The 124,070-nt window shown below is 36.5% G+C and overlaps 2 protein-coding genes and 4 long non-coding RNA genes across 11 annotated transcripts; 4 read left to right on the top strand and 2 right to left on the bottom strand.

The window, feature by feature from the left end:
• Nucleotides 1–331: 331 nt before the first annotated feature.
• adamts9 (ADAM metallopeptidase with thrombospondin type 1 motif, 9) lies at nucleotides 332–60,915 on the bottom strand. 5 transcript variants are annotated; one of them, XR_015939617.1, is made up of 41 exons: nucleotides 60,554–60,915; nucleotides 59,905–60,302; nucleotides 57,871–58,033; nucleotides 54,720–55,006; nucleotides 54,168–54,251; nucleotides 53,942–54,066; nucleotides 53,434–53,474; nucleotides 53,109–53,214; nucleotides 52,438–52,584; nucleotides 52,038–52,179; nucleotides 51,275–51,379; nucleotides 50,212–50,357; nucleotides 49,652–49,833; nucleotides 49,381–49,517; nucleotides 48,511–48,628; nucleotides 48,318–48,413; nucleotides 46,190–46,356; nucleotides 45,525–45,654; nucleotides 44,444–44,570; nucleotides 43,666–43,876; nucleotides 43,390–43,554; nucleotides 43,027–43,188; nucleotides 42,251–42,370; nucleotides 40,131–40,235; nucleotides 39,757–39,924; nucleotides 37,090–37,371; nucleotides 33,055–33,216; nucleotides 32,227–32,403; nucleotides 24,488–24,655; nucleotides 19,232–19,408; nucleotides 16,326–16,496; nucleotides 14,332–14,523; nucleotides 13,779–13,908; nucleotides 13,552–13,646; nucleotides 12,771–12,865; nucleotides 12,543–12,676; nucleotides 9,588–9,679; nucleotides 7,765–7,869; nucleotides 4,195–4,302; nucleotides 3,985–4,055; nucleotides 332–3,577 (listed from the first exon to the last, which is right to left on the bottom strand). XR_015939617.1 is itself a non-coding variant. In XM_088636244.1 (40 exons), the coding sequence occupies exons 1-39, from the start codon at nucleotides 60,654–60,656 to the stop codon at nucleotides 4,213–4,215; spliced, it is 5,805 nt and encodes a 1,934-aa protein (XP_088492370.1). In that variant the 5' UTR covers nucleotides 60,657–60,915; the 3' UTR covers nucleotides 332–4,055; nucleotides 4,195–4,212. The 5 variants fall into 5 exon arrangements, 4 of the variants coding, with proteins under 4 accessions (XP_088492370.1, XP_088492371.1, XP_088492372.1 ...); XM_088636244.1 differs by having other exon boundaries at nucleotides 332–4,055; XM_088636245.1 differs by lacking the exon at nucleotides 7,765–7,869 and having other exon boundaries at nucleotides 332–4,055.
• On the top strand, nucleotides 19,286–29,621 carry LOC148661852 (uncharacterized). Its single transcript, XR_015939620.1, has 3 exons — nucleotides 19,286–19,425; nucleotides 20,684–20,748; nucleotides 22,821–29,621. It is a non-coding gene; the product is annotated as an uncharacterized LOC148661852 (long non-coding RNA).
• On the top strand, nucleotides 34,096–38,027 carry LOC148661853 (uncharacterized). Its single transcript, XR_015939621.1, has 2 exons — nucleotides 34,096–34,327; nucleotides 37,100–38,027. It is a non-coding gene; the product is annotated as an uncharacterized LOC148661853 (long non-coding RNA).
• On the top strand, nucleotides 58,920–73,389 carry LOC148661854 (uncharacterized). Of its 2 annotated transcripts, XR_015939619.1 has the most exons (4): nucleotides 58,920–59,014; nucleotides 59,152–59,225; nucleotides 71,902–71,950; nucleotides 73,076–73,389. It is a non-coding gene; the product is annotated as an uncharacterized LOC148661854 (long non-coding RNA). The 2 variants fall into 2 exon arrangements; XR_015939618.1 differs by lacking the exon at nucleotides 58,920–59,014 and having other exon boundaries at nucleotides 59,025–59,225.
• Nucleotides 73,390–94,095: 20,706 nt separating this feature from the next.
• Nucleotides 94,096–113,234, bottom strand: LOC148661855 (uncharacterized). Its single transcript, XR_015939622.1, has 3 exons — nucleotides 112,959–113,234; nucleotides 103,292–103,440; nucleotides 94,096–97,511 (listed from the first exon to the last, which is right to left on the bottom strand). It is a non-coding gene; the product is annotated as an uncharacterized LOC148661855 (long non-coding RNA).
• A 1,815-nt stretch (nucleotides 113,235–115,049) lies between these two features.
• rhol (rhodopsin, like) lies at nucleotides 115,050–116,561 on the top strand. Its single transcript, XM_088636249.1, has one exon. It carries the CDS (start codon nucleotides 115,147–115,149, stop codon nucleotides 116,209–116,211), a length of 1,065 nt encoding a protein of 354 aa, XP_088492375.1. The 5' UTR covers nucleotides 115,050–115,146; the 3' UTR covers nucleotides 116,212–116,561.
• The last annotated feature ends 7,509 nt before the right edge of the window (nucleotides 116,562–124,070 follow it).

Below are 124,070 nucleotides of genomic sequence, written 5' to 3' on the forward strand. Positions count from 1 at the left end.
TAACTTATAAAAAAAACACTACATGTGAAAAATTAAAAACACTAGTTTGATATTTTTATATTCCTATTGAAACAATGACCAATTCCGTTTAAAGCAACATGTTTAACAGAAAGACAAAACTGACTTAAAAAGCAACTTTTCTCTGATATCTCTAATATATAATATAATTGTGTACTAGTCTTTGGCTTTCCATTCCTTATAATTTCCCTTTAAAATATACTTCATCAGACACTCTTCGTGCTCCACAACTCTTACTGGATGTGCATGTAATGTCATATTTTCAAAACTGAGGTAAAATACAGGAGATAAAATATTAAGTACATATACAATATTATATTTCTTTGTGTATCTATACAATTATCAGCATTAAACATGCTTTAAGACATCATACAGCAGGTAGCCTGATTGTAAAAAGTACCAAAAATGTTGCTTCAAAAAAACAATTTTTTCTTCATAAAAGAATGTTTGTTTTGAAATTCACTTGAAAGTATTTATGCTTTTTCTAATAAGGTGTGAAGAACAGCTTTTCAATCTCCTTAAACCAACAGCACCGAATAAAGAATACATGTTGAACTTGAGAACTCCTGTTTCTAAGGAACATTCAGAAATTGCTGTGCTTCATTCCCATTACACAACAAAGAGGAACGTGTCATGCAGTTTTACAAAAGGCTTCACTGTTCTGAAAAGTAGCCCAATAGCCCTTCTTTTGAGTTCAGAAAAATAACAAAAAAGAAAACCCAGTAGGACCACCACAGAAGATTAAAGGAATTAGTGTTTAAAAATAACAAAGACAGCACTTTGCAGAATCTTATTATTAAACACTGACGATTTTGTTAGGCTTCTAAATCTTGAGCCATTTAAAAAAAATGGACAAAAAGCTATGAATATCTAACACAGACACAACAATTTGCAAGGCTCACACCGAATGACCATCCAAAAAAACATTATAGTATTTTTGTAAAGATACTACAGAATGAAATCTACAGTTTAAACCATTTTCTTTTTGTTAACGCATAATCATTTGTATGTCTAGATTGTATCACAGCATGTTCATTCCTCTTTAAGTGCTATCAGGATCATAAATGTAGTGTGTAATTAACATACAGCAAACACTAAAAATTGAATAAAGTTTTGGTCTGAGGCTAAGAGTGTCAAAATAACGGTCCTCTAACTCCTTAGGTAAAATTTCCTGCAGCCACAGATTAATGAGAAGTGATTTGTTTCCTATGGCTAAATTTCCAGTTCTTCAAAGTTCTTTCAATTCATTCTTTAACTCTGCTGCCAGGATAGCCTCAACAAGTTCTGATCTCACACTTGCCATTTTTCATCACTCAAGAAACATCTCTTCCATCCAGCCTCCAGGCCTTTTCTGTTCCTATTGCTGTCTTTCAGAGAGATAAGGCCCATCCTTCAATATGACACCACCTATCTCCCCTTCTAGTAGCCTAGAGTATTTACATATGGGTTAAATACTTATTAAAGTTCGATTTCATATCACTGAAATTGTCAATAATGTGGGAAGTATTTGGACAGGTTGCAGTGAATGAGAAAGGAACTCAAAAGAAAGTCACACAAATTTCAGGGAAAATAGCTGCCACTTTCTACAATGAACTTTTGAGACTAAATTAAATCCAAACCTAAATGTAGCTCAATATTTTTGTTCTCATTAAACCTTTTTCTCAACATTCCTAGCCATTCTGAATTTCAGTAATAAATACCATCTCATTTCTCTTTACAGCGGGACAGGACACACAAGAAGTGTTGAGGTCACCAAATGGAAACTCTAACAATCAGTTTACAAAAAACACCAGTCAAACAGTTAAGAGATTCCAATTGTAAACACCAATAACAAAGGTATTCCCTTCAATCTTCCTTCTATGATGAAGGACAACTATGGAACTAAAGAACTTCATTACAAAAGGTACTAAATGGATATCCCTGGATTAGAAGCATGTATGACAAAGTTAATATGACATGCCATATTCTCAGACCACAGCAATATGTGCTTGAAAGTCATACACATGAATGCACATTCATGTTAAGAAGTAGAAGATACAGTATTTAATTCCACACATGTTGCAGGATAGACAGTAATGCAACTGTAGTGACAAGTGGCTTTCACAAAAATGTCTTACCTACACAATGAGACACATTTCTGTGCATATTTGCATTGCTGAGATGTATTTACAGTAATATTCCATGTCAAGTTCTGAACTTTCTTCTTCGCCTTTCCTTTTATAATATTTTGTGCTAGTGGATATACTGTATGAGGAGGGCAGGCGCTGGGCTGGTTAGTGGTTAGTACTGGGACCCTGGGTTCAATTCCAGGTCTGAGGTGCTATCTGCATGGAGTTTATATGTTCTTCATGTGTTCGCAACATGGTGCAACTGGTCATAGTAAAAGCTGCTGTGAACATAAAAGATTTAACTGAACTGATTTAACTGAGGATAGAGGTGTCATCATACTTCTATCTATCCATTTTCTAATTTCTCTGTCTAATATGTGGTATTGTGGGGGAGCTAAAGCCTATTTTGGCAAGCATAGGGTGAAAGTCAGGATACACCCTGGACGTGATGCCTGTCCACTGCAGGGCACACATAGACACACATATGTACACACTCACACCAGGGCCAATTTTCCCAGAAGCCAATTAACCCTCCAGTATTTCTTTGGATTATGGGAGGAAACCAGAGGACCTAGAGAAAACCCATGCAAACAAATTGCACCTCATGTCCTTAATTGAACGCAGGGTCTCTGTGTTTAAACACTGACCAATCCGCTACTCTGCTGCCCTTCTCATATTTCCACTAGCAGAAAATAACTATTATAAGAGTAAAGGGAAAGACAAAAGTTCAGAACTTTGATAACCTGGAACTGTTCTGCAAATACATAACTTGTTAACATTATTTTTAATATTTTATGATCTTCCTGAGTGGTGGGGCCCATGTAAGGAGCCATCACACATGAGCGCTCATTGTCTTTGTGTTCATCATCTTGTACCTCCTGTTAAGGAATGGCTTCCCCTATGGCTTTGTGCTTAAGGTACATGACTGAGACGCTTATAGCTGTGCTAATGATTTCCATTGCATGGAGCTACGTGAGGGGCACACCCCATTGTGAATACAAACTTCTATTTCATGCGCACATCTAACGGAGTCCTGCTGATATGCTTCTTTTGTAGATGAATAAGTAAAGGTTTGTTCCAAGCTGAAAAGTAGAAAGAAGAAACGTTTCTGGCTGCTGTACCCTCAGGTGTCATTTGAAGAAAGCTTAATAGCTAAAACATTGTGTTTCTTCTATTTTCCAGTGTGGAATTAACATTTACTTGCTCCTTTGCAGTCAACACATGCTGATCCAGCTCCCCACCTGAACGTCTCGTTCTGTAGATGTTTACTACATCTTTGCGAATGAGGCCCCAACTGTCTTTCTTCTATTTTCTCACTGAGGTCCATAAACTTAGGTTTAGAAGGTCATTTCTGGGTGTCTCTCCTCTATCCTACTATTTCACGTTTGCAGCTGCATATCCACGTACAAGTGAAGACTGTGTGCTGGTCATCAGTGCCATTTCCTTTGTTCCTTACAAAGAAAAGGTGTAAAATTGCAGCAGCTGCATCAGATGACTTAAATACTGTGCCACTATAAGTGCAAATCTTTAAACAATCACAGCAAAAAGGAATCACTCTCCTGATCTGACATAATCAAATGCTGCAAGTGGCTTATTACAAAACAATTTTCTTATGGCTTAAAAAAATTACATCAGTAAAAAAATAACAAATGTTGTAAAGATAACTGGATTTTTTACCAGTAAAAACTAAAATCAAGATTGAAATGAAACTTGCATATAGTAGAGTATTACTGTAGCCCACAATTAGGGTGCTGATAAAAAAGAATAAAATATACTTCACAAATCCTTTTCAGATACAAAAATATAGGCAAATAAATAAATTAAAAATTTAGACAATATATACAGTCTGCTCATTTACCATATTTACACATTACAGATACTAGAGGTAATTCAAAATGTCTTCATTGTGTAGCACCTCTTGTAGATAACCTGCAAAAATAAAACGAGAGTTGGATAGTTTACTGTTAAAATAATGATGTAAAAGCATAAAACAATGTATAAGAATACAATATTAATAATAAATAGAAGGCAAGGAAAACTAAACTAAAAAGCAAACAAACATGCAAACCTTTGGATTTTCCTGAATTTAAATCACTTTAATGTGGAAGACTGATCCAGAAGATGGTGTGCATTTTCCACAATACCCTCCACATTTTCCTGTAACTCTGCTGCCATCCTGTGGAGACAAAAAACATTGCTGCTTATTATAAACTCTTCCTCATTCACATCGACATGTTGCAGCAACAGCCCCAAGTTTTCTAAGTACATTAGCAGTAGAGCTGTATTTATTCTCTAAAGATGGACACCTTAACACTCAAACTTTAACATTTACCTCAGTGTAACCTTTGCACTAAAACCAGTCCCTGCATGGGACTTAAACTCCAGTCACACCTATATTATGTGAATATGACCTTTATCCTGCTTTTCTTCCTTTTCATTATGCATGCCCAAAATGAAGAAGAGCCCAACACTAACCCTGTATATAATCAGATGGGCTGGGATCCATGTTACAAAGTTTTGGTGGATTGCCAGATTAAACGTAGCTGTAATGGAATATTTCATTCTGTATCACTGTGTCCTTTACGATTCTGTCAGATTTGAGCCAAAGCCACACAAAACCTGCTAGACCGAAGCAGTGGTGCAGAACTGCACCATTGTCACCAAGGGGTGGAGCTGGGGGCCCTCTTCAGTGCCGGAGCTAGACTGCAGCTGCTGCTGAGCTGTTGAAATCACATCACCATCGCAGCTAGTACCGTTGCATTCTGCAACACTTACTCACAACCATTTACAGAGTTGTATCTTAACAAAGATTATAAATGAGAGGAGGCCTGATCCAGCCTGTCTGGTAGTTAGATGCTAATTTATCGAAGGATTTAATGTTGCTGTTTCTTGGTTTTACATGTATTTCTGTGTATTTTTCACTTGTGTCCTCTTGTTTTTGTTTTACTGTTTACTGTCTAAAGTCCATTGTTTTGATTTTGTCAATACCTAATTTTGAATACTGTATGCATTAGTACCATGTCCCCTCACTGACTCCTCTGGTCAAGACTAAAATGATTAAATTCCTTCAGCCTGTCAGTGACACTTAATAAGCCCTGGAATCCATCCGGTTGTTTTCAGGACTGATTCCAGAACAATATGAAGCCTTAGAAGTGTTTTGCACAATTTTAACATCACCTGATTTAATTTCTCTACTTGTGAGTAAATATCCTAACATTTTGTTTGCCTTTTTAATTGCTTTCCTAGATTGTCTAGACAATGTAATTCTACATGTAATTCTACATGTCAACATAAAACTTATTTTTCAAGTTGCCTCTTTACAGCACAGTTTCCCATTTTGTATATTTCGAATTGATGTATTTTACCACATGCATGCAATACCCAACACTTGTCTGTGTCAAATGTAATCTGACATGTGTTAGATAGTCATGTCTTTGACCTCCATCGGGTGTTAGCAGTGCTCTACACAAATGTAAAACATGCTCTCTTCATGTCCATCCATCCATTATCAGGGAGACACTTATTTCCTGTGACAACTTGGAGTGTATCCTAGAAGAACTGAACAACATGGAACACCAGCAAAGAGTAAATACTCAATTCAGGGACCCCAATTCATCTAACAGCATGTTATAGGAAGGGTGGAGACAACTGGAGCATCTTGAAAAACATACATGGACACAGGGAGAGCAAACTCTCTCATAGAAGGTACCCAGACTATATTCAAATAGAGCCAGAGCCACCACTTCATGTATGTTGTTATTCTTTAAGGAAATGTCATATTTACACTAATAATCTATGTTAATATATTCAACATTAAAATGATAATAAGCACTAAAATGTTAATTAAAAGGGTGACAATTAATAACAATTACAGTACCAATTTTTTGTTAAATTTGCTAAATCAAATTTTAATAGTTAATCGTAGCAACCTGCAAGCTAGTTTAAAAAGTGTTTTTTCTTTGAAATAGCCCTTTCTCACCAGTCCACATAATCAGTGAATGCTGCCAAAATAAACACATCAGGCTGGGAGGGAGGTTGGCTGGGCCAATCTGTCTGGCCACTCCTGGACTGCACTACAGGGTTACATGTGATCCATCACCTTGTAGATATTCTACCACTTAAAAATATATATTTTTTATTTTTATTTTTAAATAAATATTTTTTTATTTTTATCAGAAAAATCTTAGTATTTTAATGGGCCTGAATGAGCTTTTTAGTAAGTGCCCTTCAAAGGACTTATCGTGAAATAACTTTTTTTTATCTCTACCCACTTCAAAACTGCTTGAGTACAGTATATAGTGCCTTAAGGTGCTTTTCTCTTCTCCTGCCAAAAGCAAGATTCTCCTGATTTACAACATAAAGACAGATTGTGGAACAGTTTTCTTTTGCAGCTCATTACGCCAAGTGCCCTTCAATGAAGATATTTAAGGCACTGGAAAGGAATGTCTCAGAAAATGAACAGGCTTGGTTGCCTGCCTAGAAACAACACTACAGCCTTGTGAGGCACAACTCCCTGAGCCCTTGAACCGGTGAAAAGGACCTTTTTGATTCCAGTCTTTCACAAAGCAGCCCCAGAGAAAAGAGTGGCAGGAATTTTGCCAAACCTGTTTAAACACAGATTTTGTCTTCATCTATTGAGTGTGCTTTCATTCAACTTTCCTGGTCTTGGAGGGTCAGTGTGTCAGCATTGTTTCTAGGTCCCGTCAAAGCACCACCCCCTGAAGAGCTCACAGATATTGTTAAACTGCCAGCAATGGGCTGTAGACTCGCTAGGCCTTACAGGTCCTGAACTGTCCATCCACATTTTAGACATCGATATCTTTCCCCTACACAACAGCAACATGATCAGTCAAATTACCTTTTAGGAACACAGTTCATGGCTGTCCAAAAGAGATGCACATGAACATTCTGTATGAGTGTGTTCTTAAAAACAATTATTTTTAACACGATCTCCAACATTTAGAATTTTGTGCTTGCTTATTTTGTTAGTCCAAGGAAAATTACCATTTATTTTCTGTTTTAAGATGTTGAGTTAGGGTTTGCTGAGCCAAAGCAGAAGCAGTAGTCCTGGGAATAGATTATACCTAGTAGCATCTTTTAATACGGATTTTTACATTATACTTCTTTTTTGCTGATTCTTTATCCAAATGTAAAGATTTTCTGACTAAGGAGCCACTTCTTATCTCTAACTTTCCTTGTGTTCTTACATTTCAGTCCTGGAGTTTATCTAAGTGATATATGGTTGTACATTTATTTTGCATGTTGTTGAATAAGACACTTAACAACATTCTTTTCAACAGCGTAAAGATGTAGTATAAAATAGTCACAACTAGTCATCTGTCCACGTAGTATCTAAAACCCACTTATTCCTGGTAAAGACTGTGACAACCCAGAAAAACCCAGAGCCTATTCCTCAAGCCAAGGACACAATTAGCAGACCAATGCTGGGTACACACACACAGATAATTTAATAATAGTAATTAACCTTAGCCTCATGATCAAATAAGTTTTATCTAGAGGACAATGAATTGGAATTACGTGTTGGCTAAACTGGGATCTAGTTAATACACAATGTCTGTTAACTTCCATTAATAGTATGTCACTGAAAAACACAGAAATGCAGAACACTATGTCTCACCTGCGATTTATGTATGTCAGCAATAGGATAGTTGCCTTGGGAAACCCATTTGGTGTCTTCAGCCACATGAAATCCTGTTCCTGACAGGTTAATACTGAATCGACCCTTAAAATGAAAGGGCAAACAAGGATTTTGTTCCAACTTTTGTCACTGACCGTTAATTCAAATACCTCCAGAACAAAGTGATTGATGTTTTCCATTAAATCCATTAGAGGGCAGCAGTGCTGTCTTTCAGTCAGAAAATTCCAATTAATTTGGAGATCTTTATGCTTTGACATTGCAGAAAATGTTTTGTGATTTAAAAACATTGTTAGTTCTTCTTTATGTATTAACACCCTTTAGTCTAAGCAACACAAAACAGCACAATCAAAAGAGTTATTAATGAGGACTTAATATTAGTTCAACATGCATTTACACTTTCAATATTTTTAAACAAATGTAAAAGGTTTTTAAAACAGTACAAGTAAATAACAATAAATAAAGTCAATAATAAAATACAACAACATGCAAAAGGTGTGCAACAAAAGGTCTCTTTGTATGTGTGTATAGGGTGAGATAAATAGATAACTTGTGAAGACAAGAGAAACCGTTTGACCACGCTGTCATAGTTTTCAAACAAGCGAAGAAAGATATACCTTACATATTGCTAAAAGACAATAACCTCAGAAGATTTAAATAATTACAGACTATTTAGTTGAAAAGGTTTATTTTTGTTGAACCGATACAAAAGCTACTGATGCTGGATTAATTGTGATAAATATGGCTGTAGGTATGCATTACAGATTCTTTGAAGATAGAATTTCTTTGTTTCAAATGCAGAGCAGCTCAATATTAAAAGGAACAAGGGGAGCACAATCTCAGTTCTTTCAACTGTCTTAATTGTTGTATAGTTCTTTGTTTTCTATCATAGGGAGTTCCCACCACTTCTAAGATTCATATTGCATATGGTATAGCTAAAGCTTAGGATGTAAGCTGTTCTACTGTACTACCAACAACACCCCGAAAATTGTTTTTCAATGTTACTGTACATGTGTCAATCATCTGTAGTCAACCCTAAGAAAAACTGCAGACATTACCCAATGAAAACAATTGCACTGTTTATGGCTCTAAACAGACAAAGGGTATCACAAGGGAGGCCAAACTAAACCACAGCTGAGTGCTTGTCTCTTTTTCCATGTTACTCATTGGAAGACAAAAAGAGGATCTACTGACAATCTCAGTGGATTCTTCCAAAGTGTGAAGAAACTGTCCAGCCCCCAGAACAGCTTATCTGCTATCTGCTGTATTCCATCCCGTGAAGAAAATTCTACTGTTGCCATGAACTTGGATGTTTTCCTGATGCTTCTCAGCCCAAATACAGCACAGATACAGCACAGATGCCCTTCTACACCATCTGTTATTTTACCAATTAGTTGTCTATTCATTAGCCTTTGTAGTACCAGTATACTCAGATTAAAATCTTCATGCTGAAAACAGAATAAAGAAAACACAACAAACTGTTTCTTGCTGACACAGCTTCCCATATGAACTACTTAAAATCGTCATGTTTACCTCATGTTCAATATATTTCTTTAGGTTTCCTCATAAGAGTTGGGGAGGTTTTACAAATCATATACAGTAGAAAACATCCAAGCCATTTTAAAGTGTTTTGGAAGTTTTACTTTGACCCTCATTAATTATGTGCAGAACTTAGAGGGATTTCCATTGGTTTTACCATACATTAACTCTAGTTTGACTTGTCAAGAATCTTCATCTCATGCTACCATGCGATACTACACTTGATATTTCTCTCGCTACATTTCTGTGTCCTCCTTCACCCTTACCTGTGGACACCTGGCCGCACTGTAGCAGTCTCCCGCTGTGGCGAATGGGACGTGGTGACCCTCATTTGTAGACGCAAACTGCCAGTCTGTTGCTGCAAAGCAAAATAATGATTTGATCAGGGAAAGCAAAGGTCCCAATGTAAAGTGTTAAAGTACCTAAATAAATCCTTTGCTGCTGAATTTGCAAGAGCCCCTAGACGCTGGTTGATTTTAGGGTGCTCAAAATACTTAAATATAATTAGACGTACTAGAGAATTTCGGGGCAATTTAAAACAATCTCTACCTTATATAGCTCTAGACCTTTAATTGATTGGTGCCAAAAAAAACCCCATCTTGAATCAATTAACTCATTTGAGCTTTAATTTAATGCCTGCACTGTCAATATAAGAATGTCCTTTTTATTTTGAGCATCTTGGGCAGTGAAAAAAAGACTTCCTGGCTGTATGAGACAGTACAGATGGCATCAGTAATATGTGGAACAGCACTAGAAAGGAACATGCTGTAAGCAACACTGTAACACACAATTTCTTAACAAGTACAATATGTCCCTTAATCCCCTACCTCTCCTGGGTTTCTAAGTCTGACAGCGTCTGTCATTAAACTGTCAACTGGCTGAATGATTACTCTGCATTATCCAGCGTTAACTCCTAAATATATTGGATAATTTACACAAATGTGCAATTTACAAGCAGAAAATCTTTATCTGCAAACATTTCAACATGTTAAGGACAAAATTTCATCAGACTTTTTTACAGAATGTCCTTAAAGGGTAAATTAAAAATAAAGGGTAATAAAATAAATATATATATGTAAAATAAAGGTTCTCAAAAGGTAATTCTCCTGATGAGACCATGCTGTATACTTTCCGATTTAATATAGATTTTACAATTCGTGTAAGCCTTTGTTTATGGGGAGTTTAATCCCATTATTGCCAAAGTCGAACATGACACTGAGATGACAACTATAAATCAACAACTTACATTTTGTCAGCATTTTGAATTTTCGTATTTCTTCACTGAGCCAATCCGATGTTTTAAAAGGTAGGTTCTGAAGAGATGATATTTATTCAAGATAATATGAATATATATGTGAACTCCTCTCAATTATAAGCCTTAGGTGTCTGGAAACAGAGTATACAACCAATTTATTTGAATTTGATTTAAGATGAAAACCATTACTTAGGTCAAATGTGATAAAACAGGAGGCAGAGTAATAACATACAATTTTCCAGAAGAGGGTGATTAAGCTGTTAAGCTTTTACATTTTGCAAGGCCATACGTTAAAGTGCCCAGTGAAGGATGACATGGTACCACAGTATCTCATCCAGATGTGAACCGCTGAGACCTCCCTACACATTTCCCTATCTCCTGTCTCGAAGGACCTTAACAGCTGTGTCTTTGACAGACACTTCAGTAGCTTTCTCAGAAGAATACATCTGTTCAGCTGTTACTCCAGTTTGAAGAGTTTTGTACTGCTGTTTGTGACACTTTAACAGCTTTAAATTAACATGCCAAGAATATACAATAGTTTCTAAGGTTGCTTAGATTTTTAACTGATTAGAATTTTCTTAGCTGTTTAAAATTTCCCCAGTAAAAGAAGATGACGTTAACATAAGATCATAAGGGTACGTAAAATAGTCATCATTTTATTTTCCTATAATATATTCCATAACTTGTATTATTTTTACTGAACTTTTCAAATATATAACCTTTAACTTGGTACAACATCAACTGTGAAAATGCCAATTTTTCTATGTTCCACATTGTTACAGGCAACAGTACTTGAGTAATGCCCACAAGGAATATTTCATTTCTTAGATCTTCAGTTTTCAGTTTTTGGGCTATATTCTTCGCCCTTTCTTTAAGGAACGTCATGTTAAGAATACCCAGATCAACAATGATCAATATAATGTTTGCTAAGGAACAAGTAATAGATTTATTCCATGCTGAAAAGAGAAGAAAGAAAACACAATGTTTTGGCTGTGGAGCCTTCTTTGGGTGTGTATAATGTTCACTTATATGTTATTTGAAAATCACCCAATTAAAAAATTATGCACGGGCAGGGTGAAAAAATACTGCAGTAAATGCTCAGATTAATGGACTAGCAGGGGGAGAGGGTGTCCATTACTGCTGAAAGTCTGTTAATCAGCCTCAAAACTTTTATTTGAAAAAATATATATTGACTGTATCCATGCTTTCTGGATCTTTTGACTTATTGTTTCACTATTGCAACTTTGCATCAACACAGTTAATGAAAATTGTTTATTGTTATTGTTTTTTTATTATAAATATACAAGCTCTTTATTTTTATGCCTTATAAATATACTATATAAGATTCACTAAAGCACACAAAACACAAACAACAATTATTTTGTTTTTATGCATTATTGTGCATTTCCCCATTACCTGGTGTTAAGTCTGGTATTTCTTATTTTACACATAAAATTCCTGTCTAGCAGATTTTATCCATTAAATCCAAAGTCCGTTAATGAGAAGTCTATTAAACCAAGTGTTTACTGTATTACCTGTTTAGCTGTACTGACACTCCACTTGTGAGAGCAGTTATATGAATATGATTATGTAAATAAAATTAACAGTTCTTCCTTGATCACTTTGTAAAGAAAGACACATGTCTTCTGTCTGAAAAATTAGGGCATGTACAGTATAATACATGGCAGATAATCTTTGAGTCATACTGTAACAGGGCTCATGCACTGAACCAGTAACAGAACGTCCTCTGGAATCTGCACAGTGTGAAACTCTGCCGGTGGCAGAGGAGCTAGTATTTTGGTATGGAGGAGTTATCCACAGTCTAGGGAGTGGCACTGTCCATGTTCAGAGCCCGCAAGAGACTAGGAATCGAATCTCAACAGTTGCAGGGAGATCAAAATGTATGTTATGTATCTTCTGTAATTATAAAGGGTAAATAGGTAGGGCTAGGCCCTCATTTACTTACTTATAATCTGCATTTTGTTGAGATCCAACCTCACTTTGCGGAACGTAGTGAGACCGGCTGCAGTGTAATCTCTCCGACAGCGGCAATCTTCTCGTCTGCTGCCATTATACGGACACTCCGTTGGATTCATGAGCCTAAATCCAAAAACACATCAGTCAGGATATCTGGAAAAAACAAATGTAATGTATTTGTCGGAAAAAATGAACTAAGCCTTAAAGGAATTCTTACCTAAAGCCAAAGACTTCAGAAAAATTTTCTGCATCGCCTGCTACCAGTGTTATGTACTCCATTGGACTGCCTGTCTGCATTCCTGCACAGTAAATCTACACCAAACAAAAACAAAACTTAAGCCAGAAAAAGGGGATTTAAAACACTTACAGATATAATGCCATGCAAATCAGATTCCAATAACTTCACAAAAGCTGGTCATTTGGTATCCTCACGTTAGCTGTTTATTAATCTGAACAATATAGTAACAGTCATCTATAATAGTTGTAATGAAATATCATGGTGGACACTGGATGGCTAAATCTGATTTACTGCAAACTGTTTTTATTTCATTAGTAAGACCAATACCAATTAAATTGAAAAAACAATGTAATTGTAATCTAAACACTACAGTAATACATAGCAGCTCAAAACACAATAATATATATTTTTTTATATTTTCTATTTTTATATTTTATAAAAATTTATATCAGTTATATGTTCAAATTTCAGTTCTTTGTTGCCTGTTTCTGTTACTCTTTTTATCAAAAAAGTTTCAGTAAAAACTTCATGAAAATGTAACTAAAGCAAGCAATTCAGTGTGTAAAACTATACTTAAATTAACAATATTGTTTACACACTTGCAAGGGCCTTAAAATAATCTCTACCAACGAGCTATACATTACTTCAGTATTTTGTGCCATATAAAGTCTTGTAACTATAATACTGAGCAAAATGTAAAATGTTATTAATTTTGAAGATCTGTCCAACAATCAATATTATTATAAATCAATAAAACCACCTTTAGTGCTTTTCCTTGTATATTGATATAATGTTCCCCATCTTCCATTAAGCCATTCAGCCTCTGCACTTCACTGCAGCTCCCAGGTAACTCACCTGAAGTGCAGAGAGAAAAAAATAACATCACCAAGAAGGTACAGAATTCTTCACTTTCCTAAAGAGCCTACTGTTAGTCAGTATCTTCAGAAAAATCTGTTGAGCACAAAGAAGCCCTGTGGCAGTACTCACAGGCGGGACTGTGGCACGTTTGTCTCTCCTCTGGCTTTGTGTCAAGTGGACACAACTCACTAATTTGACCATCGTCAGTCAAACACCTAACGGTCCTCTCTGCCACTCCTTCTCCACAAGTGGCTGAGCACTGATGGAAAACACAAATCACAAGTTTGCATGTTTGCACTCTCACAAACAGTGAAATATGTATTAAACAGTAGCGAAGGAACAATTAAAGGTTTATTTCATATCGAAAAGCATGCTTTTTAGCATGAAATAAACCTTTACTGGTACCTTTGCAGCCTATGCATGCTGAAGCCGCAACACACTTGAACTTCTTAAACAGTAGCATGTTTTGGCTGGTATTTGAACATGTATATTGATTCCCTTCACATGCTGTTAAGAAATACTAGAATTTTGATCCATGCAGTGAACGGGCTACAGTATATCTCTAACCCAACAAACTGATAGAGGAAATGTCCAATTGGCTTCTCAAAACACTGCAGCACAGGTAGCTTTCACTTTAAAACAAATCACTTAAAGAAATCTGCAAAACAAAAGAAGCACCTACAGGTCCCCAGTTTCCGACTCTCCAGGCGTGAGCCACAGGGCAGCTGACAGAATGGCAGATCTGAATGCTGGCTGGTGGAGCTCCAGGACAGTTAGAAGACTGATACCCATATTCGTAATGGTCCTTTCCACTGTGGACTTCACTGCACGACACCAGCCTTCTCTGGTACCCCTGTCCACAGCTCACTGAACACTAGAAAAATGTAGAGTGGCACATTAATTCCACAGTTCCCTCAATGTGGAGGAGATACACGACAGATGAAAGTCAAAATGATACCCCATCATCTTTTTACTGTTTAAACAATGGATGTCTCTGTCTCTGTTGTGAAACAAGTATTCAGTTTCATGTCCTTACCTAATCAACATTGCAATAAGCTTTTCAGAGCAAATGCAGCACAGAAAATAACACACTTCTGCCCTCTTCGTCACTCTGTCTCCTCCAATCTCCAGTCTGTTATATTTCTTCTCCTCCTCTCCACTCTGCTGCTGCCTCAAGAACCCCTGTGGTGGAGCCTGGTTGCTGCAAACACCATGAAAGCTCCATCTCTGATCTGCATTTTCTGTTATTTTATACCTTCCTTTGAAAGGCAACTAGCAGTCACCATTAGATCTTAATTCAGTAGATCAGAATTTAGCAAAATCATTTTGTAGTATGTATAGATTTCTGTGACATGTTTAAAAGCAGGATACTTATCATGTGGCTCTGTAGAAAATAAATATGTGTTATAAACTGGGATTATGAGAGATATGTGAAAATGTGACATTGCAAGGATCGCTGTGCTGTGCTGGTGTTTAACTTTTCTCCCAACATGTCCCTTTCCCTTACGTGACTCTTAATGCAAAAGAGGTGGTCATTCGCGCTGTATCTACTGGAGTTATAAATGCTTGAGCTCTAGAGACGAAGGTAGGAAGGAAAGCATGCTGGTGCCTCCTGCTTAGCTCCCTGGAGGGCCTTCAGTAAGAAACTTGCTTCAAAACTACACCGAACTGCCTTCTGTGACTTCTTGATTTCCTACAATTTCTTGTCATAATTCAAAACAGAGACTAACATCCTCAATTTGATTGCAATATAGGAAGGGTATTTTTACTCTTATCATATATTTACTTTAGCTGCAACCCTCTTGGTTTGAGGGATGACAATCTGGTCAAGGGCTGGATAAGGTTGGTGGAACCTTCCTACGAATAACTAAAGTGTTGCGGTGTGGGAGATGCAGATATGGACATTGGAAGACTGTTAACTGGCCTCAATTGCCAACTGCTTAAGGTTGTGAATAGGAGGTACAGTAAATGGGTTTATTCAAACCTTAATCAGATAAATTAAACAACTCTCCCAGGTGAAGAGCTGTTTAGAATTTGAACTCCAATTAAAAAAAAATGTTGTCAGGATCACTGAACACTGCAAACACTTTGATACGTATTGTTTTCCTTGGAAACCACCAATGCAAACCACTGATGTAGCATGTGTTGTGTTTTCTGTATGTAAGCACCGTCACAACAGTGATGTCACAGGAAGTAGGATTCTCAAAGAAAGGCTGGCAAAGGTCCATTGTTTTTAGAGATACATTGAAAATACAAATAACAAGGTTTTTGGTAATTTTACTTCACAAATACTAACAATGTTCAGTTACACGTTTAAGGAACTGTGGCATAGAACTCTAACTGTGATAAAGAATTGGCAAAAGGTAGTTTTAATGTGATGTAATGTGACAAACATCTGAAATGGCAGAACACTGGTCATGTTACAGCAGTAGTTTTATCATATCACCCCACTTGTTGTGATGTGTGACTATTTCAGTTAACTACTAGAAAATACAATTTTTAATGCAAATCTTGTTTATATGCAAGTAAATAAAAGCATCGACTATAAATTAAATATAATATTTCAAAACATCTTGAATGCCTGTCCACGTTTCATGCACAGAATACATTTTACCATGAGCTCAAGACCATAAGTTTCACTTGGAAACACATTAAAACATTGTTGAGATTACCCACCTCAGACCACTCCCCAGTAATCCAGATGTACTCGCAGGGGTGTGTGTTACAGGTTTCAATGTCCAGAGGCTTCGCTTGTGAACTGCAGTGCATGTCGTGTGCCTCCTCTTCAGCCTGATCTACACAGAACACTTGTCGTCGTCTGCTTCCAGAGCCACAGCTTTTACTGCACTGCAAGAGAACCACAGGGTAAATGGATCAACAAGGTTTCTAATCCCTCTCTGTCTGCCTAAATTATCTGATAAGAGTACAGATGTTTTCTTATCTGTTTCTTGAGGCCACAACCATTCAAACCATAATGTGATAAAATACTGAAGAGATAGATTTCATATATAAATCCTAAAATTCTATAGATTTCTGCCTTGTTTAACAGGCCCAGATTTTGTCATTGTTACATACAGCCCTAATCCTAAATCAGGGGATTTAGGTATATAGATTAAATAAAACAGAAAAAAGGCAAGTTAAGAGTGAATTGGAGCAGTCTAGTGATATATTATTTCAGTGCACTGGTTGCATAATATACAAAAGACATCTCTTCAATTTAAAAAGAGGTACAGCACAAATACTTGTTGTTTCTTTTGTTTAACCCTTTTCATCCTGTTGGGAGTTGTAAGCTCTAACAATAGAAAGCATCTGCAGTCCCATCAAGCCTGAAGCCCAGATTCTAAGCCCAGAGTTCATCTCCCAAAGAGCCAGATGTGCATTGCGCACCACTAAAAAAACTAATCTAGACAACATTCAAGGTGCACATTCTAGAAGGTCTTCCTTTGTATGAATAATAAAGGAACTTTTTGCTTAGTTTCATCACACATAAATAAAACGTTTGCATCGCTTGTTCATCGCTGAATCATTATTATTTGAATGTATCTCACTCATCACCCATGTAAAATGTATAAATCTGGTAATGTTATGTATCTAATCCTATTAACATCAAAATATCCAAAGTAGTTACATTCAGCATGGGTGCAGAGAGACTTGTTGGGACAGGTTTACAACAAGGAAAACTATTTTGAGCTACTGTATTTTTCTATTAAAGGAAGCATTTAATATATGAGCACTTACTTTTTTACACTAAAACAAAAATGTGGACCATAAAGGTTTAAAGTCAAAGTCTGATGTCAAAGTCTGATCTATGTCTGATCTGTGAATTTCCCTTTCCATATCACAACTGCACGTCATTGATGACATCTGTGGTGCATAGTTAGCTAACGTATAAAGAACATTTACTTTATTACATGCGCTTTACATGAAACGAAAATTCCAATTTAAACCTCATTTATAATGTCAAAACAGACTCCAGAGGCATAAACGCTTTGCGTCAGTAGCACTTAACACTTACAGTAAACTACAGCCAGACTGCTTATACTCAAGCTGTTCAGTATTACTTTAAAGCACCAGTTTTTCTGACATTCCAATATGTGTTATCATTGTTTAAATGTCCTCAGGTTTAATGTAAGTTGTACAACTAGGGTTTGTGAGGTGTTAAGAATTGGGATTTACTTACACTGGAGTTTAGTTCAGTATGTAAAATGGACTCTAAATCTTGTTAATGGCAGACCAAGTTAACTTTGAATTGATATTATTTCACAACACAACATCGGGTATTTGTCTTTGTTGTTCTTTCCCCATATGATTTGTAATATATTTTAAGACTCCAAACAAAAAGTTCTCCTATCTCTGTTTAAATTATCCGTGCAGTGCAGTTAGCAAGCATCGACTTATAACTAAGAATTATAACCAAACAATTAATTATGTTTGTTGTGCAAATATTTTGAAACATTAAGACTTTTTTTTCTGCAGAAAGCAAAGCACATCTAGCGTATATCTGCACTGCATCACAGCTGCTGCTGCCTCAGTAAAGAGTAATTAACAGGCAAGAATGCAATAACCTGTTTCTTGGAATCACGTCTGTCAATGCTGTAATTTTTCAGAACCCTGTGCAGCGAGGAGTCTTTCAAACCTTTAGTAAAGCAACATGACCCATCTAACATCAGCAACAGAAAGGGGTTCTATAATTACCTCCAGCTGTTGAACGTAGTAATGAGGGCATGGAAATGGTATTTCGAAGCGGGTTTTTGGACTAATTAGACTTTTTTTTATAAGTACTGTAATTTCATGCTGTTCTGTGACCTAGTTTTAGGATTTCCTGCACAGTTTTCCTCCAAAAGCAATTTCAATAAAACCTTTTGTGAAAGAATTTTTGGATTTTGTTTTATAAATATACCATTTTTCAATGTGAAGCTGTACTCAGCAGTAAAGCTTCTTTAAAACTTGAGCTCACTCTAGCCCTGCCCATTACAGCAATATAAATACAACTGAATCAAATTTCAAAAATGGAATTATATTGTAGTCATTTAGCATATCCAAATATTTTTGTAACTGAATATTTCAATTAAAAAGTGCAAATGCCAACTTAAAATTTATGGCTGAATTACATAACTGTATAGGCGGAAATTTATTCTGACATGTTTCAATATCTATGCGTAGATTAATACTTAACAATTCCTTTGCTAAAATAAAGAGCAATATTACTGCATGCCTGAATAAAGTTTATGCCCATTTTGCACAGATTTATAAAAATGAAATTTAACACTTTATGTCAATCAAGTACCTCTTTGCAGTCTGACATTACCATGAATGAAGAGTTAAATTGATTGCAAGAAAAAAAAACTGTCATCTGATTTCCATCACGAGCCGACCACCCTCCCCCCTCAACAGAGCTGCAAAATCTCGAGCTCCCCTGGCTATCTGACAAAACGCAGCCATCAGCGCTGTGGTCCGAGCTTTTTCAGCTCACACCTCGCCTAATCAGCAACACGACACCTGCTGTGCGTCAGGAAACCACAGGGGCTTCGTGCTTCTGAGGAGCGCATGATCTGTCTCACACACAGAGCTCTCTTACTTACGTCTTCCCACTCCCCCTCCCTCCACCTGTACACAGAGGGGCAGGCGCCGGCCTCGCAAGGCTGAGTGGCCGGTGGCTGGGCAGAAAGGGAGCACTCCGACTCCCGTGAGCTCCTCTGGGTCCCATTCTGGCAGAAAACGTCTCGCTGCTGAACGCCTCTACCACAGGACACCGAGCACTGCACCAGGAGAAAAGGTAAGACTTCACTGAGCACCCATGCAGAAGGTTGGCACAGCGGGTTCGCTGCACCATCTTTCTCATGGGTATCTCCTGTCGCAAGGGCAGCAGATTCCCAACTCTATCGCAGAATTTGAATTTGGATTTTGGAATATGAATTTACACTGTCGCAGCTGTAAAAGTTTCCAATTTTTTGGGGGAGAACTGATTGATAATAATGTTCTTCGGAATGTTATTTGTAATATGCTCATTGAGGTTATTATTGATGACCATTTAGAATGGTTTGATTGGTCTCTTTCCCCAAGAAATACAGATTCTTTAGGAGGCGGACTGTACTGGGACTGGTTTAAAGAAGCTAAGAAGCTTGCTAAATCTGAAAATTGCATGTCCTTTGTGTTTCTATGTTAACTGTGTTCATGAAAATGCACAGCATATGCAGGGATTGCAAAGTCTGTGAAATATCCAACTATCATTCATCGATTCTAGAAATATTGCAAATAAATAAAGCACATATCATGTCCAAAAATCATACTTTTTCAGTATTTTTTTCTTTAAATGGTTAAAACACTTGTTTTATAAAGTGCACAGTGATCAATACTAGCTGCTTTAATATCTGAAAATCTGTAATACTAAGAGATACTTGGGTGATAAGCATGATAAGTGTGATAAGCTGACAATGTTTTATTTATATATTAATTTGAGAACAAAGTCTAGTTTTTAACTAAAATGTTACTAGACATCACATTGGAAGACAAAGGAGAGTGTATTGAACCACTGTAGACTAATGCACTGCTCCTTCAGAGTGCTTTTGTCCAAACTCACTACATTGTTTTAAAATGACACTTATGCTGAACAAAACTCACTAATATAATGACCACTGAAAGTAAGTTCTTTGATTTGCGAATAAATTTACAAATACCACAGTGAAAAGCTAGTCTCGTCTTTTCTGACAGAGAATAGAAAGGGTGCAGGTAGATCAAAATGAAAAAAGAACTGCAGACCATTTCAGTGTTTAAGAAGGGGTCACTTTGAGGTAGCTGGTTTCCCCTGTTTTCCACCTCTTTCAAGATGTCCTCTTGATATACATTACAAACTCTGCCTTCCATACACCTGCACCCTGGCTAATAAAGAGCAGATTGTCTGGGAGGCACAGGGAGACCATGTGCTGGAGGGCAAACATCCAAACAGAAGTCAGTCTGATCACAGACTAGCACCTGTTGTACTCCGATCGCAATTTGTGTCTTCTTCAAATTAATTTTCTATTTTGTTTTTCCAGCTCTGCCAATGAGGTAAGAAATGTCTTCACCCAGATGAAGAGTCTTCAACACTTAATATATGGCGGTAAGCACTATTTAGACATTAATAGCATTATTTAGACTATTTACATTTGTTCTATCTCTTGTAATGTCTACTAATGATGTTCTGATGTCATCCGAAGAGATTCCAGAATGAAGGTTACACCTAAACTCTTCATGAGCTTCTTACTATTATACAAGTGAGAATTCTGTAGAATTCCTGGAGGGAATGTATCACTTTACTTTCTTACACTATAAATTCTTATAAATTCGCTATAAAGATCTACAAATACTTGTATAGACTATAAATATTTACACTAAATATACCATTTTAAAAGAAATGTATGCACACTTAATTCCTTTTAATCATCATACCACTGAATACTGTATCCACTTATTAAGAAATACAACCTTTCACATGGCACTTGCTTTTCACTGGGTTAGCACAAATCCACATGTACCTGAGTGAACAGTGAGGCAGAAAGAGCCAAGTTGATTAAAACCACGCAGCACTTCATTACTTTTCTGACACTATGAGTAGGGGAGGCAGTGCTGGCGTGTTTCCATCATTAATATTTGTGAAATGAAAGAGGAACACCGTGAAATACTGTCAGCCCACCCCTCTGTCAAAAGCCTGCAATGATCAAAAGAGCAATTAAAGGAGGAAACTACACACAAGCCCAGATACACGTAGGAGCAACAGAATGCTCTGTTAGGACTACAAGAGTGAAATGAAGTTAGATAAGGGCTGCTAACATCTGGGAAACATCACTCAGTCTCAAAACAAACAGCACAAATAAACGTGTTGATCAAGAATAGGCAAACAAAGGATGTAGACTTTTTTAACTACACAAATTTATATTCTCACCCATCCTAATTAAGTATGAATTCTGTTAAATGTTTCTGAAGGCTTGCAAATATGTTAGCAATGTAAATCTTGTAACCAATGTATTAGATGTTAAAGTGATATATTATACTTACAAGTTATATACTTTCAAGTAATCTGTATACAAATTAAAATGATTTTCCCTCAATAATTATTAATTGTATACAGTAATCACTTACAGAAGTAACATGTAACTGTAATGTTTGTTTTTTTAAATGTAACATTTTACAGCATTGTGAATAATACAACACCACATTGGTATTTTTGGGATACTGTAAATAATAGCAATCAACAGATATGCTTCAGTCTATCAAAAACAAAAACGTTTCCTCTTTAGAAATTCTGCACATTCCTACGGCAACAACAATTTCTCCATGACATCTTCAGAAAATTACATTACATAGAAAAGCCTGTGCGACATGCTACAGAATATTAAAAGTTTAAGTATCAGAAGGAGGACGGCAAAAAGAATTTCACTACTGAGTATCTCCAATATAATGATGTTTTTAATCCCTTTCCAGATGAATCTGTAATTCAGGCTAAAAGATTTCAGTGTTTCAGTGGGGGAGGCACTAAGAGCAGTGAGGTATTATAGTCCTCCTTCACATCAATCTGTTAAAGTGATCTTTTTTGTTAGCACTCTAAATTCCAAACTCTGTTTCTTTTCAAATGATTAGCAGAAAGTACAACATTTAATATTTCATTATTAAGTCCTAAATGCAAAAAACAGTCCATTGTTTAAGTAAACAGATCCACATGTGTTACAGTTTGCAAGATGTAACAATGTAGGAGTTACAATGAAAGTAGCACTGATAGTGCAAGATGCAAGTGAAAATACTCTTGAAGAAAGCAATGTTATTTCTTTTAACCAAAAGTCATGATGACATTGTGATACCAATTTCTTTTAAAGAGCCAATAGTTTTTTTTTTTTTTCAAATTTTTCACTGGCAACTTAATGCCAGCAAAAGCAAGCTTTTCAAGATTTTGTGATTAGTAAACTAGGGTCCAGCTGTTAATCAAACTCTGTTAAATTCTAAATATATGTTACTGTTTGACTGACTCTTTTAATGAAATGCTGCTCTTATGAACTAGGTTTACAATTTGCAGCTTGCAGGCTGGCAAAAGATTTTTACTTAGTCATTTGTTTAACTGGCAGTGTTTCTCCAATAACTTGCAACACACCAATTACTACTAATCACTTTCCACCTCTCTTCTGATTTATTTCATTACAGTGCTCAAGACAATGTCTTCAGTCAAGAAAGCTGTTTAAGCACAGAGAAAAATCCCTTTCTACTAAAACAGCTGCATGTTGGGCACAACACATGGTAAAAACTAAAATAGTTTTCTGGAGCATTCCATTAGATTTCTAATCAACATAAATAAGATATAATACACTGCTTTAGTGGAATCACCATTTTATAAATAACACAGCATAATGCCTTCAGTGTATTACAAAATGTTGCCTTTATATTTTCTTTCATTTAGACATATGATAGAAAACTCTCTAATACCTTTTAATTTTATTGTTAGTGCAAGTTACTGCCCTGTTACAGCACATCCACAACCAAATCACTCAATGCAGAAAAATGTGCTATGAATTTGATGATGAGATGTTTTAAATAGACTTACTTTGAGATAGCAGTTTTCCCAAATGGGAAGGCTACAAGCCTTCCTAACATATTACCGAAAAACCCGCTGAGCTGAAGTACTGAAACATGCCCTGCAGTGTCACCACTAGAAATTTAATTTTCAACATCTGATGTTTTCTGGCGGTCTGCTACCCCATATCAGGAGTAGGTTTTCGTGAGCCACAACAGCTCACTTAAGATAACCATCAAAGGTATAACCTACAGATGGTCTGGATCCAGACAGAACACTAGAAAGGTACCTGGGTCCAGATGTTTGTCACATGTAAGGAATACTGTCTGGTCTGACATGGTAAGTGGATTCTTTCTGGCAGGACACACTAAAGAGCTTATGACAGATGTTTCCTATTCTATGCTCTGCATGCTGTTGACAGTATTTAACCTCATTGAGGCCCCGAAGAAAGGAAACCAACAGGCCTGCTACCCCAGTAAGCTTCGACCACAGATTTCTAAGGCAAAGAGAAGAGACGATGACTTGAGATATCCAAGTGCTTTAACATTCACCAATTATGAATACATCAACATAAACCACATACAGCATGAAGAAAGATGTCTTACAGCTGCTGGACATGACAAGAAACAGAATTGTTCCATATGGGACAGAACACTATATAAAACAAAACAGGTCCGTCTTGAGACTTGCATGTATAAAGTCTTTAGAACACTATCGCTAGCATGCACACAAAAAGGAAGAGAAAGTTCTTTTTTCATGCCATTTACTTTAGATGCATCACATCATCTTACTTTTAAAAATGTGCTTTAAATATAATGCAATGAAGGCAACACCATATACAGTGACAAGGTATGTACAATACACGTGTTGCAAACGTGTTGGAAGTTTCACCACAATGATAATGAGGTCATATAGAACTAAGTATAACCAGAAAAAAGCACCAAACACACCCAAGAGCCATTCAACCATTTAGAATGGTCTAAAGGTTATTTAATAAGAAACCTTAAAATGGTGTTACACAACGCATTAACTCAGACAGTCAGAACAGCAAAATATAGACATACAGAGTGCAGATCAAAAACATCCGGGTGCAGACATGTCTGTTTATTTCAATCCAATAAAGCTATGTCTTTATGACTGTAAGCTACAACATAAGAAGCCATGGAACACAATAATTTTAAAGAATGATAAAATTGTGTGTTTTTTAATGGAATCACTCAATCTTCTGAGCAGTAGTGCAAGATTATAGGAAACGCATGCTCAAGATTGGATGGAAGAACAAGTAAAAGTTGGACGTTACCTGTCCCCAGCTTCCTGCTTTCCATTTTGGGCATCTTCCCCCTCTGCACCTCCTCTGCTTGCTTGGCTTGGCCAGGTGTTCACAGCTCTCATCTGGCATGGGCTTCCCAGACTTGCTTATGCAAGTAACCCTGCGGAATTTGTATCCTTTTCCACAAGACACAGAGCACTGAGAAGAGAGGTTTGAAGAGTCTTATTAGTGGGCTCCATGAAGCGTGTGCATTTGCTTTTAAGATTTCATTTGATTTCAAATGCGTGTGCATTTGAGGCAAATAAAACTTTTCTTCTAGAGAACAGTTATTCATACAGTCAACTGCCATCTACTTCCCACTCAATTACTGTGCCAACAGTATGACAGATTGTAGTTTGAAAGCTATGCAATCAATAATGCATGCAGGAAAATGTATTTATTTTGAAAAACATTTTTATGTTAAAATAACAGTATATTATATTTAATTGTAAAATAACAGATATTTTAAAATACAATTCAAAATAATAGTAGGTAGCAAACCATTGTACAGTAATCACACAATACTATTCTAAAGTAAGGAGCTCTTCAGGCCAACAACACACAGATTTCTCTAACTATACTCTGCATTTGTATTAAAATGATCTGGGAATCTGTACTGTTGATCTTTTATGTAGTAAAAATGTTGTCTAAGTAGTATGTACAGAGATATAAGAGGTATGTGGAACTCAGTTCGAAAACTGAAAAAAATATATTTTTGTACAGTATGTACAAAGAGGTTTATTAAATATTTTGTGGTTTGCTGAGACAATATAGTTTCACAAATGTAATTATGCAAGTTAATGACTTAAGGAACAATAATACACTATCATAGCTACCAATGTCTTGCATGTCTGTGGGCTAGATGGTTCAACAAGTCTCTCTCCACACAGCATTGCCAGAAGGAATCAACACTAAGAATAAATCAGCAGGTATTGTAATTGAAAGCTTTGTTGTAAGCCAACCAGCTGCAACCCTTTTCCAGCAGGTTCACTAAACCTCTCGAAAGCCTAACTCCTCCTGACAAGCAGACACTGGACAGCCCCACTTTGATTTTGCATGTCAAGTTTTCAGTTAAGATCTGAGAATCCAAGCTGGATTGCAGCCGAGACAAGGATTCAACATGACAGATCCTCGCTGAACAAGTGTATTACCCAGTATGGTGCCCTCAGTGAATACTGTGCACTTCTCTAACTGAAACTTCACGTAACCCGTTAAATGGTATATTGTAAAAGGACAAATTGTAACCTTTTACCCTTTGCACTCACATCATAGTATTTTCTTACACATTCCTGACACGTTAAAAACAACAAACAAGAAGCACATCATCTGTGCACTAACAATTATAACAGTTAAGGGCAGTTGTTTTTGAATTATGCTTGTCAAAAAAACTGAGTTATGCAGTGTTTTTAGTACCACTGTTGCCAGCTTATCCGATTCAACTCCAACAATTATTCCAAAGGTAATTAACACAAGGCTGTTTCTTTGAAATATGAATATTAAGAAAAGGTCTGATGGAGATAGTGTATCTTTCAATTATTTTGTAATAAGAAACAAGACATATAAAGATATTTTCCCAAAAAATTCTTTTTTTTTTCAAAGATGGCATTTTTTCCAATATTGATACAGAATTCATTGGACATAATTCCATTTTCAAGTCACTGTTCTCTTGAGTATATACAGTAGGTAACGTGCTTATAGCTCTAAATGAACTATACTAATTTAATTAGAGCAGATCCTGATTTATGCAGATAAAGAAAATAAACGCTTTTCAACATTCTGAAGCTTTGCTTATAATCATAACCCCATAAATCTGACCAGGCTAAGGCATGCAGTGTCTAAATAAGAAAAAAACAATTCTGATGTGTGAAAGACTTTTAAGAAACACATTATATCCAGTTCAAACATCCTAAAGCCCTTTGAGTCTTCCAATTTCACACAGATGTGTTCCACATGCAGGAACAAACAGCATGAAAGGGCAGTTCAGTCACTGCTAGTGATTTACATACTAAAAGACATGGCTGAAGGTTTGACCTATATAATCCTCTTTTTTTGAAGACACAGCTGGAAGAATCAGCTTCTTTGTGGCAAACCAACATGTGACCAAGAAGTTGTATTTATATATTAAACTGTATTTTAGGAATATTTATTTATGCTATTTACAAAACATTATATGACTTCATAACTAAAAAAAACGATGTAGCTATCAGCACAGTCAGGAAAAGATACACATATATAAACATACATGTGTATGGGCATATATATATGTATGTGGGCGCATGGCACAGTGGCCTCTCAGCTCCAACTTTCTTGGTTTGATTATGTGGTGGAGTTTGCGTGTTCTCCTGGTATTCATACAGGTTTTCTCTGGGCTCTGCAGTGTTTTCCCACCTCCTCGAAGGTGGCTGGCTTGGATTGATTGGCTACTCTAAATTGTCGCTTTCACCAGGACCTTGTGCCCTTGCGATGGACTGGCCTCCTGTCCAGAGAGAAGACGACGTGCACGCACTCAAGCTCTGTGCCTTCAACTTGCAGTGACCCCTCGCCAGGGATAAGTGGCTTAATAATGATGGATGGATAGATAGGTAGGAAAACAGAGTTGTTACAGAAATTACATTTGGAAAATTGTTTCTAAAGAATGTATTTCCCTAGTCAGAATGAGAACAAATGAAGAATCTACTGCAAGACCTGCAAAACTGGCTTTCAAGTATTAAACCACATTGCAATAGTACCGGATATGTGTTCTAGTAAAAATGCATGTCACATACCCAGCTGTTAAGTTACAGTTACAGTACACCCAGCCTGTCGCTGTCTTGGTAATTAACCGCAAGCTATGTGCTGTTTTTAATTTAATCCTCACATCTTCATATTTTAACACTGTGGATTGTCAATTCATAAACTGTACTTGACAATGGCAATTACAAAAGGGAGCATACTAGGAACATATATAACAAATAGAATACCCCGAATTTGAATCTCAAATAATCATTCATCATTACTGAAATACTGTGCTGTTTAATAAGGGAGTATAATACAAATGTAATCAAAAATGTTTTGAGAAAACGTAAACTAAAAGTATTTAGTGGAAAATGGGTATACAATTTGAGATACAGTTTGGCTTTAGCAATCTTGGTCCTGAGGAGTGGGGGGATCAGTACTTTTTACTTGCACCTGTACAAAGTAGGTCGAGACAAATGCTCTGTCCTCTTTTTCATTAATGTTAGCGAAACCCAGTCAATAAAAAGTGTAACAAAGAGAAAAGTGTATTTTTGGATACTCCAGATCTTACAAATCTCTCATCCTTTATCGAAACATCTCTTGATTATTTCATTCTACTTAAATTTTTTAAAATGGAGTTTATATGACGTTAAATGAATGATGAAAACTGTTGTGAAATGATAGCAATACCCAGATCATCATTTACAGCAAACAGCTGAAAAGGACAATTAAAGATTTTTTTTAAGGAGCAAACAGAAAATGGGGCTCAAATGTTCTCAAGAATTCCCCATTTCCACAAGAGATAACAACGAACAAACAAAAGAAGTATAGGACAGTTTAATTGTCAAAATATAAATCCAAGTTTACATTTTTCCTTTGGAAATAATATTTACACATCAGTACAAATAATTTTGGTAGTTAAAACAACTCAAAGTAGAACTTAAAATGATTTTCATATACACTTTAGTCAAACCCTACTTTACACAGAAATTATTCAATTTGCTAGTTGCACTGTAGCACTTTATTCTGATAAAGTTATTCTGATTTGCTTCCTTTCAGTGCTCATTTAATCCACCTGACCTGAATACAACAGCAATTCTAAAACCAAAATCAAGAAGAGATGAGTGTGGAAAGACCCATTCCATGCAGTCCCTCCAAGCTAATTAAATATGTCTTGATGGGGCTCCTCAGGGATGTTGAAACACCAAAACCAAAAGTCAGCTCAAATGAAGGTTTGGGAGAAAGTTCAAGCCTTTGCTATTCCCAAAACACCCTGTTAAAGTTTTTTTGAAAAATGTTTATTTTCTAAGACATCCAGCATTCAAAAACACAGGCTGTTGAGCAGCTGTCTTTTGTACCCAGGATAAACAAGGCTTAGACAATCATTCATTGAAGATGGAAAGCAAGTCTCAGGGGAACCTGCAGATTTATTCCTGATGAGCTTGCCAAGCAAACTACCTAAGTTGTTTAGTATGGTGTGAGCAACTGGCCCACCAGTTTGCCTACAATGACCCATGATAATGAGATCCATGACAAGCCTGTTTTCAACAGACTGAAGTAAACTGCTACAGAAAACAGGGAAAAAGCCAAATGACTGAATAATTAATTAAGTCCATGTGTTTGTGCAGTCTGATATTTTACTGTTATAAACAGTTATCATAAATCAGTTAACTCAGAACACTGCAGTTTGAAATAATTACCTACACAGTCCCAAATTAAGAAATACAAACACACACACCAGGATATTGTGACAATCCCTGTAAAATATCCCTGTTAATGTGATAAATATTTGATCTGAACAAATGTGTGCTTTTCTGCATTAAAAATAGAAGAGGTAGGCTGGGTTGTAAAGATAGCATTTATATCAATATAAATAGATATAAAAGCCTATTTCTCAAGCTTGATCTTTTCAAAAAACAACATAATCAAGCATCAAAGCCATAGAAGTTATTGTCAGTATATTCAGTTTTAAATATGTTTATCAAGCACTTTTTAAAATAGTGTCTTCTAATTAAATATAAATATTATAAGATAATTTTGGGGATGTCAGAATATCCGTATGTCTGTGTGTAATTTGTCCCATGAGCTACTAACGTCACCATAGGGACTGTAGAAATATAGCTGCATTAGTCCGAACCAGCAAATTGCAGCAAAGCCCAGTTATAGCAGCATACAGGCTCAGTATAGTACTGAGGTATGGCAAAGCATGGCAAAAATGGAACTAAATTCTTGCACAGTACAGTCAGTGTACAGCATAAACATTATAAAACCACAGGGAACCTGCAATAACAGCAAGCACACATTCATAATAGTGGAGTCAAATATATATGCTGCCCCTCTCCTCAGTGTCAACACAACCTCGGTAAACAGCCATGTAGTAACAAAATTATTAAACATTTTCCAGACAAGAGTTTGAAAGTTCTGTTCATTTTTTACAACAAAGACTTTTAAGATGCGACATGGAATAGGTTAGTTGGTGTGACATTTTGCAAGTTTTTGATATACGGCGTTAAACGTAAAGCAAATTAGTAATCAAAATACAAGTTATAGTAGAAAAGATGAAAAGGCTTGATATACCACATTATAACATGTGTTTATTACTATTAACGCAAACTAATAAAAAATACCATTCATATTTACTGTTCACAGTTTGTGTTAAATAAATTATTCTGCATTTCGCAACACCCACAGATTTTGTGGAGAAAAGGAGGGGAAACATTTTACATGCTCAGGAAGAAGACCTTCAAATGTACTGTCTGTAGTGTCTTCGCCTAGCCTTCAGATTAATTACAAACAATCCACTATCAGCTTTTAAGGTGAAACAAAATGGAGAGCAACAATTCTCTTCTTAAAGGTGTTAACTTTGAATCAACACTATTTTAGGAAATACTCTATTCTCCTCAAGAAAAAAATACATAGAATTAAGTAACCAAAATGAAAAGAAACTGGATTATCATTCTACACCAATGTATAAAGGCAATGTATAAAGGCAGGTGCATGGCACTTTCTTTAACAATAAAAAACAAAGAAACTTTTAGATAACATTTCTAATTTTCTTTAATTGTTACCTTTTTGGCATTAAACAATTGTAATTAAGCAATATTTATATAAAAATGTAAATATTAACATTAGAGGCATTGTACTGAAGTAAAAAATAAATACACATAATTACATAAATATACAAAAAGTTCACAAGACTGAAACAATTAAGCTAATACTGCAATTTGATTTAAATTATCTTAAAATGCTGTAAAGACAATAATTAAATTAGAATTAAGTGTAACATTCCAAGTGATTGGTTAGTTACTCCAGAGAGTCAGCTAATCATCTTAACCAGTCTCGTGCCCGTTAGAAAGAAAGAAGGGCAATGCTATTTGATAATGAGGTAGACGTAAAAGTCTGGCTTAGGAATGTGTTATCAGAAATAAAATGTGTCCCTTGTAATTCTTTTCATTGCAGGTGTTGGAACTTTGCAAGGAATTTTCTTGTAAAGCTAAAACATTTTACTGAGAAGAAAAAAACTTCATGAGAAAACCTTCACAATATATTTTAAAATCTTAATTTCATGACAAATCTTGTCTGAACTGCCTTTAAATTTAACATTTATGCCACTCTGAAAGGAAACTAAACATTTAAGATAAACAGCAGAAACAGCAAATCTATACAGCAGGTAAGGCTTTCAAACGCAGGAGCGCATGAATTTTAAATAGTAAAAAAGGTCACATAAAATAGCACCGACATAACCTTAAAATTGCAAGTCTTCAATTTGTGATTTCTCCCTTGTTGTGAAGAAGCACCATTAAGATGATATAAATTAATGGCTAATTAATGTTTTTTGTTTGGTGAGGTATAGCAATGAACATTTTCACATGGATAGAGTTGCTTTGGTTACACTCACAGAAGTTATTTACAAACGAAAACAGAAAATCTAAAATGCTATTCATATACAACACCTTCTGCATAAAGTGCTTTAGCATATAATGGATATGCCAATGTTATTAATCTTCTACTCCTACTCCACGCAAGATGACCTGATAAAGACACTTGCAGCATAACATCATTACTTTACAGTGCCAAAGTGAAAAGATAAAGACAAAAACCAGTTCATACTCCAGTCAGCACTAAAATGCAATGCTAAGATAAGTCCTCAGACAATGAAATTCAAATTTAAGTTATCAAGGTGTTCCAGTACACATATTAGTACATATTAGATGGATATAAACATCTCTGGAAAAGCTGAAAAAAATATATCTCTTCTGAATGTAGCCGGCTCACATTTTTCTAACAGAAGGGAAGCGATTGCTTCCTCACTTGAAATATACCAAAGAAATATTGAGTTGTGTCGGTTTCAAGTTCAGTAAACAAATTAATCAGTAGAAATGATAAAGGTTCCGACATTTCAAAGTAAGAATTTTTAACTTGTTTGCTGTGATAAAAAAAACCCATAATCCTGATATACAAACAAATATAAAATAGAATATTACGTGTACACAATAATCAGGTACAAGCACACTGATATAATTTTGTTGCAGGTGAACTGCATTGGTCTTCATATTGTAAAGTACTGTATATACACACGTTAAGAAAATGCTTAATAAATTATTAAAAAAATATTATTTTTCTTTGATTTCTTTTGATCAAGAAAATTAATACTGATTCTTAATTATAGAAGAACATTAACACAAACAACAGGGAATTTATGCATAGGGGTCACTTAAATATATATATATACGTTGTAGCTTATTCTTGAAGCTGAAGCTTAACCACAGGTCTCCTGGTATGTTATCAGTGTGCTTTGCATACTACACAGCATTATTATTCTAAATGTACAACTTAATATGATGAATGCTGCTGCACGCTTAAAGGTTTAACTGTGAACTGTATCCCTGGAGAGGAAATGGATAGTCTAGCTTTATGAATAAACTTCTCTGCAAGATTAGTATTTTCTCAAGGTTGTGGAGAGTGTAAACTCCATACAATAAATCCTATAAAAGCACAAATATTCATGACCGTACCAAACTCCAAGGGTTGGTGTTCCAGTGTGGGTCGGAGGGACAGGCTTGAGTATTGCACTGCTCCCGATCTGGTGGTTTGTCCAGAATCTCACAGCTCAGGTCATTGAAACGTTCGCCATTGGGCCGCTGACACACCACAAGCCTGGTCTTTATTCCCCCACCACAGGTCTTGGTACACTAGACAGAGGAGCACACACACTTTTGAATACAATCTCTGCCCTTCACGCAGCACAAATCCAACCTCATCCTGCCTCTTTAAGGACAAAGCACAGTGCATGATAAAGCCTGAAAGCAAGGATGCAGTAGTTACAGCATTTAAGAAAACACGTGGCTCATATTATTGGGCTAACATGTTATAATGTAATTTCTGCAATAAATCATTGCACAAATAACTGTAGGAAGGACATTAGCAAAACAAGTAAATTAGGCACCCACCATCAATTTCTATACATTAATTTACATAATTATAGAAGTCTGACAAAGAATCTTTATTTACAAGGTAAGACAAATGAAAATAATTTTCCACTGACATTGACAACATGGGAAGATGTCAAGTTCAAGAGTACCACAGTGACCCACTTGGGATTTTAACCCACAACCTCCAACTTTCAAATTCAGAGCCCTAACCACTACTCCACATTGATGCGTCTGATTCTATAAAAACAGACTTGCCTCCACTAGGGAGCAAAATGAGCTTGAAGACAGCAGAATGCCACTTTTTCATTCTTTCCATGTAATAACACTCTTATATAGCACACATTGTAGCTGCTAATCAATGCTAATAGAGATTAGATCTCATACAATTCCTGTTGTAAACAAAAACCTTACCTCTCCCCAGTTACCATAAGCCCACTGTGGACAGGGGCCAGATTCACATGATCGCTGCTCTATGGGTTTCGTTGTACCATCACAGTTCACAGCTGCGTACCCATTCTCATCCTGACAGACAACAACACGGCGCTGGAATCCTCCTGCGCAAGTACTTGAACACTGTTGTAAGAAATGGCATTGGGTGAGTACAGCACATGGATGATTTTTACAATGTATTAGTAATAAATCTGTAATATTAAAGACATTTAGTACTATTGAAAGAATTGAACATCGAGTGTTTGAAAATTAAGGAGAATCAGACATTCACAGATGAAATGTAGCAACATTATGGGGAGCTTACTGTAACAGTATGGACAGAGCAAAGCAGGCACAGATAGCATGTACTGAATACACTGAAATCAAACAATCCTAAAGTGAGAGGTCTCTCAAGGAAAGTAAACCAACTTAATATTTTCCTATTAGAAGGAACATGACTTTAAAACTAAACACCTAAATTATTATAACATTAAAGTTTCCCAACAAATGCATGTGTGCAGCAAAAAAGAAAACATAATATATATGGAGAATTAAGCCGAATGATAACACCTTGAAGTTTTCCCAAAGATCTTCATATATAGAAAAACCCAACAGTCTATGACAGACATCAATAGGTCAAAGGGGACACATGTAATGCTATTCATATGTTAGAATTTGTGCAGATAAGTCTTTTTATTGTTTAGTCTTATTACTCCTAGGGATAAGAAAATACTTAAATGATATAGGATTAAATGTGTGCTCGGTGTGATGTATTGCAATTAAAACATTTCCATTGAAAAAGACATGATTTTAATCACTGCAAGAACAGTGAAAGGTACGATTGTGTCCCACATGAGCAAAGAACATCAGCTGGATGCTATCTGCATGACTGAAGGCAGCCTGTCTGTGACAGGAGAGTGAGACAATCTGCTTCAACAACCAGCAGGCTGGTTCTGTGAAGGACAACCCACATCACAGAAGGGAAAAGGTACCCATACTGTTCAGGAATATCACTTTTGGCTGACCAATCTCTGTAATTGTCTTCAGACTGCGGTGGCTCGATAAAATCCAACAAGAAATAATCCACTCATGAGAGGAAGGACTGTAGGATTCCCCCTTTGCATGAGAAGGAGCCATATGCTCAGAGGTCTATGGGAGTAAAAATGGTGACTGCAGAGAAACAAACCATATTCTTCAGGCCAGTGTACATCTGAGATTCTGTTACTCACAAATGAATACCACGGCATTTGTCAAGGTGGGAATATGTGGTGAATGTTATTATTGCTGCTGTGTTTGTTTAGCTAGCAAGACAGGATCTTTTCAATACAAGAATACTTTAGTCCAGGCTGATAGTAACCTTACAGCTCAGTGATACAGGAACAAAGTCCTTTTGCTCACAGATTTCCTTACAGAACAATATAAGAACACACAGAACAGGGATTAAGCTTTTTTTAATGACTACCAGAACTTCTGTGGGACCAACTCATCAGTGCCATCAAGAGGAGACAGCTGTGATTGGCCATGGTTGACCAACTGGTTGCAACTGCACAGGATGAGGGAGAACTTCCCACAGCAGTCTACCCATAGGCTGATCAGGCATATGCATCACCACTACCAGAATTGTATTATTCCTCGGGGGTGTCAGACCTGACAACTTAACTTAAACAGCACCTGAAATGTTTTCATTTTGACAGTGTGCCAAAAACAATGCATTTGTGTTCACATGTTCTTCGATGTTTATATTCAAAATCTATCCACCCATTATCTTGAAGCATCTCACTCTGGAAAGGGTAACGGCAACCCAGGGCCTTCCCTGAAGGTATAAAAGTTTGGAATGAGAGCACATGACTGCTCTCCCATGAATGGGACACCAGTCCATCACAAGATGAAAGAGAAAAAAAAATCAGAAAAGTCAATTAAACCATGTCTTTGAAAGGTGAGAGGAAAATGAAGGACCCAGAGTTTTAATTGAATCCAGGACCAAAGAGCTGTGAAGCAGAAGTTCTAACTGCTATGCCACTGTGCCAACCCTCCATTAAAAATATATGGATTTAATCAAAAGCTCTTGGTATTGTGATTCTGCTTTGTTATACTAAAAATGAAAGTGAAAAACAACTTAAGCTTTAATTAGAAAAAGAAGCACTCCACTGTCCATGTGTCAACCCTCTATGGCATACGTGTTTTTCAGCTTTGGACAAAAAGAAGCCCATTTTAGAAGTGACTTTTAAAGCACCTCTTACTTAAAACAGACAGAAAAATAAGACTGGAGAGCCAATAGCTTGTATTTTTGATTGTTAAAAATGCTGGACCATGGGGAAGTAAAATGTGCTGAATGATGAGAAATGAGATGTGATCAGGGACCCATTTGCCTTGTGTCTGCAGTATATAAGATGAGAAAAAGGAGGATAAAGTGGATGCTCATCTGCATAGTAAAAATATTAACAGAAAGCATTCAGAAAGAGAACAGAAAGGGTTGAGGTTTATTGACCAATCTTTGCGAAGCCTTTGAAGAAGTCCGTATGGGAAGGCGGAATAACAAGGAATCATCAATTTAGATGTGCATTTGAGGAATCTCAAAAGTACAAAAGATTAGTCTTAGAGCTCCAATCAGCGGGGGGCCTGTTACGTGCATGTTGATAGATACAGAAGCAAAGAGTAATTGCGATGGAGCAACTGCTGCAAAGTATACGGTAATGAGAGGGTAAGGCTGAGGCTAGAACTCAAAACCCCTTCTTTTTGTTCAAAGGCTCTCATGTAGTATGAAGTACAGTTAGTAAATGCATTACAGCAGGAGAGCAGACTGCAGCAGAGGAAGAGAAGGAAGTTGGTCAGACGACATAGAAACAGAAAATCTAATTCAAACCAGGTACTACTGTGAGCAAGAACCTCTGTCAGTTACTGTTCCCATCAGCCTTTTTTTTATTATTGTGTAAAAAAAGAAAAAAACGTATCTTATTTTAGGGACTACTGTATTCAAAACTGTATTGATTTGAAGGAATAAACTAATATTTATGCCAAATTCTTACATCAAGATATATTTCAATGTATGCTTAACTATAAGGTTTGGATAGTGTCAGTTATGGCTTCCTGCTGGATTGCATGAACAATTATGTAGAAATCAATAGTTGGGCTCCCATTTGGCTACCAGGATGCACTTGGTAAATCTTGCCTGGTTTATTTGACCACGTCTCGCTCAGGAGTTCCACTGGGTTCTGTGATGGGATCTTAATTTAGTATTTACATGCTGCCTCTTTGCCATCATCATTTGCTTTTGGTTTCACCTTTAAGCTGATGAAACTCACATTTCAGCACTTTACAACTTTGTCTGGTATTAAGATATTGAGGCAGCAACTGTAACAAGATACAGACTGGCTCTAAAGGAAAATTAGAGTGGATTGTAATCTGACTCATTAGGTACTGTTTATTTTGAAGATTTACAGCAGGAGAATAGACCAGCTCTTTATCTTACTCTGACTTACTCTACCAGTGTGCAACACTACATTTGTGAACCTCACTGCCTCAATCAATTAGGTTGAGACAGACTAGGTGACTCAATATTTTTGAAACGCACTTAAAAGACCCATCTTTTCAATATTACATTTAATGCATAATTTAGTTTTCCCTCTTGGTTTAGTTGTATTTTTCTTTTTTACTTTGGGTATGTATAATTCATGTTGGGAGTTTTAAGTTTCTTGCATCTGACAATTGTGCAAAATCAAATGTAAAATGACACTCAAAATCTCATTAATAGTGGTTATGCTCAATCCTTTACAAGCCTCTCAACACAAGGCCAGACCTCAGTTTCCATAGCCTTCAGTGAACTGAGAGTACATGATTTGACCAATGATTGTATTTATCCATAACAGCTGTGCTGACTTAGTAATCAGGGTAAACTATTTTACTCAAGGATATAACAGCAGGGATTGAACCAATGACTCTGGCTACAGTTCCAGACCCTAAGCACTGCTCCAAACCTCCCTGTGCTGTTCCTGTAGTTATTAATCAACGGTGACTTACTGCTCCCCAGGGTCCTGTTCTCCACTGGTGAGATCCGTGGATATGCATTCGACCAGCATTGCGAATAGAATTCCCTGGTGATGAAGCCTTAATGCGGGAGTCTGGATTGGTGGGAAATTTCCCTTGGTCACTGGAGCGCGTAGGACACTGGGGCATGGCACAGTCCTGCTCCACAGCTGGACGGTCGTCTGGATCACACTCACTCACGTCCACAACCTGATCACTGAAGTTCACGCAAACTACTTGTCTCGTCGCCTTCCCTTGACCACAAGTCACAGAGCACTAGAAGAATACACAAAGAACAGACTGAAAAAATATTCAAAAACATTAGAGGACTGCGGCTCAATAAAAACCCCAGAGATGATTATATTTAAAATAAAATCTTGTTGCAAGAAAACAACAAGGTCAATGCTTTGGACACAGATCTTACAGAGTCTTACTGTGCACCTGGAGTCTCCGTCTCTGAAGAAAGAACTCAGATTGCACTGAAAGTAACTTGATTATGAAAGTCAAGTACAGCTACAGAGCCATCTGAGTGCTCGTGGGGTCAGCTTATACTGGTTCTGCAGCCCTGAGTTTTAGAATTCTACTTAACCACCACCAACATCAGTTTGCTGTACAATACAGACAGCAAATGCATAAATACAAGACAACATCTTTTAAATAACAAATGCAAACACACTTCTGATAATTCAAAATAAAAAGTACAGATTACTCTGCATTCAACTTGAATGGCTTCACACAGCCAGAGCCAGTAATGTCAAGGCAAAGCATTTCACTATCTGTTCCAAAATATGCAACAAACACTCCTCTTCAAGGCCAATAGTGTACACACACGTGCAATGTAACAAACATTACTAACTGTATTACAGTTTAATATTAACTGAATAACTGTACTATTCAGTAAATGTTCATTAAATTAAATAACTTGCCAAACAGGGGAATTTGAAGTATAATATTTTTTAAATCTCAACAGATGTGAAATTAACACTTATCTGTGATTTGGTCTGGCAGACGGTGTCTCTGACGGCAGAGTAAGAAGAGCTCAGCTGGATGAAACCGAGCCAAAAGCTGTTAACTACAACTTTCAAATTAATGGCCAACAGACTAGGATCATGAGGCGATTCTAGCTAGAGAGTGAGGCTCTCCCTGCTGCCTACGGAAGTATGTAGCACATGGCATTTGCATCTCATCTTGGTTTTGTTCTTGGCCTGGTTCTCTGTTTAGTGGCTAATGACAGGCTGGAGATGACTTTACAGGCTCAATGACGGTTTTATTCCCCTTGCATCTTGCATGTGCATAGTTGATAATTCAAAACAAGCTGTGTTCCTTCATATGAAATAATTTGTGAGCTAACTGTAAATTTCTATACCTACTGTATACCAGCTATACCAACATTTGCTCAGAATTCGACCTGTTTGTGCCTTCACTTTAAAATTTGCTAAAGGTTTTGTTAGTTTCTCCATGTAAATGGCATTTATGTCTGTATTACTTTCCACGCTAAGTGCATGTACTTAATTTTAATCAAGAATGAAATGCTGAAACTCCTGTCTCTGCCAGTCTGTTGCCTCTAAATAAATGGCTTCCTGCTTTACTGAAACCTGCATTAGATTTTGAGTGAAATAAAACAGGAATAAGAATGAAAGTCTTCCCCACAGACCCTGCAGCAGATTGCTTCAATCTGTGACCACAGAATCTGATTTTCTCTAGATTTCTAAATCTGATTAAAAACATGTGTAAACAAAGCTTGCTCCTTAACGTTCCCCTATTTTCAGGAGCTCCACAACTCTAACAGCAACTTCTATGTAAGTTGTAACTGTTGAAATTAAAATGAAGCATGGCAAAGAAAACTGGACATTCAATGGAAAAACTCCTTATAAGAAAAAAAAACATTTAAATTTGCTGAAATTATTGAAAATTAACATTTAAATAATGTGAAATTCACATGTGTTAAAGGACTCAAAACATAGATCACAACTGGCAAAATTCTCCAAACTTAGTTAACAAGTTAAATTGAACTAACAAGTGACAAGGCATTACATTGACATTCAAATAAATAATACCTCCTGCACCAGAAAAAATGGAGTACCTTGAATGTAGACACCCTTGAGTAACCCATTCATCCATTTTCTAACCACTCCTTCCAATTTTAGGGAAGAGGAGGCCGGGGGGGGGGGGGGGTTAATGGTGGGGGATGGGGGGTGTTGCCGGAGCCTATCCCAGCAAGCAACGCGTACAAGGCAAGGTCCCCCCTGGATGGGACGCCAATCCATTACAGTGCACACAGACACAAATACACACTCACTCACACCAGGTCCAATTTTCTCAGAAATCAATTCACCTACCAGTATGCTACCAGTATGCTTTTGGACTGTGGGTGGAAACCCACTTGAACATGGGGAGATAGTAGGAACATCAAGCGAGTAGCACCCCAAGTCTGGAATTGAACCCAGGGTCCCAGAGCTGCAAGGCAGCACTGTGCCGCCCAACTCCTCATCCATTAATTGTAAAGGAGAGTTTTATCTACCCCAAGGAAAGGTCCTACTGTGCAAATGTCTGTACTTTTGTGAATGTCAAACAATTACCCTGGTACTAACTGACATAATTCTAACTGATTTACAGACATTTTACACCAGTATTTTCACAACAAGGTTTATTGTCCCTTACCGAGGTCCATTCCAGTACTTTCCATTGCCCACAAGACACGACGGAGCAGGTCTCTCTGGCAGGGGGTTTGAGCAGGTGAGCACAGGCCGACTCCTCAGCTACCCCACCCTGGTAGTCCCTGCAGCTGACATAGCGCATCCTGGTACCCTTCCCACATGTCACACTGCACTGTGGAAAGAGGCAGAATTACAATTAGATTGTGTGTGCAAGCAAAATGTATTTTAGTTCCTACAATGAAAAGAAAAACCTGAGATCAGCTACTGATTATGGAATGATGCAATGGAAACCTTCCATGAGGAACTGGGTTTGTAATTTGTAGCTGGAAGGTGGGTGAAAAACTCTGACTTAGTCTATCTGCCCAAACGATTCTTTACCTGAGTCCAGGATCCAAACCGCCACTGGGTTCTGTGACCATGAGTAGGCACTTTGGTTTCTGGAACAACGGGACGCACAACAGGACAGGGTGTTACTTCACAATCCTACAAAAAAACAAGGATAACTTTCTTAAAGCACTGAAGCAAGGGTCAACATGCACAGGAGTAAGTGAGATAACATGATACAGCGCAGTCTGCACACTGGTAATGTTACACAGCTCCTCTGTGTGAACTCAGCAAGATTGATCGTTTTTGCCATTCCATTCCACAATCCAGAGTGTGCTTTCCCACAATATATGCAATTGCATCTTTTGATTGGCCACAGAGATCACAGTGTTATTTACACAAGAAGGTATATATGAATAACATGGCTTAAAGTTTCAGAATAAGCTCTTAAACAAATTTTACAAACTCTAAATAGACTTTAACATTTGAATAATTTAATGCACAATCATACTGAACTGCTTTTGCAAAATAAGGCCCATTATTATTGAGCCTAATCATTTAACCAGGAGAGCCCTTAAGTAGAAAGCCTTGCTTGTACCCAGTTTCACAGATGAGCTGCTGGGATCACAGAGGTGAAGTGAATTGTTCAAGGTCAGAAAGCAGGGCCTCAAGTAGTTCATTGCTTGACTTTCGTTACTCTGCTCTTCTACCTCCATTACTAAAGTCATTATGGGGAAAAAACCTTTTCCCTTTTCTTTACTAAACTGATGCTTTAATATTCATAAATATGTTTCAGTGCTTCCCATTTTTCTATAATTACCCCAGTGCTCTTTTTTCTTTTAAGGTGTTTATATTGACTTCCAGTATTCCAAGACAACCTAATCTCTGTATATAACAGTAACTATTCAGGCAATTTTTGTTTGTTTTTTTAATCTTGTACTTTTAAGCAAATATTTGGACAAAAGAGAAGAAAATGTCATTCAGGCACAAACAATCAAGCTCAAGGAAAAATTCAGGTGTGTATTTAGATAAACTTTATGATATTTAAAGTCTTATTGAATTTCTTTAGAATCCCCCGTGTATGTCTGCAATCTTGTTGCCTTCTACTGATACAAATTCCTGAACATGCCTTAAGCTGACAGACACCCCTGATCTGCACTGTTGCCTCCTCCATATGCCATGGTGGGCTACAGACCCCAGACACTCCTCTTAAAATTCTTCTCATGGCTTTCTCTGCACCGTTTCCCTCCTACCACAGCTAAACAACAGACGCACTCACACTCGCCTGATCAAACAACTGTGATCAAAGTACAACAATTAAAAAAGCCCTTGGATTTTGTTTCTGGTAAAAACCTTTTTTTTTATTTCTACCCTGTGGGAAAAAAGAATTATGTCTGCCCACTGCCGTAGAAATCCTTCTTTTTTTTACGGTCATCTTTCCAGTCAGACAAAAACATAATGATTCACACTACTGCACCAGAAGAGCTGGGTTAACAGGTAACTTAAAGCTACTAAAAGGGTAAAGAGATTTGAGAATCATATACATTTAATTCATCACATTTCACACAGTGTTTTTATGGAAATTCTGATCCAAAGGAAAGAGCACCACCTACTGGTCCACAAATACCATTTGCACCTTCTGATTACATTAAAAAGTGAGTTTACTAAGTCCTTAAGAGTTGGGATGGAAAGAAAGGTAGAACCAGTATACCCAGTGTCTTTTTAGTTCCAGGAGGATTGATAACATTTAACACCATATTCTTTGATTATAACAACGCCTGCATAACTCTTTCACATCCGGGTATAAAAATAATTTTGGATAAAAGAACTAATAGTATTGTGAACTTGCATCTTCATATAAACTCAAACACAAAAGTCACATAATAAAACAAATGTGACCGTTTTAACAACGAAACAGTAACAAAACTCCCGGAAAAGTTCGTTGAAGAAACAATGAAAACAGGATTAGGTCAGAACGTTTCAACAAAACATTCCCATTGTTTTCCTTTTTTCCTTCAGTGAAAACAAGGTTAAAACATTTGATCTTTGGTTTTTAAAAACACCACTATACAATGATTAGTTAAAAATCATTTCACCGAGACATCAAAATTACCATAAGGTTCAAACAGAACAGAGAAAGGATGCACAGAAAGTAATGGTTCAAAAGAGCTCACCTGAGAATCAGTGGGCCTGGTAGCTGCATTACATTCAGAGTCGTCCATCACAGAACCATAAGAGCCAACCACGCATTTAACTGCCCTCATTTGATAACCTGGACCACATGTGGTGGTGCACTGCAATCAGGGAAAGTATTTTAAAATTGTATCAAAGCTGCCACAGGGACCATAAAGCTGATAATATCATTTAAAAACCCGCATTTCGACAGACCCATGCAAAGATTAAAAGATAGAAGTCAAAAATAGACTAGCTAAGAATTTCTAGTAATTTTTCTCCCTGCTAAGGAGTGAGTACACACTTCTTTTCTTCTGCTTCACTAGCTTGAGTGAAATGAGGTCAATCCTCTGTGGCAGTGGTTCAGCTGAAATTGCACATGGTTCATTTAATGCCTTCAAATATACATTTAACATGATTGCCTACTCCATGTTATGTGAATACATAATCTCTGTCACACTTTTGTACTTACTGGAAACTTGCACACACTCACTGCATTTAACACAGAAGGTTTACTTTAATTTGTAACCATAATTTTCCTTTTCAGCCCTTGAGCAATTTCTAAGGCACATGCATGGTTTAGAGATAAAAATACAAAGGCATGCGGAATCATAACTTAGAATATACTGTACACGCACATCAAGCTGACTTTCTCTTACATCATTCAACAAAAAAAATAGCCCTGGGCTTACAGATGTTCCTGAAAATGAAGTTCTCAGCTCACTCCCAAGAAGCCCACTGCTTTAGGAAAAAAGGAGGAACATTATTAAATTCTAACCTGTCCCCATGGTCCAACTTGCCATGAAGCACACTCCTGCTGTTGACATGCTTGTACTGACTCTGGCTTCGACGAATCACAAAATCTGTCATCTAGTCTGTCTTCTCCAAACTGACACCATGTCTGACGATGCTTGTATCCTTTACCACATGTCACTAGGCACTGGAAATGCAGGAAAAAAAACTGTATTATTTGGAAAGGGTAAAATTAAGAAAAACAAACAAGAAATCTACAATTCTCAATGGGGGAAGAAAAGTGGAAGTTCAGAACTGAAAACAGTACACACTGCAGATTTCAAAGTAGCCCCTGGCCTAGCGGCAGAACACCACACACAATGCACAGAATCCCTCTGGCTTCACTTACTTCTGACCACTCTCCAGTTTTCCACTGTGGGCACAGAAATTCATTGCATGGCTGGACAGTGAGCTTCTCCCACTGACTGCACCTGCTCTCGTCGTGACCAGCCTCTGTAGATTTGCCGCACTTTGCTGCTCGGCGTCTCGTGCCACCTCCACAGCTTTTGGAGCACTTGACAAAAAATGGGAACAAAATGCTCTTTCAGTGCCTCACCATTATTTCAGATTAAAAAAATGTTAAAATCAAAAAAGTGATTGGAAACGTGGAGGAAAAAATCCTTACTTCTGTCCAAGGGGAATATTCCCAGCCTCCAGGGTTACAGTCTCCGCGGCACTCCTCTTTGTTATTAGGCTTTTCTTGACTGTCACAGTATCGGTCATCCACTTTCTCCATTTTCACTGCTGTGCGGATGTGCTTTGCACAGTAAATTTCTAGTGTGCGATAGCCTATCCCACACTGAGCTGTGCATTCACTTTTCCTCGCAATGTGCCACCTATTTCAAGATGTAAATTGATGGTTCTATTATGTTACAGACAACGTGCACATCTATCCTATGCATGTTAACAATGCTTTTTTGGAAACCTTGACACTTGTCAAAGACTAGCTCCTAGCTTTTGAAAAACTATGGCTTTGATTCTTGTTTTTGTTTCCCAGGAGCTGATCAACTTCTCTGCCACCAACAACAAAAGTACAACATAAGGCACACAGCGAATGTCTTCTAAAGTACCTTGCAACAAAAATGATAGTTTCTTTTTTCATTTAAACTCTCAATCCTTGTTTTCACAGTTTTCCTGAGATCTATAGAACTGGAGGCCTAACTTTGCCATCTTCAAGAAATAATAAATATGTACAGAATATGTTTAATTTAAATATCATCAAAACTAAAAATCCAATTTTTATGTTTTTTAAATATAAAAAAAAGGAATTACTGCAGTTGCTCTGCATTTTGGAAATATGTCTATAAATTTCAATTAGACATCTTCTCTGTAAGTCACACTCTCTTTTGGGTACATTAAAAATGGATAGCAAGGTGTACAGTACACCCCTGATACAGACTCACCTGAGGTCACATTCCATATTGCATGGCTCAGTTATCACCGGGGGCAGTGGAGACCCGTGACATCTCTGATCAGAGACGACCACCCGGTCAGACTCTCTGCTGCAGAGAACCTTTCTCATGCGCTCACCTGCTCAACAAAAACAATTCAGAGCATTATTCATTTAGATCACTTAACTATACAGAACTCATCTTTTTTATTTTTCCACTGCCTGGACTCTGGCCCAGAGATCTGACACTGAGCACACGTGTCCTGACGGCCTATGACATCAGAATCTGGAACATCAAACCCAAGATGACTGTGCCCACACGGTCAGCGGAGACTATATTCTGAGCAGTAACACTAACATGCAAAGCACTCTGTGGAAAAGCGTTGCAAAGGGCATAATAACAAACAAAAGATTGATTGATTGATATCTTTAGCATTATTTTAATTAAAATTTTTAACATATCAGTCTCAACAATAAGATACAAATTTAATGGATTTCAAGTTCCTCTCATTTTTCCTTCTCTCAGTATATTATCAGAAAAAGATAAGTACATCTGTATTTTTAGACAATACAATTCATAGTTTCAGCTATGAAGTCAATAATATAGGTAATGTACTTTACAAGTCCTAGAAAAGGTCCAACACCCACTCCTAAACCGGCTGATTTTACAAACTTAAATTATTTTTTATCCTATGTAATTTTTTTTTCTATTTCAATTGCAAAACTACATGTAAAAGAAACAATTATTGACTAAAAGCCCCTTTTGGGTTCTAACTTTGAAGTAGACTTTTTTTCTGCTTTCAAAAAAAAGCAGAGATCTACCTTCCACTCATAAACTGTCCACTAAGTACTTTTTTCCATTTTGCTTGAAAAAACACAGCAACAGAAGTGCAAAAGAAAAACTTCAACTAAAATAACACTTCTGGAGCTATGAACATAAGCTTTGAAGTGGAGTTTTTCTGCTTTTAAAATTGTTTCTTTTTCTTTCCTTTAGCACAGAGACAATCACAGCTTGGTGCAGAGATTGTGGAAAAAAATGGTCTCATGGAGAGTTTGTCTCCCTCATCTATCTGGCTTATCGTTTTCATACATACCTTGGCAAAGCCTGGAACACTCCTGCCAGGGGCCGTAAGAATCCCAGAAAAACTGCTGTGGTTTGTCTTCAATAGGAATATTAAATGTGTACCTCACATCAGGGTTGTATAAATTACCCACAGATAAAACCTGTGTAAAGATAACAGTCAGATATTTAAGTTTGCAGAGGATTTTATTTCAAAGCTTTAGATTCTGCTGAGTAACTGTAATGTCTTGGCAAGAAGGGAACTGCAGAAAGAAAACAAAGGAAAATATGTTGCTTAGTGAAGAAATAAATGTTAGGGCAATGACGAATGCTTTTTATGGAATCTTTCAGGTACAGCTTAGTAAATCCATCTGTCTGCCCATCCATTATCTGAAAGTTGCTCATTGCTGGGGAGGGTTGTGGCAACCCAGAGCCTGTCTGGGAAGCAGGTGAAGAAATAACACCCCAACATGCAAACACCACACAGAGAGTTCCCCCTCTGGAATCAAAGTCAGGATCCAAGGGCTGTGAGGCATCGGCTGTGCTGATATTTTTGAGAAAAAAATCTTTAATTTAGCCTTCAATCTCAGAATCCGAGATTAAAAAGTAACAGCATAGAATTTAGTTTTTATCCAGACATTTGATGAAAAATTCATAGTAAAGTAAAAAGGGCGAGCAAAGAAACAGAGATGCCTTTACCTGAACAACAATCTCTTCCTCGATGCGGCCAGTGCAGTTAATTCTTTCTACAGCGTTATCAGAGCCAGTATATTCAATTACAGCATTTCCCACTTTAATTTCCCTTTTAAACATGCTTACAACAAACTCCCCATTAAGCAGGTATTCTTCACGACTGTTAGAAATGGCTAGATGAGAGAAACAGAAAAAAAAGTGTTACTGCAATTAACTGATTACTCTACTCAGTGCCTCACAAAAAAATAATACATTCAATCTCATCAGACCTAATGGAAAGCATATATATTTAAAAATGTTCATTTTTGCCATGAGAGCTTTATGTTTGATTGGTAAATTAAAAATGATTGTACAAAGTGGAATGTTTTTAAATCAATCTGCTGCAATAAGGTAAAAATTAGATACGACAAAGTTTGAGAATCTTTGTCAGCGACTGTAATAAAAATAAAAACTATTATAAGTTTTGGGGATAAGATGTTGTTCCACAATAATTCCTAATGTACAAAGTCTTAGAAATTACTAATAATTAAAACTAAGAAACTAAGAGTATTTGTGTTTTAACAAAATTTCCAAAGTATGCAATAGAAAGAAGTACTTAATTGGGAAAAATAATCCAGCATTCCATGAAAACTCAGTGTTTCCTGTTAAACAGCAGTCTACTGCACAAATTCACACTAATGCGATTATGTAGCTAATTTCCTGAGTTACTTTCCCCACCATTTCACCCATCACAGTTATACTGCTACAAAGTCAAACTAGAGTTGAGATGTACCGCTAATGCTGTCTAGTAAAATAAGCATTCACAACGTCCCTGGTCAATAAAACAATTTAGATTGAAAATGCATACAGTAAAGAGAAGCATATGTTCAGCATGCTTTTATGGTTTTATAAGTCAAATCAATTTTCTAACTTTCTTTGAAACTATTTCAAAGAGGAGGTCATAGATCTTAAAAATGGCTGATGGCTTTTGCTTTCCCACAAAGCCCAGTTTAAATTGTCATGCTTGGTTTTGTGTCAACAACTTTAATACAACACCACTTAATGCTAGACGCTTATACTACATTTATGCTTCTAACTCATTTCGAGTTCTAATGAGTTTCCTATTTGGCATAAAACAAAAACCACACTAAAAGCACCATGAAAAACCACACTAAACTCATTTTTGGTTTTAACCAGAGGTAATTAGAAAGTAAAAATACACCAATAAATTACAGCCTTTATTTTCTCCTTTCAAGATTGACCAATCATGACACAATCACAACGCTTGACTATTCATTCATCCATGTTCTAACTGCTTTATCCAATACAGTGTCGCAGGGCACAAGGCAGGATACACAATGGCTGGGATGCCAGTCCATCATGTGGCACAATCACACACAAAGATGCACACACCCACACCAGGACCAATTTATCCTACCAGTATGTCTTTGGCCTGTGGGGAGAAGCCGGAGGACCCAGAGGAAACGTTTGTGTGTTCTACATGCGAATACATGGAGAACACCCAAACTCCATGCAGACAACACCCCACCAACTGCACCCAGGGCACCAGCACTGTGAGGCAGCGATGCTTACTACTGCATCCACTGCCCCGCCAATTTCTGTTTATAATTTCTTCAAATTAGACGAAAAGAATTATAATGTAGACTCATAAATAAAAGCACAGTAGGAAGTTGGTACATTATAATGCAAGAGAGTTCTTCTGTACCTAGAAAATCAATCCTGGTAGTAACATGATGCAACTGGATACTCTAAGAAACAACTTAAACCAGTCTCTGCTTGACTTTTGGCATTTTGAAGACACAGCTAGGCTTTTTCAGGATACTAAATTACTAGGTGATTTCACAAATATTCCTAAAGTTTTCAATATTCCTCCATGCTTTCTTCATTACCAAACCTTTCAGTTTTGCCTTATACATCTCCTGTTAGGCAGCAGTAAAAGCACAGACAATGAAATAATGAACTGCAAACTAAACAATCAGAATATAATTATGTCTTGCGCTACAGACTAAATGCAAGGCTCATGTGCAATTTTAACTTCCAAATTATATTTCATTCAGTATCATATGCATGAAAAAAGTGATGGTGTTGAAATTGGGTATTCATGGCCCATTCATACTATACTCAAGATCCTTACCAAGGTAGTTGTCATCTTCTGGTTTCCCTGAATAGCTGTGCTGTCGCACGTCTATGTTTGTAGCACCACTAGGGATTCGTACAACAACATTATATCCTGAAAACACAACAATGGAAGTTGTGAAAACAAAACTCATAAATGAAAATTAAAATCTTTTAAAAAATAAGTTAGAAAAAAAATAGATATCCCTTACCATAATGGACGGTATTGAATGTTCCTGCAACTGTTTTACATGAAGAATTATCACCACCGCAAATGCCACACTTATCTCTCCTTGCTTTTGAATTCAGAACGTGATCACAGCCAGCTTGCTGCACAAAAAGAATAAGTGCATGGTCACAGTGTGTAAGAAACATACACCTCTGTTTACAGTTTAAGATATATTACATTGTCCAACTCTTTTCACTCAATGTTTTTATTTTTAAATTCAGAATCACAATGTTATGATAAACAACTGAAATTAAAAAAATTTCAAGCTAATAGTTCACCCCGATATACAAAGCCAAACAAAAATTTTCACCCCATTCCAATGATGGAATGATGTATACATGATGTATAAATGATGTATACACCTTTTTAAAGAGGATCAAAACTCAAATGCAAGAAAGAAGTTACAGAAAAGATACATTGAAAAGCCAAAAATTAAAAATAAGTTATGTGCTATGTTACTTGATATTTTTTATTTCATACAGTATGAGTACAATATATTTAGCAGTATAAATGGCACATTAATTACCTTTCTTGATTAACTGAATATTATCTTTGGGTTTATTTTTATTTGGGAACCTTTCCAGTAATGAACATGAAGTATCTACTGTCAGAAAATGGTAACATTTTAGATGTGCGCTATAACTGCATAATGAAAGTCTCGTCTAAGCTTTAGAGCTGGAGAAACTGATAACTGGACAGCTTCTCCAGATGAAATATATCGATTATGAAAACCCCAATAACTTTGTTCACAACAGTGTCTGTTATTCAGGACCTAATCCCATCAACAAACGGCTAAGACAAAAATACAGTTTTTCTCATTTGTTGCAAAGTAAATTGTTTTTTGCTTTCTTACCCGACAAAGACCTTGGACGCAGATGTCATTAGTGTCTGGCCCACAAGGGGTGCCATCTATAACTCTGTCCCTGAGCTGATAATAGGCTGTACTTCCAGCAACTCTGCAAAACAGCTTGCAGCGGTCTTTCATTAAAACTGTTAAAGAAGAAAAACAAAACAAAAAAGTCATTAAACTGTAAAAGGAAGTGGTATGATGGGTCTCCCAAATACAAGGAACCTCCAGTAAAGATGTAAAAAGGTGTTAATGAAAAAGACTCCTGTTGACTTACTTCCACTGTACTTTGGAACCCAACGCACATTTGGAGGTAGACCGTTAATGTTGAAATGCCTCCTGTCAAAGGCACCACACTGCTCTTCCCTGAAGTCTTTCTTTTGCTTGGAACAAGGCTCAGAGCTGCAGGAGCGGAACTTCATTCTGCGCCCCACACAGTATTTGCCACCATTTCTCGGCCTATAAAATCATGGGATTAAATAAGGGATCATGGGATTGGTCTCTGTTATAACTGTGGCGGTAACTACAGAATTACAGCTTCACCTGCACACAAGGGATGATTCTCTGCACTACCTCTGTTATAACTGTGCATATGGGCCTATTCTGCAATTTCTCTGACTACATCCATCTGCTTTCTGTTATAACTCTTATAACCTTGTGCAAATGTGTAATTCTCAGTGATAAAACTGTGCTTTTTATTTAGCAAGTCTGACTTGAACTTGGCTAAAGCACAGAAAGCCGTACTGGGGATAAGTGTGTAACACTTTCACTGCTCAGAGTCTTCACGAGGAAGTGACAAGGACAAAACAAACTTCTGTAATTTGAAGGAGTGCTTACACTGGTCGGTTGCATTCTCTGACTGCAATCTTTATGCCACCCCCACAGGTTCGGGAACAGGTTCCAAAAGGACTCCACGCTCCCCAGGCTCCTTCAACTGGTGGGGCATCATGCTCCTTTGCAATACACAGCCCATGTCTGCAATGCTGTGCAGAAAAAAAATTAGAAAGAATGCGATGACTTACAGAAGAAAAAACAACTACAAAGAAGCTCAGTTAAATTTAATGGTAATATAAATGTATTTCAAATTTAGGTCACAGTTCCTGAAGTTGAAAATTAGCTCAAATGAAAAGGAAGAGGATAGATGTATTTTGCACATTAAACATGCTTCCAAGAGAAGGGGCTTAATGTTTTTTAAAGAATGTCAATCAAGTAACTACAATCGTATACGGGAACTGTATTGTTGAGATTATTTGCTTCAATTTAAGCCCTGATCAGGGCATCCACTGTCTACTGTATACTGCCCAAGAACCTGCAATAAGGGCACATCCATTCCAGGTGGAAAAGACCCCTAAATGGGCGGTGAGATTATTAAAGGCATTAAGCACGAAGGGACCACCATGCTTTGCTTCTGTGAAAAATATTGGGGAAAAATGTTGGGCACTATTTTGAATTGTCAAATGTAATTTTTTCAGAAGCTTTCTGGGACTCAACCTGCAATGGGTTAATAAAATAAGCTCTTGCCATCTGTGTGGCTCAGTTGTTGTGCTGTAGTTTGACTGCCCTATAAGTTTTCAAGCAGGAAGCTAAGCAGGATGCATAAATCTGAAAAGTGCTAATTAAAGAGGAATATTTACTACACAAGTAACAAACAAGGCGATCTTAATTTGCGTGTAATGAATTCACAAAAATACTTCATTTTAAAGACTAGAACAGTGGAAACAAATGTCAGGCTTTATGCCACAACACAACATATTTTTTTTTTTTAAAGAACATGGAACTTTGGTTAAACCTTCAACTCCTAGGTAATAATCAAAGTGGGAAGTATTAGTCATACTATTCGAACACATCTTGGAACGTTAAGCGGCGCTCAAGAAACTGAGTGATGTTGTTAGTCACATACCTTTCCTGGGGAACACTCTGTGCCGTCCGCCCAGGGCATGTGGTGAGTGCGACATCCTCTCTGCACCCCGTCTGGACTCGTGCACCACAGCCTCCGGCACTGCGTCTGTCACACACCAACAAGACACTTGCCAATCAAACAAACACAGTTGCAGTATACTGGCATGGTACAGGGAATACATATCAAAGTATTTCAGCATTAGAGACCTTGAAGTTCAATGTGAAGGCCTTTTCTTTCATTAGTCACTTTTACAGAACGAAAAACACTACAACTAAAATATTTAAACTAAAAATGAGCATGAATTGCAATATTAGGAAAAAGAATTCACATGAATTATTGCAAAGCCCCTGTCTTATATTATTCCTGTCTAATGCCCCTTACTAATATGTGTTTTGGGATACTGGATAACCTTTTGATGACCTGTAACATGAACAGATGTTTCACATCTACCAGAAAGGCATTATATAACATATTACACAACATATATCACAGGCATTATGTTGGTCATGCCTGGTTACAGATTTTGGCTGAACTGCTGAACTTACCTTTACATGCATTACCAAAGAGTTGTACAAAGGTCGAAAATAATAAATACAGGAGTAGCCTAAACAGGCACCCCAGCTTTGTTTGTGCCGACAGCAGTGAAAATTTGCCATTTTTAATACAAATAATGCCACTACACAGGACTTAGCAATCACAGGACAGATGCACAAGAATAATAATTCATCATGGGTAATACAATCATTTCCATACTGTCACTTACCATGTACGGGCACACCTGTGTTCCAGGTCCAAAAATTAATTCACATTGTCTATTAACACTGTATAAGCGTCCAGGAAGTTGCTGAGGCAGATAATATGGTCTAGATACTGGCTCATCAAGCAGGCATTCACCATACCCTGTACTAATAGAAATAAAAAGTGACTAAACTGCAACGGCACAAACCCTCAAAACTAAGACACAGTGGTAAAGAAACTGTATAATTACAAAGCAAAAGAAAGAATATTTAATTTTAGCAATTACCAAAACATCTGCAAATCACTGGATTTGGCACTACTTCTGATGTAATATTTTCTCTACATATAAAGGAGAAGATCTTGCATAAAAAGGCTAATTATATAGTACATGCGCTTTGGAATGTATGAATCTGTTGTTTGCATACTCAAGAAATTCTGTTATGTATTTTCTGCTGCATTTCGACCACATCCACGGGTTTGTATAGTAGGTAAGTGTCGGTGCCATTACATGCTGTTGGTTTTTCACACCATCTTCTTTACATTTGTTACTGTCATCATGAGGCATGTTAAACCTAAAAATATCAAAGAAAAAAATACATATCTTTTGAATCCGTCGTTAGATTACTGTTTGGTGTTTTCTTACAGAATCATATCAGTTAGAGATTTTATATAAGCTTTCAAAAGGAAGAAATCTGAATTGTAGCTTGTGACTTAGTGAGTGTAAGGCAATGGCCAGCAATACAAATTATTAATAAAATTTGCAGCCTCGAGAAACACATTATAAAGCATTACACTGAGACACATATACTGCTTAAAATGTCAAGAGCAAGTCACTAGCAGCTGCCATTAAGACCACATCAGTGATTTGATCCACCATTTTCACATTTTTACTGTTTTAGGTTTCTGTGCCAAGAAAGGCAGTAACATAATATCTTAACTCAGTAATCTCAAGGGAGTTTTTTACATTCAAGTCCACTCAACCAGGAATAAATGAGCAGTAATTTCCAATCCCGGGCAACAGTACTTAAATCTAACTAAAACAGAACTTTAAGTTAAAGTAAAGCACATATTACAAGAACACTAGCACCATACTTACACATGACCAAGCTCATGTGCTATTGTAAACGCTGTGCTTAGTCCATTATCTTCGCTGATGGAACAACTCCTGTAAGGGTCACACACAGTGCCTAATTCTGCTAACCCTAAAAGAAAGAATCATGAAATTTAAGTTTGTCTTTACCCTTGCCAGAACAAAAACTGAAGAAGACCAACAATACAAGTACTTTAGATAAAGGATAGACATTATCTTTACTAACCAAAAAGGGATACTCTGTTCAAATGACAAAAAATATCCATCCACATAAGATGACGTCTTTTAATCCATCTGTTCACATATTTCAGGAGGAAAAATAAAATCTTACCCAATGTATCACATTTATCACGTGCCCTGCAAATGTCCTGTCTGAAAAAGAAAAATAGTTAAAAGTTACTCAAAAAGACTTTAAGATCACAGCTCGTACCAGTGGTTATTTTTCCCCAAATGTCCAAAAATATGGTTAATGACCATGTTTTCTCAGCAATTGGCAAATGAGAATACAAACAGGAACCCATGCTACTGTATAACTAGAGGATAGTATTTTGAAAGACAGAAGAAATCCACTGAAAACGAGCCATCCCAGTCCATTTTAATCAGTAAGTCAATATGTCAGCCCTAATTAAAGTAACTTGCTTGCATGGCCTGCATTCTAACTGTTTATTTGTGACCTTTCTAACAGTTTCTTCTGGAGGTCAGTGACCTTGGCTGTGTTTGAGATTTCCCTCTCTTGGGCCTTTCTGGAGAAAGATCTGGGACCAGGGCCAAACTGTATCTTCTAAGTACACCCCTAACATTATTTGTAGTATTCTCTTTTAGTTACACTGTCTCTTTACCTTGTTATGAGGATAGCAGTGTCATGATGAGAAAGGTGGTTTTCGTCAGGCTGATTCTGAGTTTGCTGCCAGATGCAGAAGTTCTTTAAAGTGGTCTGTGCATTAAATGAGATTATAGGACCATCCTAATGAATGAAACATATTTAGAATGAGCATTTTCTAGAAGAATCAGCATTTTTCTTAATGTTGAATGTTTTGATTTTTTCAAATAAAGTATTGAACTTACCAGTTCATTTGTTATAATAACTAACTTCACAACGACAACATTAATAAGATTTCCAATGCTCGGATCTTTATAAATAGAAGATACCTGCAAAATAAGTATGCAATATATTTAGAAGCTCAAAAGGTGATTAAAATATATTGATACCTATATATGAATGTACTGAATGCGGGCAGCTTTATTTTAGCAGGGATAGCAGGCTAAAACCTTGTACACTTTAACTCTGCAACTGCAGCAAGTGCATGAATTAAGTCTGATGTTCCTGGGAAAAACATGGTTCACTTCACCGCTGGAGAAACTGCCTGTTACCTCCTTTCCAGCAGTGCAAGCTGATGCCTTTGCCAGAATTAAAATTTAGGTCAGCTGGCCTCCTGCATGACGAGCTACAATCGTGTGCACAGTTTTTAGAATTCAGTTCGGCAATCCACACATGCAAGACTTCTCTCTTCGATTTACAGGTTACACATTATTTAAAAATGTGCTTTGTGCAAATGCGCATCACCCATTAAATTGCCAAAAATTAAAAAAAGGCAACAAAAAAACGTGAAGACTTACAATAGACATTAATGTCAGAATGTAGTGCTGAAGGTTATTCCCGTGATGGTCAACCATCTTGTTGTCTGCCACCACCATGACTTCAACAAATCGAGGGTATGAGAGAAAACGTTTTGATCTCCTGTGGGCTCCTGAGTCAGAGGTATGGTTGCGTTTCCATTTCTTCTCGCCTGTGACCAGGTCACCTGTAGGTATCCTTCCTCGTAAAGTTTCCAAATCTTCAAACATACTGCCTGGATGTCCTTTCTTCAGTTTTCCTTTAAATCTTCTATGTCTATGTTTGTGTCCTTAAAAAATATTTAAATGAATCTGAGTACTGATCGAAGAGATTCATATTTAAAAGCGCATGAAAGCAGAGTCAAATTGTCTTTAGCTATTTACTCTTTTTGGACATTTCAAAACATGATTTAAATTTCTAACAAAAGACAATTTAAGGTTATATACTGTATTCCAGATTATTAATGGCAATTTTTGTGGGTTTTGAAAACAAAACAAACCAACTTTAGAAACAAGAAAAATGTGCCGTTGTTTTCTTTGTATTTTCAGCCCAACTAAGCTTAACAAAACTGATCTCCCTGCCAATGCGAAAATTACATTTCAGAAATTACAGTCATTATGTGCTCTTAAAGAAAAAAAACATCCTTAACAGGCTAGGCCCCCTGACATAATATCTCCGTCTTACCTGTTTTCTTCCCAGTGTTCAAGGACAAGTTTAAATAATTAATTTGATTTGTGTTATAATGATTCAGCAAAATCTACAGAATACATAGACAAGAAAATGGAGCTCAAAAAAAGCTCTCATTGGGAACTGCATTGCTCCAGAGGCCTTGGAAAAGCAGAAGAGGGAGGTTCATGTTAGGTGAGTCTGGCAAACAGCCATGTTACTAACATGGAGCCAAGCATGTCTCCCCAAGAAAAAAAAAAATGACATCAAATTTCTAGTATTTGTAGGAATTTAGGTTTTAGTAAATACTAGGCAACTCTTAAGTACTAAACACTTAAGACCAAGACCAAGCAGTAGTCCATTTTAATTGCTGAAGTACTTGTCATTACAAGATTATTATCCAAATTCTTAATCAGTACTACGTCGTTGCTGCTTTCCTGTTCATATCAGCCAACAATATTGTAACATCGGCCCAAGAACAAGTAGATGGAAGTAGCACTCCATCTTTTCACTATTTTGTCAATGAACCCCCATCTTTTCCATGTGGTTAATATTGTTGCAATAAAAGCACCGGCTGACATATTATAGCATCGATAAATAAAACCCAAGCCTTGGAATGTAAGGAAATGGAAAGCTTTGATTCTGTAGTGGATGGAAGGCAGCAAAATAAAATTGGTTGTGATTAAAGTACTACCAAATCTCACTCAGCACTGCAGATGGAGAACAACAAACTGATCTTTCCTTCTACATATCCCTTGAACCACTATTCATAACACATTTGCTTGTTTAAGACATCTACAGCAAGACTCAATATTTTTTACTGACCATTGTATAAAGAGGGAAATGTCACAGGATAACATAAAGCAGCTGTTAATGGATGGATTAACACCATCCAGAATTTATCTCACAAAAATTCACATTTAAATTACTGAAGACTGTATTACTTTTCTACAATACCTTAATAGTACTGGACGGATTTTCTGATCTTTGTACTGTAAAGGTTAAAGGAAGTTTAAGTGGCAACAGGCAAGAGGCAATGGGAATTTGAACCAATAAACAGAGATTGTTTGATACCATACTTTATCTTCTGCATAAAATCTGCTTTCCTGTTTGAGATCTGCAAATGCATACTATAGAAAATTATTCTTAGAAAATAAAAGTCATTACGTCACATTTTTCAAATACAGTACATTAGTAGGTTCTGACAGCTGCATTTTATTCTCATTCAGAATTTTTTTAATGCATTCTTTAACAAATAATATTATCATAGCCCAAATATCTACTGTAAAGATCAAAAACAGTTTTAACAAGTTTCAATGAATACAAATCCTACTAACATTGAAGAGTTTTAGACACAATATTATCTAAAAATAAAATTAATTTGCTCCTGTTTATTTACTGCACTGAGTGCAGCTTCTACAATATGTTCTTGCATAACATTATGTGAAGAAAGGGATGGAGGGCAGATTTTTAGTTCTCATAATGTAACTTTGTGTTCTGTTAGTAACAGATCTTTTTAAACACAGTTTGTTTTCAGAGCCAAGTCAATAAACCACTTCATTCACTACCAAAGTGGAGAGATGATGACCAACTTAAAGCAGTTACGAACCAAATACATACAAAACTTAGCAGGACTGAAACTTGTTTGGCTTTAGCCTAAGATGACAATTTATCAACAACTTCAAGGCAAATTCCAACATGCATATCACATATCTCTTTAAACCTGAAATAAGACAGTGGGAGCTCAGGCAAGTATCTGAGAAATACAACTCTGTAGTGACATTTGCTATATTATTAACATTCATAAAATAAAGCAGCTTCTACTCCTCCAATGTTTCTTCAGGAGTGTTACAGGAGTTTCATTCTGGAGCAAAAACCTACTGTATCTAAAACGAAACAGCATTCTAGCCAGTGACAGACCTGTAGCTGCAAAACAAACACTACATTGTTCTGAGCAGACAGGACAAAAAAGAGAAATGTTTTCACTTCGATTTTTTTAAAGAGCAAACACATTTTGCCAGCACAATATATTACATGTTCCACTTATCTTGAAACTTTTAATTTAATCAGTTCAAAATGGACTGAATGACCCCATCCAGCTTGCAGACCTTTCTCATGATCTAAAATGTTTGAAATTCCTACAGTAGGCTCTTCTTTCATCTCACTGAAACTTTCACACTGTCCACAAAGCACCTGACTCTTGATAAGTGACTGTTTTGCTTTAACATTATGGATTTAGCTTGGTTACTGAATTGTGAAGGGATGTTTTAGTCTAATTTTATCCTCCTGTTCAGGTAAGAGGGACATGTGATATACTTAACCAAAGTCGTTATTTTTGGTGAGGCACAAATGAGTATTGAAGTGAGAGGAACATTCTCTGTGCGTGTTCAATCCATTGAAGACAGTGAAAATGGTCACGATTGCGTGTCATTGCTTATGTTTCATATCACAAAAATACATCAGTTCAGATCACCAACATGCATTTACCTGAAACATCACACGTATTTTTGTCCCCTGCTGTTTTTTTCACAGGAGCATCCTTTCTGTAGACAAGATGAGGTTTGTTGTGTTCTTCTTCATAGTATTTCCCATTGTAGCTGTGGAGAGGTTCTACAAAATATTCCCCTTCAGGAGACCTAAAAGTGCCAAGCTTTAGAAACAAAAATGGGTAGTTTTGCTTAAGTGATCAACATACGTGATAAACACTTGAAATTTTATCTTACATACCCTGCACTATCAGCTCTAAATACAGCTGTAGTTAGAAATAGTTCAGAAATAAAAAAAAAAAACATATCACAACAAAATAACTTTTGAAGCCCACTCCTGATTCTTACACATCGAAAGGGACAAGTACCATTTGTATTTTGTTAAGGCTGTACTTTTAAACTTCTGTTTAGTAAACAAGCATGCTTGAACATCAAAGTCATTTGTACACCTTTCAACTTAGATCAGCACTGCCTGAATGCTAAAACTGAGTCTCCACATTCGCTAATTCAGGAAAAGAAAACTGGTTCTCTGCTGGGCTTTTATCACTACTGACCAAGTAAACAGAAAAAAGTAGAACGTAAACAATACAGATCAAGACACTAACTTGCACACAACTTAACCGATAAACTGCGTCACAGTAATAAAGGTAATCAGTTTTAGCTTTTTCACACTCATTACAAGTAGTAAAGTTCCGACATGCAGTTAGAATTGTTCTTGTTAACAATCACTTATTTTAGGAAACTGTTTTGTTTGTTTTTATTTCATAAACAAAATAAAAGTATCGTGTTGGACTGCCACATTAATGTCCATCATGTTCAAAAATTCTTTTAAGGTGGTTTTATGGATGATAACATTACGCCTTGCCCCATTCAAAATATTCACTAGTGCAATTCAATCAGAATATCTGTACACCCTAAAACCTAATTGATTTACATCGGCCATAGTGCACGACTCATACTCGCTCAAAAAAGGGATACCCTGAATTTATCGTTTAAAAAAGACTGTTGTGTCCGTGCAACCGGTTCCTTAAAAGAGTCATTGCTGGGGTAGTTAAATCGGAACCGCCCACGCAAAGACATCCCAAACAATTCTTACCAGGTAAACAAACTAATACTACGCAGGCATCTTCAACGCAACGCATTTGGTGAGTCGTGAGTTGACCTACTTGTAGCTTTTGAGAGAGGCTTTTTTAAAAGAAGTGCATTCCTTGTCTGTTCTATTTCTTGAGCACGTGGGAAACTCGATAAAATGGAAATCGTTACTGTTTATAAATCAGCGCAGTTACAGGGTCTGTCTCGGGGCTATCCCTCTTTGGAAGGATGGAGGAAAACAACTTTTTTTTTGCAATTACTTGGGTAAGTACATAATCTCTCAAAAATGAACGTTAAAATGTCTTCTAAAACTGCACTAAAGCTAAACACAACTACATTTTGAACTAGAGTTCAAAGGCAACGGTAGCTCTGTAAGTGTCCGTTAACGTTTGTTAATGTGTGCGCATCAATCAACCTAAGTTCTACTTCTTACACTAGTGAGGATTTTTCAACAAATTGTTTAAACCTTGAGAAATTCTATAGATATCACTTTAGATAATACAATCCAGTAGTGCGCAGAATTTGCCAACAGCTTTTCAAGATTCTCCCCTCCCACAAAACCCCACTCAGGTCAAATTGACGTCATATTGACAGTGGTGCTTTCTCTTGGTGTACATGTAACGTCATCAGCTGCAGTTTTTTTAAAGAAATACGACTTATTGGCCAGTACATGCTTGCACATCTGTATGTGGTGAGCATAAGTGCAGTGCAGTTTTCAATTTACAACAGATTTCCATGTAAGTGTATGCTTCTTATCATAAAGGCGCAGTTACGCGCTACAGAAAGTAATATTTTCTAATTTATACTTTTAAGATCGTAAGACTGTGAAGCAACTAGTCGATGGCAACAAAGAAAAAAGGCATTAAGCATATTAAAAGGGGGTCTTTTTACACTTTGGAAATAATGTGGTGGGGAAAAAATATTGAAATGAGCCCCTACTCACCAATCCTGAACAGAGGCTAATGATTGCAGTTTGTTCTAGTTTTGCGTTTACGTGCCCTTTATAGAAACAGTGCTTGTAATCGGTATCTTCTTCTTCTTCCCCATCTGATGAAAAATCCGTATGGTTATTTCTGAGTACTCCCAGTAACGTGACCGTGTAGGAGGGTGCAACAAATCCAGAGTCGGGTGTGAGGTTAAGGTGAAAATGCTGTCCAAAAGCCGATATTCTGTAATGAATTTGCGATTCAGACGTGGCCCAGGGATCAATGAGGTTGCCTGAGCTATCAATGCTCCGTTTTCTCCTTTTGAAGTGCATGCTTGTGGGCACTGCCTCGCCAGATTCATTTACCCTTTCAGGAGTCACTATCTCAAACACACTCAGCTGCTCCAGCAGTTTTGCTGAAAACGGGAGAAAAAAGATTAAGAGGACACGAAGTGGTCACACATAAGACATATTTTCAATTTGCAAGGATTATATTACTTTGAGTTTTTCAACTAAACCTATAAAACAGTGTTTTTGTAGCCTGAATATCCTAGAAGTTAGCAAACAATGTATGCTACATACTTGATCATTTAAGTCCAGAAGAAAATCAGAAATTCATCCATTTTTCCTTGTAAGCATGCATAAAAATGTATTTGGATAACTTTACCTTGTCTTGCATTTAAGATGGGTTTCCCTGTAGTTGTTGCTGCTACATTCAAGAAGTCTGGGAGTAGTGTTAAAAATCCCAGTGCCCAAAACACAAGATGCATGATTATCCGCCTTATTTAGAAAGCAACCCTTATATTACAGTATTCCTTCTACCCCTCTGTCAGATGGGCTTCGGTTAGAGCTCTTGTCCCAACCTTCACAGTGTAAGAGAGTGCTTCATCCAGCTTGTTTTACCTCCGACTCGTAAGTGATAGCTTTTGTATCGGTGATTTGCGTTTTATCGAAAAGCTCTCACGTAATCTCTGGTGAACATGCATAATGTAAAGAGGGGTTCAGGCACAGACAGTTCTGGTGGGATACTTTCCCCCCAGCACAGCTTGACTCAGAAAAAAATCAAAATGGGCGGGATTAAAATCTTCTTGTGTCATACAGCCAATCCCGGGGCTCAACCATAGTAGGATACTGGAGTTATTCTTTACCCAAGTCTGTAGAAAATTATATCAGTAAATAACAGGTTGCATTAATCTACACATTGAAAGGTGCAATGAAATATCACGAAAAGATGCAGTCTAATAGGTCTAAGAAAGTCTTAGCTCTTTAGATGTTTTAATTAGGGGAGTTAATGGAAGAAAAACGAAGCCGTTTCTTTCACCTGTTAACTTATTTTTAGCAGTTCAAAGACGCATGATTTGAAAATACATCACAACAAAAGGAATCGTTGTGGAATTCCTGAAAACATGAAAAGTGTGAGCTTTTATACCGTCGTAAAAATGATATAAACTTATTAAAAGAGGGATACGACGGACTCCCAAGATTAACTAGTGAATACACATCAGGTGAAAGAGAAGTAGTAACTACAAAATTGTGTATTGGATCAAGAGTGTGTGTCCCCGGTGTTAATTTGGAATGACGCCGGTATTTTGGCACCGTCTTTTGTAATTGTAATGACAACAAGGTGTCAAGTCTTCTCTGGAAAGCGTAATAACATTTTAAAAACCGTCAGATGTTACATGTTTATTAAATTGTTTAATTTTTGTTTTGGGAGACGCCCATATCTAGGGCGACGTCCAAAACACTTTTAATTTGTCTTGAAATACGAAAGAAATCGTACGTGTGGAGGAATTTTTAAAGTTATCTGAAGAGAATTACATAATTGATCATTTCCCCACAGATAACTTCCCCTTTCCTCACCCAGGGGCTCGGATAAATTCTTACAGTGCGCTATCATAGAACTCAAGGATCTCTGGTTTGTTTCCAACAGATGGCCACACAGAAGTAATAGTTAAGGTCCAAACATTTTGAAAGGAAGGATTGTAGGCAGTGTTTGCAAAAAATCAATTGTTCTGATCATTGTGAAAGGCTCGTCATTGTGATAAATTGTCCTAGACAGAAATGAATGGACTAATATTCCTGCGAGCCCTTTTATTTTCACGTGATTTGGGGAATACTTTGTGCAGTGAATTTAGATTTGCTTTTTAAAATAATTATTTTGTTAAGCCCAAAACCCTTTAAAAACTTTATTGAGGAAGGTCATTTTGTCAAGATTGTAAGATGGTTGCTCACTTATGGGCAGCAAGTTTATTTGTTATATTAGTGACCTTTTCAAATGTATTTTCTTGAAGTAGTCTCTAGCTTACAATGATACCTTTGCTGATTATTATTAAGATAAAACTCAATCTTTTTACCAAATATAACACGTTTATTTACATTTCTACTATTGGCGTGTTCCCCCAACAAATCTGTGGAAGATACTGCATTCGCAAAAGTAAATTAAATTAATTTGTTTTGTTTTTTAAAAAAATTCTGATTGCTTTTATTACAACACATTAATGTGTAAGAAACAAAAATATTGTATCTTAAAATAATTTGAAGGCAAAGTGTTTACCACTTCTGTCAGCACTGGGGCCCTGGTTCAATTCCAGACCCGGGCTGCTATCTACATGGAGGAACAAGTAATAGGTTTATTCCATGCTGAAAAAGAGAAGAAAGAAAACACAACGTCACGGCTGAAACGTCTTTCATCTCTTTTCAGCATGGAATAAACCTATTACTTGTTCCTTTGCAGCCTACGCATGCTGATACAGCGACCCACCTGAACATCTACATGGAGTTTGTATGTTCTCCCCATTTTTGCATAGGTTTTCTCCAGGTGCTCTAGTTTCCTTCCACAGTCTGAAAAAACAACAACAACTTGCCAGTGGTAGGTTAATTGGCGTCTGGGAAAATTGGCCCTAGGTGTGCATGTCTATGTGTCTGCCTTGCAATCCAAGGTGTACCCTGCCTTGTGCCTGTTGCTTATGTAACGGTTCTTGGGGTTTCCGCCCTTGCCACTCCTATCCTGCCAGTTTGTCCCTCACTGCCAGGGCGCGAACACAGGTCTCTGGCTTCACGCAACGGGGGACTTGCCAGCTGAGCTAAAGGAGACCTCCCTCAGCCCAGGCGTCTGAGATCCCTGTTATATGCAGAGGCGTATTTGTTACACTTACCAGGATAGACAATTAGAAAATGGTGGATGAAAAATTATTCAAAAAATGTAGCAAAATATCATGACACACATTATGGGTAGGTGGGTGTGATATTTCATAATTTCTCGAAAAAATACTGTTTACCTGATTTGTGTGGAACTTTATTTGCCATTTGTATAATTTTGACTATTAGCATGGTTGGATTTAATATTCATAGAGTTATTTTGTGGAATTTTGCATACGGTATTGTTAATGATTTTGATACATATCAGTGCATCTTGTCATTGATGAATGGGGATACAATACTAAGTAGAGTCATATTCAATCTACAGCTATTTGTAAATATATTTCTTGCTAAAATAAGCATCACACTTGGTTTATCTTAAGACCTTCTGTCAATATTCCCTTTTCATTGTATATTACACCACTGTTTAAAAGGTTTAACCATTTTAGACAGAATCAAGGGTGTATTGCAATCAAGGGTTACAATATCTTTATGTTATTAGCATCAATAACTTTCTCAAACACTCCACTAGTGTTTCCTACTGCTATAACAACTTTGACTGTTCTGAATACACCTGTATTAATACACTGTTATTGACACCTGAAGAAGGCTCCGTGGCTGAAATGTTGTGTTTTCTTTCTTCTCTTTTCAGCATGGAATAAACCTATTACTTGCTATTAATACAGCTTAGTTTGGGTGAGAAGAAAGAATTCTTGTCATTTAGTAATCTTTACATTGATCAGAATCTTTTAAAATGTGATTACAACATCTCAGTGTAAAGTGTAGTGCAGTCAGTTTGAAGTGTTATAGTAGCTAATCACATTACTAAATTTGATTCCAAATGATGACCATCAGATTCCCCTTGTCAATAACACCATTTGTTCCCCTCTAACTATCTATAAAGCTAAAAGGGTTATTTTTGGGGGGGCTAAAAGGGCCAAATGCAGATCCATTGGGATTAAAGTTGGTTTAAAATAACATGGCTACAGTTTCAGTAGAAGAAGGTCTTAGAATTAGTTTACTGCATGAAAAGAAAGACAATGAGTGAAAAGAGCAGAACAGTGCAAAATTCCTAAGACTTTTACATAGTAGTGTGTGTTTCATCCTCCAGGTTTTGCAAGTAAGTGGCTTATTGTAGAAGTATCTTATTTACATGCTTATTATAGCAACACTGATACTATTGTATAATTTAATATTGTTTGTGAGCCTCCATTTGAAGAAATGTCCATTCTCCAGGTTTAGATGGTTGCAGGCACAAAGCTTTAAAAGTATTATAAAACCAAGGCTTGATGCGATTTTTCTATTTTCCTGGAAAAAAAAAACACTATGCTGAGTAAGCCGTAGGTGGGAAATAATTATTGCGCTCAGTCGCTTAGGAGTATGTTCCACACAGCCACATTATCACACATGCATGTACTGTACCAGACAGCAGCTCTTAACAATTCCTAATCACAAACTGCAAGCAGTGCTCTTGTCTCCTGATAAAGTGAACTGTTCATGATGCAGGAACAAGTAAACAAAATATTTATACATTCATGTTTCTCAGTGACGTTTGTTTGCACTGACATCAGTTCATACCTAAGTCTTTCAGTTGAGTCATATGTGTCACTCCTCAATGTTCAGTTGTTTTTCTTGAGAATCGGGGAAAAAACTATGTTAATTCTGGTGCCAAATGATAAATTCAACTTTAAAAAATGTCAATGTATTTTTGACTGGTAGGATGTGGTGGAGATTCCATCTGCTATAAACACCATTTTATAAATCCACATTGTATTGTTTTAAAACAAGCTTTAGCAGTATGGCCCAATTATTATCTGTTTTAGTTCATTTGTATCTCTAATTTGCTAATTTGTCCCATGTTGTATGTGTGTGCATGTGTTCCTTGCTGGTCTGGCAGCCCCTCCAGGATATGTTCCAGCCTTGCACCCTTTATTTGCAGGGCAGGTGCCAGTTTCCCACATTTCTCTGACCAGGAATAACCAGCATTCTGATAATAGATGGTTGGATCATGATGTCGTCATCCAAACAACCTCACTCACAGGTTCCTTGTCAGTGGAGAAATGGTAAGGTGTGGTGACTGGTCTTGCCCCCTGGTGACAGACTCCTTTCATGTGTCTGGGATGCTCTTAGAAGATGTCATGCACCCCAGCCATGGTCTCCTGAAACTAGTCCACTAGTCCTTAAGAAAGGAGTGGAAGAGAATCCCATTAGAGTTTACCAGGTCCTTGTTTTAGGCACACAGCTCTGTTCAAAGGCTAGATTTCCCTTTTTGGAAATACTGAGCACAATTTGTTTCCTTGAAAATATTATAAAGGAATCTTTACTGAATATAAACCAAAGCACTCGGTGTTCTTAAATGGCAAATAGGATTTTAAGATCATTTTGCCATCAACATTTAAACTGACAGTCGGTCTTATGTATGTGCGTGTTACTTTTAATGTAACTATACCCTGTTGTGAGGAAATTGGCTATTTTAAATAATTACTGAAGGCACTGGTGATAACTGTTGTGTGGATGGTGTCGAATTATCTTATGTGGTTTCAGAAACCTCAGGAAAGTTGACTTTTCAGACTGTTAAAAGGGTACAAAAGCTTGCAATTCTGTGTGTAAAGTGTTTACTCAGGCTGTATAAAATATAAATGTAATGTACATGCAGTGTTTTGAGCAAGTAATATTTCTGTAAAAAGCTTTTTAGAGGGTAAAGTAAGTACTTTAGAAACTGCAGTAACAAAAATGGCAAATGTGAAATTCTTAATATTTTATTTTATTAGATTTTCTTTGGAAATGAGACACCTTGACCCAGATTATGCTCGCCTAATCTGCAAGGCACTAAAACTTAGGCAAATGTCTGAGTGCTTGACTATGAGCACAGTGTTAGGATATTTTTTTATATGTGTTGCAAAATGTGATTTTGAAGCTGTGCTTTGAGCAGTGTTTCATAATTAGCTCTAGGGACACTGATCAGCATAACATTTGAGGTGTTTGGCTCGCTCATTAACATTTCGTGGTGAGGTGATTTTAAGGATGGCACAAACTATATTTCATTTGCATTTTTAAAAGAACCATCTTGGGTGTTTTTTAACACAATCCTCAGAGCACACAGTTCTGTAGACCAATGCTTCCTAACCCTGGTCCAAAATCGCAGGTAAATTGATTTCAGTTTTTCTGTTTGGGACATATTTTAAAATTAATTTAATACATTTTAAAATTTGCATTCAGCTCATAAAAGATCAATTGGAATTTGCTAGTGGTGTCACCCCACAATCAATTTCTAAGTTTTAGAACTGCCCTCATCCAGGTGTATTAAATTATAACCAAACGTACAGTACATGTGCAGAAGGGACAAAATAACATTGTGGGAGTGTCTTTGGGTGGGAAATGCCATCTGTCTGCTCTTCCTTGCCACCCCTTCTCACAGATACAATACAAGCACTTACACATCTTGCAGTGATTGATGTCTCCTCAGCGCTGTTGTAGGATGTGGAAGGCATTTTCTTTCCTGTTTAATGAACATTCAGTTATTGTAATAAAGAGATGGGTATCGTCTGGAGCTGGATTGAAATAAAGCTCTCTTGTAATCACTTGCAGTTGAGGGTGATTGTCTTTCACGACTGTCTTATTTGCTGGTCCGAAGATGGATGATGAGACCAAGCTACAAAAGAGTCTTTTGTAGCTTGGACATTCTCCTGAGTAGAATGGGAATTAATGGACTTCTGACTTGGTTGTCATTGTATGGTTTTGAAGAGATAAGACCCTTGCAGCCGATGCTTTCTCTAGCCAAGGTGGTCCTGGTAAAAGTTGATCTTGTTGCACATCTTCATGCTGGCCTTGAGGACATCTGTTAAGTGTTTCCTGTGCCCTTCTTACATCTGGACAAAATAATAAGCTTGCTTTGGGAATTGGAAATTTGGACAACGTGGTTGTCCAGCAAAATTAATATCAGATGATAATCACCTTGATTACAAACAATGATGCTAATAATCTGGGACAGGCCATTAACTTCAGTGCTAAGGCAGTAACTACATCTTGAATTTGCCCTTGCACCAAGGTGATCAAAATCAGAATACTTCAACCTCTGAGACAGTTTTTCAGTTAAGCTCAGGTTGTAAGAAAAAAAAGTACAATTTTGATTTTTAGGTGGGGGCCAGACTGTACTTATATACATACATATGTGCTTTGAAAATTAAATTATTTTATGTGACGTTACACATGGCTACCTTAAAATTGACACTGATAAAATTCTCAGAAGGGAGGTGTATACAATATACCTGTATATGCATATTTCATTAGCAAGTTATAAAATGCATGCAGCCACACAAAGCAAAAAAGAAATGCTTAATTGCAGAATTATAAAGACTGCAATGTAGACTCCTAAAACAGTAACAATCCCTTTGTTTTTCTGCAATATATAATGTTCTTACAAGAGACAATAGTGAGGACTTACATATACGTATTTTACAAGAGAAGCACACATGTTTTATTACAGTATTCACGACTAGTTAATCTTTTTGACTGTAATTCCAGTAAGGGAATGATTAATTTAATGCTGTCTTCAAGTAAGATGCATGTTTTTAATTATAAACACATATATAACTCAAAGCCTATATATACATCACTAGTACAGATTTTCTAGGAAAAGGTTAGAAGACTGTTGGTGTTATGCTGTGTCTGAATGAAACAGGGATAAGAAAAAAGAAAAATGTCTTGACTCCTGTGGTCCTCATGTCTTGGAGCCCTATCAAATGTAATCTGATCTTTAACTCTTTCTTTCCTCACGTTTCCCTTACAGAGTGACAGAATTGTAGCAGAACATACAGATTTATGTTGTTGGAACAAGAAGTAAAGTTCCATGCTTTTATAGATTTTGCTTCTTTTGGAAATGTTTAAAGGAGAGTGGCATAAGATAAATACTTCAGTATCGTAGTTGTGTTTTATTCACTTCCAATTTCTTCATACTGACGTAGAGACATTATTACCACAGACCTGACAGTAGGAGTCTCAGGCAGGGTTTAATTTTGAACTACTAGTTCCTGGGTTGCGCCTCTGTGGACTGAGGGCATACTTTAACAATTTAACTGCACTTCCTCCCCAGCTCTGACAAGCAGATAAGAACACAAAATAAGTCAAGGAGTTTAATTTCTGTTTTAGATTTGGAAAATGTAACAGTGTAATGGAAAGGCTTACTGCTACCTACTTAGACATAGCTTTAATGTTGAAACAATCAAGCATTAGTCAGTACGTTCTCTTTTGGTCAACAATTGCAAGAGTTAAATATTTTTTGATTTACCAGTGTTGTTTTATATGGATTGCTGAGCACAGATATTGACCTTTTAGCACTTCACAATTCTCTTTTGCACATCAAGTCCAAGACTGACTGCTAAACTCTGTAACATGGTAATAGTAAAATAAAACACAAGTAGTGTGTATTAATCTAGAGACAGAAGCTTTTGTCTAATAAATAGTAAATAATCTTTTAAACAAATGACCCATTATATCAACATTACATTATATCACCTTCAATAACTGCTTATCTAATAATTCAGGGTCACAGTGGCCCAGAGCCGATTCCCAGGAAGCATTGGGCACAAGGTGGGTGGGATACACTGGATGGGATGCCAGTCCATTGCAGGGCACACACAGAGATAAACATGCACTCACCCAAGGGCCAAGTTTACAGAAACCAACATATCTTTGCACTGTGAAAGGAAACTGGGGCACCCTTGGAAAACCCACATGGGGAGAACATACAGACAGACTCCCTACAGATAACACCCCAGGAAATGAACCCAGAACTGAACTGAACTATGAGGGAGGAATGCTAATCTCTGTGCCACCCTGGCCCACTACATTCCAGATTAATTTAGTCGTAGACATATATTTAAAATGCATAATAGGTATTCATAGTACATAAGTATTATTTCTAGATTTAGGAAGTATGATAGGAAATTAATATTTAAATGGAAAAAAGATGTTCAAGTAAGGTTACAAATGTGTTCATTGATAAAGGCATTTGTAACCTTGAAAAGGCTTGAGTGTATCATATTTATTTTGGGGGCTGCTTAAAAAATTGCAGTGCGTGATCGATGATATATGTTTGATTCTCTGAAGTGTTTGATATGTCAGTGACGTCTTGGCTCCTAGAAAGCAACCAGTGGTCTTGAAAGATGCTTCGCTGAGACATCATGTCTCCCTTGAGAGCTGGAATTTTGGCAAAGTTGTACTCTTTATGGTATGCATTAAGCACCCTTCAAAAATCCAGAAATGGTAATAGCTGTGAGTGTATTAAAGATTTAAATTATCCATGGTGATTTGAATTTTCTGTGAGGGTTATACAGGTATTCATCATAAACTGAAGAATGTTCTGATCACTGCTACTGTACTTGCTGTTCCATACTGTCAGACAGGTGATGCAATTGAATGAATGTGACTTTCAACTCATACTTGGGAACAAACTTGGAAATTGAGAATGCACATCAGAAATAAGTATTATGTTCCACCCGTATTATTGTAAAAGTAATGACATAATTAGAACTAATTAGAAAGGTACATTCTGTCCTCTTCCCAATTGTAGTTATACCAGTTTTCCCAGGCCAATTTCTGAATTTGAGTATTTTGTATTTAAAATTTAGAATTTTTATACACACTTCCTGTGTAACTTGAATAAGAATCCTATATATAAAACATGTTAAATCCATGACATTACATATGTGACCATTATGGAACTATGCTAAAACATGCCTATCAGAATTAAAAAGCACAGTACATGATAGTGAGTTTCCATCGAGTACAATCATTGAAAGTTTTTTTAAATGTTATATTTCTTCAAAACATAGTACTTAATAGTAACATACTAGTTACCAAATAATAACCAAAACTAGAAAATCTATTTTCCTTTAAAATCTATTTAAACTTTAAACTTTTACTTGAAACAACTAACCCTTAGCACTCATAAATATAATATACTATACAGTATATATTATAAATTGTTTTGTTTCTTATTGCACCATATAAAATTTCCTTTCTCAAATTTCAGAGACAAAGATACCTTTGTGGTAATGAGGTATGTTGTTCATTGCAGCTTTTATTACATAAATCTATATTATCCCAGGTCATCATTCCACTGATGAGGATGACATGCAGAACTGCTCTTTTAAGATATTCCTGTTTATTAGCAGTGCTTTCTTTGACCACCATGTTCAGCTCCCAATCAGTATTGGAAAAAGCATTACATACATCATGCAGGTCTTTTTCATTCATGTGCATATCTGCCATAGGAAGAAATGAAGAATTTAGTGTTTTTCTTTGTTAACATTCTTATTTTCTGATATTTATAGTGCATATTGACCCATGATGTGTTTACATGTGAACTGGTACATACTGTAGATGGTTTCTTATGTCATCTTTTATTTCACAACAAAGTACTTGTAAGATTTGTACAACAGTCATAGCAACTAAACATTATAGTGCGAGTCACCTTATGACTTTGCTTAGGACATCAGGGGAACATTTAGTCCATAATGAATCATTAATGCACAGCATTGTATCTGCAGTTATTCAAAGTGTACTGTGCCAGGTCATGTATGACTCAGGTGAAAAATTGTATTCTTCTCTTCTTTTTATACATTTGACATGAAGAACATCCGTCGTATTCTCTAGAGAAAAATCAGGCCATGAACGTGCTAGGAGGAGCACAAGAACAGCAACCTGGTTCCTGTGAAAGGAAAACTGGCTTGATAAACGGCTTGATAAATAGGCTTGAGAATTCACTCATACTTATTACTTCCTGTATGATAAAACTATTTGCACTTCCAACTGTAATTGAATAAACACCCAGAAGCTCAAACCCTAACTGTGCTACAACCTTCTTCACAGCATGTAGAAAAAGAAAAGTACAATATTACTGTAAATTAGGAGGTGATGCTGTATGAAAGGGAAGTCCACAATACAAGTTATAGTGCCTGCAATGCATTGCATTAAGTCTCATCTCAAGGGGTTTTATCCAACTGGTCATTTATCCAAGAGGTCATTGAATTTAAAATTCATTAACACTTTGCAGATATCCACCCATAATCCGAAAGCTGCTTCTTTTTGGCTAGAGCTGCAGCAACCCAGGGCCTGTGCCAAAAGCACACGACACAAGGCAGGTCTACACCCTGGGTGGGACAGGTGGCAGTCCACCACAGGACATGCACACACAAGCCCTTGAGGATAATATAGAGACACCAGCATATCATCACAAAGTAGGAGAAAAATCAAGCTTACATGAGAGGAACGCAGTAGGTGCCCCGTTCCAAACTCACACCCAGGAGCCCAGGGCTGTGAGGCAGCAGCACTCAACTCTGTGTCACTGTGCTGCCCCCTTCTTCAGCAACTAACACACCTAATGTAAGAAAAAATAATTTTATGTTCTTTGTAGAATTTAGCAAGAGTCGATTTTTATTAAGGGAAGCCAACAATATCATGTCCTGTGACAACACAAAGACATGATACAGGCTTATTGGAAGCTCTTCAGAGAATTTAAAGGCATGCCAGTTTACCTCTAGGAAACACAGCAGATGAAATGAGCCAAACTGTGGTGCTTTGAAGTGCATATTGACCTATGGTGAGATTACATATGCTGTAAAATAGCTTGCTGGATGTTTCCCAAGTGGTCATTCATTTGATAAGAAATCTTTTATAGCTCTCATTCAGCACTCGCAACAAATAATGCCTATAGTATAATGTATTTTAGCAATCTACTTGCATGATATTTGGAAAAAGTAGTTTTGTAAGAAACAAATTTTTTTTTTGAGAGGGCTTGTACTTGTCATATAGGATAGAAATACGGATATTCTGTTCATGATGTGATAGTGTTTTCATTTTTTTCTTTTTCCAAAGTATTTTGGCTGAAGAATCTGAGGCAAGAGGAGAGATTTCCCATTTTGAGGTAGTTGTAACTATATCTGGTCAAGTGGTGTACCATGTGACTCAAGGACCCTGGTTAACACTTGTGAAAGATGTGTACTGCTATTCATCAGCCACCGTGGGAAAGAAGAGGCGTCTGTGAGCATACTTAGGCTGTGATAGTGGATGCCAAAGCATGCAGCTTGTCATTCTGTGCAATAGCTGCATTAATAATATACCAGGCAAGACAGTCTCCCAGGTACTCTTTAAGAGGCAATATTTACAGGAATCGATAATAGAAAACACATTTATGTCGAAGCATTGATGGATCAAACCTGTGATGCGTGAAACACATTACTACAGTAATAGTTCTGTAGATGTGGAAGAAAAATAAAAATTCAACGTATTCATGAAACATTTGTTTTCATTTGAATTACTTGCTGAGTACGATTTATTAAGCTTCAGTTTGGTTTCTCATTTTTTATTAAGAAGTAGGGGCACCGTAGCCTTGGGAATTATTACACTTTGATTACACTATATTTCATTAGAACATGTGACAAATGTGATCAAAAACAAATCTGTAGTCTCAGTATATATTATGTCATGTCATTCTGGATAAATGTATTGAAATATTTTATAGTCCCTGCATATGTTAATATGTTGCAACAGATTTTTTTATTTTGTATTTAAACTTAAAATAATTATCTTAAAGTTTAGACTGGTCATGATCTTCCTGCTTGTGTACAGTCCGTCCAACTCTGTATGGTTAATAACAAAAGGTGATGTTAAATTTCTAAGTTTCTATTCGGTTGACAAAATACACAGATTAGAATAAGAAATGCATACAGAAGAGAAATGTAATACTCAGTCTCATTTTTTTTTCAATCAAATCATTTATAAATAAATAATAAAAAATATTTTCAATGTGCAAATTTCTTACTTGTCGAAATAAAAACATTAAAGTTGGTAATGTTGGGGTATCTTCTCCCTGAGCATTACCAAGTCTTGTCTCCTGGTGCAGACAAATGCACCTGCTCATTCTCTGGACAGAGTGCTGTGCAGTGCCCTGTCACATTTCCCGTACAGCTGCAGCTAGCTGGTCATGGTTCTCTCATGTTGTGGTCATTGGCGAGCTGGTCCCACAGATGTTCTTTTGGACTCATTTCAGGGGAAAGAGCTGGCCAAGACAAGCCCTCGACATTCCTTTCTTGTCTTGCTAGAAAATCTACATTTCCAGATTGCCTTGAAGAAATGGGAAACCTGCTGGCTAAAGGGTTTCATCAGCTCGGTATCACTGAGCAGTAAGGTTGCTTTCAGTCTGCTCTACTCCACTCTCTGTGCCACCACATCAGTTGCCCTTTGACCCACAGAAATTGGCAGTTTCGTCTCTTTAACTTTCACCCCCAGCTTTCAGTTATGAGAAAAAAATAATGAATAGATAACAACCCGCCTGACTAATAAAGCTTCTATATTGATGTGAAACACCTGTACCAAGTGTGTGGTTATCATTTTTCATGCTCTGCTAAGATAATCACTTATTTCTGCTCTATTATGGTACACATACCAGTGTTTGTGTTACATTCCATTTGTAAAACATTTCAAACATTTAGAAAGAGAAGAAGACAGCAGCTGGGCCGCTCTTTCTTGTAGTTTCTTTCTCATGTTAAATAAGGAAAGTAAATCAGTTCCAAGCAGCACTAGAGCCAAGGTGTAGGTTACTTTATATTTTGATTAATCAAATAGTATTGGGGATGGGAACATGGGTTTTAAGACTAAATCAATTACCCAATCTAATTCATGGAAGATGCAAGGTATCATTAGCTCAAAATACAAACACAATATTGACAACTGCACGCCTGTTTACACTGTTCCAGAAAATAACTTTGTTACTTAACAGAATGATGTTACTTAAATTAACAAGGGACCCTCAGCAGGATTTGATTCTCACAGAGGTACCTTGGAAAAGTAATTTCACGTTATTTGTCACCAGGTGATCTTTTGTCCTCTTCTGGCATGGTTCTGTTAAATGGCTTTGTGGTTGATTGGATTAAATGCTCTGTTCTTATGTTTTGTTAAATAGCAAATTAAAAGTATTTTTTTATAGCGGTAGTGTGGGTGTGTTTCCATTTCATGCTTATGTTGCAGTTTGTTAAATCTGCTAGACAGTATAAAATGCAACAAAGTTATTTCTTTAAAACGGCACATTTCATCTAAAAATGTCCCCGTCTATTGTGGCTGCCATTGGACTTTCTTTTAATTTATTATATGTAGTTGTGTGTTCTGGGTCACAAATTCTATTCTCTTGCTGTCAGTGCTTTGAGAATAGCCTGGACCAGTTCCTGCTGGCAAGTGTACTGTGAACTTGGCTGGATATAACTTTTCAAACCTTGTGCAGATGACAGTTTCACAGCAGTGAACAAAGCTACATGGTCGGGCATCCATCACAGATTTGTATTTGTATTTCCAAAATACACGTTTTGGACACCTAACACATTGCCTTATACAGTACAGATATGCTGTGGAGGACTGTGTGTCATGCATATCCACACACGCAGACACCTCCAAAAATACAGTGCCTAAAAACATTAGAAAAACAAGCCCTCCTAATTTGCACAATGTTTAGGAACACCTGTTTTCACCAAACAAAAAAATAATAATTTGCAGATTTATTCTAGGAATTAGAATAGCAGCTATTCCTATGACTCAAAAGTACAGTACATTCCAAATATAATCATTGGGTGCTGTACTGTACCTGCTAAACTGGAATATACAGTACAGTAATGTTATGTAACTTTTAAGCATGTATATTGGACAGTGTTATCAAATACTGTCTATGGTGAGTGGTAAAATAATGAGAACTGCAATCAAAATATTTATTCCTCAAAAGAAGATCATAAATTCAACAAAATAGATCATGCACTCTATTTTTTGGTGTAAGTTGACTCCTGTTATCAACTATTATGAAGTGTACAGCTTGTGTCATCGACACATGATGTACTGTACAAAAGATGTATCATAATACACATGATTTACACTTTATACTGCAGTAACATAATAACAAAAAATTGTTTTGTCAATGCCAGTTCAAAGTAAATCTTTAAAAATGTTGAAAGTGGAGAAAAAACTTTGGTGATGATGGTATAAATTCTATTAGAAAATGTATTATTTTAAGCATTGAAAGCTTTAAAAGATTACAGAGCTCTAGGTGGCTAAACAGTTGTGTTGTGGCAATTGAGGGAAGGCCATGTTAGTCTTATTTAAGTGTGTTTCATTTTCCAACTTTTTAGGCCTGTCCACAAGGAACTGTTCCTCCAAGTATAAAAGGAACAAAACATTCATAAACATAGATAATTAAGTCTAGTATAGATTTGAGACTTGAACAGACTATTTTTTCCCTTCTTGGATGCTTACATATTTCCAGAGGAATAAAGCTATTGTCCCTGAGAAATTTGGATATGTGACTGAATAAGAAAATTCTTAATCACAGTTTTAAGGTAAAGTAGATCTGCTCTTCTAAATTGAGCATTTTTGGAATTGGATTCCTTTCACAATTGATTGCTGCATACTGTATCTCAAGGCTATAATATTACTGTTAACATTATCCTACTGTATACTGTATACTGTATACTGTGCTGGAAGAGGTGTTAGAGGGGCCAGCAGGGGACGCTCACCCTGTGGTCCATGTGGGTCTTATTGCCCCAGTATAGTGACGGGGACACTATACTGTAAACAGGCGCCGTCCTTCGGATGAGATGTAAAACCGAGGTCCTGACTCTCTGTGGTTATTAAAAATCCCAGGGCGTTTCTTGAAAAGAGTAGGGGTGTAACCCCGCGTCCTGGCCACATTTCCCCTTGTCCCTTACCAATTATGGCCTCCTAATAATCCCCATCTATGAATTAGCTTCATTACTCAGCTCTCCTCCCCACTGATAGCTGATGTGTGGTGAGCATTCTGGTGCACTATGGCTGCCGTCGCATCATCCAGGTGGTTGCTGCACATTGGTGGTGTTGGAGGGGAGTCCCCATTACCTGTAAAGTGCTTTGAGTGGAGTGTCCAGAAAAGCGCTATATAAGTGTAAGCAATTATTATTATTATTATTATTATTATTATTATTACATGTATTATATGCAAATCATTGTTTAAAGGAAATCCTTCAAAGTACATTTGCCTGACTCAGGTTATGAAAATCCATCTTTTGGGAAATATGCTGAGTATTAGTTCCTTGAATCAAGATTTCCAACTGATTTAACAAAGTAAAAATATTTAGTCTTCACTTAAAGCTTTCAAAGACTGCATGATTTTATCTTCCAGATAAAAAGTAAAATATTTAGTCTTCACTTAAAGTCTTCCAGATAAAATCATTCTGTTTTCTTCCACCAGTTTTTAGTGTATTCCTGCTAACTCGCTACGAAGGTAGTGCTGAAGTTAAAATACTTTCACTGTATCTGTACTTTCAATTATAAATTATGTTGAATTACCTGTATGGAATAATAATGAAGTTAGATTTTAAAATCTCACCCTTCCGCTTGCCTGCATATGTGTAAGTCTTGTACCTGGGACTTCCCATAGCGAGTTTCTGTCATATCCAGACTGAAGACCTATTACTTCAGCCTAATAAATTGAATTGATTGAATTGAATATCCCTCTCGCCACCCCATCTACACCCCTACAGCAACCCCCTGGCTCATCCTTACAATACAGAAGGAATCAGGCAGCCCTATCCTTACGGTGAGGCGGCCAAAATCCCTCCAGCCAGGTGATCTGCACCAAATATATTCTGCATATCGAGTCTCTCTCGACTTTATTAGGATCTAGCCAAACTACTGAAAATTCACTTTACACAATCATCCTAGTCTTCCTTAGCTGTTTTTTCCTTATTTTATTTCTCAAAAAAGATTAATGACAAACTCTAATTTGTTAACAGTCTTCAGTACAAATGTAATACACCTGGAGAGCTCTACCATACCTGGATGAAGTGTGTTAATCAGTCTCATCCTCTCCCCTGTTGTAAATCATCCTGCTGTTTGTTCTATCTGGATCTTGGCCCTACCAGTTTCTTCATACATCCTACAAGAAGAGTGACACTTCATTAGTGTGTGTGTGGAGGGAGGATCAGGGGTTGTCATTTTAATGTACAGTGAAGTAACTAACACCTGTGGAGCTGGTGTCTCGGTGCCAGCTGGGAGTAAGACGTCACTAGAATCATACGGAGGGAATAAGCACAGGGAAGAGTCCAACAGAAGAGTTTTGTAAGAGAGGTGTGCCTGTTTTAAAACGCTCTTAGAGAGGTGATTGCAGTCCTGGTGACCGTGATTCAAGTCCCTGGATATTAACTGCAAAACCCTGCCTACTGACTCCAAGCCCTGCTTTCTCATTGTCAGTACTCTATGATTTATTTGGCTGTGGCACTTCTGATAGTTATAATTTAATGGTCTTGATATGAAGCGAAGTTAACAATCTCTCCTTTTCCTGTTAACAATCCTATGCATTACTTATTTTTTTATTTAAATGTAGGGGAATTCTTTATCTTATACTACTAAGCCTCTTCAAAAACTAATGTCATCCCCCAAAACTGCTTTAATCACTGAAAGAACTGCACTTCATAACAAGATACTTACAGTATGTTAAATGAGATAATCAGTTATCTTTAAATATGTTCTCTTTGTTTTTTGGGTCTGAATTGAAGGTATGGGAAATATATGTTAGGCTGCTGAGATGCCTTTAAATCATATATTGAGAATCTATTGAGAAACAAAATTTGTTGGGCAACTAGCTTAAAGTGCATATGTTGAACTCTGTTGTCAACAATGTTCTATTAAAAGTCTTATTTATTTCAAACAGCTTCATTTTGTGTTTGTATATATAGAATGCATACACCTAGTGAGTGTATGTATAAAACTATAGCACAATAATTTGTTTACTCACTGTATACAGACTGAAGTCAAAGGATAAAAAGCTCTTCAGGACTTCCCAGATACTTTTTACTTTGGACAGTGCCACCATATTAGATCTTTACATTAGTAATGTACAGATTACTGTACATGTGTGAAATGAAAAAGACAGTCAGGTTAGGATGGGCACTTTGGGGAAAAAATATGATACAGTTTTGGAAAAAGACTAAAGAGCCTTGTGCCTAAAGAGAAATGTTTCTGACTAGATCATGTTTATATACAAATGTGAAAACTGCACTCTGAATGCAAGACACATGAGACACTCCAACTGACACAAAGAGGCATAGAAAGGTGTATATGTGGAATAATGATGAAACAGGAAAAAAATAATAGGTAGAATTATTAAAAAATAGTAGGTAGAACAGGAGAAAAATATTGGAAGAATTCAGAAATGTAGCAAAAACACAACACACATAATCTGTATTGGATATACAGTGTGAAATTCTGAAATGGATCTCAAGGGAGAAGATTAGACCAACAAGCGAGCTTCGTGGAAGATGGGAAAAGAAATCAAGTCGATTGTCGGATTCATTGAGAGAAGGGGGAAGGTGTGAACCTAGTCTCAGGGTTAGTTTAGTTTCTGTTGCCTTTCTGCTATGGGAGGATGCTGGAGGTACAAGAGGTTGCCTGGGTGATCTGGCATTTATATGTTGTTGACATATGAAAAAACACTGTTGTACTTCTCATCACTATTCAATCACAAACCAGAAATTCTGTACTACTGGTCATGTGGTTGAAGTCAGAATTAGCTATAGATCAAATTTATAGCTTATTATCAATATATCACTATCAAAAGTGCTGACAAATAGTATTACCAGTGGCTAATATTGTTTAGTTTAATCACAATTTTTTTTTGTTAGCAATGTTTATTTTGATTCCGTTAAAGTGAAGTGACAACAAAGCTTTAAATGTTCAAAAGTAATCTTACCTAATGTAAACTTTTGAAACAGTGATAAAAGCTCTCCAATTCATTTAAGAAAATAGTGTTTCCCGAATCTGAAGAGTATTTAAACAACCTTTACTTCTCCAGGATATCATTAAAATGATTTTCAAGGCCAGCAGACCTGTACACTGGCAAAATTCTTGTGTAAATTCTCTTAAATGTGAACTTTTATGCTATTTGATCTCCTGAGGGTTTTTCCTGGAACTGGATGAATGGATTTACACGAAGGCAGATCATTACCTGCTACTGCAAACAACTCCACTGTAATTTATCAGAAATCCCAACCAAGGAGACAAAGATTTTTAACAGAATTTGGATATTCATCCAATGCTAAATATGTTTGTTTGAAGAAGCCAGGCTCAGACATTGCTGTTCAATTCCTCACAGCTCATAGCTCTCACTGTGTTTAATGTTTTAAGGTTATGTTGCCAAAGTCCATATCTATACATATTGTAAATCAAAAAATACTAACTACTCAGCTTTTTTGGGAATTCCACATGTCTCAATTTATATATGAACACATGGAGAGAACTAAACTAAGACCTACATTCTACATGCCACAATTCACAAAGCTTATTTATTTCTAATAAGATACTGGTCATGGGACTATTAGAATGCAGGGAGATATATCCTATGCGTTATTTTTTAATTGCTATTTATGTTTTTCAAGTTAACTGTTCATACAGGATTTAGGTTACCCAGTCGACATTCAATGTACTGTAAGAATCATGTTTGCTTTGTTAATACAGTGTAAGAATAGAACTGTATTCTGCCTTCTCATCTGTTGCATGATGTAATTCACACTGGTATCAGTGTGATATCAGTTACACTAGACACTCTCCAACTGTTGATGACATCCTACACTCAGGGAAATCTCTGTGAATTAAGTGGTTATCTGAAGAATTAAGAATGTTTTCAATTTTAAAGTCAAACATATAAACAATTTCCAGTCTGCTAATTTACTGTAGTCTCAAAACAAAATATCAGTTGTACAATAAAACAGTATGAAGTCCTGTTTGTCTCTGTGGAATGTTAACGTATATAACAACATGACAACATTATAAACACTAGAATTGTGTAAATATTTGTAATTTTATTTGTGTCAGTGTCATTTTATATTTCGTGGAATTTGGTGCAACATATGTATAGATGCAGACATAGACTGGTGTCTCATCCAAGGTATATCCTGTCTCCTATTGCTTGCCAGGATAGACCCCAGCTCCCCAGCTACCCTATATTTTATAAAGTGGTTAAAAACCGGATGGTTGTAGTAGATGAGGGTATTCCCAGCTTGCCTCTGCAGATCCCTATCTTTGACTATTCCCATCTGTGTCACTCCAACAATCGACTTGATTTCTTTTCCCATCTTCCACGAAGCTCGCTTGTTGGTCTAATCTTCTCCCTTGAGATCCATTTCAGAATTTCACACTGTATATCCAATACAGATTATGTGTGTTGTGTTTTTGCTACATTTCTGAATTCTTCCAATATTTTTCCCCTGTTCTACCTACTATTTTTTAATAATTCTACCTATTATTTTTTTCCTGTTTCATCATTATTCCACATATACACCTTTCTATGCCTCTTTGTGTCAGTTGGAGTGTCTCATGTGTCTTGCATTCAGAGTGCAGTTTTCACATTTGTATATAAACATGATCTAGTCAGAAACATTTCTCTTTAGGCACAAGGCTACAAGGCTCTTTAGTTTTTTTTCCAAAACTGTATCATATTTTTTCCCCAAAGTGCCCATCCTAACCTGACTGTCTTTTTCATTTCACACATGTACAGTAATCTGTACATTACTAATGTAAAGATCTAATGTGGTGGCACTGTCCCAAGTAAAAAGTATCTGGGAAGTCCTGAAGAGCTTTTTATCCTTTGACTTCAGTCTGTATACAGTGAGTAAACAAATTATTGTGCTATAGTTTTTTCTCATGCAGGTTTCGACTTCACACCTTTCTTCACCCCTCTCCACTTTGCACCACCTGAGTGGCCTCTCTGACTCTCCCCTCTCCCGCCTCCCAGTTTTTGTTCTTCTGTGCTATTTAATCTTTGCTGTCTGCCCTGTCTTTCTCACCCCTGAAGAAGGCTCCACAGCTGAAACGTTCTGGTTTCTCTCTTCTCTTTTCAGTATGGGATAAACCTATTACTTGTTCCTTTGCAGACTACGCATGCTGATGCAGCTACCCACCTGAACCACCTGTATATGAATAGTCTAACTCATTAATGTATTGCATTTATACAGCTCAATTCAAATCAATATATCTTCCCACCAAATGCCATTCCACAAAATCAATGCAGTGGTGGATTTGTTGCACATCTGTCAAGTCAATGGAGTCTTACAAATGTTTTCCCTAAACATTTTTAATTCGGATTAGTGGCGAGAGGGATCTTCTAAGGATTTATTGCATAACTTCACTTAAGAGGATGTCATTATGTTTTTATTGCAGTATACATTGTGTCAAATCTATTTTCTGAGATAAAGTGACCTGAGTAACTGAACAGAGAAGAGAGAAGATCACTTTATTGGCCATATACAATTTCTTGTATTAGGAATTTGTCTTTTCGCATACCCCAGCTTGCTCTCCATGAGACACACAGTCAGCTTGGGGTCAGAGCGCAGGGTCAGTCATTTATACGGCGCCCCTGGAGCAGTTGGTGTTAAGTGCCTTGCTCAGGTGCCCAACGGAGTAGGATTTCTCTTCCGGCTGTGGGATACGAACCGGCAACCTTCCAGCTACAGGTGCAGGTCCTTAGTCACAGTTTCAATTTGCTGAAATGGAATCTATTGATGTTAATTTGAAAAATTAAACTATTTCGTTGAAAAGCATTGGAAAATGTGCAGAAATTGTGATTTTCTCAAAGGAAAATAAACACACAGTAAAGTTGTGTATATTGCTCTTTGTTTTTAAAATTGTTGTAATTGTTCCACAGCTTCTGACACACTAAAAGAGAAAACATAAACATTATTGATACTTATGCTGAGGCAGAAACACAAAACCTAGAGGTGTAATCTTGCCTTATGTATGTATATCTCTTCTATACTGCTAGCTGTCTATGTACAGTACATTTATTTTTATAATGGCCTATTGTTTTTTAAGGAGTAGCTAATCCCTAAAATGGTAATTAAACTGGAGTGGAAACACACGTTCATGATTTGATTTCACATCAGTAACTTATCAAGGCAATTAACACATTCAGCATTATTCAGCTGCTCTCCTGTGTCTTATCTAAAAATAAAATATCAGCTGGCGTACAGCACAAAGTTTTCATTGAGTTTTCCAGAACAGCATCTAGGACATCCTGTCTGTGCAACTGGCATTTGATCACTTGGGTTTCCTTGAGCTTAATGTAGCTTCAGGCTTTCCCCACTCTATTGGGTTTTCAGTCTACTTCACATCCTGCTGTTTGCACTTATTTTAGTTGTTTCTTTTTTTCTTTTTCATGAGAGATTCTGCCTACAATTCCTCTTTGTAGTTTATGTACCATGGGTGAGGGAAAAAATGCCTTTAGGTATGTGGTTTCCTGAATATCTGAAGCTTTATCAATCTGGAATTTTAAAAAATCTCAATTTCTGCACATTTTCCAGTGCTTTTCAACGAAATAATTTAAATTTTTCAAATAAACTTCAAAGAATTCCGTTTCAGCAAATTAAAAAGTATTGCAAAAGAAACCTAAAGGAAAATGACTGTGTTTTTATTACTTTGGGGGTTTTTGTTTTCCATTTTTTCCAAGTTAAATTGTTCTCAGTCCTCGCTGAGCTACAAACTAGTTTTTGAGATGGACAGGATCCCAGCAGAAACTTCATATCCTCAGTATCAGTCGCTAACTAATGAGCTAATTAACTTGAATTAAAAAATAAATCTCAAAACGACATGTGGTAATGACCTCAAAGTAAACTACTGTAGCTGATAAAAGTTGGAAAAAACATTTTGCCGTATTAAGATACTCCTATCGAGAGCTTCACAAATCCTTCTGGGATTCCAAGTGAAATAGTTGATGCCCGAACTGTAATCACCAATCTGGGTTTGACATAGACCAGAGTGGAATTTTTTTACAGGAACTACAAATGGAGCCTTTTTCTTAAAAACATTGTATCACTTAATTGACAGAACAAAACAACTGATTTTTTTCTACATAATAGTGAAAGGTTTTAATACCACATACACTATTTTCTTCAAATTTGGCATACGTTTTAAGCACATTTTGTTCCTGCTGTGAAAAGATGACACCATTCATGTTCAAGCCGCATACATTTTAGTCAAAATTTTAACAATGTTGGGATATTTTTCTGTTTTTCCTCTGGTGTGTCTTAACTTCTTAACTAAAGAGTTTGCTGTTCTCTAATATCAGATAATCCCTATCCCTTCAATAAGTGTGAAAGTGTATGAATTCAGTATTAAGAGATATTGAGTTGATGAACACGGTTGTATATTTTAGTAAACTGTGTTTGTCTATCTTTCACTGACCTTTGACCCAGTGAAAGCCAGTGTTATAATTATGCATGTGAAAAATATACATTTTGTAAAACAAATCCAGATATGTATCTGGTTTCTGTTCTAAAATTACTGTCACTTTGTTACATTTTGGCATAAGATGAAGATTATTTCAAAACCACAGAAAAACAATTTAAGTTATAAAAAGCAGATACAATTTTAAGTACCCTAAAAAAGATTTTCTCCTTGCTTTTCTCCTTTCAAGTTTTAGGTCAGTATAACTTTGAAGAAAATGGAAAAAAGGCAGCAGATTACATTTAATTGAAAATGTAGTTTAAATAAAGAATTTTAAAAATTCAATCTACAGTATATTTGTTGGTACATTTTGTTATTTTTTTAATTTCATGTATCTGTATTTTGTTTCATGGTGTTGAATATTATTTAGGTAATTATATACAGAAAGGCTATTGGTTTTAATACCAATTTGTTGTCTTTGAGATGCCTTTTGGTCTACATGACTAGATCATAATGTGTGATTTGATAGTAAGGATTTGAAAAATATTGCTGCTACTGGAAAATAAGCCCTTCATTAACATAATGACTTCAGCAGGTGTCCTTTATCTTTATTAATAATCCCTGTTCCTCTACAAAAGTCCCATTGTTCTGGAATTTATTATTTTATAAAACAGATCTGCAAACTCAGTCCTGGAGAGTCCAGTCAAGTTTTGTACAGATGCATTAAACCACCAATTCCTAATGTTACAGAATAATTCCACTACAATCACTGAACAGGTGATTTGTTCAATTTGAGATCATTTATGACTAAAATCTAAGTACTCTTCAGCCATCAAAGACCCGAGTTCTCTGAAATGTACATCTTAATTAATTCATCAATAGATTACAGATGACACCAATCTTTAAGCACAGGTGACCTATAATACTAGCCGGATCTCCAGAACCAGGGAGATCCCTTGCTTTACTGTACAGTAAACCTTAACCATCACAGAATGTTTCCAAACGATACAACCATCTTATTAATGAACAGCTGAATTTGTATCAGCATATTTGAAGAAATAAAATGTGACTTAAAAACTACAGTGCCTTGCAAAAGCATTCAGACCTTGGCACAGTCTTTACATGTTGCTACTTTAAAGCATGCAGTCATGACACACTGAAGTGGCAATTAATATTTGATATATACAGGACATTACACAACCTACTCCACACTTTCCAAACAAACATAAATAAAATTAATGTGAAAGAAAAATAGAACAGTTATGATTATATAGGTATTCAGTCCTCTTTGCTATGGTTAATCTAAACTAATTCAGGCACATCAAAATTAAAGAGCCACAAAATTAGTTCAGAGACCCCCGTCTGTGTGCAATAATAGTTGCTCCCGTGATTTCAGAATAAATACACACATTACTGGAAGGTTCTTCAGTCAGGTAGTGAATTTTGAGCAAAAAATCCACCAAGAAGAACAAAGACCATAGAAAACAAATCAAGGAAAAAGTTGTATCAAGGCACATATCCTGAGAAGGGTATAAAAACTTTTCAAAGATGTTTACTTCATCTTGTATTTAATTAATAAAATAGAATACAAATTATATAATGACTAAAGTGTGAAACAAATGGCTGTGTGTAAACTGCATAGGAAAAATGCACAATAGATGGCAAAAAATGATTATGTTTATTATAAACACAAATCTGAAGAGAAACTCTCACTGAAGTGGTCTGTTTTAGTCATTTCATTTAACAGAATTAAAACTTGACTTAATCCAGACATTTTATATTTTAACAGCAATTTGTATTATAAATTTAAAGAATATAAAGATAATCAAGAGACCATCTAACACATTTGATTGAAAATATCTGACTAATGCAAGAAACTCATATAGGCAGGTATCAGTTTCAACAGCATAGCTGGATAGCTTGTTTCTGGCTCCCATAACCCTTTGTTTTCTAAAATTGTCTCAAGTCACGATTTTTATATGAACTTCATCTCAATCCACTTGTCTTCTAATTTATATTTCAGTTTTGATCTTAAATAAGATCATCTGGTGGATCCATTGGGGATCTTTAAAAATATTTGGATGTTTAATCAATTGCAGTTTGAATCGGAAAGTTTTTCAGTATAAATCTCAATTGAAAAAATGGCCCAGTAAGTAGTCTAAAAACACCTTTGGCTCCAAAGGTATATGCTTGAAGCAAGTTGAATTTAAAGAAGAACAGCAAATGTACTGAGACAGCCACAGGGTGATGTGTGCAAAATTCCAACACATCACATTCATTTTTCATATTGTAATAACTCTTTCTTTCAGATTCCTCCTAGAATCCTTGTTCTATTATAGTGGTCTTTGACTGCACACACTTCTTCTTCTTGAATCTGACTTCTTGAATCTGACTTCTTGAAGTGACTAGATCTTGTGATTTGTCTCTTTTAAGCAAAAGGCACTAGCATATTCAATTAGACTAGCTCTGTCACACAACTGCAGTATTCATAAAGTAATCCCTTCAACTAGTGCGGGGCGATAATTCGATAACGATAATTATCGTGATATAATTTTCCTCGATATAATTTTAACAAAAGTTCGATAAATGTTCGATATATATGTTTATGCTTTGCGCATACGCACAAAATACTGCGCGAGTGCGCGTGCGTGTTGCAGAACGTGGTGGTGTATACCCACACTGTGGTGGCTGACAAGATTGTAGTTAGAGTGGGAAATGAGCGACCCTGAAGCAAATGTAGTGCTGCCAACGACCAGCTCAAAGAGTTGTTAAATTTACCAATGAACTGTCTGGTTTCTTCAACTTTCAATCAGGAGAAAAAAATCTGCCTTTAAACTTGAAAGAAATAATGATTTGACATTTATCGCGATAATTATCGATATCGACTGATATGAAAATTTTTATCGTGATAATGTTCTTGGCCATATCGCCCAGCCCTACCTTCAACACAACATTTTACCAAGGACCAGATCTTCACTAACAACCATCACTGGCTAGCCCAGCTGATCCTGTTTGGCCAGGGATGCCACTACATACTGTAATCAAGACCTGTGCCTCTGACAGTTTGATGTTAATTCTTTCATGACACTCCGAGTACTCCCCCTCTATCTGGTAATGATAAGAGACAGAGTACTCAGGACTCAAACTTTTTCAGTCTAGACTCCTCACTTTCAGTTTGGGCAGAAAGTACGCTGGCAACTTGCTAAGTAATGCCTCACTCCTCCAGGTACCACCACCTTCACCCAGCTGGCCAATGTGGTTCCTCAGAACCACATCCTTCAGTACAGAGTAAGCTGTATTTTCACTGAGTCCCAAAGGACTGTGAGCCAGCCAATTACTCCATTAGCCCATTGGTCCATTACTAATGAGGCCTTCCTCCTGAAGCTCCCACCATCCTTCCTTTCAGACTGAAGCCCTACTCCTCCCAGCTATTCTTTTATGCCTCTCAATTAGCCAAGAGGGGTCCCTAATAATTAATTCGAATGATTATTTTCATAATATTATGTATAATATAAATCATTCTTATTGACCTGTAATTCTTAGGTTCAGTTTTGTCACTATTTTTGGCCATTACAATAGGGGCAATGTAATGGGCATTACATTTGCAATTCCCTAGTCCATGGGTACCACCCTCAGAGTAAGGTTGGTTACAAAGCTTCCAGCCAGAGCATTACCTCAATCTCACTTCCATATCTGCTGCCAAATGTTTAAAATAACCTAAATTCAATAAAGCCATCACAATCTCCTGGCCTCAATAAATAGAATGTGAGGGTTGAACAAAAGAAGGTCATTCAAAAAATCACATCAAGCAACAGGAAGGAGCTGGGGAAGATTAGGTCAAATACCTACTGAGGAGTGCTTGAAAGCATTGAAAGGTTACAGTACATCATATATGTTATCAAAACCAAAACATGATGAGTAAAATATTTGTTATGGTGTGAATGATAATGTAAATTAAGAAAAAATGCCATTTCAGACAGATATCCATCCATTTTCTAAACCTCTTTATCCAGGACAGTGTTCAGACGGATACAGTTTTTGCAAAATCCAGATACCGAGAGTCTTAAAATATTTAATAAATGGATTCTATGGCTATCAATAGATTTGCAGCCAACTGCTGGTGCAATTTTTTGAAGCCCCAAAATAACACTCAGAAAGAAAACTGTAAAACAGCACAAACTTTATGTTTCAACTTCATTTTAATAATTCAGGATGAAACTCAAAGATGTGTTTAAAATTGTAAGTGGATTCATCATCCATAGGAAGAATTTGTTTGAAACCTCAACTAAAACAGTTGTCAGCTTGTCTGGATTTTGAATGACTGGAGTTCATACCTAATATAGTGGTGTAAAGCACTCAAAATCTGCAGTCACTACATAAATTCATCTTGGCCAACGGAACTGGACTACCGTTTAGTCTGATAAATGAGATCTTTGTACACATCAGTGAATCCAACAGGATAAACAAACATAAACATGCTTTACACTCTGTGACACAATAATATTTGCATTAGCAATTTAAGTCATAGAGAGCTAAGATTTTGTTATGTGTTGGCTTAAGTAGAAATACAAAATATAAAAATACAGTCTGAGGAGTGCATTATGAGGAAATGGATATTGCATATCTTTTACCCTGTATGTCTTCCTTCTATATAACATTTGTCTGTTTTGACTTTCACATAGTTTTTTTGTTGACACAGAATGGGACAGAAGTCCAAATTATGGAAATCTCCATTTGAATTTTAGCAAAGCTTGTTATACTGTTACCTGTGATGTGTTCTGAATAGAAAAGTTACTTCTCAGAATTCGTGGGTTTACTTTCTTTTTGAGCGATTTAATGTATAAAAGAGGAAGTTAGAGAAGTTACTTACGAAGTGGTTAATTGTTGTTTATACAGAATTGGCTTGACCTTGATGTGGATAGGATATTTCACTCAAGGGAGAATGCGCTGGCATCCTCCCATCCTGTGAAATGAATGAAAATGAAATAGAAGATTGTATCTTGAAGTGTTGCCAACTAGTAGACTACTATGTGGCAGGAATTGCCAAATGAAATCTGTTTTTTCTGGCAGTACTGGTGATGATGAACAACTCACTTACCATATATTGGTTACAAAATGGAAGTAAGACTTTGGAAAATCCAGATGTGTGTGGGACCAAAGGAAAGGCTAACGGAGAAAAAGGAAACACGCTCTTTGATTATAATTATTATTTTTTGATATTTGAGATACATCATTCTTCCTTTGAGGTAACAGATTTCCTTCAGAGATCCTTGTAAGAAGAAAGTGTTTCCCCCTGTAGTTTGGAATACTGAAGCATATTTCAGGTGACGCAGACTCACTGAATAAAGAGATGGTTTTAATCTTTCATGTTACATACTCTCACAGTAAATTAAAAACAGACCATTAACTACTGGATGTACTAGAACTGAATACTGTATTCCTTAACTACTTAACAGATAAGAGTAGTTAGAGTAGCACATACCGTAATTGGTTTGCCTACAATTTACATTTCAGCATGGTGGAAGTTTTTTATTTAAATAACTTTGTGAGACAGAAAAAACACCCTCCCAGAAATGTATAGAATTTTCCTACATGGTATAAAATCTTAGGAAATGACTTGAAAATGGTGAGATCATCATAGCTCTCCCCTGTTTTGCATCGTCTTATGTGACTTCCTTGATTATCCAACACAGGCTTAATCACAAAATGAACTACATCCACGAGAAATTTCATAAAACCTCACTTTCATAAATCTGTGCTTAGTTTGTACCAGACTCTAGCAACAGGTTTACACCCCATAAAACAGACGACATCCTTCAGTACATCTGGCTCTAAACCTCTGTGGAAGTACTTCATTCAAACCAGCTGCTGTGTCACAAACAATGCTCTTCAGTACTTTCTGTCCTAAAAGACTGCCTTTTTGCTCAGAAAAACATTTTTTCTTTGCATGCTGCTCTTTATAGAAGATGAATGTTTTATGTATTCTGAACTAAAGGGTTATATGACACTTATTTTTTTCATAGTGAAGATATAAATGTAGTGTCTTAAATAAATGGGTTTCCATATGGTGTCCTAGGAAATTCTGAAACTGTATATCTCCATTTACAAAATTAAAGGAATGTTCAAATCCTTTAATGTTGTTTTCATTTGCTAGATGTATTAACATGGAACTCAGGGCGAACTGGCATTTAAATGCATTCAGATTCTCTTGTCATGCATTTCTGAATCACACCTTATTGTAAAAGTTGAATTTCAATTTTTGCTGAAAAAAAAAGAAAATACTTTTGCTGTCAAGTAATCCCTAAAAACATGAAATAAACATTTAGAAATAATATATAAATAAAATACCTATGTAGAAGCTATCATTGAGATAATGTTACTATAAGCAAGGCTTCTGGAAAGGTATAGCATAGAGCATTCAACTGACTTAGGATTGTTAACATTCAGAATGGTCTTATTGTGGTAGCTGAAATGTTTTATGTTGTTTCATTTTTCGTTTAAAAATTCAGAAAGAGTCATTATGACCAAGAATATAAATCCATATTTGTTATACCTTCCTAGTGGACACTGTACAGGTACTGCTGGTCTAAATCAGGATCCACTTATTACACTGATTCATGGAAATTCAAAGTAGGAATTGGGTTGGTACGGAACTATAGTAAGGAGCCTTTAGTTTACCCTATATCTTACATGCTTTCTTAAAATATTTTTTTCTGTTTTTCTATGTTTGGTTTGCCCGACTGTTTTAATCTGCCAGCCTCTACTTGGAAAACCTTTAAGACTGAGTCAACACATTAGACGGGTCTGCTGTTGTTTTTTGTTATTCACCAGAGGCATGTGCACCAACATGACCAACAGTCATTCCTTTTGTGAGGTCTCTTACCCATAACATGGCAGATGAAGAAACAGGCCTTACAGTTTTACAGTTCTCAGGAATGTCAGGCTATTTGTATACTTGAGACGATTGGTTCATCCAATGGAACATATAACTTTCTTTTACATCTTGGTGGGACAATGTTTATTTTCAGTATACATACTTTCTTGCTAAATGGACATATACTGTAGTATGTTTTAAGGAAACAACAGAAATAGTATTTGATATTCACTCTGTTCACTGTCTACTGTATTCAACTTACAAAATTACATTTCAGATATAATGCTCAGGATAAAGATATAATGGCTTCCTTGCAATGATCATGGATAAAAGGTCTAGAGCTCAGCTGCATTGATTGTACAGTTGAATTTCATTTCAGATGCCTGGCAGGCAGTTAGAGCTGTCCATCCTAAATCACTACAGAGGAAATGTGGAACTTTTTTATAGCCTTGGACATTGTTCAAGTAACATAAAGCTTCCCGAGGGCATCTTACTGTAGTCCGAATGGCATGAGTCACATAAATAGGGTATGTTGCTCAAAAGCTAAACAAATAAAAAATAATGTATCACATTTCGTAACAAGAGTTTAAGTTAACAGAAGACAGCGATATAGTTTTTGCTTAAGGATATTCTGACAAAGACCAGGATGAGTTTTTCTGCTACTGTATGGTCTTTTTTGGGAAGCTTTGACTTCTGAAATGTTTGTCCAATTGCTTGCCTTTGATTTCAGTATAAAAATCTAAAAGCATTACGTATTTGAAGCTCTGCTTCAGTTTAGGAACCGTGATGGGGTTCTTTTCAGCAGTAGCTGTATTCAAAGCAATAGTCAAAGATACCCAAATGACTGTACCAGATTTTGTGAATTTTGTCATCCTAGTCAGGGCAAAGCAGTTTGTATGTGCCATTTGTTTTACACTATGGCCACGTGATTATTATCTGTTAAGCATTTCCTATGAATGCACAAATTTCACAAAATATACAGAATATGACTGCGATACTCAAAGAATCTTGCAGACTCATATATTCATCATGAATGTGTATATTCATTCATTTTCTTACCACTTCTTCCAATTCAGAGTCGCGAGGATGAGCTTGAGCCAATCCCGGCAAGCAACAGATGCAAAGCAGGTTACACCCTGGTCAGGACGCCATTCCAAAACCATATGTATTTTTGTATCATTTTCATATACCACTTCAAGGCAAAAAATAAAATTAAAAGATTTTATAGGCTGATTACCTTAGACCCGAGAAAATCATAGTTTGTTCATTGCATTTGCCTGAATTGCATTTGCATTGGTCTAACTTAAACAAAGTCTGACTGATTTTGTTTAATTTAAGCTTAAGTGAGGAACTATTGTGATGTTGTTTAATAAGTACAGTATTTAAATTGCTCCTTGCCCCAGATGTCAAAGAATGCAAAGAGTTGTGGTGTGAGTGTTGGAGTAAGGATTCCAGGATTAACAGTCAGAGCTCAATGCACAGATTGTTTTACCATTTCAGCCTTGATGGCTTGATGGCTTCAGGGAAAACCTCTGGAAATGGCAGATGGGACCACTGTAACACATCATGCAATAAAGTTTGCTTCATTCATACATATACTGTATAGAAGCAGCATACACATGGTCATTTTATACTGCTTTTTATACTCTTGTCTTTTCAACTAAATGAGGACTAAAGGAACATTTTACTGGCTGAAGACAGAAAAAGATCATTAGAAATGGTGCTGTACTTAATTACGAGAGACTATGTTTGACTCAATAGAGTGGGGAAAATGCTTGTGTTGTAATCGTCCATAAATTTACTTATGCTTTCCTTTTATGTTAATTAAAAAAACTCACCAGTCTCCGATAATTCCCTTCATTCATTATCAGACGATTGCTCATTGGCCGGAGTGGTGGCACTGTGGCTAAGGATCTGTGCCTGTGGCTAGAAGGTTGCTGGTTCAAATCCTGTGGCCGGCAGAGGAATCCTACTCTGTTGGGCCCCTGAGCAAGGCCCTTAACCCCTGCTAAAGGCCCTTAACCCCTTAAAGCTGCTCCAGCGTTGCTGTATAAATGGCAGACCCTGAACTCTGACCCCAAGCTTCTCTCTCCCCACTTGTGTGCCTATGTATCTCATGGAGAGCAAGCTATGTGATATGAGGGGTATGTGAACAGACAAATTCCTAATGCAAGAAATTATATATGGCTAAAAAAGTGATCTCTCTTATTATCACTAAGGGTTGTAGCAACACAGAAGGCTACCCCTAAAGTATAAGGCAAAAGGCAGGACTAAACCTTGAAATAGATGCTTTCCAATAAAGTGAGCACACACACAAATTAGAAACGAGGAGTAATTTTTCCAACGCTTGTTGGAACCCAATATTTGATCACAGAACCCAAGAGCCTGTAAGACAGCTAATTTCCATGCCATTGTGCTGTCCCCAGTCCCCAAATATTACCGTTGTCAGGCTTATGAAAACCTTAAAGATTTTGATTTATTAGTTGTGTTTGTCTAATGTTCATTTTTCGAATCTGTCATTTTCTGTAATTTAATGGAACTGAATGATGGAGTAAATAATGTTCTGGTGAAAAAAAAATTAATTTATGTACATCACAATCACTCATCACTTTAATGTATCTTATTTATTACATCCAATATGCTATTTCACTACCTAAGGTATTTACCATACTTATTTACCACAAGTATTTACTGTACATTTGTCTTACGTATGAAGTCTCTGTTGTTTATGAAGGTTAAATGTGAAATGTTTCATCTATAGTTGTTTGGTGGTTTTGCTTTGCCCACTAAGTAAAGCAGTATTTAAGTACAATTATGTTCTTCGTAAATGATATCTCCTGAAAGTCTTATTGTTGCTTGTTTAAAATGATTCATCTGCCTTTTTTTGTTTTCGTTAATCATGAATTAAAAATAATTTGCCCTAGCTGTTACCTTGTGATTGTATGCTTTCTAAATGAAAGCATGCACTGCTCTCACAATCAAAGAAAACTTTCCACATAACTCAGTCTAAACTGCTCCTGGCCTTCAAACAGTGAGATTTTAGATTGCCAGTAATGTTCAGTTCAGCTTTAGAACCAAAGTACACCAGCTTAACCATTATAAACAGAAATGACTGAAAGAAAAAAGTGCTATGATAGAAAAGGAATGGGTACTTTGTGCATGAAGCAATAGCAAATGTGCTATAGCAATAGCGGTTGTAAAAAACAAATTTCTAACAAAGTACAAAAAAATAAAAACACAAAGAATGGAGTATTTGGGACATTTAATTTACATCTCCAGGTCCTATGATAATATTTTGTAAAATATAAAAGTATACATTCCGTGGGTAAATTCCAAAACCACAGATTTACAGTATACCTTAGTAACAAGAAATAAATACTTTAGGGTAAGAAGATTTTTTTAGAAGAAATAGAGTTATTTCAATAAAGATATTTGAGCTAACACTCATAGTGACCTTCTTTTTATGAACAGAATATTTTATTCATATTTTAATAACCTATTACAAGAGAAATGAATGATAACAAGAAATGCAGAGTATACAATTTATACTATGTAAATATAATGCTTAGATCAGAACCACCAATCAGATATAAGTATTTTCAATAAATAAATGGGACCCTCTTTAACAGTTTCAAGGTAAAACATTGGAATGATCCACATGTTCTAGATTAACGCATTTCAAATTATATTTAGGAAGTTCACTAAAGAGGAACATTTTTGTTCTTAGAGTTTTGAAAAATTGTTGAATAATATCTCTTTGTACTCTAACAGAAGCTCTCGTGTTTTTATTTTTAAGATCTTGCATGGTATATGTAAACTATAATGTACTGTACAACATACACTTACCATTTTGAATTAAATCCCAACATACTTCATATTTCAGAATTTAACCCAGATGTTTTGATACTAATGTTGAATCTGATTAATTATAAATAATACAAGTACAAGATACTATACAATAATACAACTTACAAGCCCTATATATTTTTAATTAATATAACAGTTATATAACATGATAACCAACAGTACAATTTGAATATACTGACAGAATTCTAAGCTTCCATCCATCCATGTTCTAACCACTTCATTTAATTCAGCATCACAAGGGGAGCCAAAGCTTATTCCAGCAAGCAACAGGCACAAAGTGGGATACACCTTGGATGGCACACTAGATCTTTGCAGGGTGCACACAGCCAATGATATGTGAACACTCACATCAGGGCCAATTTTCCCAGAAGCCATTTAAAGGGGAACTACAGTCCCAATTTCTCAGACCAGTCATTAAACTGAGGTAATCAAATAAAATTCATTGACGTTATAGAAAAAACAAAGAGATTTTGAATTAAACACACAACGGTGAACTTTGTGAAGGGGCTGTAAGTCGCCATGTTGTCCCAAACTTCCATTCGAGTTCCCATGAATTGCGACGTAATGTGGCCAGGGCCAGATTTTGGTGTTCGTAGGCCCTAGGCACTTTCACTCTGAAATGTGCAAAAGGTGGGGTAAACGCCAATTGAATTATGTCGATTGACATGGTGCACTTTAAACTATTCTAACGCTAAACCACGTGATTAATGGAGCAAGTCGAGTGACAGTCACCTAGAATAGCCGCTAGATAGCATATGATTATTGATTTGGAGCACCTAGAGTTGATCGCAACCACATTGTTTAAGCTCGTTTTTTTTGTTAGCCACTCGTGTTTCCATCCTTCCCTCCTGTGCCTACAGTGCCTAATGGGAAATCTGGCACTGAATGTGGCCTGTCCTGCTCACTAGTCAACCGCAAGTCGAGTAATGTAATGTGAGGTACGAGTGAATAAGTACAGGTTGTGCAGCAGATATTTCACCGCAGAAGTGTTCCAACATGATCTGCATTTAACATGTAAGTAGCATTGGTCGGCAAAACCACCTTGAAATTGTAAGCGTTATAAGTTACTGAGTACATTTAACTTTTATTGTGGTAAATGTACTCATCAATACTGATTCTTTCTATCTTGTAAATATAAAAGTACCGTTGCAATTCCCCTTTAGCTTACCACTTAATGTGTCTTTGGACTTTGGGAGGAAACTGGGACACCCGGAAAAAAACTCATTGGAACACAGGGAGAACATACAAACTCCACCCAGGTCCAGAACTGACCCATGGCCCCAGCGCTGCAAAACAGCAATGCCAATCACTGCCCCACTCTGCCACCCAACTCCAGCCTGGGCATAGATATTTTAATTATAGTATGATCGAAGTTCCTTGTTACAATAATTTAAAGTAGAAGTGGAATAAGGCAAATGAGGAATATAAGTTTAAGAGCATTTTATGTTTTGGTGTATTTTGTTGAAGTAACCTGCATAACACCTTCATAAAAACTTTACTTATGCATGCATGTTTTAGAAAAATGAAATGTTTAGATTTAGGATAAGAATGAAATGTTTTTGGTGTCACATTGATTAATTCATCATTCATGTTTAAGTGGGATACACTTCAGTGGCTTTAACCATTGTATAAGCACTAAGTTAACTCATTTATTATTTGTGACTATACATACTGTAGATAATGAGGTGATTTACCCTGTTGTTTAAACTATTTTCAAGCCTTGGGAAAACTGAACATGTAAAACATGTAAAAACTGAACATACAGAAAAAAAAGACAATATGCGCAACCAAGAGAGCAATACTTTTGAGCCATCAGTATGTTGGAAGCTGTCATGTCTGGAGTATTCACAGCCAGCAATGTTTAATGGCATGATATTGTAGCCAAATGCAGTCTGTCAATGGTAGGGTACAGTTTGTGAGCCCCTGAGTCATGACACCACGTCAAGATCAGAACATCATCATCCAAAATTGATGCTCTGGGTAGGAGTATCTATCCACTAAAGAACTCCACATGTAGTGATTGATAGAACTCTGAATACATAACAGCACATTGATCAAGTTCTGCAATCTCACTTGCTTCCCGTACTGTGTGGTCTTTTTTATGTGATAACATTGTACCAGGACAGCATATACTGTATATTTATGCTTATCATTCAATAATGACATCCTGTGAGATGAGAATGTGACACGCCAGATTTGAGCCCCATTCATCATTTGCAGAAAGAGTGAAGACAATGTGTGACATCTAAGAACTCAGACCTGTGAACAGGTCTAAAGCATGTGTCACAGATGTACAGTTTGTATTGATCCTAGTGGGGTTCACATAGGCACACACTACTAATCTAGAGTTTTTACAGCATAGTTGATCAATCCTGTTTATTGACAAATCAAAATAAAAAAGATGTCTGTTAAAAAGTTAGTACACCTGCTGCAAATAAGATTCAATATTTCTCTGATAACATTATTAATACCTTGCAGTTGTTAATATACTGTACCATCATAGAAGCTACATAGAATATTCAAGACAAATCTTTAGAACTACTTAACAGGTACATACAGTGGGTTTTAATTATATCTCAAACCCTAATAATCCTAGAACTATCCCTATCACTAACCATAACTCTAAAATATTCAATAAAGTGAGCTTTAGCAAATAAACACTCATGTCTGTTATGTTTTTTTTTTTTTGGAGTAACAGTCATAAAGGCTACCTAAAGCCTAATTTAAACAAAGCATGCCTTGGAGATTATTTCATTATAGTTTTTTATGTTTTATGGCTTTTTATGTTTTAAGCACTGCATTGTTACCAACAACAGTGAGGCAGTTTTAAATTGTATTCTCTAAAACATTGCTTTTCTTTAGGGCTCAAAGCAGCTGTTAGAAAGAAATGAGTAATTGGCTTCAGTTCCCTTTTTTGTAAGCTTTGTTGTACAACCTATGAGACATCTCCACTGTCACTCTTCTACAGAACAGTATGCCCTGTTGCTGGTGACTCTGGCTCGGAGGATGTTGGTTCCGCCCACTCTGGAATCACCAGTTCTGGAGACACCAGCTGGTTCCAGTCCATCAGCCCCTCCCTTTCTGACAGTGCTGAGAATATTTGCTCTTGTCCCAGATCCACAGTAATTCTGGGAAAGGTCCTCTTCATCTCCTCCTCTCCTTCGCTCTCTGGAATGGAGCTCAAATTCTCTCCTTCATTTAATCTAGGGACAGCCTGTATTTTCTTCCTTTTCTTTCCCTTTGTAGGGAATTCTAGGGCCTCAGGCATCAGCACCATCAGGTTCCCGTTTGTCCATCGCCGCACTCCTATTTTCGGCTCCTTCCCATCCTCCCCCTCTGTCTGGAGTGGACTTCTGTCTTTCCAAACTTGAGCCCTCGGGAGACTTCTATAGTATGTCCTTCAGATTCCCATTTCCATCTACATGAGGGCAGGCTGGTGCTCTGTGGTCAGGCTCCATGTAATACAGAGTTACTCTGGGGCACTCTCAAGAGCAAGTTGCATCTGTTCTCCCAGGCCCTCGTGAGCAGGAAAACCACCAACAAAAAAACATTAGCATCTACTGTATTTGCTATAGAAAGAGAGAGAAAAGAAAACTTTTTTTCAGATGTTTTATGGCATAGCAGACAATATCATAAACATGCATGAGCATGCTTAATGTATTTCAGTAGTGTCTTAATGCAAATTGTGCACTGTAACTGTACAAAAATTGTCTTTTAAATTGTAGGTATTGTTTTTGACTTTTCCCCCTTTTTGGAAATCTTCCAAATGTCTCTTAAACCTCAGGGAAGATTTACATGTTTCAGTTTGCTGCATCTTGTTCCCTAAGTAAGAGTTCTAATTATGTGAACCTTTTTATGTTTCACAATACAGCCACAGATGTGGCTGGCTGTCTGAAAGGCAGGGGGAGAGACAGACCAATGGAATAATTTTATATTCTTAGTGATGTCTTGGCCACAAGCTGTAATACTTCAAGTCAGTGTAAATTTGCAGCCCACTTTTAGAGAACACCAAAATGAGTTTGAAAAATAACTAGAAAAGGCTATGTGTGTATGTCATTTAAACTTGTTCACATACTTTGTTTTAGGCTTGTAGGCCTATTTGTCCCCAACATATTAATTTATTTTTATAAATGGAACAAATTAGAACTTCTTTTAAAAAATAAAGCAAAAACACTGATGGGATGCAAATTGTGCTGAAGATTTTTTACTTGTTATATATTACATTTAAATCACTACATAGTTACTATTTGTAGAGGTTTATGCACAAATATTGGAAGCGATTTTTTCTATTTATGAATTCTTGAATGCTTCCATTCTGTTCCCTTTTATTACACATTGTGTTCAGATATTCCTATCAGTGGATGTTGTTGCATTACAGAAATTAAAGCTACAAAATATTATCTCTGTGGTTCATACCAAGTTTTTCAGAATCATGTCCATTCACCTGTCCAACTTTACGTGAAATCTGAATTTCAAGTAAACAAGCTAATTGCCAGACTCATTTTGTACTACGTATTGAACAAAGCCAGTAGGCATTTTGAGACTTTCCTATCATACAGAACCAGTCCAGAAACTATACACAGAGGTTTTTGGATGTTCTCCAATAGACTACACAGCATTTCATTCAGTTTATGCAAACGCTATTTACTTTTCCATGCTGACAAATGCTTATCAAAGGCAATTGTTGTCTTAGATGTGGCAGACTTGAATCCAGGACAAAAAATGGAAAAAAGTACATTATCCTTATTCTCTTGTCAGCAGTAGTGTAGCCTGATCTTGTCAGATCTCAGAAGCTAAACAAGGCCAGGCGTAGTCAGTACTGGGGTGGGAGATGAAAGAAGATTAAGAAAACCAGGTTGTTGCTGTAAGTGGTGTTGGTGGACCAGTAGGTGGCACTGCACTAGAATTTCCAAACCAATGTACCAGTATGGTGACTAGGGACACTGATATAGGAGGTGCTGTCCTGCAGATGAGACACTAAACAGAAGGTCTGACTGCTTGGTCTTTAAAGATCCCATGGCACTTTTCATTATAAGAGAGGTGTTAACTCCAATGTCCTGGCTGCATTCCACTGTAGTCTATGGAATAATCCAAGCCACCTAAAAATCCCCCTTAATTCAATCAGTAAAACAGTTTCTCACATCTCCACCAAATCTATTGTGTTGAGGGGCTGCTGACACAGAATGGCAACTGCACTTATCTGCAGAGCCTACTCCTGTTTAAAATTGTTTTAGAATCATTTGGGATGAAAGAGCTACAGAAATCCGAGGAATTATCATATCATCCTCATCATTCTCTTACATTTGATTAACTAAATAGTAAACAGTGAGATCAGAAACCAAGACTCCTGAGATGTCCTACAAATCTGCATGTCTTTGTATATCTGCTTACAAGCAGAACCCTGTTTAATGTGAAATATTTTTTTTGAAGGGGAAGTGTCACATGAAAGTAAATCTGTTCAGATTTTGTCTCATTAACTCCAAATATCTAAAATGTCTGATATGCTTTAAAAAATGAAACTGTACCTCTTGAGAAATAAAAGCTACGTTTATTAAAACCACAAAGCAAAACATTAAGAGGATGATATCAGTATGCAGCTGTGTCTTGTGAGGCTGATAAAAAAGACAAGTTTAATTAAAATGTATTCCTGCATCTTTGTTTCTGCATCAAAGTTCTATAAACTCAGCAGGGAGGTAAACCACAACATGACCAAGTCTTCAGCTAAACAGCACTTTAAAAAGTAGCCAAAGGGTTTCTGTCATCTAAACAGAGGTATGGAATATCGCTGACTTGCTGGAACACTTTTAAACAGTTCTAAAGATCAGTGAAGTGCAGACATTAAGAGGCATTTTGGAATTGTGTGGGAAACAAAAAACAAGCAGTAAGTTGAATATTTCTTCCATAAAAACCACAGCAAGGCCTTCAGACTTAATGGAAATGTACTTAAAATGATGATGCAGATCAAAAGAGTGCATTTGATCTGGAGTTTGAGTTGGTAAATCTCACCGATTGTCTTCTTCATTTACTTAATCTTCTTCTGCATCATCTACTTTCATGCTTCAAGCCCACAAATGTAAGCTGTATTTGCGGTTTCAGGGAGGGATGAGCATTGGCTTGAAAAATTTGCTGTAGGTATCACACACATGAACTGAGCCCCTTGCTTTTGATATCAATATGGTTGGATTTACAGTAGATGATTTACCACCAAGTCTAGAAATGTTGGTATTGAAAAAATGATAGCAATTCCATGAAAACCATAATACCGTTGTGTGTATAATGTCAAAAGAGATCTAAGTATAAAAATTTGCGTGGGAAAATATTGTTTAAGTTGTATCCCAGCACTGGTCAGATAAAACAATCTAGTTCACTCTTGCATATAACTAAAGGGCAACACAGGCATGGAAGATGAGCTAATGTAGCTTCTCCTTAAACACCTCTGTTTTACAAGCATGGTTGGATATAGACTTTTTTGTTGAGTTATATTTTGCTGAAAAATCAAAATGGTTTACCAATACATAACCAACAGTTCTCTAAACGTTCCTTTCATGCAAAGCCAAGCGTGTTTTTGTAAATGTCTAGTGTGCTCATAGAGTAAGTTCACAGCTCTATTGTCCTACAGGCTTCCATGTTGGCCTAAACAGGAGAATGTTGTTACCAGTGATGTGTTACTATTACAATAAAATAACAGCTTCACACAGTAATGTATTTAATTGTTGTGGATGATGATCCCTTAGCCTGTGAACACAAAGTCTAAACATTTTCAGATACTGCCTAAGAAAACAGCTGCTTCAATAGCTAGCATCAAAGCAACTGTAGACAGCTCTTAAAAGGATGAGCGCTGTCTTGTGCCACATGCTGGTTTGTGTGATATGGAAAGTTTCCAGCTCTGGCACTCCCCTTTCGTTGTTCAACAACAGTTTCCTTCATTACAGAGAAGGAGAGAAACTCTTCCAAGGCCAGATTATGATCAGGAAATTAAACACAATCTCACTAAGAAAGGACCCCACCAGGGTTTTACCTAAACTACTGTTATGCCTAAGAGTAACAATTGAACAGGCCCAGGTCCCAAGTCACGTCAGTTCCTGAAGCCGTGCAACAGAGTTCCTTTAAGGTGACAAAAGAAAGCCAAATCCATCATTTTCTCACAATCAGTGAATCAAGAAAAAAACGTTAGGAATATCAATGAAAAAACGTACCACAACTTATTTGCATTTTTCCAGTTGTCACATCTGAGGCTGAACCAATTCGAAATGAAAATCAAAAACAATAGGCTGGTTTTCAACACTTTATTCAAACCTTGTGGAAACTGAAAGTTACTAATAAAGTCTGACATTAAAATTATTATTATTTTTAAATTGGGTGTCAGCATTGTTCCCAGTCCATAAAGGAATGTGTAGAAAAATCTGTCAGTCTAATGAGACAGAGCTGAAAGATATAGTCTGGCTCTCTGCATTTCAGGTGCTTGCAAGCACTGCATTAGTGATGCACCAAACAAGCTGCTTTATGTCATTCAACACTTTGGAAGAGGCCCATCTCGAGGTACAAGTGTTATGCTACTCAGCTCTTTGTGTAACATTATCTACAGCTCTAAAGTCCACAGGGGAAAAACTGTATGCAGTTTAGTAACAAGCTGTAGGATAATAAAATGCATTTGATCAGAGTTTCTAAAATACTTTAGGGGGCTATTTGTCATAGTCAGCTACTGTACCGTGTTGCTGATCATTTACAGTTATGAAGCAAAGACATGTAATGCAAAAATATTGGGAGAAATATTTCTCATAATTGTGTTACAATTTAATATTTTTCAGATTTTATCGATTAATTGGTCTGTATCATGGATGGGCTACACAACCCCTATCCTGGGCTTAAAATTATTGGTGCACAACAGCTACAGCTGTCAGACATCTACAGCAAACAAATTGTGTGGAAGGTCAATATAATCATGGACTGTCATAACTACCCGTTCCACAGTGAATTTGAGGTCCTTCCTTCTGGGCACTGATTTAGACGACCTAGATTCAAATGCAACAGAACTAAGTTATCTTTCATTCTCATGACTATTAACTTGCATAATTAGGACAATTGTTTGTACATATATTTTACTTTCTATATTATTTTTTCTTCCACATCATACACATATGTCTCTTATTTATTTATTAACATGTTGTGTTAAGTATATATTACCTGCCTGAAAAGCACATTTTCCATCTGGGACAATAAAAGGAAGTAAGTATTGGTAAGTATTAGAAAATGGATAGCTGCTCCAGTACTTGATGAATTAACAGCACCAGTGGTAGTGCTGCTACTTTATCTACTAACCCTTATCTACTCAGATATCAGAACTGCTGTACTGGGACGGGAGACCTTCAAAAAACCAGATTGTTGCTGCAGGTGGTGTTGGCGGACCAGTAGGTGGTGCTCTTCTCTCTGAACCACAATTTCCAAACCATTGCCCCTTCACAACATCAGTGCTACCATATTGGGTAGAGCAGAGCAGTGAAAACTTCCTTTTAGCAATAAACAACACAAACAATACATAAATCACCTTATCACCTGTGCTCAATCATGTGTCTCACTAATGATATGTTTCAGTTCTTAAGCCGCTGTGTCATATGTACTGTATATGCCAAAGTTTTAGCACTTGAGGGAATGATAAGTTATTGAAAATTATACCAAAATATGTATTTTATTATTTAATGTGTATTGCAATGACGATGCTATGGACTGGTGTCTGAATTGGAAGAAGCGGTTTGAGAAAATGGATGCGATGCGAGCTTTTTTTTCTTGTCAAAACTCAATGCAGTGGGTTTTGGTTCATCTGACAAATGTACGACTGGTGTCTGTGCATATCACAAAGCTTTCTGCAAGACATACAGTACACTCATTTATTTAGACTTGTTCACGCCCACATCTGAATTTCACAGATTCACATGACAAATCTGTTTACTTCTGTGATGGTTAAGAAAAAAAAATAAAGTCATATTTGAAACAGGGTGCAATTTCTTACACCAAGGTGTAAGGAAGGGTAGGGAAACAATAATTAGAGCTAAACTAGTAGATGATTTGTATAGGAATGATATCCTAGAGTCCTAGTCAAAATGGATTGAAAAAAGGTAGGTGTTGCCTAACCAATTCATAAGAATTGAACAAGCAACAAGAGTAACTTGGACTAAATCTGAAAACACATAGAGCATTATGGTGTTTGTAACCTTTCTTATGTTCTTATGTTCTTTTGCTACTGCAATTTCTGATATATGGACATAAAAATAAATTGTTTTAAAAATGCAAAATACTTACAAAAGAAGCTTGGTAAGGTGGTGCAGTGGTTAGCATTGTTGCTTGCAACACGAGGGCACTGGGCCCAATTCCAGGGGTTCTATCTGCATGGAGTTTGCATGTTCTTCCTGACTTTGCATGGCTTTTTTTCTGGTTGCTCCAGTTTCCTTCTGTAATCCAAAGACATACAGATAGGTTAATTGGTTTCTTGGAAAATTGACCCTGATGTGAGTTTATGCTTGTCTGTGTTTGTGTTTGTCTGCCCGGCGATGGACAGGCATCCTGTCAAGGGTATATCCTGCCATGGATCGAAACTTTTTAAGACCAGAACATAATAAGAATAAAGGAAATCCAGAGAGTAGGAGGATCACCCAGAGACCTAACCAACTGACCTTGTATGTCATTTCTAGTAGTCTGGTTTTGGAAAAAAAAGAAAAGAAACAGATAAGTATGCACTTAAGTGTGCTCTTACCTAAAGGGTGGTCTCTCCCTACCCCATCTGGTAGGTCCAACAATAACAATTCTAGGCAACGATTATCTCACATGGAGTCCTGGCACTACACATACCAGACTTAAAGCAATTACAGAAAATACCACAGACAGCAAAGGTGTAACTGCAGCATGTAGGAAAGTCCCCCTCACCATTACTGCACAAAAACATAATTGTGGAAGATTAAAGGCTAGCCCTTGTTTTTGGTTGTGTGACTGATAAGGTCTTCCAGACCTGCATAGGGATGCAGAGACTTAGCTTTTGTAACAGACCTTGAAAAGACCAGAGCTTTCATTTGAGCAATGTGATGAGCCACCCAAGGATTCCATGGTTGGTCAGTAATTTGTAGGTCATGTGGATTAGGTTGGATTTTGTTCCAAATCTTAGGTTTAATTTCACTATCAGGTAATGAGGGACCAACAGGTCACTATGCCATTAGGATTCTCAGGATTCTCCAGTCAGCATTGTAAAAGTGTAGTAGTTCAGGTGGGTAGCTGCGTCAGCATGTGTAGGCTGCAAAGGAGCAAGTAATAGGTTTATTACATGCAGAAAAAACGAAGAAAGAGAACACAACGTTTCGGCCGTGGAGCCTGAAGAAGGCTCCACGGCCGAAACGTTGTGTTCTCTTTCTTCTTTTTTCAGCATGGAATAAACCTATTACTTGTTCCATTGTAAAAGTGTGACATGAACAATTCGAAAATAAAAATGAACACAAAATGAGCAATATAAAAGAAAGCATGCGTCTTTGTAAATTGTACAAATGACCCAAAATCCATGCTTAACATAATAAATTGTAATAAATACATTAGGTAATTACTTTCAATTCACAATTGTGATCTACAGGTACAACAGATGAAAAACAGTTATAATGTTGAACTTAAAACCTTAAATCCACAAATGCTTTCAAAATTATAAGCCCTTGCAAGGTGTGCAAGTGTCCTTATTTTTTAAAAATAAGTATCTTTTGGAAACTGCTTTTACATCTGCCTCAATTGAACCCGAGACTTGCCAAATAGTCAGATGACTTATTGTTCACTGCAAATCACCAGTCTCTTTTCCTGTGGTTGTATCACATTCCTCTCTCCAAGGCTTCTATGATTTGATTGTGTCTGCTCTTGCTCAAAAACCCTGCACACATACCCACATATATCATCCCATCACTGTTGATAGGAGTTACATTCTGATGAGGTGGTTGTTTTCATTAAAACAATCCACTGGCTAATTATTTACATGACGGATGGGTGGAAGCCTGTTTATGTTTTTCCCTTTTCTATTAAAAATGATGAATTCATCCTTGATGTATAAAACCAGCTGAAATATAGCGAGAAAATTAGATCCAGAATTTCTCATTACAGCAACATCTAACATTTCAAAGTTCTGGCTCTTGAAGGCTTTATGTCATGAATTCAATTACTTCAGTGAAACCAAGCTTTTCTCCCCACATTTGCAATTTTTATTTGCAGAAGTGAAATGAATGCACTATCAACAGAAAGCTTTGTCTAGACTGTGGTGTGTTCAGAAGTCTCAAGCTGACTCATGCGTTTTACTTGCAGGTGGATGGTAAAGTGCCTGTGTCTTTTATTTATAGTTACGGCAAATGCTAAGCCTTGTTTTCCTGCGTAAAATGTTTAAAGTATCTATTGGAATGTGGCTTTGGTCTTACTGTATCTGTGGTAGACTAAAAGAAAAAGCCCAACTAATATTCAAGGAGGCATCTAGATTGTTCAATTGATTTGGTTATGATTGCTTCTGTTAAAGATGGGAAAACTATTGATATTCGTTTGGCCATTTAATATGATCTATATTTTATTGCTATTGTCATTTTGTGCCATGTGCTGTGACATCTTACACTCTGAAACCTCCCATCTGTGCTGATAAGAAACAGGGAGTATTTGGGACTATGGGGAGAAGATACACTGCTACTTTGCCAAGCAATGCCCCACTCCTCCCAGTGTCAACACCTCCAGGTTCAACTAGCCACGCCTGTATCTTTCCAGCATATGTCATCCCCATTTAGCCTGGGAAACAAATTATTACACAGCCATCCTGTCTAGCACCTTCATCCCCTCTCAGTATAGCCTGAACTGTATTTTCTCAAGCATCCTTAGCTCACAGAGCCAACTCAGCCCTGTAAGCCAGCCCAATCTATTGCTAAAAAGACCTCTTTTGGGGCTCTCACTCTCACTCTTCCATTACAAACATAAACGGGATAGGAGGTAGTGTCACCTATACAGGTACTCACAGAGGTATCTTCATGACACTGTTGTCAGGAGGTCAGGGAAATTTCAGAGTCCTGTAGAAGCCTGTTTTTAAAAGAACTGTTGAAATTGCCAGTGACTTGCTTAGCATGATGTACATTGCATTCTAAGTGTTAGCTGCTATATAAATACAATAATTAAAATTGTGAAATTTGAGGTTTGCTTCTTTCATTCAATTGAAAATATGTCTGCTAATTACAGTTCTCGTTTCTCTGCTTGCTTGCTTTTTCAGATCATGTAATGCCACTCAGTTTACTTACAGTATTTTACACTTAAGAGTAATTTCACTTATTTTACACTATTAATTTGATGTGTGTGCCTGTGGGTTTTATAATCTTTGGAATAAAACTGTTTCTGGTAAAGGTCCTTATGTGATATCATGTTGCTGTATAAAGGTAAGGATACTCTTCTGGAACCTTTGTACTAGTATTTCTCTTATTTTTTTATTTTGCTCATATACTTTTAAAGTAACAGGGATTAGGAAAGTTTTCGAGTTACCAGAGAGACAAGTAGTAGATTCCAGAAGTTTACCAGATTCAGATCTGATTGGTCACCAAAAAGTTTAAGGGTTTCAGGAATTGATTGAAGGTATTGGTTTGTTTCAAATATCAACATCAATGATTCAGATGTCATCCTAAATATTATAGAGTGAAACACACATTTAAGCATTGCTGTACTGGATTTACTTTTAGCATCTTATTCTGTTCTGTTTAAGTGTAAGACACTGAAATTAAGAAATCACTGCATCTTTATTTTAAATTGTTTGATAGGTGACAACTTCGTCAGTGATGTATGACTTACAATACACATTTAGTATTGTCATTTAATTTTCAGGTCTGAGATTTATTTTGTGCTGCATGCTATTTGCAATGTTCTGCACAGCATGTCTGTGGCAGGGCAGTCAAATGATTTTTAAAAATTCCAGTAAATAAAACAACTGTCTTGTTTTAAAGCAACATCCCCATCTCTTGCATGCAGTACAGGCCTGCTCTCGGCCTTCTCATTTTACTTTAAGACTTTTGAAGATTTGAATTGTTAAAAACGATTAAAGAAAAAGTGTGCTCATTCTAAAGGATTTTGCATGTAAAAATAAAACTTATGTCCACAGAAACTGATTTTCTGGCAGTTCTTTCACTTCAAAGATCCAACTTGAAGGACCTCCATGCCCTCCGTCATTTAGGAGGAAAATCTTGGAAGTAACAACTCTTATTCTGTTAACCCTCAGAGAGCAGCAGCATTAAGAGAACAGGCTGGGGAAATGACTCCTCTCTTGTGTGCAGTCTCCTCTAAACACCATCATTTATGGTATTCCCTCTGCATTAATGAAAGATTTTTATCTAAACCTTTACATCAAACAACTTCCTGCAAACAAAGGGACAGAGTGTTCAGCAAAGTGCAAAGTGACTGTGTGAACACGTGTGCATCGCATTGACTTGCAGAGTGAGACACTCTGGAGTTTGTCCTTGCCATTGTCAGTTCTGTTTAGAGAACAGTTTAAGTGTATTAACAAGTTTAAGGTATATACATTTCAGTGACTTTAAAATGTTAGGGCTATTAACGTGGTAATTCTGAATGTTCGAAGTTCAGAAAACGTAAGCACTGTTAATTTCAGAAATAAATCTGCCCTTCTAGCTTCACATATAATAATTGTGCTGCTAAATCCTCTTTGCATTGTAATGATACATTTTCAGGTTTGTTTTCTGTAGCTGGCTGAACTAACTGCCAGCACTGTGTGTGACATACTTTGGATTGCAAAAAGCTCACTCTGCAGTTTCACTTGTGAGTCAAAGTGACATGTTGTGTATTATAGAGCCTTAAGAAATTATTCCAGCTCCCACAAAATGAGAGCAAAAAAAGTCATTGTTTTGTTTTTGCTTGTAGGTCAAAGTTCATAGTTCCCAGAGTCAGCAACGCAACATGGCTCACTATGATTAATGATGCTTGACGCTTAAGACGTCACTGTGCTTATCTGTGCAGAACATTGCTACGTCTAAGAAATCCTTGCAATATATGCAAACAAGGCCAGATGCAGAGAGGGAGCTTGCTTACTTTTGTAACATTTGCTCCTTGATTAAAGCCAAAATCTAGAAACAATTGAGCAGCAGCTCAAGCAGGGGCTCAGGAGTCTGGCTAGTGTCACTGCAAGTGTATTCTGATGTTGAGTACACAACAGGAATGTTTGCCTGCCACTGTCATTCTGCCTTTCCTGCAAACACAAATGTTTCCCATATTTGGCCACTTGGCACAAGTGTAAGGAAACCACCCTTTTTTGAGATTGAAAGAAGGTCCTTACAGGTTTGCAATCTAAACTCAGATGGTCAGCTTGTTTTTAACTAACTAGATCCCTCTCTCTTCTACTATGGCAAGACATCTTTGGCTGTTACCGTTTGCGGTCCATCAGTGGTATGTGTTTATATTGCTTAGTGTCTTTTCCCATTGCCCCACTGAGGGACAGAGCTTGCTCTCTCCTACTTTCCCACAGTACGGCACCATATAAAGCTCCCTGCTGGAACAGCCTCACTGTTTACTATCATTTCACGTCAGCAGGGCTGGAGAAATCGTCACTTCAGGCCTCATCTCCAGTGCTGCACTGGCTGACTACGCAGGAAGTCCTGTGAATGAGTGAGTCTCTTGTTACGATCAGGAAGTTCATGCTTAGTCCTTTATTTTTGTGCAACACTTCCGTGAAGAAGGCAGAGGCGTGCTACAGCTGAAGCCAAGTTCCTCTCCCAGCCCATTGTACAGCCAGTTAATTCACCACACATCCACTCCTTGATTGTACAATGTGGGGTGTTATTTTCCTTAAGGATGCACTCCTCCCTGTTAAACGAATATCAGTATCCCACAGTTGTTACCATCAACCTGTGCACAAATATAACATTTGACCCACCCTACCTGTAAGATTTTTTTAAAGGATTAAATAGACAGGCTCAAAGAATAACTTTAACTGGTAATACTAATGATATCATTATGAGAGATATTAATTATAGATAATAGCTTGATTGCTTTTGTTTTTTTTCTAATTCTGCCTATCATGTATTTATATATTCTTAATTTACATTGTTGTGTATAATTACAATCACCAAGTTACAAAAAAAGATATTGCTGCTCTATATTCATACCAGAGAAAACTGACCAGATACATTTGTGAGCTCAATGGAATATACTGTATGTACACTGATAGGTTAAAATAAATTAAAAGTCATTTAGATTTACATGTAAAAAGTCAACCCAGTGGATTTTTTTTCAATAGCAACAGTGAAAGGTGAACCACTGGACAAAGATGGAAACTTAGAGGAAGAATACTTCTTAACACTAAGTTGTGGTAGTTTGGAAGAAATTACCCAGCCCTGCTGTTGAAACTGATACATCTTCTCAAGCTTCATGACATCCTCAGATCAAATATCCACTAATTTCCACATTTACTAGAAAGGCTGAATTATCTATATTCTTATGCTAATATTTTGGTTTTCATAGAGAGTTCATACAATCTTTGATAAACAAGATTATCAAAATTATATTAAACATGATTATATTAGTACCATAGTTGACCTATAATGCTGATTTCTTTCTAACAGTAGAGCGGGAGAAGAGTACACACAACGTTTGTCTTCTTTGTGTGATATTTGTTTTCTTATTATAATTTATTAAAATCCTTGTGATATCTATATTTTCAAAATTGAGTCAAGGATTATGGGAATACTCCCATTCTGGGATTCTGCAACAAGCTATCCAGCTATGTTGTTGAAGAAGCTGATACCCTAGCATCTTCCAGCAAATGGCTTGATGAGATCCTTGGATCTCAAACAGGCTGGATAGGAAGAATGGCCTCCTCTTTTTGTAAAATTTCTTCTGCTCTTATGTTCTTACAGTTGTGGTTAAACAACTTTAAGATGCCGTTTAAATATAAAGAAGCATAGAACGTTCCACGAATCATGCTTTTTGTAGCTGCTAGTAGCTTAATGATTTAAAGATCTCATACAGACGAAAGTAGCAGATTCAACAATATTGCACTGCAGCTTTTTCAGATACTTACCACCCTTTGTGTAAAAAATGCCTCCTGCCTCAGCACTAAATACATTTCCTGTTAACATCCAGTAGTGCCCTCATGTTCTTGTTTTACTGCAAAGTTAAGGTAATTTATTGAATTGGCTTTGTCAGTAGCTTTCAGCATTCATAACAATTGTAGTATTGTAGTTGATACAGTACTTTGCAGACTGAAGACATTCCCCTCCTTTAATCTGTGAATGCCATTTATACCTCAAATTATTTTGGTTCCACTTCTTTGACTACTTTTCTTGAATGCTGCTAGAATTTAGCTTTTGAAAACATTTTATACAAAACAGAGAAAAGCTTCTTAAAGCCAAACTTCATGACACATTTTAGGTAAAGTGTAGCAGCACATTACTCAATGCTGAGAAGCTTCACTAAATCACTTGTTATTTTCATCTTGGAATATATATCACTTACATATTAGATACAGTGACAAATGAAACACTGGACCTTATAAATGATTAGAAAAACAGCTTGTCCTGTGATATGTACAATGTATCCTGTTGTAATATTACTTTACTGTATTTATTGATACAGAAAGAATAAATTACATAAATGTTCATAACCATCTTTATTATCTCTGTTCAAGTCTTTGCATTTTGATTTACAGTCACATTCCTGTTATCACTCAGGTGAACTATCCTTTCCATTAGGATTTAAATTTATATGCTTAAGTTACTGGTACTGAACAAGACCTGGACTAAGGAGCATTTTATATCTTGCCTAAGATAATCTGTCTCAATATCGCTTAAGGTTAATGGAGCAAAAATTAACAAAAACAAATGAATCACTCGATATGAATGCTCCATTAAAATGTTTACAGTGGTGTACCATGGTAATAATCTTGTAACATGTAGTAAAGCACAGGTGGTGAAAGCATTATGAGAGCCACATTAAGCAAATATTAAATGCAGAAGGTTAGAAAAGTGCATAGGTGGCATATGCCTTCATCATTTTGACACAGTGTCTAGAAAAAATGAAAGGAAAAAGTCTTGATATAAGCCTAAAGAGCTGGCTTCAAAAATGAAGCAGCAGTTAAAGTTGATTGTGTGCCAGAAGGTAACACAATGTTTTCAGTGGGATGTTAAGTCTATAACTGCCCACACATCGATGCTCCTATCAGTCGGAAGAGCGCAGCGAAGGTGAGAGCACACACTTCACTTTTGTGTACATACCAGAATCAAGACATCCTGTGGGGCATACATTGAAAACAAATCCAAACCATCAAAATAAGCTGGACTTCAACCGGTCTAAAGGGAAAACATGCGCTCAGGTTCAGCAATTAGTATTTAAGAAAATAACCCCCCTTGTATTAAAGCCTTCCCAGCCAAAGGCTATGCCCTCAGGATCAGGAAGTTTACAATTTGTAAAGTGAGACTAGATCTTGTTTTCTTAGTGTAAAAGGGAAAGCCTGTTTCTTTGTGAATAAAAAGGAACAAAAAGAAAGAAAAGAAAGGAGTCTCTTAGGATTCCTGACCTGGTGTTATGCAAATGGCCATTAACCACATGAAAACAGAAATATGGAGTCCATTACCCTACAGCTAGAAATGGTAACAATAAAATGTTACAGAAAGCAATTGTCTTGGAGTGTTTGTGGCTAATTTATTTTTTTAGAGCACCAGGTCATGCTGCAGATGTGTATCGCATTTGTGTGTTTTTCTTGGCAGAGTTCAACAATATTAAAATGCAGCATATCCCTTTGTTATTGCCCCAGAGATATATATTAATGCCTCAGCACCCGTGTTTTAAAAATATTTTTAAATTGCTTGTCAGTTTTAGAGTTTCATACCAACCCATCATTATTGACCTCAACTGACATTCTTTAACATTTCACTCTGAAAAAGGCCACGTGCGTCCCCTTTTTTTTGTCTTTTACAATTTAATCTTGAAATCATTGTTAGAAAGTTGCATGGTACATGTTATACTTGAGGCCAAAGCACACAAATAGCATTAAGATGTTAAAATAAACATATTTTAAAATAATAAACATATTCTAAAATGAAAACAGTACAGATTGTGAAAATTGCAGTTTTCCACACATACACAATACTAACAGATTGAGTGATAGAAAGAGGAATCCACAGCAAATCATGTGTTTTTTAGGATTAAGCTTATTTAGCTTTTTGGGTGTATTTCAGCATGATGACTGAAGAGAGAAAAAAATGCAGGGACATAAGACAATATAAATCATCTGTCAATGAGAAGTTTTTGTAGGTTCTCCAGTTTGTGTTAACCACTTTTACAAGAGTTCTGTAGGTGAGATTCCGGGCACAGAGATTCAAACAGACATTTTAGATTCTTCTATCTTAAACTGAAGTACATTTAGAAAAGCTATATTTAGAGGATATATTAATATTCCACAAAAGCACTGTTATATCTGCTTGCCACTAGAGGGAGTACAATACCCACATCTCTCACAGCAAAATGTGACAGTTTGTTGGCAGATAATTTCTCCTCATTCTCACCTTAATGTTTATTGTTGTATTATTTACCAAGTACTTTATTTTTCATCTACATTTAAAACTTTAATTCCCCTTAGTTTTTGAAAAGCAAATATTTTTCTTGTTTTTCCACTTTAAAGCCTGCTAATCAGCAAGAACTATAGTTATACAATGATAAAAAATGTATCATGTCTATTAGCTATTTAAAACTATAAATATATAAATGGTATCTGACTTCTTTTACTATGCTTGCACTTAGTATCCACTACATTCAATAAGAAAACACCTGTTCAGAATTTGAGAAATTTGAGAATTTGAAAAATGCTGTATAAATGTTAATCCAGCTCTTCATGTACATTACTCAGTCCCCCTTTTTTAGTTGCATCGCTTATTATAGAAATAAAACATCCTCAGCAAAGCAAAATTTGATAAAATCACTTACTTACATGTTCAACTATAGTGCTTAACAACTGCACATACCCAGCAGTGTCTATCAAACCTTGCACAGCACTTTGACTTTGTTTTCTAAAATAAATTTAGAGGAAAGGTACACTGTACTGTCAAGACACTTTTTGAAAACACCTGTTACAAATAACAGTAGGTTAGAAGATTGACCACAAGGTGTCTCTTTAAGACACTAAAACGACAAAACCAACTCCAAGAATAACTATTCGTAATCTTAAAATCCTTTTAATGCAATTCCCACAACAGATCTGCTGAACCCTGTCATTAACAGTTTAGATGGTCTTTCACAGCCACCTCCCTCATCTCTAATAGGATAACCTATGAACCAATGTCACGTATCTTCTTCCTATTACATCACTCAACAGTATTTTTGCTTTGCTTCTGTAAAGTATTAGAGTCATATAAAATAAGAACATCATCCTATATCAGGTCTGAGTTGAATATATTTTCCCATGTGATGTAAGAAACAGATGACACATGAAGACACATTACAGTACAGTATATCTCAGTGCTCTTTTTGGCCATACATATTCCCTATTATGTTAACAGACAATGTATACAGTAGACACCCAGCATGTTTGTCATATTGAGAGAAACCAGGATGCAATTTTAGTACATTGCAATCACATCTCTTTTAGGTTTTAATGTCAAATATTTTAATACAAATATGAAAGTAGGACTTTACTGAAGGGGAAAAAATGAAATAGAAAAACAAGCTTATTAAATGGGGTACGTCAGTTACAAAAGTTTTAAAATATATTTGCATCAGTATATTGAACCTTAATTATATTATTATTGAGCTCAGTGAAATCTACACGCACATATAAGGAGTTTTAATCGTGGAAGGATTAAAGAACACATCAATCTTTTGGGCTTTTAATAATGAAACATTATTGATTTATCAGATGAAAATTAGTTTGGAATATACAAACTGAATTAAGAAATGACCTTCTGAGGATGTTGTCTCTGAAGACCCTTGCACAAAGACTAGATTATCCACCCAATACTTCACAACATCTCAGAATGAATAAAAAGGAAAGCAGTTTATAGTAAAACATGCTTAGGCATCAGCGCAATACCGCAATTATATTGTCTCATGATAGACATAGTTCAGTTTTTCTAATTTTACAAAAATAAGCAAAGAATTACATGAAGGTAAATCTAGGAATATGAGTGTGTGCGTAAATATTATAATGTTAATGGTAAAACAGGTTGTGAGGAGATTTATCCAAAGGATCCTTTATTGAAGTAAGGACAAAGGTGATGCAGGTATAGCACTAAGCATGAGTACAGATAAACAGGGAAGGATTTAAATCCTCGGGCAAAGTAAGCAGATCTCTCACAGACACAAATACATCTTTTTACATCTGTAATGAGCAACACTATGATGCTAAAATCACCCTCCCTGTCTGTTTCTCTAATTTTAGTTTTTAGATGTTCCAAATTATACAAATAGCCAAAATCAAATTTCTATTTATCAGTACAAGACACACTTCCTAAGTACCTTCTCCAACATTTTAAGCCCTTGGAAAGATACTGTATATCTGGCGTGCCTCAAAATGTATATTAAAACCATTATTAAGCCTACTAATCGCCACTGGGTTGTGCTGCAATAATGTAATATGTAGGAAATTCCAGAAAATAAAACCACAAATTCCATTAGTAAAAAGCAGCACTTTGCTCTTCAAGAGCTGCCACGGTTGCAAATTTTAAAATCTTTAAATTTTGAAAACGGTTACTCAGTCTCAATGGAAAGCAGGTTTTATATGTACAGTATTACAACTTTAAAAAAGAAAACAGTCACAATAAATTTGCAGATTTCTTGTCATTAATGTAGTAGGTAAACTTTTGAATGCATGTAGCAAGGATTTTCGTGCTCATAATAGTAATTCAGATTAACCACTCATGAGAAAAGTCTTTAATACATATAGGCAGCTGCAACCTTAATAACTTGATGAGTAGCCAGTTATGTTTGCAGTCTTGGCTGGATTATTTATTAGAGTGGCCTAAATTGCTTTGTGCTGATGAAACATAAATGCTAATCCAGGGTGGCTCTTTAAAAGCACCTAAACAGGACTTGGATCCATCTGTAGCAAGGTCCAAATCCATCTCTCAGCAGTCCAGCCAGACGGAACAACATCTCTCGAGGGCTGACCGAGAACCGCAACCATGAATGGCACAGAGGGCCCCAATTTCTACGTGCCCATGTCAAATGCAACTGGCGTGGTGAGAAGCCCATTCGAATACCCACAGTACTACCTTGCTGAACCATGGAAGTACTCCGCACTGGCAGCGTACATGTTCTTCTTGATCATCACCGGCTTCCCCATCAATTTCCTCACCCTGTACGTCACCATCGAGCACAAGAAGCTGAGAACCCCGCTAAATTACATTCTTTTAAATCTGGCTGTAGGTGATCTCTTCATGGTCTTCGGAGGATTCACCACCACGATGTACACTTCGATGAATGGCTACTTTGTCTTCGGCACCACTGGCTGCAACATTGAAGGATTCTTTGCTACCCTTGGTGGCATGATTTCCCTCTGGTCCCTTGTGGTCTTGGCCGTCGAGAGGTACCTAGTGGTCTGCAAGCCCATGAGCAATTTCAGGTTCGGCGAATCCCATTCCATCATGGGTGTTTTATTCACCTGGGTGATGGCCTGCGCCTGTGCTGTTCCTCCCCTCTTCGGATGGTCCAGGTACATTCCTGAGGGCATGCAGTGCTCGTGCGGAATTGACTACTACACCCTGAAACCCGAGGTAAACAACGAGTCCTTTGTCATCTACATGTTCACTGTCCACCTCCTCCTGCCGTTCAGTGTTGTCTTCTTCTGCTACGGCCGCCTGGTCTGCACTGTCAAGGCAGCTGCCGCCCAACAGCAGGAGTCTGAAACCACCCAGAGGGCCGAGAGGGAAGTCACCCGCATGGTTGTTCTTATGGTCATCTCTTACATAGTCTGCTGGACTCCCTATGGCAGTGTAGCTTGGTACATCTTCACCCACAAGGGAGCTGATTTTGGCCCAGTCTTCATGACAGGTCCGGCATTTTTTGCCAAGAGCTCAGCCCTATACAACCCTCTCATCTACGTCTGCATGAATAAGCAGTTCCGTCACTGCATGATTACAACCCTCTGCTGCGGAAAGAATCCATTCGAAGAGGAGGAGGGCGCATCCACTACTGCATCCAAGACAGAGGCCTCTTCAGTCTCTTCCAGTCAGGTGTCTCCTGCATAAAGCTCCTCTCTTCAAAGGGCCTAAGAAACACGATCAACGGAAAATATTTCTGCTACCGGAACCGACTGAATGCTATGTCTACAGAAATAACATAATGAACTTTTTTGTATTTTTACAAATCAGTTTGTTAAACCAAAAGACTGTTGAATCAGAAGGCGACACACTGTGTCCACATCACTGTTGTTTCTGTATGTACAGTAAGTCCAATGTAATGGTGCATAAGATGTTTTTTTAGACAAGAGGAAATATCTTAAATCTTTTACAGTTGGATTCTACCTGTAACCAGCTTAATGTGATTGTAGAGGCATGTAATCAATGCAACGTAAAATAAAAAGCACTTTGCAAATGTCTTACTGTGTCTCTAGACTTTTAATTTCTGTTTCTTTATAGTTCATATTTTCTATAGTTTGAAAAAGCATACACATTTTTGCAAAAACAAAAAAAGGTGTTTGATTTTTTTACAATTGTCTTACTTTAAAATATTAGTGTGATTTCACACTACTCTTTATTTAAATACTTCGGAAAGTATTTATTATTGCAGGGTCTAAACTGTAGATTATAAATATAACAATTACTATTATCTGAGCAGGGTTCTAGAGTACTATTCCCATTTAGCAAAGACTCTGTGTTTCAGTTATTCTTATCTCAAAATTTTTCTTTTGTGAAGGTGTGGTTTGCTCACTTTGGTAGCAAGAATGGTAGAAATCCAAAGAACTTTGAAACATATTGTGAAAATAAAAGTTAGCTTCAAGTATTTCATTTTATTAAAAATGTAAAGGCTCCTTACGTTTATCTAACCTAGATAATTTTTTTGCACACTTTCGTATGTCAAGATGACCATACTCATTCAGAGGATTCAGAGCGAGCATCCAGTGTGAGGTTCCAATTTTATAAATATATTTTTATAGAGTTAGTGCTCTTTGGAAGTATAGATGTAATGTTTATAGTCAGATTGTTGATTCAGAGGCTCTGCTAATCAGAAGGATCTAGCTCTCCTTGAAGCAAGGTCGAAGTATATTATCACAATGTCACTCTAAACAATAAGCACCTGATACTCCCTAAGATGGATTAGGAAATAAAAATATGTAACACGCATTAAGCAGCATTTGTGAGAATTTAACCATCACAAGGTTTCCCATTAGCCCCAGCATATCTAATAGAAACAAAAGAAATAAATGGAAAGTTTATTACAAACTTTATGTATCTTGAAACGCAGTTAACAAATAACTACAGTCATTTATGATGTTAGTGATTACATAATACTGCTACTTTTTAAATGCATTGAAGGTAAGTAACTTTAGAAAGTGTAAGCATATTTCAATGTTGTAGTATTATATTTTACACAAAGAAAGTTGCACATTAATAAAAAAAATCACCATTTGAAAAATAACATATAATGATATATCCTATATTTATATCTTATTAGATATATTGATATTAAGAAACATACAGGTTTTAAAATAACTCCATGTTTGTAAAAGGCAGTTACAAATCATGTGAACATATTCACCATAAAGAAACTACAAAAATGATAATTATAAATTATTTTATTAATTTGAGTTATCATGTATTAAAACAAAATAATTACTGTATTCATACAATTTTCAATAAGACCAACTAAAATCCAGTATCACTCAACAGCATTACTGGTTTACAACTGGAGGTAACAGATAGTTTTGATGTTGCCAAGTAATTACTCCTAGTTAAATCATGAGAAAAAACAACTCCATATTATATCCTTATTTACCCGGGAAACACCATAGATTCCAATTTTCATTGAGGCCTTTTGGTTTTAGTGTCTGTAATTCATGGATCTACTTTGACTGAGTGGTGAGTTGTAGCCAGTCAGGTTATTTACTGTCAAGGTAATGGAAATTAAAATTGCTCAAATAAGTCATACCAAAAAATAAAAATAAGAGCTAAAAATGTACGATAAGAGCTGTGATCCTGTGTTTGATTATTGGTGTATTTTATCTACTATTTCTTATATAAATAAAGTAATTAATAAATACTTATTTGCGCTATCAGTGGACTTTAAATAAATACTTTTTCTGGACATCACCCCATTTGTCATGTACTGTAGGACACACTGATATGATGCGCAGAGAAGCCTCTCAAGAGAAGTCACCTTTAAAGGCACTATATAAAATAAAGTTTATTATTATTATTATTATATTGTAAGATCCATGCACCCCTGCTGACAGGAGAGGGTACTGCAGCCTATGTTCCAGTAGATGATGGGATGTTATAACCAGAGGGTCATGATGGGAGCACGTGATCATTTGCTCTATTCCTTTCTCTTGTGTAAGCAAACATTATTGCTATTTTTTATTTCTTAACACATATAAGTTTTACTTATATTTAGAATTTAAAAGCAAGGAATATTATTTTTCAGAACAGTAAAAATGATGATGATACCAGTGTCCGCAAACTAGCCAGATCTAAATGCTTCCAAATCATATTTCGTCCCAACAATCAAGCAGACTATGCATTAAGGTGTAAAGAAAGCTTGTGCAGAATGTTTATTCCAGGACTTCTAATCTCCAAAGATGATCCTCATTTAAAATGTGTGATAGAATCTGAATCCCCTTTGATCCTGTAATGTAGAACACCGGCAGCAAACAACATTTAAAGAGTTATCAGAGAGGAGAATAGGAATGTCATCATTAAGTATGTAATTATGGGTCCGCTGCAGTCTACAGCGTCGGAGGGGAACATCATTGTAAATAAAAACCTGAAGTCTATATGGAGATGCAAGTGGAGGACAGGTAAAGAAATGTCAGGATTAAACCAAAAAGACAACGAAGAAGTAAAAATTAATTTTAAATGTTGTCAGGGTTAAGATCCCTCTAAGACCTTTATGCTGCAGAGAGTTAAGTAAATACATGCTCACTTCCCTTTCCATATGAATTTTAAACCTCTAGTGTGCAATCTATCCCAGTACCTTAATGGGAAAGGAAGAGGGATCAGTATTACAGTATGTAAGATTACAAGAAATTTAAGTGAGGAAACACATTTATTTGTATTATGTCTGTCAAAGTCAGTGTTTTCCTGTTTGAAAATATTAATGAGATTACTTACTGTGATAACATAAAGAGGAATACTGAGGTACTGTATCGGCAATGTTTGAGCAGTCGCACAATTGGGAATAGGAAAATTAAGTTACTGCAAAATTTAAAGGCAGTAATGAAGAATTGACCCAAATTATTTTATACTTTGATAGAACACTAATGTCATCAAGTAATTCACAGAGAGTGGGAAACATTGTCTCTGTGTAAAAATATATAGTATCAAGAGCACAGAGCAATCAGCAATTTTGAGTTCAATGTTCATGGACCAGTTTCCAAAGAAATGGCAAACAACAGAATTGATAGTGAGCATCCCTTATAAGTCCCCCCCACCAGCAATAGAATACTGGGAAGAAAACATGTTGTTTGTTTGTTCATTATCCCCATTGCTTTTGGCATTTGGAATTGAATCAAACCTGGCCCCAATTCAATTTTTCAATTCAATTCCAGCTGTATTATTTCACAGCACAGTCCAATACAACAATACAACAGAATTAAACAGCACCACCAAAGTGTTCAGGACAACAATGTTTCAGGAGATAAAACGTTTATTTTACTTTGTTTAGAACTGGATTGCAGAGGGAATGAAAGATTTTCTAATCTATTACCGTGGGACAGGATTATTTTAGTCAATTACCATTATTACCGTCTGACACCTAGGGGGATAGAGCATCTTCAGTATGGAAGTATATACTGTTAATTCACAGTGGAGGGGACAAGCCACACACACCATTATACTTTTAGTCTTCTTTAGAACCCTGTATTCTTAGACTGCATTTGGGTTGAGCTGATCTGCCCCAAAGATTTTGCTACTTATCCTTACTATGTTTCCCAAACCATTACAGTTTTACGTGCCTATACTGTATATTCTAGAACCTTGAACAAGAACCTTCTTGGTGTTTAATGAGTGAATGGCATGGGAGAAAACAATGCCTCTACCTGCAGTCATGATGTTGTGGAGACACCAAACATCTTTAACAAAGACCATCTGATCTTGGTAAACCCATTTGGTCATACATGCCTCCAGCCACTATCACAGATCCACAGCTTTCTACTTATCACCACAGCAAATCAGTCATGGGATGATATTGGGCATAGGACCTTTGATACCAAACCTACTGTAGGATATAATGGAAGACTGTACAGGTACATATCTCTTCTAAAAGGAGGTGTCATTTAAAAAAGAAGGAAACATACTTGATCCAAAAGTCAGATACAATCCAGAAGGAATGCAATCAGTTCAAGATTTATCCTTTTTCATGCCCAACAATGACTTCCTTTGCTAAAGAAGTGCCTACAGCACACCAGTGTCTGCAGGAGAAAAACATGTTAAATAGATCTGAGAAATCTAATGATTTTCCTAATCATATTGTATGTCAAGTGTCTAATTTAGAGTAAAACAGGTTAAATGTTGAGTTTATCTGCATGAGATCTGACATTGATACCCCCTGTGCTAATCTAACAGCAGGATCTTTGAAAAGTACTCATTGCTATGGAGTCTCAAAGCTAATAAATGATTGGGCTGCCTGCCTTTAAAGTTGTAATTCTGCCTAGGTCTATATGTATAAGAAACTCAGTACAATGTCTAAACAGCATATTTAAATTCTGATTTCTGTTAGCTTAGCATTAGAAAAAGCGATGAGCATGTTGTAGAAATTCAGTAGTTTTACTAACATGGGATTTAGGGATGTGTGAAGCAAGCACTTTAGAATTATATTTAATTCAGTTGTTTAATTCACTGCTTTCTATAGAATGTGTTGGTCATTGACAAAGTCATGGTCAAAATCAGTTTAACTTCTAACCATGTGCAAAATGTCTCATTTTGTGAAGGTACTGTATTAAAATACCAGTGGCAGGCATGCAAAGACTTCAGACAATGGCCCTGTGATCTGATAGCAACAAGGCTCATGTCTCATTGAAGTGCAAAACAGAAAAAAGAGACAAAGTTGGAAAAAGTGTTGAAGAAACAGAGCTATAATACAATTGATTCCAGTCAACTTGGCGGGGTAACATACCACTGATTCCATGCTGAGAATAGAAAAGAATATAGTTTTGTCTGTTGAGTCTCATAAAGGTTGTGGAGGACACAAAATAAATGTGAGACAAGAGCTGTGGGGGAGAAATGAAAACAAATGTTCATATTGATGGGGTTGGGGGGAAAGGAAGCTAAAGATGAGATGGAAATCTTGGCAAAAATTCCAAGGGAATTATAGAAAGCAAATTGTACACCATATAAACAAAGATAAGGATTAGAAACCACTTAACCTTCATCCCAACAAACAACTGAAATCTCCCCCAGAAAAAAGCCCCAGGGAAATGAAAGATCCCCAACTGCGAACCCCTCCATACCTGGTCCCCTCACTTTGTCAGATCCGTAGTATGTATATGTCTGTGACATGAAGGCAAAACACTGTTGTCCCTTTCATCACAATTCAAAAACACCAGAAATTCTGCCTTAGTAAAAAAGGTCACATATACAGGTATAGAGGTAAACGTCTATTCATCAACAGTCCAAAATAATCACAAGAAAGATCCTGCTTTTACAGTCCGCTAGAAAACATTCTAGGTGCACCAGACAGATGTAAGAATGTGCCATTTAAAAATGCATTAAACAGTAGCATAACAACATGCAAGGTCAAATGATATTAACCCATATGCACAATTATGACAAGTGAATATCACAGAGGATATTTTTGCTCTGAAAAAATGATGTTGTTATTCATTCTGATTTGATGATGTGAGCTCATGCCTGCTCCCATGCGTATACTGTAGCCAAAGTAAACTGTCACCTGGAGTGCCAAATTAAATAGGATACAAGATTTGAAACCTTAGCTATATCAGGTTTAGAAATCAATAAAAAATCAAACTTAAAGATTTTGCAACTTGCCCATTGTCATCCCACTCTGCAAGGATACACCACTATTGCTCTTTGCACCACCGCCTGTGTTATTGCCATAGAGCAGAAATCACAATTAATGTCTTTCAGATTTATAAATCCAGAATGCATCTTTAAGCATTATTAAACCTTAGCTATATCAGACTTTGTGATTATGAACCTTTCAATCTTATAACTGGTTTACATGTAAGATGTAACGTCCATAAAAAGTCAATTTAATTATCAATATACATTTGATAAGATTGCTATGATTTACCTGTAAGAGGTCATAAAATAAAATAAAAACAATGGGTTGAAACTGAGCTATGTATGCACAGTAACTCTTGGAGGACTGTGAGAGAGAGGATCAGAAAGAATCTTTTACTCTGGTTAAACATAATGAAGAATACACATTCTACACAGAGAACACAGCATATAAAGACACAGGAGAGGGAGTTCCTGGACAGGAGATGGAGATAGAGACAGAATTAACAGAAGGGAGAAGGAGCACCAGGTGAGTGGGCCTTCTTCTGGTCTTAGATTCCACTCTTGAAGAAGTACTGAAGTTTATGAAAAACTCACAGTTCTATGTAACTTTTAGACAATTGCCATAGCTAGTTGAGATCATAGATTAAAGCTGAAATTAATAAAAACGATTTGTGCTTAACAATTGTGAAAGTATGTATTGTTGGACTTTCCATAATGTCAATAGAACATGAAATAGCTGGAAACCTGGATAAAAAATAAATAATAACTGAATTTTCAAAACTTAAGACATAAACTAAAAGTCAAGCATAAAGTTTTTTTTTTATTTATATGTTGTAAATACACATTACAGTTCATTGAATGCTTATTTCTTTTATTTTGGATGTGGTGGTTATGACAATTATAGCAAAATAAGATGATGTGATGAATGATTTTGTATTTGTAATAAAAATAGGATTAACATTCTTAATGTTATTTTTTTAATTCACACTGAAATATTCAAATATTCAAATCTTTTCTGAAAATGTTGTGTCTCTGTTTTAATGAATCTAAGAAACATTGCCTGAATTGCTGAGTTGCCAAACTGAATAACTTTACCTCATTCAAAACAATGTTTTAAAAAAGTTAAAAAATGGATTAGGATCCAAGGTACTCATCTATTTAACTTATCAAGCTCACTCTTGATTGAGCATTATGACGTGCAACAAAGCGTATTTAATGCTAACTTCCCTCAGTGATTTTACACCCCAGAAAAAGCAGCAAATCATCTGGCGTCTCAAAAGGTTATGGGTACTGCGAGTTAAACTGTAGCGCATTTCACTCAGTACAGCAAACCTATTTTTAAATTTCTTTTAGAAGCAACTGTCTGTCTATTGATCAAAGAAGTATACAAATAAATACTAGTGGCTAGTAGTGGCCTCCAGAAGAGTGATCACCACAGATCCCATGTCTTCTTGATCACTTCTTTCTTGAAGACTCACTGTAGACATTGCTGTAATATCGGCTGTTTTTAGTTTAACAACTTTGTATTCTGTCCATTTTTTTAACCTGAAACTTGGTTCAGTTTTGAAATCATTACCTGAGTAGTTGAGAGTTTTGAGGTTTTAAGCCAATGTATATACAGTATGTGTGACCTCTCAACAGCCACCTGATTTTATGCTAGCAGCTTAAGATAAGACATTTGTGATAGTTCAGGTGAGTCAAATTTCTGCAGTTTCTGGTTTTAATTGGGGAAGAAATAGCCCGAGTCCAGTGTCTAATGACTTCCCAATACTTTGAATGGCATTATGTGATTTTGTTTTTTAAGAAAGACAGGGATAGAAGAAGAGCTGTAATCCTGAACTATCACTTCAGCGTGCAGATCACAGATCTTGTGTTCCCACAAATTATCTAGAATGTTATAGCTGCTGTGTTCTGCATGTTTATATACT

The sequence above is a fragment of the Lepisosteus platostomus genome, chromosome 6 (assembly GCF_059453375.1).
Source record: "Lepisosteus platostomus isolate fLepPlt1 chromosome 6, fLepPlt1.hap1, whole genome shotgun sequence".
NCBI lineage: Eukaryota > Metazoa > Chordata > Actinopteri > Semionotiformes > Lepisosteidae > Lepisosteus > Lepisosteus platostomus.

Excerpts from the sequence above, each read along its gene's own strand:
- adamts9 (XM_088636244.1), bottom strand. The coding sequence starts at position 60,656 with ATGCATCTTGTGTTTTGGGCACTGGGATTTTTAACACTACTCCCAGAC. Across the intron at positions 43,189-43,389 it reads AAACTGGAGAGTGGTCAGAA|TGCCTAGTGACATGTGGTAA; the intron begins GTAAGTGAAGCC and ends CTGCATTTCCAG. Across the intron at positions 7,870-9,587 it reads GTGCGGCCAGGTGTCCACAG|GGTCGATTCAGTATTAACCT; the intron begins GTAAGGGTGAAG and ends TTTCATTTTAAG.
- rhol (XM_088636249.1), top strand. The coding sequence starts at position 115,147 with ATGAATGGCACAGAGGGCCCCAATTTCTACGTGCCCATGTCAAATGCA.